The 116676-nt window shown below is 46.5% G+C and overlaps 4 protein-coding genes across 13 annotated transcripts; 2 read left to right on the top strand and 2 right to left on the bottom strand.

Annotated features, from left to right (window-relative positions):
• The first annotated feature begins 1225 nt into the window (after window positions 1–1225).
• ADAR (adenosine deaminase RNA specific) lies at window positions 1226–37604 on the top strand. Of its 10 annotated transcripts, none has more exons than XM_036853891.1 (15): window positions 1226–1257; window positions 18813–20248; window positions 22109–22292; window positions 22796–22944; window positions 23527–23671; window positions 23798–23988; window positions 29590–29737; window positions 30080–30251; window positions 30558–30651; window positions 31275–31397; window positions 31692–31825; window positions 33361–33543; window positions 34037–34149; window positions 34493–34620; window positions 34802–37604. In XM_036853891.1, exons 2-15 carry the CDS (start codon window positions 19527–19529, stop codon window positions 35037–35039), a joined length of 2724 nt encoding a protein of 907 aa, XP_036709786.1. In that variant the 5' UTR covers window positions 1226–1257; window positions 18813–19526; the 3' UTR covers window positions 35040–37604. The 10 variants fall into 10 exon arrangements, 9 of the variants coding, with proteins under 9 accessions (XP_036709786.1, XP_036709765.1, XP_036709779.1 ...); XM_036853870.1 differs by having other exon boundaries at window positions 29590–29815; XM_036853884.1 differs by having other exon boundaries at window positions 1246–1355; window positions 22796–22872.
• Window positions 37605–41491: 3887 nt separating this feature from the next.
• On the bottom strand, window positions 41492–50808 carry CHRNB2 (cholinergic receptor nicotinic beta 2 subunit). Its single transcript, XM_036824643.1, has 6 exons — window positions 50495–50808; window positions 49123–49268; window positions 48890–48934; window positions 48396–48505; window positions 46628–47600; window positions 41492–43269 (listed from the first exon to the last, which is right to left on the bottom strand). The coding sequence occupies exons 1-6, from the start codon at window positions 50556–50558 to the stop codon at window positions 43099–43101; spliced, it is 1509 nt and encodes a 502-aa protein (XP_036680538.1). The 5' UTR covers window positions 50559–50808; the 3' UTR covers window positions 41492–43098.
• Window positions 50809–59404: 8596 nt separating this feature from the next.
• UBE2Q1 (ubiquitin conjugating enzyme E2 Q1) lies at window positions 59405–67759 on the top strand. Its single transcript, XM_036827314.1, has 13 exons — window positions 59405–59831; window positions 62063–62167; window positions 62502–62606; window positions 63238–63288; window positions 64869–65009; window positions 65234–65318; window positions 65587–65647; window positions 65839–65929; window positions 66040–66098; window positions 66180–66228; window positions 66508–66603; window positions 66964–67030; window positions 67502–67759. The coding sequence occupies exons 1-13, from the start codon at window positions 59505–59507 to the stop codon at window positions 67531–67533; spliced, it is 1269 nt and encodes a 422-aa protein (XP_036683209.1). The 5' UTR covers window positions 59405–59504; the 3' UTR covers window positions 67534–67759.
• A 2487-nt stretch (window positions 67760–70246) lies between these two features.
• Window positions 70247–114902, bottom strand: TDRD10 (tudor domain containing 10). Its single transcript, XM_036867468.1, is given in 12 exon segments — window positions 70247–70464; window positions 70667–70737; window positions 73975–74010; window positions 74013–74128; window positions 74358–74503; window positions 74770–74917; window positions 75735–75825; window positions 76492–76534; window positions 101827–101983; window positions 102638–102708; window positions 113725–113783; window positions 114728–114902. Coding segments are annotated over 12 exon segments (1146 nt in total). The 3' UTR covers window positions 70247–70431.
• Window positions 114903–116676: the final 1774 nt, after the last annotated feature.

Genomic DNA, 116676 nt, shown 5'->3' with positions numbered 1-116676 from the left:
GCCTTTGGGAGGGGCTTAAGTCATGAGGGTGGAGCCCTCATGAATGGGATTGGAGTTCTTATAAAAGAGACCACACAGAGAACCCTAACTCCTTCTGCCATACAAGGAGAACTCTGCCAAGAGGAAAAGGGCCCTCCCTATAACATGCTGGCACCCTGACTTCCAGCCTCTAGAACTGTGAGAAATAAATTTCTGTTTAAAAATCTGGTATTTGTTATAGCAGCCTGAATGGACTAAGTAACTTAGGAACGTGTTTGTTAAAATAAAAGTCCAGAACATTAGATGAAAGTTCAAACACACACACACAAAACTAATTTTTAAAAAAAATAGCATTTAATAATGCATATAACTGTGAAAAGAAATTAAAGCAATATAAAAGTTGTGTGGGGCTTCCCTGGTGGCGCAGTGGTTGAGAATCTGCCTGCCAATGCAGGGGACACGGGTTCGAGCCCTGGTCTGGGAAGATCCCACATGCCACGGAGCAACTGGGCCCGTGAGCCACAATTACTGAGCCTGCGCGTCTGGAGCCTGTGCTCCGCAACAAGAGAGGCCGCGATGGTGAGAGGCCCGCGCACCGCGATGAAGAGTGGTCCCCACTTGCCGCAACTAGAGAAAGCCCTCGCACAGAAACGAAGACTCAACACAGTCATAAATAAAAATAAATAAATAAATAAAAGAACGTGAATTTCTTTAAAAAAAAAAAAAGTTGTGTAAACACAAGTCAGGATGGAGGTTACTTCTGAGGGGAAGGCAGAGGTAAAGGATGGCGACCACTTATAAGTACATTAAAATTATTGATAATATTTTAGTTCTTGGTTGGGGTGGCAAAACGGGGAGTTAAAGGTGATGTTCATTATAACATTTAAAAAATATTTAATTTGAACGTGCCATACAAGGAATACTGATTATAGGGTATTATTAACTAATTCTGTGTACTTGATATCCATTTAAAAAAAAAAAAAAAGATGGTACCCACATACGTCTCAGGCCTTCCGGCCCAACTACGTTATAAATGACTGAGGAGTTTAATCAAGGCCATGAGCAAAAATGTAGCATACCAAACCCAGGTACCTACTCTCCACCGTGCCTACGACAACGCCATTAACAGATTAGTAAAAACCCAAGGAAGAAGCAACAAAATCCTAGCTTAACTAGGACGCAAACAAAAGAGGGAGCAATCACGTGGTGCTCCCTCCCACGCCCGGCGCGCCAATGATGTCACCAATCCGCGACCGGGCCATTGATTCCCGACTGAAGGTAGAGAGGGCTACGTGGTGGGGGAGGGCGGGGGGAGGGTCCCGGCGCCACTGGCAGTCTCTGGTGTCGCGCTGTGTCCCGGAGAATTACAAGACCCGGTAAGAGGCTTTTCCCTTCCCCGCTATCACCTTCTGTGGCCTGAACGCCCGGCTCGCGCCGCCGCTCCAGTGTCCGGCGCTACTGGAAGGGGGAGCGCAGGGGCGCCCGGGTGGGCTGTGAGTGTGGCCGCAGGGCCAGGTGGGGAGGCGGGGGTCGGGGGCAGCGGCGGGGCTCAGCAGCCTTGCGGGGAGGCGGGCGCCGGGGGCCAAGGGCTTGTGTGCGGGCGTTTGTGCTCCCGGGTGTGCGCGGGTGTGGGCGGCAGAGGCTGCGCACGGATGCTCCGGCGCTCGTGCCAGCCGGAGCCGAACAGCTGGGTACCAAAGGCCCTTGTGTCCCTCTCGCCAACTCCCTCCCCTGGGGGAGAGTGACTGGAGAGCTAGGCGCCTGGGACTCGTTCAGGTCCGCGCCTTCCTGCGCCTTCTCCTCTGACTGCATAGGCCCGCGCCTCATCCCTGGGATAATATCCGCAGCCCTTGGCGTGCCTTATACGGGGAAGGCGTAGGCGTCCGCGGTGGAGAGCCCACTGCGGGGTCACGGCCACTGCGTTCTGCCTCGGTCTGGCCTTGGTGCAGGAGGCCTAGTTGCGTCACCTCCCCTTCCTTCATCTGCTTGGCTTGATTCTTGGGTCCCGCTAGAGGGTAAGCCTGCCTCAGGTGTGCCCTGTTGGTGTCAGAGTTTGGGAAACTTGCCTTTCAAAGAGGCATACGCACCTGTCATTGGATTTTAAACGCAGTGTCGGGGAGTCCCAGCCTCCGGTTGGGGAGGGAACAGAGCCTAAGCTGCTAAGGGAGAAGATTTGCACACAGAGGCCTACACAGTGGCTGCTGTTGGAGAGGGAGGCCGGATTGCTAGAACAGGTCACTGGGAGCCGAGAACGTCGGAGCAACAAATTGTCGATCAAATGCGAGTGATGATGGCAGTTTCTTTCTTTACTAAAGAAGGCCCGTTCCCATCGTTTCAGAGATTTTGAGATATCTTTTCCGTTATTTCATTATTTCACAGACAGCTGGGTGTGCTTGCTGTATGGGAGGCAGGGAAAAGAGTGGAAAGGGGGCATGACTTTTGGGAGTCTGGTCTGCGTTTGCCAGCTGTGTGACAGTGAGTGAGTTATTTAACCTTTCTACTCCTACTTGGTCTTATCTACAAAATGAGGATAATTATATCTACCTTGCAGGGTTGTTGTCAGAATCTGAAGTGTCTAGCTATTATTAGTAAGGGCCCAGCACTTGAACTTGCTCCCTTGCTGAAGGTTTCCCATTGGTACAGCTGCTTGAAAAGCAGGGCAATGTTTTGCTATTCTGTGTGCTTGCTGTTCTGCCAGATATGATAAAGCAGACTTGGGGTGGCGGGGGAGACTCAAAACCCATAATCTCTCTACAATAGACCATAACATTTTCAAACTGGAAAAAGTCTCACTTTATTCTCTTAATTATAGCTTCTCTTTATTGAGCACATGCTATGTGTGTGACCCTGTACTGAGCTCTCAACATACACTAATTTCTTTAATCCCTCCGGCAGCCCAGTGCTATAATAAGTACTATCCCCATTTTGCAGATGCAGAAGGTGAGCTTAGCCAAGTTCCTGACACTATTTAATGGCAGAGCTGAAACTTGAACCCAGGCCCTCAGGCTATGTAGGGGTTGGGTCTTGTTATTTCTCAGTGACTAGAATCCTGGCAGTGTGAGGTGTAGTGGGGGAAGGGAGGCATAAGCAGAGTTTAGAGGGCCGGTATTTGCTGTAAGAATAACATCTCAGGGCTTCCCTGGTGGCGCAGTGGTTGGGAGTCCACCTGCCAATGCAGGGGACACGGGTTCGTGTCCCGGTCCGGGAAGATCCCACATGCCGCGGAGCGGCTAGGCCCGTGAGCCACAACTACTGAGCCTGCGCGTCTGGAGCCTGTGCTCTGCAATGGGAGAGGCCGCGACAGTGAGAGGCCCGCGCACCGCGATGAAGAGTGGCCCCCGCTCGCCGCAACTGGAGAAAGCCCTCGCACAGAAACGAAGACCCAACACAACCAAAATAAATAAATAAATAAATATATTTAAAGTCCAAAAAAAAAAAAAAGAATAACATCTCAAATTGTCCAGTGATAAATTACCTTTTATTTTACATTTTACCCAGCATTGTCCAGATGCAAAGCAAGATTTAGCCTTTTCACCCAGAGAAAAAGGAAAGGCTCATGGGCACACAGTGCTGGGATAGTGGGCAAACAGTAGGTATTTGGTAAATGTCTGTGGAAAGAAGAAAAAATCTTGAGGTATTGTTACGTCTGCCAGAAGGAGACCCATTGCTAACACACACAGTTTCCTTTAAGCTAGCTATTTTTATACTGTAACACAGTGTAATATGAGCATCTTTCTGATTCATGGATTTAAAGATTTGAAGCTGTGTTTCAGACCAAGACTGGTATTATTATCTGTGACCAACTGATTTGAGTTTATGTGAACAACAGGGTCCGAGCCCCTTTTGGGCTTCTGTAGTGATCTCTTGAGATACAGCAGTTTATTTTGCTATAACATCTGTTAGACTTGGACCATAGTGGGTACAGCTGCTTGAGTTAAGTTTCCTGGAGAACACTGGATGATGGTTTGGTATCAGGGATACAGAGTTCAAAATATTAAGTTTGTCACAAAATTAAGTATTTGAGAAAGATCTGTGACGGATGTGCATTAATGTGGTAATGGTAAACGGGTTTTAAACAGATGATATTCTTGGTGTTTTTGATGAGCCATTCTGTGTTGGTTCTCAGTCTGAAAATGACTTAGGGCTGTATAGTGAATTATTACGAATGCAGAAAGGTTTATATAACCCATCCATATAGATTGTGACAAGTAAACTCTCAGTTCCTCCACCCAAGGAGCTTTCATTGCTGCTTCTATACCCTCCCAGATGCCTTGAAGCCACCTATTTCATCATGTTTATCAAACTTAATGGGAGAGACCATTTAACATAATTTATCCTCCCTTTCCCTCTGTACCCCACCACCACCACACACAGAGTGAAGTTCTTTCCCCAGAAGGGGGTATATTAATCTAGTTGCAAATGGCAGAAACCTAATGTAAACTAACATAAGCAAAAAAGGGTTGATCATTTAACTAGGAGGTCCAAATGTGAGCTTCAGGCATGGCTGGATCATGAGGCTGAAATGATGTCATGAGAACTCTCTTCGCCCTGCCTTTCTCTGCTTCTTTTTGTTTATTGCCCTCATTCTTTCCTGCTGTTTTCTCCATACATACTGAAAAAGGTGACTCTTGGCAGCCCCAAACCTATGAGCTTACAGCTCTCTTCTAGCATTGTAAACTAATCATGTGGACAAGGAGCTAGGGATGCCATGTTTAGACAGATCTGTGTCACAGGCCCACTTTTGAGATGAAGGAGTAAAATTTCCTTCCATAACCACATGGGATGGGGAAGTGCAGAGGTACTAGACAGGTGAAAACAACAGATGATTACTGTAAGTGTGTGTGTATACATAGGCATATGTGCTGACATGTGTGCTTATATCCCACTTCTTTGAGGCCTTTCCAGAGCCTTCCTACTGGAATGGATCCACGTGGTTTTGTTTGTCCATCACACGTTTTTTTTTTTTTAATTTATTTATTTATTTATGGCTGTGTTGGGTCTTCGTTTCTGTGCGAGGGCTTTCTCTAGTTGTGGCAAGCGGGGGCCACTCTTCATCGCAGTGCACGGGCCTCTCACTATCGCGGCCTCTCTTGTTGCGGAGCACAGGCTCCAGACGCGCAGGCTCAGTAATTGTGGCTCACGGGCCCAGTTGCTCCGCGGCATGTGGGATCCTCCCAGACCAGGGCTCGAACCCGTTTCCCCTGCATTGGCAGGCAGATTCTCAACCACTGCGCCACCAGGGAAGCCCATTTTGGTGTCTTTTGTGCAGTGCTGTGTTGGTTAGCCCACAGATAGGCCAGTTCCAGGGTAGATTGATACAGCAACTCAGAGTTGTCCCAGCCCTCTACTCTGCCATCCTCAGGGCATCATTTATTCATAGCAAGGAACCTTTGAGACAGAAAGCCCTTGACAGACTTCCTTTGTGTTTTGTTGGCCAGAGTTGTATCACATGTATCACTGGCAAGAGGAGTGGAATTGCCAAAACCAAGTTAGATTAGACTAATCACAGTCCTCCCTCTGGGTCTGGGGAGGGAGCCTGGCCTTCTCAGATGAATGTGGACACAATCAGGGTTCTCTCAGAAGGGAAGGCAGAGTTCTAGGGTAGGCACTCAGCACTATCTGCCACTTGGGCATTTTGTTTTTCAAAGCCAAAATTGTTCTCTATTTAAATTTTATGTCTTTCCACTTATTATGAACTAAACATCTTCCATGGCATTAACTCTTTGTAAATGTCACTTTTATGTATTGTATAATTTACTACTGTACCAGAATCTACTTGACTGTGTCTCTAGTTTTGGACATCAAATCTATTTTCAGTTTTTTGCTATTGTAAACAATTCTATAAGGAGCTTAAATTTCTGTACTAGATTTCAAATTATCTTCCTCAAGGTAGATTTTTATGATTGGATCATTAATTACACTTATTAATAATTATGTAGCAATATGATTACATATTAATAATGATTGTTGATTATTAAATGAGGTTATTAACATATTTAAGACTTCTGACACACATTGTCCAATTGCTTTGTAAAAAAAAAGCATCTTAGTCTTACCACCATAGTGTAGAATGCCTATTTCTCCTCCTTTCCTTATTTTTTTACTTTTCTCCCTCCTCTTTCTTTCATTCAATCATTAATGTATATTCCTTTGACAAATATTTGTTGAATACCTTTTATAGCCAAAGCACTGTGCTCGGTCATGGGGGATACAAGGCTAGTACTGCTCAGGACAGACAGACAAAGATCATGCAATTGTGTAACTACAGCTACTGATAAGGATTATGAAGGAAGCTTCCTAGGGTTATGGATACTATAAACTCTATATGCCGTCTGGCATAGGGACAGGACTGGAGGAGAAAACAGTCTACGACTTGGCTTTTTCGAGGCTGCAAGAGTGCTCTGTGGCTATTGGGCAAACAGGATGGAAGGTGCCTTTTGTGAAGTATGGGAGGATAGGCTTGGCTGGAGAGTGGGAGTGCACAGCCGACCTTGTTATGGACTTGGGCCTTTATCCCAAGAGTAACATGTAGCCAATAAAGGGTTAAAGAAGGGAGGTGATGGTGACCTAACCATCTTTGAGAACATTTTGGAGGGGGCCAGAGGGGATTCCTAGAGTCCAAGATTAGATTGTGAAGGTAGCCATGGAATCTCCCCACCTGGCACTGGGTCATTTTTTTTTAATTGCTAATTTTATGAATGAAAACGTAAAACATATTACAAGTGTAACTGAATATTTCCCCAAGCATTTGACAGGCATTTGCACTTCCTTTTTTGGGAATTGGCTTTTTTATCTACTGCAGAGTTAGTGGGGGCAGTGTGATGGCCAAGAGCACCCGCTCTGGAGCCAAAATGCCTTGAGTCTGAATCCTGGCTCAGCCTGTTACTGGCTGTGTTATCTCGAACAACTTTGGCCTACCTCAGCTTTTCATGCTGTAACATGGGGACAGTAACAGTGTACCTCTCTCATAAGGTGGTTGTGAAAATTAAAAGATAAAGTACAGGGACTTCCCTGGTGGTCCAGTGGCTAAGACTCCATGCTCCCAATGCAGGGGACCTGGGTTTGATCCCCGGTCAGGGAGCTAGATCCCACATGCATGCCGCAACTAAGAGTTCGCATGCCTCAACTAAGGAGCCCGTGAGCCGCAACTAAGACCCGGTGCAACCAGAAAAATTAATAATAAAAAATAAAAGATAAACTACAGTGCTGGCCCATATGAGCACTCCATATGTACATGCTGTCTTATCTAGGTATGTGGGCTTTATATATACACATATACATATTAACTCTGTCCTGTGTATGATGTGTTGTAACTGTGATTCCCTGTCCATTTTCATTTTTTTATTAATGTCTCTTTTTAAAAACTTTTTTCTGTGAACATTTTCAAACATCATGTCACTATTTTGAAGTACAAAAATTTATCTGCAGTGAACAGATGTCAGTCTTCTCCTTTGTGATGTCTTCCATTGCTGTGAAACAGGTCAAGTCATACACAAAGACTTTTGTTTTTTAGTGTTTTTATTTAAAATACTTCACAAATAATCCTTTAATCCATTTGTAATTTATTTTGGTTTATTAATATAAGGCAAGACTCTGAATAGATCTTTCTTTCCAAAAAGCCTATCAATTAGCCAAGTTCCATCTATAGACTAATCCTTCTTCCCCTCACTGCTGCTTTTGGCTCCTATCATGCATTGGATCTGTACACACACTTGGGTCTATTGGGGGAAAAGTGGTTCTGCTCTATTAGGCTGTAGCACCATTCCTGTATTATACCAGTACTGCTTTGATTTAATCAGTATGGCTGTCCTCTTAAAAATATTTTGGCTATTCTTGCCTGTTTGTTCTTGCACTTGAACTTTAATCATTTTGTCAGGTATCCACTCCTTACTGCCCCTAACCTCATTAGAATTTGCAATAAACTGTTATTTAATTTGGCACTAATTGGCATTCATAAACTATTCCGCCATCACATTTGGAGCTGGTGTATCCGTCTATTTAAGACAGGTATTCCTCAACAGAGTTTTGTACTTTTCCACATGTAGGCTCCTCACATTTCTTAGGATTATTCCTAGATGTTTCCCTTTTCTTTTTTAATGTTTTATTTGCTGTTAAGAATATAGTATTTTTCATATAAGGAAGGGTTGTGTTTTGTATATTTCTCTTATATCCAGCCATATTCCTTAACTGATGGTGGTCCAAGAGTTCTCATTTAATCTTCTTGGAGCAACAAGGGTTACGATATTATCATCTGCAAATAATGTTTTTCTTTCCTTTTTTAATAATTTATCTCTTATTTCTGTTTTGTGTTACAGAATATGCTAGGATTTTCAAAATAATGTTAAATACCATATTTCTTTGATTCTAAGACCACTGAGCATAAGAACATGCTGTCAACTTAATAATAGCTTTTAGGGGCTGCTAGTCAAAATATACCGATATATAATGTAAATGCATGTCATTCACATCCCAATATCAGAAATGTTTGGAGTACATCTCAGAATTGAGGAGATAAGATAACAGTGGTAATGGTGGCCCTCCTTATTTTATTTCTTATTTTAGTGGGAATGCCTAACTATTCCATTTTAAATATGATATTGGCTGTCAGTTTATGATAGGTAGTCTTTGTTATATTACAGAAATATCCTTTTCTTCAAATAAAACAAAAAGCTCTAGTTCTGCTGGACAGTAATGAGAAGGCTGTACTGTTTGGTTTAACAAAAAAGTGGAAATTGTGGCTGTGCACATCGTCTATGCCAGCTGGTCTGCTGGTCTGTTGCCGCCTTTTTCCTCGATAGCCCCAAATGCAGAAATCCCTGGCTGCACAGCAAGGTCTGTGCTAGTCCTGTGCCGGGAGCTCCCTGATGTGCACAGCCTGTCGAGGATGGTGTATTAGTTTCCTACAGCTGCAATAACAAATTACCACAGATTTGGTGGCTTAAAACCATAGAAGTTTATTCTCTCACAGTTCTGGAGGCTAGAAATCTGAAGTCAGTTCACTGGGAGGAAGTCGAGGTGTTACAGGGCTGTGCTCCCTCCAGGGCCTCTACGGGAGAATCGGTCCTTGCCCCTGCCAGCTTCTGGTGGCTGCCTGCATTGCTTGACTTGTGGCCGTATCACTCCAGCCTTCAAGGCCAGTGTCTTCAAATCTCTCTCTGCTACGTCTTCACCGTCTTCACGCACCTTCTCCTCTGTGTGCGTAGATGGAAATTTTTCTGAACTTGTCGATGCTGAAGGAAATGCTTTTAAAGTCATATGTTAGGAATAGCAAAGCCTTATTCATTCCCTTTGGGAAGAGGATTGTGGTCATCTGGAAATAGCTCTAGGTCAATTCTCAGAAAATCAATACGCTGAAATTCAGTTCCACAAAAGCCCCTAAACCTTGCCCCCTCCCACTGTCCCCCGGTCTCCTCCTCAATCTCCAGCTCTTCAGCTTCAGGGAGACGGGCAGAGTACATTCCCCCTAATACTGTTGTGAAGAAAGAATAAAAACTGGTCAATTAAGACTAGAGAGCTTAAAGAAAAAGGTAAAGTCTTTTTCATATTGGTAGTTTAGTAAATCGGTTATTCAGGGAATTGGCCACTTGGCAAGTCAGCTTTCTGCGATTGGCTGTTGCTGAAATCGGCCCACTTCCCCAGGAAACACTGCAGAACTTGTGGGCAGAGGCTGCCCTCAGGCCTGCCTAGAACAGGACTGCACTTGTCTCCTCTGCTTCCTACAAGCCATGGAGATGGGGACACTGCCCTTGCAGGAAGCTGGGACTGAGCCCAGCCACTCATAGGCTAGGTCCTAGGGGTGAGAAGGAAGAGAAGGCAAGAGTGAGAGGGAGGTCCCCCCCTTTGGACTCCGGCTCAGCGGAACCCACGTGTGGCCCAGTAGCTGAACCTCTTTGCTGGCCAGAGCCAAACTAGACGTCAGTCAGGTGCTGCATGCCAGACCACCTAGCATGGAAGAGGTGGTTTCAGGGTGTCAGGACTTATTGCATAAGACCACAAGCTATGTAGAGTCATCTTGTGGGGTGGTTATGAGACTAAATGTACATTCACTGTTTAAACTTGCATGTAAAATATTCAGCACAGGCATGTTAGCCATTATTATTAGTATTGTTTTGACATTATTACCAATATATCTTTAAAATATGGTAATACTTATCACAATGCCTATAGATGGTTTGATAAATACCATTTTCTTCTTTCATTTACTGGATAACTTTGGGTAGAGGCACTTACCCACTTCTGGAGACCTCTGTTTCTTCTGGGGGTACCTGAGGCATCTCTTGCTTTCTTGTAACTTCAAAAGCCAGTCTAGTCATTAACCTCAATAGAATATAAATCAGCATAAAGACAGCTGTGGAGCACTGCTCAGCCAGTTGGGCAACTTCGCTATTCTGCCTTATAGGTTATCAAAGCAAGTCGGGTTATTATAGGAAGACCCTGTAAATTGTGAAAATTATGTTCATGTGGCAGTAGCTGTTTAGTGGAATAAAAAACCCAATGATATATTGAAAGAGAAACAACAAAAACAAAAAAAGGAAGGCAATAAATTTATGCCTAGCAACTCTACGAATTGCTTCTTATGTATTTCCTAGGAGTTAAGTTAAGAACATGAGTTTATTTTTGTACAGATCCTACTCTAAAATAGTGCCCTAGTACTTAAAAATACCTCAGTAATTCATTACTTTTTTGATAATGTGTTGCAAGTTCAGTAGCACACATTCACAGTCAGTACATTTCTGTTGCAGTATCTGCTGTATGAGCAAATACTGAAGGAGTTTGCAGACATCTGCTTTACAGTAGGGAGATAGATGATCCAATTGGATGTAGCCCATATGTGCAGTAAAGTTTGGTTATAGGAAATTACAGACTAAAAAGACTGTTGTTGTAAATATGCACCCCTGCACACAGTAAGGTTAAACAGAAAATCCGCAAGCCAAATTAATCATTACAAAGAAGACTAACAGTTATATTTATAGCATAAAAGCAAGAATAGCAGGGACTGGAAACTAAAACCAGCCCAGTAACCCAGATGATAATGCGTCCTTCCCCATAATTGGTGAAGTCCAGGCCCCTGCAGGCACACATGGAGCCAGAGCTTGGCAGTGTTCTGTGGCAGCCAGATTTCTGAGAACACCGAATGGGGGGCTTTTTCTGTAATACCTAATTTTAGATGGTAACTCTTAATCACTTAGGTGATGGTTAGCAAGTAGCCCTAGGTAGTATGTTCACAGGAGGTCTTGCATTTGGGGTTACTTCACAGCTGAGCAGCAGACACAGGCTCCTGGGGAGCCCCAGGAGCTGGAACAGCCCCAGTGTTAGGAGAGCTGTGCCTGTGTGTCCATGGAGGCTTTATGCACAGGGAAAACAGCAAGGGTGGACACCAGTGAATTAACAATGGAGATTTAGGGGTAACTTTGACAGTGTTTGCTCATCTGTATTTTCTGAAACTTTTTGCAATGAACCTGTTACTTTTGGTTAATTTTTAAAAGAGCCTCATCCAACTCCTCAAGCCCCTACAACAGAACAGCACAAAGACTGATGTCACCACCTCACAACCCTGTGGGAGCTGAAACAATCCCTGATGGGGAGAAGATGAAATGTTTATGAATAACTCTGTCTGCAGTTACTCGAGCTGCTGAGATTAAATGACAAGAGCAGTTGTTATTCTTTCAAGGCATGAACTGAACCTCTGTTGAGGAAACATATTTCCCCTCCCTGCTTCACCACTGCATCCTAGGTTCGATTCAAAGCCATGGAGGCAGCAGCGGTGCAGCTTCCCGTGCACAGTAGCTCTGATTACTGCTTCTCTGGATCTTCTTTTTTTTTTTTTTAATTTATTTATTTATTTGGCTGTGTCAGGTCTTAGTTGCGGCGCGCGGGATCTTTCATTGTGGCACACGGGCTTCTCTCTAGTTGAGGTGCACGGGCTCTAGAGCGCGTAGGCTCAGTAGTTGTGGCGCGCGGGCTTAGTTGCCCCACGGCATGTGGGATCTTAGTTCCCAGACCAGGGATCGACCCTGCGTCCCCTGCATTGGAAGGCAGATTCTCAACCACTGGACCCCCAGGGAAGTCCCTGGATCATTCTTGTAGAAGGGTTAAAGGCTTTGGGATTGTTTAGCTTGAAGGCAAGAAAGCAGAGGTAAGACGTAACTCACTTCATTATACTTAAATGAAAAGTAGAACATGGGGAGGTAAGCTGGAATTGCTACAGGGAGAGTTTGCTGTTGTTTTTAACCTTTTAAAATTGTGAAGTACAGCACATACATACAGAAAGGTACAGAAAGCGTCAGTGTATAACTTAAGGAATTATTAGAGAGCCATCTATGTAGCTACCACCCAAGTCAAGAACTAGAACATCACCGGCACCCAGAACTTTCCTTCCCAGGCAAAACCCCTCCTCCCTCCCTAGAGATAACCACCATCCTGTCTTTTATGCAGTGTATACTATAGTTGTTTTGCCTGGTTTGGGACTTTATGTAAGTAAAACAATGTAGGATGTGTATGGCTTCTTTCACTCAGTGTCATGTTTAGATAATTAGCCACCTTGTTGCATGTGGTTATAGTTCTTTCATTTTTGCTTCTGTATAATATTCTATCATAGGCAAATGCCACCATTTATCCATTTTCCTTTTGATGAACATTTGGGTTGTTTCAGGTTGGGAGCTGTTATGAATAATGCAACTACCAACTTCTTGTATGTGTATCCTGGTCTAGGAGTGGAATTGCTAAATTGCAGGGTGTGTACATTCACCCTTTTCCCAGGTTTCCTGTGGTGACTAGGAGCTGCTCTGCTTTCCCCCCTGCTCCCACCTGCTCTGATCAGATGGTTAATGTGCCTGTTTGACGGACGGACGGTAACTCACTGAGGCTTTGCTGTGCATTTCCCTAACATGATGAAATTGAGTACCGTTTCTTATGTGTGCTGGCTGATATTTTTAATTTCTTCTTGTGACATTCCCACGTCACTGTTTGGCCCATTGTTTTTTCTACCGAGCAGTCAGTTATTCATTCAACTAACTATAACTCTGAAGGTCACTATGCAGGGGATGTGGGGATGTTCCCTGCCACAAGGAGAAGACTTTACAGCTCTAAAGGCAGATACATAAACAAGTAGTTCATAACATTGTGATAATCGTTGACGCATCAGTCTCCTCCACTACGCTGACTGTTAGCTGAAGGGACAGGACTTTTATTTGTGTCATGTCCTCAGTGCTTTACACAGTATCTGGCACACATTAGGTGCTTAGTAAAGTCTCTGTTAAATGAATGAATGAGGCATTTTCAGAGGATGGTGAAAGTGCTCTAGTAGGGGTAAGTGTTGAGTAAGAGAGAAGCACAAAATAAGGAACCACGAATTGCACCCACTCCCCCACCCAGAGTGGGGCAAAGCTTCCCTAGGAGGTAATATTTGAAGCAGATCTTGAAAGACTTTCACCAGAAGCAGTGGAGGAAGTACATTCAAGGCAAAGGAATAGAATGCGCAAAGGCATGGAGAGGGAAAGTACATGCCACCCTAGAAATGAGAAGTTGGGGAGGGGGGCTAACACTTAGGGTGAATGGAGTGAGAGGACAGTGAGAAAGGGCATCAGCTGGAGACAGTGCTGTGAAGGGACTGCCTTGTAAATCTCATAAGCAGTTGTCGACTGAAAAAAATGCACAGCCTAAAAGTTGAGAGTTATGTTTTATTTGGTGGACAAAACTGAGGACTTAAGCCCAGGACACAGCATCTCAGATAACTCTGAGAGACTGCTCCAGAGACGCAAGGGAGGGAGCCAGGATATATAGGAGTTTTTGCAGCAAAGACCAGGTAGTCGGAACATCAACAGATTACTGCTAATTACAGAAAACCAGATATACGCTGTGTTTTCTCACCCTGAGCTCCCTCAGGGCTCACCGTTGGGGCGGCTGTAACGTGATGGCTTGATGGCCGCAACATCCTTTGTTTACGGATATGACAGGCGATATTTTTCATTCACACAGTGGGGATAAAATTGAAATTAAATACAGAAAAAAATTTCTCACAGGTGAGGGGGGAGGGGAGCTGTCGAGCAATAGAATTGATCTACAGAATCTTTTCCTAGACATCTTGGACAAAACAGCAGATATATAAGCCTGATCATGAAGTCCATTGATAACAAAAGTTATCTTTTGGAAAGCCATGGTGTAACCTGAGCAAGTGTAGAGTGACTTTCCGCAGTCAGACCTGGATTTAGCAGCAGCATGGTCCCAGTGGAGCCTCCATTTCCACATCTGTAATTTGGGAATAATGCCTACCTGGCAGAGGTGTTGTGAAGATTAAGGAGATAAGGTGGGTCTTCCCTGGCGGTCCAGCGGTTAAGACTCCGCACTTGCATTGCAGGGTGCACTGGCGCGTCCAAAAAAAAAGAGAGAGAGCGATCAGGCCTGTAAAGGATTTAACCCTTGCCTGGATGGTGGATGCTGAAAGGTGGGATGGTTTTATGATGTAGATCCTTTACTGTTCAGTTGCTGGTATCATTATCTTGCTACTATATATTGGCTGTTACGTGGTCGCGTCAGTTAATATGCTACAGTATGAGTAAAGTCCACAGTGAGGACGTTAGTCATCTGAAGAGTTCGCCACCCCTCCCCCCCTCCCCCCCCCCCCCCCCCCGCACTGCCACATTAGAGACACGAGGTCACGTTAGTATGGACCTGGGAGTAAGAGGACAGAACCTCAGGCTGTTTCTCCAGCGCTAGGCTTCGCAGGGTGGCTTTGTTCTCCGTTTGCTTTATCCCATGTATTCCTGAGAAGGCCATGAGGGGAATAATGAGCTCAGTATTTATAGCTGTTTTCCTAAAAAAGAGTATCTTGCCCAGTTCTCATGCAAGGAAGGGATTAAACTTGTTACCGGCCTGAAACCAGACGGCTCACGCTAGCTTTGCCCAAGCCCCGCCCCTCGGCCAAACTTTCCAAAGAGGGAGGTCCTTCTGAAGAAACGAAAGTGAAATTGACCCGGAGCCGTTTCACAGCCCTGCTCCCCGCCTGCCTGGGCCTGTCCCGATTCCAGAGGAGCCTCTTGTGTCTTGGAGGCCGACGACCCGCGTTGGGAAGGGTCCCTCTCGGGGAGGGTCACGGCGGGCGGACACCGGGACATGCCTCGGGCGCGCCATGGACCCGAGGCAGGTAAGCCGCTGGGGTCAGAGCCCAGAGCGGGCCACCTGCAACTTGCTCGCCCTGGCTCATCTACCTCCCTACGCTCCTGTTTTCATGCATGACATATGCGCGTTGTGTGTGTGTGTGTGTGAGAGAGAGAGAGAGTGTGTGTGTGTGTTTTCTTGCCAAGCAAAATTTATGTTCTAGGAATTTAGGAATTTGTATCTTGCTAATTGTGTCGAGCAAGGCGTGGAAGAGGATTTGTGGGGAAAATGCACTCCCCTCCCCCCTTCTGAGGAACAAGGCCTGAGCCCAGGTCAAGACAGTCCCCCTCTTCTTTTCTGCTAGGACCCCATGTATGCTCACGCCTCCTTTAGCCCCACTTGGACAACATGCTTTACTTTTAGCGTCTCCTCTCCTTCTTAACCTGTAGGAGAACGTTTATAGTGGCTTTATTCATTATCTCTAAAAACTGGTATATCAATATAATGGAAAACTGCTAGGCAAAAAAGGGCAGGAACTATTGCTATATGCAACAACATGGACAAATTTCAGATTCATGATGCTAAGCAAAAGAAGCTGGACTCAAAAGACTGCATACTGTATGAATCCATTTAGATGACATTCTGGAAAAAGCAAAGCTAGAGAGACAAGACAGATCAGTGGTTGACAGGGGCTGTGTGTGGGGAAAGGAATTGATTGCAAAGTGCATGAGAAAACGTTTTTGGGAAATGGAAATGTTCTACATCTTGATCTGAGTGGTAGTTATAAGGCTGTGTGTGCCTTGACTCTATATGGTCAAAACTCATAGAATTATACACTAACAGTACATTTTACTATATGTAAATATACCTCGATTTTAAATATATATAAAGTATATGTACACACGTATATATATGTGTGTGTGGTATGTATACATACATATGTGTGTGCATGTGTATATATATTTTTCCCTTCTTTAAAAAGATTAGGGACACCTGACTTACAGGAAAAGCATTTCTTTATGCAAACCAATATACTACCCTTTGGAGCCCATGTGGTAAAGATGGGGGGCTTGTCTCTTAATCCTAAATATATGAGAATAGATTAAAGTGAAATTTTGCAGAGCAGTGAATGTTAAGTGGCTTGTTACATAGTTTGTATAGTACATAGGCATGAAGTTGGGTGAGTGGAGATGTTGAGGGATTTAGGAATGATCTCCATGGAGGTTGGTTTCTCACTTTCTTTGCTCTCACTGCCATTCAGTGGCTCTCCTCCAAATGGCTGTTCTCAAGTGGTGGTTTGGCTTGGTTTCCCTTGTAGGAGATTTTAGGGGGTATAAGGAAAAAATTAATAATCTCCCTCTAATTTTTCCCTAAAATAGCTATTGTTAACAAATTCATTTATCCTTTTGAGTCCTGTGAGCCAGACACTCACCGTCTGTACTCACATATACCTTGGCCCCAGGTGGGGATAGGGGGGTTGTGTGAAGCAAGAGGAGCAAGAAAAGAGATGGAATTCATGTCTAGCGATGTCTTGTTCGTGCAGACATTGGTTCAGGATCAGCTTTGTTCCAGGTGCTGCCTTAGGTGCTAGGGATGCAAAGATAACTGAAGTGTAGTCCTTGTCCCCCAGGGGCTTACTGTCGAATTGACTGCAGCCCCCCATCAATACTACATGGGGAATATTGAGAGTGGAGAGCTGAGTATAATTTCTAGGGCACCTAATATTGTTAATCACCTTTCAGACACACTACAATCTATATGTGCCATTAAAAAAAATCAGTAGCTATGATAAAAGGTAAAGTAAGTGGTGTAACAGGTGCTGGATGGGAGGAGTTCAAGGAGAGGAAACTCTCATGGGGGCGGCGGGGGGGAGTCGGAAGTCTGAAGAAGGTGGCATTTAGAGAGATCTGTAGCAAGTTGTAATAGGTGGCAGTAGGGGGAAAAGCAGGCACGTTGCACTGGAATGTAGAGGGATGGAAAGATGAGAGGCACTTGTGGTAGCCCATGTGAGAGGTAATGAGGGTCTAGAACTGGAAAAAGACACGTTTAAGAGAAAAGATAGAGGTGGTAGACAAGGTAGGACTTGGCAACTACCTGGTGAGGTGTGGGAGATGAGGGAGGGAGGGAGGAAGGAAGGCAGGCAGAAAAGATGACTCAGGTTTCCAGCCTTAATAACTCAGAGGAGAATGCTGCCATTAACAGTAATAAGAACCACAGGAGAAGGGTCTGGATTGAGGGAAAAGAGTAATTTGGTTCAGAATGTGTGGCATTTGAGGTAATGGCAGGATATCTAAGGGGACAGACAGATCGTCTAGGCATTTGAAAATTCAGGTCTTAAGCTTCAGCACAGGTGGTAGCCAAGCCATTGGAGGAGAATTTTTAAAGAAGAGAGCTCAATCCACATTGAGTCAGCGCATGTTTGTTGTACTGAATTGACCACCAAACAGCTGTGAAAACCTAACAGAAGTTCAAGAGGAGGAATTTATATGGCCCCATTAGCGTGGTGCGGCGGTATCCTCCTCCAGCACCATTTGGAAGCTTTGGAACAGAAAAAGGGGACAGTGGGCCTTGGGTGGTGAAGGGAACTGACCGTGAGATCCAGGCTGAATGAGGAGGTGTGTGAAGCCAGAATGGAGACAAACCAGGAGTGGCTGACCTGCAGCTACAGGGATGGAGGTAGAAACACAGGGAAGTTGCCGGCTGAGAAGAGCAGGAGTCCGCAAACTGCGGCCCGCGGGCCAAGTGCAGCCTTCCCCTTGGTTTTGTAAAGGAAGTTTTACATTTTGCCTGTGGCTGCTTTTGTGCTACAGTTGAATGCCCCTCCGGCCCTTTACAGAAAAAGTTCACTGACCCTGGAAAAGTTTCAGGGTTTGAGGTTTGATAGTGGCCCGGCTCAAGTAACAGTGAGATTGAATGAGGAGCCGCACAAGCCACTTATGTGGCTGAAAGGTGGAGGTGGCCATCACTGGAGCCGCACTAAGGAGATGTGCAGCGAGCATGCCATGAGCTTGACCAGCAAGAGTGCTAAATCCCCTCATGGTGACGGGGGGCAGGGGTCGGGGAGTAGAAGGCTGAAGTTATTGAAGAAAGGGACGCAGCTGCCTGCAGGTCCCTGTAGCCTTCAGGAGAATCACACAAGGGGGATGTGAGCGTGAGGAATCATTGTTCCTAGATATGCAAGCCCCGGGGACGGGCAGCAAGGTATTTACTGACACCCCCAGGGTCCCTTTTGTCCTTAGAAAAAAGGCACATGGTTCTCGTCCTTCAGTGTGGTGCCCAGGCTTGGAAGGGACACTGGGCACTTCTACCCAAACCACCAGGCTCCCCTGGTGTGCGGAGTTGGCAGCGTCTCTTCCTGGATACCTCGGCCCTAGCCTCCCACACCCCCTTAGCTACTTCCCAATAGCTGCTTCCACAGCGTGTCTTCAGAACCCGGTTCTGTAGGCCACAAGCTACGCCATCTTCTTTCAGACCGCCACCCGTTTACCAGAATGGCGAGCACTGTGACTCTATACGTCTTGCTTCCTGCTCTTCCATCTCCTCCCTCTGTTGGGTCCACAGGTAGTACTTATGAGGTGGGCGGGCCACCCTAGCTAGGTCACAAGCCCACGTCTCACTTGCCTTCTCAGCTTATTAGGAATCAGGCGCGACCCTCACACCCACCCCAGGCAGGGGGGAGGGACAGGCTCACTGCTGCAGTCCCAATTCACTTTCTTTTCCATCTTCTTGTTCTGCAGGGGTGTTCCCTCAACAGATACCAAACCCATCCCGTTCAAGGCTATGAGCACAGCAAGCTCAGACACCAGCAGCCGGGGCTGGGATCTTATCCTAATAGTTTCCAGCTCCAGCAAATAGAGTTTCTCAAGGGGCAACTCCCAGAAGCACCCCTAATTGGAAAACAGGCACCATCACTGCCACTGTTCCTCCCTGGACTCAGGCTAAGGTTTCCAGGACCACCTGTCAGAGGTGGGTACTTTGAGATCCCGGGTGTCCCCAGGGGCGTGCCTCTCAGAAGTCAGGTGCTCCCAAGAGGGTTCCAGCATCCTTTCCCACGTGGCCGGGTTCGGCCATGGAGCGGTGTTGATAGGCTCTCCGCACGTTTCCAGGAACTGACTATCAGCCAGGATCAGGAACAAAGGATCTTAAAGCTCTTGGCGGAGCTTGGGGAAGGGAAGGCCACCACAGCGCATGATCTGGCTGGGAAGCTCCAAGCCCAAAAGAAGGAAATCAATCAAGTTTTATACTCTCTGGCAAAGAAGGGGAAGCTGCATCGGGAGGCAGGAACGCCCCCTTTGTGGAGACTTTCAGTTCCGGTTCAGGCTTGGAACCAGCCCAGCCAAGTAGCGAGAGCAGACAGTCATAGCCAGGGAGCTCCAAGCTCAGACTTCAGTTTGGAAACTGAAGACAGAAGCTTCACATCTGGCTTGGAAGATCCTCCTGAGCCTCTCGACATGGCTGAGATCAAGGAAAAGATCTGCGATTACCTGTTTAATGTGTCCAGCTCCTCTGCCCTGAATTTGGCTAAAAACATTGGCTTCACCAAGGCCCGAGATGTGACTGCCATGCTGATTGACTTGGAAAGGCAGGGGGACGTCTACAGGCAAGGGACGACCCCTCCCATATGGCATTTGACCGATAAGAAGCGGGAGAGGATACAGATCAAGAGAAACGCAAACAACGTTCCGGAAACCACTCAAGCTGCTATCCAGGAGACCAGAAAAATCGCAGAGCTCCCCACTTGCAATTTACCTGCGTCAGATGCCTCAAACAGCATGGTCACCACAGAAAAAGTGGAGAACGGGCAGGAACCCGTCGTAAAGTTAGAAACTAGGCAAGAGGTCACACCAGAACCAATAAGACTGAAACCGAAACCACCTGTTCATGACAATGGCCCCTCCAAAACAGGGTATGTTGACTTTGAAAATGGCCAGTGGGCCACAGATGACATCCCAGATGACTTGAATAGTATCCACGCAGCACCAGGTGAGTTTCGAGCCATCATGGAGATGCCCTCCTTCTACAGTCATGGCTTACCACGGTGTTCACCCTACAAGAAACTGGCAGAGTGTCAGCTGAAGAACCCCATCAGCGGCCTGTTAGAATATGCTCAGTTCGCTAGTCAGACCTGTGAGTTCAACCTGATAGAGCAGAGTGGACCACCCCATGAACCTCGGTAAGAGACCACCCAGGATTTGTGCCTACGGTTGGGGTCAGGCGCTCTTGCTCCTGATGGAGTCTTGGCTGACTCATGAGCAGTGCCAGTTGGTGGCCCCTGTCTTTTCCCTCTTTTTTTCTGCCTGTGGGCTGAATCACCCTTGTCTGGCCCTTCCTCCACATCTTGAGCAGGGAATGTAGACCTCAGCCCAGCCAAAATCTTGGCTGAGCAAGGGGGAGGTTGGCAGCCTTGGCTAAAATGAAGCTTCTTTGGAGATGATTAGCTGCCATGCATCAGTGTTATGCCTGCCTCCTAAGGCCAGAGGTAATGAAGACTTGACACCCTTCCCGCCCCCTTCCATGTGCCGTCCTCCCTCCCCCCGAGCTGAGTCCCCCAGGGGGTGCAGGAACAGGTGGGTAGCGGCAGGCTGCACACAGAGAGCAAGGGTGGGTTGTGCTGCTAAGTAGCAGCGGGTCCAAACCGCACCTCCCCACCCCCCTCCTGCTCCGCTCCCGTAGGGAAAGGATGCTGTAGGGTGCACGGCTGCCTGTCTGTTGAAGGTGGTGGTTCTAATTTTACGCACCGCCTCTGCACAGATGGGTGGGCTAGCACTTGCTGCTGCTCCTAAGCTGTGAAATCAGAAATTACCTCACTCAGACAGCTGGCCCAGCCCTGCACCATAGGCTCTTCCAAGCCAGCGGACAGATTGAGGAAGACAGGTGGGCCCAGGAGCTGCTGCAGGGCCTAGCGGAGAACTGAAACCACTGAAGCTGAGTGACCGCACGCCAGTGAGGCCAGCAGAGGATCCCACTAACTTTTACATTAACCGTAGGCTGGTGTCTGAGGGTAAGGATTCCCAGCGGTGACCCTTCCTCCTTATCCTGACCGTCTTCATGACACTGAGATGGCATTGCAGGAGAGCTGTTAAGAAGAGGGGTGCGTCTGTCCAGAAGCTGACAGGGCCAGGACTGGTGTGCTTCTGTCTGGGGTAGAGACTGGATGGCCGTCATTCTCTTTCTTCTCCCACCATCCCCCTCCCCAGAGTTGGGGAACAGCAGTGGGTTTTGCGGTTAACCTTTCTTTGGACTCCAGCTATAAGAAACATTGATGCCATGCTCAAATATTTCAGAAGACCCAGGAAATAAGAAATTTGACCTACTTTTCTAAATGAAATCCCAGATTGAGCAAAGAGCTGAACAAATATGAAAGCTTGAACAGAGACGGTCTAAGCTAAGTCCAGAGGCCTAGAACAAATGCTTTTTGGTTCTCTGCATAACAAGGGGAAATTCCTTTCATCTCAGGCATCAGACAAATAGAGCTGTAGGATGACTCAAAAGAAACCGTGAGAGTGGTGTATCTCTGAGGGTAGGTTGGGGACAAAAATAGGCCCCCAAAAGGGGCAGGTATCTGATCCCTGTAGGTGTCTGGGGAGTGTGAGACTGCGCTGTAAGAAGCCTTCGCTTTCCTTAGGAGCTGCCCTTGAGGTGGCCAAGTCTACCACCATTGCTTTAGGGTAAAGGCTCTTTGGTTGCTAACAAGACTGTAATGGTGATTTTAGCTCATCATTTTTTGTACAGACTTGATCTTAATTCATTGCTAAAAGATAGTGGGTTTCCCTTGAGCTAGTTTCCTATCACCTGTGGCTATGTTTGCTCTAATGAGCTTGGAGAGAGAGTCACTGGCTGCTTTGTTTCCAAAAAAAATAGGAACAGGCTGAGCCTCCAAAGGGACAGGAGTTCCTTGGCCTACCCTCCATCTCCTTCACAAGTCAACAAGCCCCTTTAGTGTAGCAGGAAATTTCAGGGTGAAGATCTCTTTGGAGAGGGCAGAAGGGATGGCCTAGACTAGTGTTCACACATCTAATCACTTTCCATCAAGATTTAAATTCCAAGTTGTCATCAGTGGCCGAGAGTTTCCCCCAGCTGAAGCTGGCAGCAAGAAAGTGGCCAAGCAGGATGCAGCTATGAAAGCCATGACAGTTCTGCTTGAGGAAGCTAAAGCCAAAGACAGTGGAAGGTCAGAAGACTCATACTACTGTTCCTCGAAGAAAGAATCAGAGAAGGTAGGTGTCCTGCCCTCTGGGAGGACATCAGTTCACTCTCCAAGTCTGTGAAGTATCAGAACTTCATCTGACCCTCTTGAAACAATCTCAGCCTACCCAACCCACTGTGTCAGAGTCAGCTTCCCACTCTCCCCTCTCCCCTGCCTCACCAGCCCACCTTTCCTCTTCTCATACCCAGCTCCCGTTCTAGTGCCCCCTCCCAACCTAACTAACTGGAATTGCAGAATTTCAGGGTTGAAAGAGACGTTAAAAATTATTGAATCCAGTCTCCTCTCTTGGCAGATAAGAAATGAGACGAAGAACATTTAAATAACTACTGTTTCCTGCAAGGCCTAGAAAATCCATCCCCACAACCCTCTTCCTTTAGAAAGCCAGCCCCAAACATGCAGTTGACCGAAAGAAATTCTCCCATCCCCATTCCCTCTGCTGTGATGGAATAGCCAGTGTTTTCTCAGTTTGTTTTTGTTTTTGTTTTTGTTTTTTTTGTCTCTCATTTTCTCCAGACTGCAGAGTCCCAGACTACCACCCCTTCAGCAACATCCTTCCTTTCTGGGAAGAACCCCGTCACTACATTGCTTGAGTGTGTGCACAAGTTGGGGAGCTCCTGTGAATTCCGCCTCCTATCCAGAGAAGGCCCTGCCCATGACCCCAAGTACATCTCTTGTATCATGTATCTCTGCTGAGGTTTTCTCAAAAAAGAGAGAGATACATTTTCTTCTTTGCCTCCTCAGAGATGGCAGATTATTTCACTGAGCAATCACTCCTGTTTTCAATATGGAAAATGGGGGGCCTTGAGAGCATGGTTGCTGCTTGTGGAGCAGAGAATCTGGGATTAGGAGTTCAAAGGGCAAAGCAGGGACCAAGCACAAGGGAGATACACGGCTTGGAGGTTACTGGTGGTGGGACTAAAAGGTGCAAGACCTGGGCGTACCTGAGAAGCTCTCTGCTCTGAGGCTCTGCAGACTTACATGTTCAAGAGAAGGGTTCCTGGAGGAGGTGAAATTAGGTTGATGCTTAAAAATGTTGAATAGGGGTCAGCCAGGCTAAGAGAGACTGGGGGCAGGAGGAGGGTGAAAGGCACCGGCTCTTCAAGGCAGAAGTGACTGCGTGAGCCAAGGCACAGAGGCGATGTGTGCAAGGAAATTACAAGTCGTAAAGGATGACAACCTGACAAAGGCTAGGTAAAGCTCTTCCATCAAAACCAGTTTAATCCTCTCCTTTCATCTCCTGTCAGGTTCCAGTACTGCGTTGCAATGGGAACCCATACTTTCCCCACTGCCAGTGCCCCCAGCAAGAAGGCGGCAAAGCAGATGGCTGCAGAGGAAGCCATGAAGGCCCTGCAAGGGGAGGCGACCAGCTCAACATCTTCTGATGACCAGGTGGGGCCATTTTCTACTCAAAAGATACAGGTCATTTTTAGCAACTGAGCGGCTTAGGATTGCCCATGAGCCCCTCAGAGTTTCCATTAAGTGTTTATGATTCCTCTTTGGCTGATTCTCCTTCAGCCTGGAAGTATGAACACGGAATCATTTGATAACTTGGAATCGGTGATGCCCAACAAGGTCAGGAGGATTAGCGAGCTCGTCAGATACCTGAACACCAACCCCGTGGGCGGCCTGTTAGAGTACGCCCGCTCCCATGGCTTTGCTGCTGAGTTCAAGTTGGTCGACCAGTCCGGACCTCCTCACGAGCCCAAGTGAGTGTTCCTGTCCTGGCTACAGCCGTGTGTCACAGAGTGGGAACAGCTTATAACCCAGGGAAAGAAAGGAGGATGTGCATTAGCTGTGAATGACAGGAGGGGCATGTTGAGGGAGCCCTGTCCCCAGGGCCTCCGAGAAGACACTAGATCAACCATCTTGAGAAGACAGCCACTCTTCCAGTGAGCGTGAGCCTTTTTAATTTTTTTAAACTAATTTTTATATGTACATAGAAAATCATTCAAGCTGATTGAAAAAATGTGCAACGAAAAGTCTCATTTCTATCTCAGACTTCTAGTTACCTTCACCAGATTCATACACTATTACCAGTTTCTTAAGTCCTTCTAGAAATTTCCATGCACATATTAGCACGTTTTCCTTTCTCTTTGTTTTTTATTTTTATTTTATTTATTTATTTATTTTATAAATTTATTTATATATTTTTGGCTGTGTTGGGTCTTCGTTGCTGCACACGGGCTTTCTCTAGTTGTGGTGAGCGGGGGCTACTCTTCGTTGCGGTGCGTGGGCTTCTCATTATCGTGGCTTCTCTTGTTGCAGAGCACAGGCTCTAGGCACACAGCCTTCAGTAGTTGTGGCACGTGGGCTCAGTAATTGTGGCTCGTAGGCTCTAGAGCACAGGCTCTGTAGTTGTGGCTCATGGGCTTAGTTGCTCCGCGGCATGTGGGGTCTTCCCGGACCAGGGCTCGAACCCATGTCCCCTGCATTGGCAGGCAGATTCTTAACCACTGCGCCACCAGGGAAGCCCTCTCTTTGTTTTTTAAAGTTAAGTATATATCATAATCTTCTGTTCTACCCCTTGACTCCTTTACTTATCAGTGTGTCTTAGAGGTCATTACAAATAAGCATGTATATATCTACCACATAATGCTTCATTGAATAGATACTTACAATTTTTAAATTGCTTTATCAAACAAGAGATGTAAAAGGTCTTCTTAAAGTGGACACCCAACTACTTACCACCTAGTTTAAGAAGGAAAATGTTGTTATTTCTGTTTGAAGCCCCACCAGGCGTAATTTATTTAACTAACTTCCAGTGACATTCAGGTTGGTTTTGGTCTTACTCTTAGAATCACTCCTGCAGTGAACATCCTTGTACTGTATGTCTTTGCTTACATGTACAAACTTGTCTGTAGTATAAATTTTCAGGAGTGGAATTTCTGGGCCATGAGTCATGTACGTTGGTTTTTAAGGGTTTTTTTAATAGGTAATAGATGATGCAAAATAAAAAATATTATTCAAAAATAAAAATATAAAAAGCTCATTCTCACTTTGACCCAGCTCTTACCTACACACACACACACAGACACACAGACACACACACACACACACACCCCAACGTGTAGTAACTTTACAGTATTATACATTCTTCCACAGTATCTTTATATAAATACAAGCAATTATATTCCCCCCTTTTGTTACACAGAAATACATATATGCATTGATTACTAGCTTGCTTTTTACACATAAAAGTATTATCTTAGAAAATTTTTCATGTAACTTTATACTCTTTCTATATAACTACAAAGTATAGTGTTCCAGTGTACGGCGTTTATCATGATTTATTTAACCAGTCCCTACTGATGAATACTTGGATTGTTTCCAAACTTTTGGTATTATAAATAAGGCTGCAATGAATAACATGTATACGTGCATTTAAAATTTTGGTAAATTTTGCCAAACTTTCCTCCAGTGAAATTATACCAGTTTCTGCTTCCACCAACGATGTATAAAGAATCTCTTCCTCTACACTGTGAGCATTCTAAAATGCAAAAAATAGTATCTCAATGTAGTGCAAAGACTAGTCTACATTAAGATATTTTTTATTATTATTATTATTATTTACCACATTAATAGGTCAAAGGAGAAACACCACATGATCATCTCCAGAGATTCCAAAAAGATGTGTAGTAAAATTCAGCATCCATTCAGATTAAGAAACCAAGCTGTTAAGAAAATAGAAATTATTGAATACATCCTTTAAATGATAAAAATACAAGTCTGAAGTCCAAAGTCAGCAGCTTACTTATTATTGAACCTAGAACTGTTCCCATTAAAGTCAGGAGGAAGATGTGGATGCCACTGTCATCGTCATTTAATATCATTCTGGAATTACCAGCTAATGCAATCAGTTTAGAGAAAGAAGTAAGTGTAAAGAGAGGAAAGGGGAGGTAAAGTTATCATTATTTGCAGATGATATGATAGTATACCTGGAATATTCATGAGAAAACTAAAGAAATGTTAGAGACAAAGGAGAATTTAGGAGAGCAGGGGACTACAAAGTGAGGTATAAGGGTCAAGAACTTGTCTGTATACAGTAATAAGCAGTTAGAAAACGTAGTAGAGAATACCCTATTTGCAACATCAACTAAAAAGATAAGTGACCCAGGTGCATTCCTAGTAGGGAATATGTAGGCTCCACGTTAAGTAAAATGTCAAAAACCTGGGGACCATCTCCCCTATCCCCTTCACCCCCTTCAGCCAAACCATCCTTAAGTTCTGCTTATTGAACCTACAATTTCTGTCCCAGATCCCTTCCTCCTCTTTCCGCCTCCAGTGTCGGCACTCTCAGGTAAGCCACTGTCTTCTCTCACCTAAACCAGGCAGTAGTCTCCTGGTCTCCCTACTTTATTTATGCATTCAACAGATATTTATAGAGGACATTGTATTTGTTAGAACAGGAGTCAGACATCAATCAATAATCATGTAAAGAAATGTAAGATCTCATACTTGATATGTATTATAAAGAGCTCCAGTTGCGTGATGCAGTGAGAATCTACATAGCATGACTTGACTCAGTAAGGAGAGGGGAGAGGGCTTCCCTGAGAAGTGAAGCCTAAGCTGAGATCTTAGGGATGATCAAGAGAGAGGGAGGGTTCTAGGCAAAGGAGATAGTACCCCCAAGTCCACAGAGCTGGTAAAGGGCTGCAGGAAGGCCAGTATGGGTGGAGCAGAGAGCACAGTGGAGGCCTGATGCTAGATGAGACTGGAGGGTCTACCTTGTGGGCCATGTTATGCTCCAGCCACACAAGCAGTGGAGAGACATTGAAGGGTTTTAAGGAAGGGAGTGTCACTTGCCCCCCACCCCCACTTTTGTCCTCTTCCTGGCAGATTTTTTTTTTTTTTTGGCCGTGCCGTGCAACATGTGGGATCTTAGTTCCCCAACCAGGGATCAAACCTGTGGCCCCTGCATTGGGAGTGCAGAGTGTTGGCCACTGGACCGCCAGGGAAGTCCCCGGCATTTTTCCTACTATATATTTTTTTTTTTAAGTTTTTTTTTTTTTTTTTGGCTGTGTTGGGTCTTCGTTTCTGTGCGACGGCTTTCTCTAGTTGCGGCAAGTGGGGGCCACTCTTCATCGCGGTGCGCGGGCCTCTCACTATCGTGGCCTCTCTTGTTGCGGAGCACAGGCTCCAGACGCACAGGCTCAGTAGTTGTGGCTCACGGGCCTAGTTGCTCCGCGGCATGTGGGATCTTCCCAGACCAGGGCTCGAACCCGTGTCCCCTGCATTAGCAGGAAGATTTTCAACCACTGCACCGCCAGGAAAGCCCTCTACTATATTTTTGTACTACATTTTCTCTCCTACTCTAAGAAAATCATTTCAGACCTTTGCCTCTTTCTTCAAATTTCCACAAAACCCCTCTTTCTCACTCTGATGACCTTACTTCACACCTAATTGAGAAATTAGCAATAACCAAATGACAGACACCTTACCTTCCCATCACCAAATCCACCTTCCTACCTCGTCTGTACGTTACATCTGTACCAGTATGCAGGAAGCATCCTTCCTCCCATCCCTGTGCCCTGGATCCCTTCCCTCTCGTCCTCTCTTTCAGTTATCTCCCTCTCTCATCATCAGTTGCTCCCTCTGTTGGATCATTCCCATCAGCCTACAAACATGCCCGTGCCCATCTTCTAAAGACCTTCCATTGACCCCACATCTCCCCCCAGGTACCACCTCATCTTTCTGCTCCCCTCACAGTCAGACCTCTCAAAAGAATTGTTTGTAGTCAATGTCTTCATTGTCTTCACTTCCTTAATTTATTCCAATCGGGCTCTTGTCCCCAGCATTCCACTAAAAAGGCTAACCACTTGCCATATGTGGTTACTGAGCACTTGAAATGCGGCTGTGTGACTGGGGAACTGAATTATTAGTTGTATTGAATTTTAATTAAAGTTAATAGCCTCGTGTGGCCAGTGGCTATCATATTGGACCACGCAGCTCTAATGGATTCTAGTTGCACAATTAACAAACTTTATTTTATATATATACATATATATATATATATTTGTATGTATGTATATGCATATATGGATGTATGTGTATATCTTTGTGCATAAGAGTTCATACTCTTTTCAAACTCATAGAACACTCATGAAATTCTCCTGGATCCCTCAGGTCAAGATCCTACATGGTTTGGCCCCCATCCCCTCTCTTCAACATCTTTTTATGCCGCTCTCCTCTTACTTCACTGAACTTTAACCCACTGGCCTGCACAAACCAGTCAGCAGCATCAAAGAAAGAGGCAAAGGCATTCAGCTACTTAGGATAAGCAAGGAATAGTGAGAAGCTCAGTAAGGCTGAACGTAAAGATTGATTCCTTTCACTGCCTGAGCTGACTGATAAATCTTGATACTGAAACCTTTGTTGTATGCAGTTGGATTATCCAAAGCTGGGTTCCCCAAAGCAGATTAGGATCTGGTTAAAAGCTAGTATTCTTGAAACCTTGTCTGGTTGCTGCCCAGGCTGTTTTGCTCCATCATGTTCTGATGTGTTTGTGGAGATCCCCAGCCAGGAAGGGAGGGGAACTGCAGGGCCCCCCAACAGCACTGCCTGCTTCCCTGCTCCACCAGTGCCCAGGGTACACTCCACTCCCCTTAGCCATCACAAGGCCTCCAGGAATCGAAAAATAACTCCTCATAAAGGTGTGGTTCCCTGAGCTAAGGCTGACCTTGACTCTCTGACTTCTCCAGGTTAAGTCCTCTTGAGCTAATCAGGAAATGAATGAAGAAATGGAGTCAGGTACTTAAAAAATCAGACAGAGCATTAAAAAAGTGATGCAAGCAGGGAGAAAGTCATTCCCTTCTCATTTTTGCTTTAGTTAAGAAGAAAGTCCACATGTGGTGTTAGTATTTCTTTAAACCCTCCCTAATACTTGCTGCACTATGATAAAAGACAGGCCTAGAGCCTTTACAAGTAATAGTGTCTTGTCAGAATTTAAAACATGATTTTTATCATAGTCAGTTTTACAGCCACCTTCAGTTTATGGCAAGTGATACTCATCTTCCATTTACAGTAGTGATATGAAGTGTCCTTTTAAAATGTGTTTACATTTAAAAAGAGTCAACTTAGAGAAAAATATTAAGTAGTAATGCTCCAAGTGATATCTGGATCTAGCGGAAATCACACTGTGATTCATGAATATCCAAAGTCTGGGAAATGCTGCCTTAGGAACAGAGCTGTCAAGAGTGATGGGGCCACGTGTTGGCAAGACTGGCCGCATCTTGAGCGAAACCAGCCCTTTTCTGGAGCGGCTGTCGGGGTAAGGTGCTTGTCTTTATTCCCTGCTTCTCATCCCCAAGGTTCGTTTACCAAGCAAAAGTTGGGGGTCGCTGGTTCCCAGCCGTCTGCGCACACAGCAAGAAGCAAGGCAAGCAGGAAGCAGCAGATGCGGCCCTCCGCGTATTGATTGGGGAGGACGAGAAGGCAGAGCGCATGGGTTTCACAGAGGTAACCCCAGTGACAGGGGCCAGTCTCAGAAGAACTATGCTCCTCCTCTCAAGGTCCCCAGAAGCACAGCCAAAGACAGTTAAGACGTCTACTTTTGGTGCTATCTTTTTTGGGGGTCCTGCTAACTCCTGTCTGGGTGGAGTCAGCTCTTAACTTGCTATCATGTGAACTATTCCTAGGCTTTAATATTAGACTCAGTAGAACCTAGAACTGGGACACTAGACGTGAGAGGGGGAAAGATGACCCCACCAGTCCAGTAGAACTCGACCTCCCTGCCCACTCTGAAACATGGTGGACACAGATGAGGCTTGGTGGCCCTGACATGGCCCCCTGTCCCCACAGCTTCCTCTCACAGGCAGCACCTTCCACGACCAGATAGCCATGCTGAGCCACCGGTGCTTCAATGCTCTCACCAACAGTTTCCAGCCCTCCTTGCTTGGCCGCAAGATCCTGGCTGCCATCATCATGAAGAAAGACTCTGAAGACCTGGGTGTCGTGGTCAGCTTGGGGACAGGTAAGTGGGTTCTGAAATGTGTCCCAACTCTCCACCCCCCGCAGTGACTGGAAGCACCTCATTCTCTCCTGGGGTCCTGTGTGGGTGAATTTAAGGCAGAGAGAAGACTCTTCTTATATTTCATTTTAGCTACAGTTAATTCAGAGCAGGGAACGAATTCTCATTTCCTAGTGAAAAGAATACAGGAGTCAGGATCTGATAAATTGAGGTTGTTTCTGCCTTCAGGCTTTAAGAACAAACAGCCTCTACCCTATTCATCATCATTTTCCTTTGGAAATTTCACATTTGCTTAAACTGCCTTCCCAGGGAATCGCTGTGTGAAAGGAGATTCTCTAAGCCTAAAGGGAGAAACCGTCAATGACTGCCACGCAGAGATCATCTCCCGGAGAGGCTTCATCAGGTGAGTGAGATCGCAGGGCGTGGCGGCTCTGACACCCACCTGACGGGCAGGTCCTCGACCCTGCAGTGTCAGCCTTTGCCTCACCTGTCCATTTGAACCTGTCTTACAGAATCAATCCCTTCTGTGACCCGGCTACATGCCCCTACTCAGCCTGCTGTTTAAGAGCTCTTTTTCTGCTAACTCTGCTTCAAGCCCTTTTTTAAAAGCACACAATGACCTCTTGATCTTCAGTGCTGTAGGGATGAGGAAGCCTTCCATCTCCATTTGAGGACCTACAAACAAACCCATTGCCCTGCCAGCTTTCCCCTCCAGTTCACCTTTTCTTTAATTTATGAAGGGAGAGAAGCAACAGCCCCCTATAGTCCTTGAATCAGTTTGTTCTGCCCTAGAATCCCTGCAGCTGCCAGAGCGAGAAGCTCTTGGCAGAAATGGAACTGACCTGAAAGGCTAACTTAGCTTTAAGAAATGCTGAGGTCTCCCATGGAGAATTTCCTACCAACTCTTTCAACCTGAGAAACCCTGAAAGGTCTGCACTGTTAAGGCTTGTCCTTGCTTGGGATCAGATTATAGAAGCAACTGCTGTTCCCAGAATCAGTCTTCTTAACCAGACTTTTTTCTTGTAGGTTTCTCTACAGCGAGTTAATGAAGTACAACCCCCAGACTGCGAAGGATAGTATATTTGAGCCTGCTAAGGGAGGAGAAAAGCTCCAAATAAAAAAGACCGTGTCGTTCCATCTCTATATCAGGTCTGTACAGTCTCTGTGGCCACCAGAGCCAGCCCTGCCAGGCCTCCAGAGCTGGGTATCTGAATGCTCTCCTGGTCCGTAAATCAGAGCTTGTTCGATGGGCCACACTTGACTCTGTTTGAGGTCCACGCCCCAGTGTGGAGTGGCTCACATGTGCTTCTACCCACTCCGGTAGCCCGTAGTAGGCTTCAGAAAAAACCCTTGTGTCTCCCACATCAAGCTGTCCTTGAGCCCCAGGAAACTGGAGAGATACATCTGCACAGGTGGGTTTTAACAGACGCCCCTGTATTGCAGCACAGCCCCATGTGGCGACGGCGCCCTCTTTGACAAGTCCTGCAGCGACCGTGCTGTGGAGAGCACAGACTCCCGCCACTACCCTGTTTTTGAGAATCCCAAACAAGGCAAGCTCCGCACCAAGGTAGAGAACGGTGAGTGACACGTCCTCCCTCTCCCACAAAAAGGCTCTGCAAAGCCCCAGGCCCGTCACAGAGCCAGGGCACAACTGCCAGGTTTTTGCCATTAGTTGTTGAGGTACCAGGGTCTTGTTTCCAGGGAGAGGGAAGATGTAGGTCAGAGAAGATCTGTAGGAAGATCAAGATTCCATTTTGAATTAGGTAGCTGGGGAGATCTCCAAATCAAATAGGAGGCAGAAGTACCCACTTAGAGCTCAGAGGAGAGAAATGGCTGGAAATAAAAGTTTGGGAGTCATCCTCCTATGGTTGATCTTTATAGCGATGGAAATGGATGGGATCACCTCAGGGAAGATTGGAGAAAATGGAAATAAAATGATGCAGAACCAAGCCTGAGGCGTTGACAGGAGGACGCCAAGTGCCCGGGCCCCCTCCCGACTAGTTGGCTGCTGATTCTCCACCATGTCTGCCAGCGCCCCCTCCTCCACTGTCCTCTAATGTCTCCTACTGTCTCCTCACATCCACTCCTGTTCCCTTCAGGCCATCCTTCTACAGTTATCAGAGTGACCCTCAAACACAGATCATGTCACTTCCCTGCTCAAAACCCTAAAGTGTAAACACAGAGCTACCATATGACCCAGCAACTCACTCCTAGGACCATCCCCAAGAGAAATGAAAACATACATCCACACAAAAACCAATACAGGAACGTTCATAGGAACATTGTTCATAATAGCCCAAAAGTGGAGACAACCCCAGGGTCCATCAACTAACTGATGAATGGATAAACAAAATGAGTTCTAGCCATACAATGGGATATTATTTGTCCATGAGAAGGAATGAAGTACTGACTTCTAACGGATAGGAGGTTTCTTTTGGGGGTGATGACATGTTCTAAAATTGACTGTGGTGATGGTTGCACAACTCCGTGAATATACTAAAAATTATTGAAGTATATGCTTTAAATGGGTGAATATATCTCAGTAAAGCTCACTAAAAACAAAAAGCCCACCATCCTATAGTGGTTTCCCACCACACTTCACATAAAAGCAAAACGTGCCACTCACCTGTGCTTCAGCCACACTGGCTCTTTGTCAGCTCTCTCAACAGCTAAACCCCCTGCTGCCTCAGGGCCTTTGCTTTTGCTCTTCTCTGTGTCTGAAACACTCTCAGCTGTTCCTTCTCCTCCTTCGTGTCTCAGCCCGCCTGACAGTCCTATCCCAGGAGGTTCCCCTGGCTGTCCTCCATCATAGCTCCCTCAGAACCATCTAGAATTCTTATGTGTGTTGACTTACGTGTTTAGTGCCTGCTCCGTTCCCTTTCTATCCCCTCACTCCCATAAACGTTCTAGGAAGGCAAGGATCTTATTTGGTTTTGCTCACCATTGTTTCCCAGCACCAAGCCTAGTGCCGAGCACATAGTAGGTGCTATGAAATATATGAAGAACGAATGAGTGAGTAGCATCTGGCCCAAGTCTAAGGAGCAGAAACACCACGCCAGAGAGGGGCTCGGTCCAAGGGCCCCTGCGGGTCTGACCCAAGTCTCTTATCCAGGAGAAGGCACAATCCCAGTGGAGTCCAGTGACATTGTGCCCACGTGGGACGGCATTCGGCTGGGGGAGAGACTCCGAACCATGTCCTGTAGTGACAAGATCCTGCGTTGGAACGTGCTCGGCCTGCAGGGGGCGCTGTTGACCCACTTCCTGCAGCCTGTGTATCTCAAGTCCGTCACACTGGGTAAGGACCTGTCTTCAGAGCTGAAACGACTGTCATTTTGGTGCCCAAATCCCAGCAAACCGCATGCTTCGTTGCCAGGTGCTAACATGATGTCTCCCCTTTTGAAAGCGTGCTCGATTCAGTGGTTAGTGATTGATTCTGAGTGTCTGGTCTGCTGTGATGGGAAGATTGGTTTAGGCAGTGAGCCTAGGTAACGACATGCCAGCCAAGTCTTTTCAAGATGAGTAAAGAAACACAGCAGCTTAAAACTGCAGTGTCTGAGTTTCCTTGCTCTCCTCAGCCCTTGGCCTTACCTGGAACCTTATGTATTGTGCTTAAATGTTTGATGATCCCTGTATATCCTGGGCAGCCACAGTTAGAAGGTGCTTCCTAAGTAGGGAGTTGATTCTCTGTCTTGACAATTCTGTCTGTACCCTCACACTCCCCACATGCCTCTGCCGCTTCACAGCATTTGGTGCAAACACAGGTGTGTGCATTTCTTTTTTGTACCCAGGTTACCTTTTCAGCCAAGGGCATCTGACCCGTGCCATTTGCTGTCGTGTGACAAGAGATGGGAGTGCGTTTGAGGATGGACTCCGACATCCCTTCATTGTCAACCACCCCAAGGTGCTATAACCCCATCCATTTTTCCCTTGACGTTTTCTCCTTTTCAAGTAATCCTATCAGCAGAGCAAAAACGTACAGTGTGGGCAAGGGGAGCCTTAGTTCGTTTCCCCAGAACTTACCCTTTCCTCCTCTTGAATGCCAAGGGCTTTCCTTCTTTTAGGCTGGAATCCATTTGAATTGAGGTGGAGTTAGTACGTCTGAGTCTTAGCCAAACAGAATCCTAGATAAGGGGGAAAGATCATGACCCCACAACTCCCTCTTTCCTGTGAGTCTTGAGTCCCTGCTTCAGAAGCTTTTTCCTGAAAGGTTTCCATCTTTCTCCCATCACTCCTGGAATTCCTAGGTTGGCCGAGTCAGTGTATACGATTCCAAGAGGCAATCCGGGAAGACCAAGGAGACAAGCGTCAACTGGTGTTTGGCTGACGGCTATGACCTAGAGATCCTAGATGGGACCAGAGGCACCGTGGATGGGTAAGGAGCTGGGAGAGCACAGCAAAAGCAGAGCCAGGCGTCCTGGCCTGAGCCCCAAGGGGGTGTCATGTTGCCAAACACCGGAGCTTAAAAGCTGCCACACGCACCCCTGCGCCATCCCCCCACCAGTGTCTCCACCTATTCCATCCCAGGTGAACAGTGAGTGCTTTCGTTTCTCCAGGCCACGGAATGAATTATCCCGGGTCTCCAAAAAGAACATTTTCCTTCTATTCAAGAAGCTCTGCTCCTTCCGGTACCGCAGGGATCTACTTAGACTCTCCTATGGTGAGGCCAAGAGAGCTGCCCGTGACTACGAGATAGCCAAGAACTACTTCAAAAAAAGTCTGAAGGACATGGGCTACGGGAACTGGATAAGCAAACCCCAGGAGGAGAAGAATTTTTACCTCTGCCCAGTGTAGTGTGATCCGGTGACTGATGGGTCAGGGTGTTTCACACTGGGGTGAGAGAGAGGTCGTAGCATTCCTCATCGCATTGGTCAAGGGTTTTTGGTTTTTGGTTTCCTTTTTTTTTGTTTTGTTTTGTTTTGTTTTTTAAATGGAACCACAATTGGTAACACTGAGAACTTTGGGTTCCTGTTTTTCCTGCTTTCTTTGGGATTACTAGCCCAGGTCTAGCCATCCCCCTTCTCTTTTCCCAAGCAGAGGGGTAGAGACCTAAGGGCAGAGAGAAGGGGTTGTTCCTTCTTTGCTCCCACTTCCTCTTCCTTCTTCGTTTTTTCCTGTTTCCGTTCCCTCTGTGTTTGCTACACTGACCTCTTGTGGTCTCGATTAGGTTCCAGTCAACAGTGTGAATCATGCCAGGGACTGATGATTTTTCATTTGTGGATTCTGAGGCCCCTCTGCTTCCCCTCCTCCCCTTCTGAGATTCCTTCATGATCATTAAGTTTTACCTTTTCCTCCAAGAGGGTAAAGAGATGAACTTAAACAATTTGGTGAAACATTTGTAAGGGCAGGAGTTTAAAACGGCAGTCAGCTTGTTACCAGTGCCAAGCGTGATCAGAATCTGCAGATAATGCTCAGTGATCTTCGGATTGTGCACTTTAGCTGGCTTGGGAGGGGCCAAGAGGCAGGGAAGGCTGCTGCTTGGGAAGTGCATCCCTTCCCCAGGTGGCAGGGAAGGCTGGGACCAGCCGGACGGGGCTAAAGGAATTGCCCGAGCAATAGGGAAAGTCTGCCCTGCAGGGGTGACACAGACCACTTCCTGGGGAAGCAGACATATCTTGGCATGTTGCCAAGCTCCCAGCTGTCCCTCCTAAAGCATTGCTAGGAATTTGTCCTACCAATGGGGGAAGTAGCGCCATAGACCCCAACCAACTGGTAGGAAAAAAACCCAGGATAAATCCTAGAGGGTAAATCATCTCTGCTCAGATAATCAGGACCTAGCAGGAATAAGGGCAAAAAATCATGTTGGGTCAGATCACTGTTCCACCCAGCATGTTTCTTATGACAGTGACACCAAGGGAAGGTGACTAAATCATGGGTAAATTGGGAGTTTTAAAAAGAATGCCGTAAATGTTGATTCCTAACAGCTACAGATAACCTGTAATTGCACAGATTTAGAAGTCAGATGTCATTTTCCATTGATTAACCAAGTGCTTTTGTTTTGCCTGATAGCTTCAGAAGGTTGTTTGTGGGCGGGTCACAGACCTGAGGTCTCCCTGCCTGCTAGGGAATCTTTATAGGGTTGACATTCAACAGTAGTTCTAGGTGAAAGGGCAGGTTGTCCTAAAACTCTGAGATGGGACCCTTGGTCTACCCCTCAAGGTACTGTGGACTCTTGTCAGAGCCTTCGACTCTCTGTGGAGTCTGGCTCTGGGCCTAAGCCAGCCAGACATGCTCAAGGAAAGTACAGAGGCCCTGCCACCTCCAGGCCTGAGCCTCTTTCCTCTGGATGATTCCTCTATCATTATCTGTGAACATGCCGAGCCAGTGCCCTCAGATGATTTTCCATCCTCCCCCACACCCGCCAGCTACCGAGTAGTGAACCCCCTGTCTGTCCCACCTCTTCAGCAGTGGATACATCTGCATCCACACATTTATTCTTGTGGCTACCGTTCTCTCTGTACTTTTGACCAAAGTGAGAAAACGTAAGTCTTTAAATACATTAAGGATACCTTTGCAGAACACCAAAGTGTCCCAAGGAACTAGGAGGGAAACAGTGCCTGTCTTCTGGGGTGGAAGGGGCCTGCCCCTCAGTCCTGTGAATCTCCTGATGGCACACAAAATCAGTCCTGCCCCAGGAGGCAGCTCATCTCCCTGGTTCTTCAGGCTGGAGGGTATCACCTACTGATTGCTCGGCATGTTCGGCCCCTGTGGACCGTCTTGGGCATTGGAATCTCCTGCAGAGCTCAGACTCGGCTGCCTCTTCTTTAACCGGGAGCACGGGTGCTCTCAAAAGGTCAGAGCCCCTGCTTGCCCCAAGATCTTGTCTAGCGAACTTACAGTATTCAGTTTCTGCTGTAGGGAGAGAGCAAGGCTTCCCTGTACCCATGCATCTGCTGGAAACAAGCCTGTGTCAGGCCCTGCGCGGCCGCGCCCACCCCTGCCCCTCTGAGTCACATGGGACAGAGGCAGAACTCCCACCTAGAGTGTTCTCTTCACTTTTTCGTCCAATCTTTGTTTTTAGTAAGCAAGACCTTCTCCCCAGCTTTTTTTCTTTTCTTTTTAATGATCTTTGTAGTTGATTTGTCTGAACTGTGGCTATTGTGCATTCTTTGAATAATCACTTGTAAAAACTGTCACTGCTTCAAGCTATTTCCTTTACTCACGTTGAAGGGATTTTGCTGGTTTTTGGGGTCTTGGTAGTGACTCCAAGAGCAGAGTGGGGAAGAGCCCAAGCGTAGACTTGGGTGCCACGATGGGTGCAGTCAGTTTTATGATTCCACTTTTATGTGTCCCTTGGTAAAAGTGACTAACAATATACATTCCTCATAAATAAAAAAAAGAGAAGAATCTTAATTGTTAGAAAACCTCAAGTCTTGGTTTCTTGCGGGGTGAGAAAGTGGGGACAGAGGGAGCCGTGGTCCTGGGATTTCTGGCAACAGCACCAGCTGCATCTGACACAGAACCTGAGGAGAGGGTCTCCCTCAGCCAGCAGAGAGGAGCCATTTCCAAGGGCCTGCCTGGGAGGTGGGTTTGTGTCTGGTGTGTTGGAGTACATCAGACAACCTTTAATTACTTCCCCAGGTCCACAGCCCCCCTTCCCCATCAGTTCCGACCATCAAACATTTTGTCCCCAGAGACTTGCTGCACAAGATTTCAAGGCCCAGAGTAGGAAAGCGTCCCTTGAGACCACATCACAAATCACACATGCAACTCCAGCTCTCCTTGAGGGGTTTCTACAGCCTTCCACTCGCAGCTGTTTTGCCTGCAGGGAGGTGCAAGTTGCAGCCTGGACCAGAACTGGCTTGGCTGCAGTCTTAGGAGACAGGCCATTTGCTTTTTACTTCATAGATGGCATCCAGAATATTTCTCCATCTTGATTTCAAAGAGAATGCACCACTTTCCAGATTGCAGTTTAGTCCAGGATTTCTACAAGACTCTTCCTTGACCTTGTAAAAATACCATACCAGAGGACACAAAATATTTGACAGTGAGGCTTCCTAAGTCGCAATGAAACCTCCCTCTTCATCCACTATACAGATGGAACAACTGAGGCCAGGAGGGCCAGCGACATGTTTGGGGGGCACATTAAATAAGGGCCAGAACTCTGCATGGGTGTCGGTCACAGTCTGTTGAAATACAGTACCTGGTGAGCTGGACAGTTTTGACAGTGAAGGACAATGTCTCCGCCTACCATGAGGTTCCTGGAGCCTCGAGCATCTCTGTCCTCTCTGTTCTCAGGCATCTGGTCCCACCTGGAGGGAAATGTAGTATCCAGGCTTTGTGGAAAATGGACCGTTTCTTCCATACCTACAGTGAGTGCATGACGTAAGACTGTCCCCCTGCCACCCAGCTCTGGGTGGGCTGGGAAGCAAGGCTACCCCACGGGAGCACAAGAGGGGTTTTCTTCAGCTCAGCATTTCAGTTGCTGTTCACCCTACATTTCGTCTCAGGGGCCCATCATTTAATACTGCTTCCAGGATGTGGGCCTGGGTCAAACCCATGTTCCAGGAGCAGGAGTGCCTTCCACAGACAGCCCTGACTTCCCAGAGTGCAGGGGCTGTGAGAGGAGTCCCCGGCCATCCCTCCAGGAGACCAGGCCTCACCTCTGCCCTGTCCTCTAGGGCCCCTTCTTTACAAAGGGCCTCCCCAGGAGCTATTTCTGGGCTCTGTCTACTCTAGGCCCAGCCATTTGGCCCTATCTTTTCCATCTGATGAATGGACTTGTCAGGCCACAAATCACAATCATTGATTTTACCACTGATCTTTTCTTTGGATTCTTGCAATGTGTTTAACCTCTCATGAGTCCAGTTTCCCCAGTATTCTCCCTTCTTCCCTTATTCACCAACCCTGGCCCGAGAGGATTTCCCCACCCCCCAGCCCCCGTCCCCACCTCCGCCCCCCAGATGTAACAGAGAGATAAGACGTCTTTGGAAACAGCTTTCTTTATGAGAATCTTGAGTTCCTAATGAGTCTGGCCTGGAGTGGGCTAGGTCAGTGCAAATATTCCAGGAGCACAGACGGGGGCAGCCGAGGCCAGTGTGGGAGAGATGGGGGCACTGCAGGTGGGTGAGTGAGGTGTTCTAATGATTCCTAGACCGACAGTCCCTTAGGAACCATGTGACTGTCACACTGACCTCTGAGACCTGTTGGGATGAATACTGAAGGGTGGCTGCTTGTTCTCTGTCTAGTCTGGGTGGGCGACTGGCCAGCACCAGTTGGCTTGTGAGGGATGCTGTGACTCCAGCCCAACTCTGCCTACAAGCAGAGGGTGACGGCTGGAACTGAGCGGGGAGAGAATTCAGAGAAGACACTGAATGCCCCTCACTTCCCTCCCAAGGAGCTGTCCTCCTCCCTGCCTCAAAGGCCACAGAGAGCGTGGACTCTGGGATCAGTGTTGGGTTTCAGGTCCAGCACTACTCACCAGCTATCTCTTGGTCTCTCTGTGCCTCATTTTTCTTCTGTCAACAGGGGCCCCTTCCCTGCAGGACAGTGAGGGGTAAACAGTGTATCTGAAGCAACTGGCCCAGAGCAGGCCACTGTGCACAGCAGCTAATACTGGGATTGGGAGGAGAAGCAGAACAGGAGTCAAAGCCCCACATCCTCCCTGTTTCCTTAGAGGGAAATGACCTTGCCCTTTCTGCACAGATAGCCTTCCTCCACAGAAATGCCAGCTGGGGGCTGCCCGTGTCTTGTTTGCTTTTAAATCTACAATAACTTAGTACCAGCTGTTCCAGTTATTAGACACCTCACTGCCAGGAGACTGCCTTCCTCCTGCCGCAGTTCCGGCCGTCAGAAGCAGTCTCTCATACCCTCTTTTTCAAACAAAAAGTGGTTCTCAGATGGCCTGTGGCCTTCTCATCTCGGATGGAGATGATCCCAACTGTTTCCTCACTGCCCTCTCCCAAGCCCACCTTGCTTGGGTGCCAATCCAGTATGTCTCCCTCCCTCTTCAGATCTGGGGCCTTCAGTCCTGGCCTGGAGCTCAGTTGGGTACCCCATTCTCTCCAGAGATGCCCTGCCCCACCCCATGGAAGGGGCCAAGAGGCTTCCCTGACAACACCAAGAGAAGAGGACGGAGGACCCAAGAGTAGAAGAGACTGGTTCTCCAAAGCTTCCCAACGCCCTTGAGGGGTCAAAATCTGTACTGACACGTGGTAACACCTTGCCTGAGCCCTCTTTCCTCCACCCGTCCTCCCCTCCTCCCCACTGGCGTGGTCCCCTAGGGGCTGCACCCAGAGATGGAGGGAATGGTACTGCCCCAGGGACCCTGCCTGGTTAACCCCTTCCATCAATCCCTCCCATCCTTGCTGTAACCCTCGGCCAGCTGTCACCCCCATGTCACAGATGAGGATGAGCAAGTTGAGAGTTAAGTGCTTGCACAAGGTCAGCCAGCAAACAACCTCTGGGCCTCCACTTCCCCGTGTGTCGGGGGGGCCGTGGCGAGGAGTTGGACAAGCTGCTCTCCAGCAGCCCCTCTGGCACTGTCTGGTGACTTCCTTGGACAACAGCCAATTGCAGGAAGTACTGAAAGCAAGTCCAGCCACAGCAACAGCTGATGGGGCCGCCCTAGCAGCCTAGACCCTGGCGAGGAACACGGGAGAGCTGGGCAGGAGGGCCTCAGGCCAGCACCTACCCTTCAGAGGGAGGGTTCCTTTTCATTAGCTGTTTCAGGTTCCGGGATGTTTCCTCAGGGCTGAGTCCGAGGTGGGTCCAGCCATAATACAGGCAACTCTCCATTTGCTGTTCTAGAAGAAGGGAGTCTCCATGGTGCCGAGACACTCACCCCCCAGAAGAGATGTCTGCCAGCCCATTCCGGCAGGTGGGGAAATGCGCTGAGGCACATCTCTCACAGCTGCTGGCTTCACGTCCCAGTGGCGTTCCTCCACAGCCAGTACGAGACCAGATCACCTGGGGGCCTGGGCACACACCTGTGTCAGGAGGAGCCGATCCAGAAGGGAGGCCGGAGCCTGAGCTTAGCCCAGGAATGGAACGAACCTTTGCTGAAGAGGCTCCAGAGGGCAGCCCCCCTGTTAGGCTCACCCCAGCATTCCCTGTGTTGCTCCTCTCCGGCTCCAGCTCCCCCAGACCCCATCCCTGTTTCCGGGGGCTATCTGCTCCAGGGTATGGACGGGTCTGGAAGGAAGAGTGACATGACAAGGCAGGTGAGCCCATACCCGTCGACTCTGACCACCTCTCAGACTTGACATTCACGAAGCATCTACTCTACGCCAGGTAGAGCCCTGGGCTTTTCCACATACATCACTCCTGCCTCACAACAACCCCACGAAGAGGGCCTTACTATCCCCGATTTATAGATGAGGAAGCTGAGGCCTAGCCAGACTTGCTCAGGATGGCTGAGAGTAAGTGGCAGAGCGGGGACCAGAATTCAGACTGTGCGCCCTGTCCAGCGCTCTGTGCCTGTGCTGTCTCCCCACCTCCGAGGTGCCTGCAGAAGCAGGCGTCCAGCCAGGCCCCAGAGAATAGCACGGTGTGTCGGGCAGGCCCCTCAGGTGCGCTTGGCAGACGGACGCCTCTGTGACCCCGCTGGCCCAGCACTGAGGCCAGCCTGGGACCACAGATCAGAGCCAGTCACGTGGCGGGGGCCAGGGCAGGTGATCCCTGAAGAGGTCTGTTTCCTGGGCTAACAGGCAAGGTGGCCTCCAGCTGGCCCCTGGGAGCAGCGTCGGGATACACCCTCCAGGGACCCACAGGACAGGAAGCCGAAGGCTGGGCTCTGTGTACAGTCCGCTGTGCAGACCGGCAGTAGCAGACCTGTCCTTCCGAAGTTCTGCTTCAACCCTGCTCAGGTTTGGTTGGGCGGGGGAAGAGGAGGAGCCAGAGCAGGAGGGATGGAGCCAGGAACAGAAGTAGGGGGGCAGGAGCCATGCTGATGTGGCAGAGTTCTGGCCACTCACACCCTGCTGGGCTGGCCTCCACAGGCAGCCCTCTCCTGCCCGGCCTGCTCTGCTGCAGGCAAGAGGGCTGGGTCTGCTTAAAGCTAACGTCCTTAGTTTACTCATTCCAATGACCAGTGGGTTCAAATTGTGGCCGAGGAACAGCCTGTGAACTTGAACTCACACAGTTCAAGAATTTGGCCCTTAAGCTCCAAGCAGGTCACCCAAAGATTCAGAACTCCGAGGCTCCCCTAATACCCAGCCTTGCCCCCCCACACCCTGGCCTGAGCAAGAAAGGAAGTCTAGGGAGAATCTTCACTGGGAGAAGGGGACCTGGGCCTGAGCTCTGGGCCCCTTAGAAGCAAGGGGCTGTGGGACTGGGCTGGAAGCCTCGCTCAGGATGCCGACCTCAGCTCCAGGCTAACCTCTGGGCAGGAACCCCTGCCTGCCGTGAGGCCCACCCAGCTAGCTGCTGTCCACTTAAGCAGGGACAGACATCAGGTCACACCCAGGCCCCTCTCCCCTTGCTCCTCCCTTCTGAGCTGCCATTGTGTCAGGCCAGCCCAGCACAGAGTCGGAGCCCCTGTCTCGCCCCCGTGCTCCTCCCTTTTCCCATGACTTGGAGGCAGCCGATGGTTCTGTCCCCTTCTTGTCCCCTTCCCCATCACACTTTCCTCAGGGTGGAAGGCTCCAACCACTCCATCCTCCACTTCTCAGCCTTCATGCTCAACCAGCAGCACTAGTGCCTGGCTTGGCACAAGAGGAGGAGGAGAGCAGACAGAACACGGCGCAGCTGGTCCAGCCTCCAGGTGGGCGCTGGCGGGGGCGCGGGCTCCAGGTGAAGTGAAAAGATGGGTCTGTGGGGGCAGCGCCCCTCTTCCTGGTAGCTCACTCATCCCTCCTCGACCCAAAACTACTGTACAACAGAGGGGTGAAGGAGCATGGAGCTGGGGAGGGCCTCACTTGGAGCTGGGAGCCGAGTTGTCTGCGTGGAGGAAGGTGGCAGTGGTGTAGTTCTGGAAGAGAGGCTGCAGGAACATGCCGATGGTGCCAAAGACACAGACGAAGACAAAGATCCAAAGGAACAGACGGTCGATCACCATGGCGACATACTTCCAGTCCTCACTCACCTGGACAGAGGAGAGGAAGGAGACCCAGGTATCAATCACATGATACAGGAGGGGAGTGGATCAGGGAGAAGCAGCTTCCACCACACATCACTCCTCTCACTCCACGACCCCAGAGTGACCTTTGCAAAGCATGGCCCCAGTCTTGCCTGCTTAAAAGCCTCCAGTGGCCCCACTGCCTTCAGCAGCCACCCAAACTCCCAAGTCTAAAATCAAGACCCACCCATGACAAATATGAGCCAACCACCTATCTTCCAGCCTCTGACCCAGCCTTACCAAACTCCAGTCTGTCCTCTCAGGTCTCTGTGCCTTTGGGTTTCCTTTTGGTCTAGAATTCCAGTCCTCCTTATCTCTACCTGTGAACTCCTACAAATCCTTCAAAGCCTAAATCAAATGTCACCTCTTCTATGAAGGCTTCCCTGATCCCCCTGATGAGAATGAACCACTGTTTCCTCTGGGTTCCCTCAGCACTGTGTACACGTCTCTATCACGGTATTTTTACTGCACTGTATTGTCATTTCAATTTGTATGCCTGTCCCCTCCTTCCTCCCCGCCCGCCTCCCGCCACTTAAGCTATGAGCTCCTAAACTACAGGGACCCGATTTGATTCATCTTTGTAATCCCAGCATCTCAAACACAGGGTTCCGGTAAACGGGTGTTGAATTAGTGAATGAATGGCTGCCTCTGCAGGCCTCACTCCTTATATGACTGCCTGGGGAGCCCCATCCAACAGCCCCAGAGGGTGAGGACTAGATCTCAGGTGTAAACAAACCCGTCCAGAAGAAAATAACCTCTGTGGGTTTGGGAGCCAGTCACAGGGCCTGCAGGAGGCCTGGCCTCCACTCAGAGCTGCTCCACTCCGGCCTGAGTCTGGACCTTTGTACACGTGTTCATCTGTAGCCCAGCCAGCCGGGGGGATGGGAAGAGGCACTGTGCACCTTCCTTTAGTCAGCAGCTGAATAATGACTCATTCGTGTCACCCTTGTGCCTCCTATGTACCTGGCACCATGCTAGGCACTGGGGATGTGACTGAGAGCAAGACAAACACATCCTGCAGTTTACACTCTACTGAGGGAGATGGACACAAAATTAGTAAAAATGAAATAATTACACATTGGTGGGTGCTTATATGGAAACAAAGGATAGAGAAATGGAGGGGGAGATATAATTCAGGGTGTGATCTGGGGAGGCCTCTTTGAGGAGGTGACACCTTAAGCTAAGATCTGATAAGTGAGAAGGAGCCAGCTGAAACAATCAGAAACAATCAGACAAACCCAAACCGAGGGATCTTCGATTGGTCTGTACCCTTCAAAAATGTTTATGCCATGAAAGACAAAGCTGAGGAACAGTTCCAGATTGAAGGAAACTAAAGAGACGGAACAACTAAGTGGAATTCAAGATCCTGGATTGAAGTGGGGGAGATGCTACAAAGGACATTACTGAGACAACTGAAAAAATGTTAGTATGGACTTTATATCAGATAAAGGTATTGTATTGATGCTAAATGTCCTGAATTTCATCACTGAGCCTGGGTTATGCAAGATAATATCTCTGTTCTTAGGAGAGAAAAGCTGAGGTATTTGGGATAAAGGATCACTATGTCCACAACTTACCCTCAAACAGTAGTGCAAAAATTAATAATAGTAATAATAATTTTTAAAAGGAAAAAAAGAAGGGCATTCCAAACAGAGGGACCAATATGTGCAAAGGTCCTGAGTCAGGAAAGAGCTTAGCTGGCTTAGAACAGTTGAGCAGATAAGCCAGTGACCTGAGCAGGGGAGAGATGGCACAAAGTGAGCAGGAGACATTGTGTGTTTGGATGGAGAAGCACAAGAACTGAATCAGGGAGACCATTAGGAGTCTCTGCCCTGGTCCAGGCAAGAGCTGATAGAGGCCTACAGCCAGGGAGGCAGCATGGAGATGGTGAATAAAGAAGGAAGCTGAAAATCACTTTGGAGGTTGGTTCCATAGGACAGGACTTCTGATGATTTGGATGGTGGGGGACGTAAGAAAGAGAGGAGTCAAGGATGACTGCAGGTTTTTGGTCTAAACCATTGGGTGGATGGTGATGTCATTTACTAAAAGATGGGGAGATTGGAGGAGGAGCAAGTTGGTGGTGGGGATGTAGATTAAGCACTCAGTTTTGGACATGTTAAGTTTGAGATGCCTGTGAAGCATCCAAGTAGGTCATTGCATCCTCATCACCTAACTCAGTAAATGCACATTACATGAGTGGACTGCAGTGGGGGAGGCGGAGGCAGTGACGCAGCCGGTCAACCCCCTGCATGCACCACCGGCATCTCCCACTTGGCCTCAGCCACCTCTGAGGCTCCCGCCCCAGTTCCTCATGACTTGGTCCCTCTCTTCTTCCTTCAGGACCATAACTTGCTCCTTAGCTCAAGCCTCAGCTCCTGCCCTCCCAGGGAATAGAAACACCAGGCTCTGAAGCATCCCCCCCACCAAAAAAAAAAACCGGTAGTGCAGGAGCCCACCCTTCCTCATCCCCCAAGCCGGAATGGCTGCAATCCAGTGGAAACATGGCCAGTCACCAGAGCAACAGCTGAGCCACAGCCTGCAACCAGCCAGGTACCCAAAGACTGATTGCCAGATGGGGCCAGCCACAGCCCAAAGTGGGGGGAAGTCAACCCACCATCTTCCCCCCCATCCCCTGGCTCAGTGTTCCCCTTCTGGGAGTCACTGCAGAAAGATCCCAGTGTGCAGAAAGCTCAGGGTGGGTCTTAAAAACCCTCGCCTCCACCTGCCCCCACCTCCATAAATATTTCACAAGGGCATCCCCTGAGGACCCAGAAGAGCAGGAAAAGGATATTGCTTTGGGACTCTTTGCTCTTCCCAGCAGCTGGTGGAACCTCTTAACCACCCCCACCCCTCCCATACACACTTTCTACTGCCCTCAATTTTGCCCCCCGACGCGGGGCACACAAAGGACTCATCTCCATTTGTGCTAAGAGCTGCAGGTTAACAACATGGGCTCGGGAGTACAAGCGGCAGAGAGGGTGTCTGGGGTCAGAGCCACGGGCCAGCTGCAAACCCAGAAGGGCCTCCTCCACTTCCTGGCCACCCTCCCAACACTAACGACACTCACGATGCCCCAGCTGAGGCATTTTGCTCTGGATACTAGTCCTCAGGAAGCCGCAAGGTCATCCTGTACCAACTGCAGCTTAGGCGGTGCCGCCTCCCGGAAGTCAGAGAAGAGGCCACGCCAGCGCCCAGGCCCACAGGCCCCGGCCGGACTCTCACTGCCCACATCCTGCACTCCCGTTAGCTCCTCGGTGTCTGTCTGCGCAGGTACCGAGGGCCCTGCAGCCCGCATCCCACGCCCGAGTCCCCGCGCCTCACTCACGCTCTGGTCGTCGTCCTCGCTCCGCATGTGGTCCGCGATGAAGCGCACGCCGTCCACCGCCTCCCGGAGGCCGCAGCCACACGGCCCCCCAGAGCGCCCGGGGCCGGCTGCCGGCGCCGGCTCCGAGCCGAAGGCCCCAGCCAAGCCCTGGACAGACGCGTGGTTGACGAAGCACGTGCAGGAGTCTGCCCCCAGGGCTTCGCGGAAGAAGAGGGCGCCGGCTCCCTCCCGCCCGCGCTGGCGCCGCCGCAGGCGCAGGCGTTGGCGGGCGCAGCGGTGGCGCGGCTGCTGCATGAAGAGCAGCGTGGGCAGCTTCTCCAGGAAGATGACCTTGACCCAGGGAGCCATGGTGTGCGTGGTGGGTGAGCGGTGGTGCACGTTGAGCACGCACACGCTGGTGACGATGGAGAAGGTGACTAGCACCATGGTGAACATGAGGTACTTGCCTACAAGCGGCACATCGAGGGAGGTGGGCGGCACGATCTTGGAGATGAGCAGCAGGAAGACGGTGAGCGCCAGCAGCACGGAGATGCACAGCGTCATCTTCTCGCCGCAGTCAGATGGCAGGTAGAAGACAAGGATGGCTAGTGAGGTGATAAGCACGCAGGGGATGATGAGATTGATGGTGTAGAAGAGTGGCTTGCGGCGGATGATGAAGTCGTACGTGATGTCCACGTAAGTGGAGTCGTCCGGGTTCTCGTTGCGCCGGCCCGGCAGCGCAACAATGTCCCACTCGCCACTGGGCGTGAAGTCGTCCAGGCTGGCCACGTCACTCTTGAGCACCAGGTCAATCTCGGTGCGGTCGTAGGTCCACGAGCGGAACTTCATGGTGCAGTTCTGCTGGTCAAATGGGAAGTGCTTTACTTCGATCTTGCATGCACTCTTGTAGATGGCAGGTGGCAGCCAGAAGATGCTGCCATCATAGGAGACCACGGCATTGGAATAGAAGGACACCTCGTACATGCCGTCAGCACTGCCAAGGGATGAGCGCAGTCAGCCCTGGCCTAAGCATTCCTCCACCCCACCCATCAACCCAGCCCTGAGTGGGAAGAGAGGAAAGCCAAAGGGATATATGGGAAGAGGGTAACCATCCAGGGGTACAGGGAGGAGGAGCAGGAATTGAGCAAGAAGGGGATCTGGGTGGGTTGGTGAGGAGAAGAGGTGTCCTGGTCAGAAGACCTCAGAGACAGAAGAGGGTGATGAAGAAGGGAGGCACATCTGCCACTTGTCATGCATTCTGTAAGCTGGTTGCTCCACATGAAGGTGGAGAAGTTAGGGGAGCCAGGGAGGCCAGAGTGAGGAGCCCCAACCAATGGACAGGGACAGGGGCAGGTGGGAGGAGGAGACGGTCCCTAGTGGCTATGGACTAGTGGCTTTGGGTCTTCGAGATAAGAGGGATTATTGCAGGAGAGGGGCTGGAACCTGGAGGAGAAACTGGGATCTCCAAGTTCGTTGACCCTCCCCAATCCTCCTGGAAAGCCTATTCTTGAATCAGTTTAGGCACTGGGGGTTGTCAATACTCGTTTTTATGCCACTGCAGCTCCAAACACTGGGAGTCCTAATTGGCTGAGAGGGAGCTGGCCATGGCCCAAGTTACCTTGGCTGTCCACATTATACCTCACTGGTTTGGGTCTGTCTGTCTGGGTAGTGACTTGTCTTTGCCAATGAAAAGTCCCTCTGTCCCCCAGCATGAGCTAATTTACTTTCGCCAAGACCTGAGTACTCCCATGGTCTCCTCCAGCCTTCCCATCCCTCCAGGGTCACCTACTTGTTGTATAGGACCACATCTGGGAGCCAGATGTGTTTGGAAGGGAGCCGAACTTTCTTCATGTTGTCAAATTCCTCAGGCTTCCAGGTGAGGCGATAATCCTCCCACTCCTGGGAAAGGGAGAGAGGGAGGCAGCACCAACCTCTGCCCTGGGAGGGGCTCAAGGTCAAGGACAGGGACAAGAGGAGGTCTATCTGGCTTGAGGAAGTTTTGAAAAGTCATTGCATCCCCACAGTGACTTCTCTGCCCAGCAAAAGTGTCTTCTCATTTAATTTGCATAGCCAAGCCAAGATATTAGAATTTACGTTTTACAAATGAGAAAATGGATCTTGCAGAGTTTAACATATTCAAAGTTACAGAGCTGTGAGTAGAAGAACCAAAATTCAAATCCAGTTATTTAGGACTCCAAAGTCTATAAATTTCTGCCTCTCTTGAGGACATTAAAGAGGGAAAAGCACATGCCCCCCAGGGGTGTGGACAGGAAGAGTGCTAACCTGGGTCAGCCAGACGTTGGTGGTCATGATCTGCTCCCGCTCATGCTGCAGGGAAGAAGAGAAGCTGCTGAGAAGTGCCCCACCCCCACCCCTCAAGCCTGTGGTCTCACTACACCACCCAGGTTCCTTCCCCCACCTCCCCAAGCCTTGGGAACTCCAGAAGAATAAGCACAAACACATTCTGGCTATGCTGACTTCAGCAGCTGGGCAGAGAGTTTGGGACCTTCACTCACCACACTGATGAGCTGGGCCAGTGATACCATGAGCTGTACCGTCACCAGCTCAGAGCCATTGGTGGCCGGGCGGATAAGCTTATTGTAGCGGGAGGGATCCAGGAGATGCTCCACCAGCCGCTCCTCTGTGTCTGTACCACAGACTCCTGGGTAGTGTGGGTGGAGGGCAAGAGGTAAGTACATAGGCAAGGAGGTCCCACCCAGGATCCCACTCTCCCTAGGCAAGTGGTACAACCTAGGCCCAAACAGGAGGCTGTAGCTTCCCACAGCCCCATCCTTAAGGATATAGCAAAATGCTTAGGTTACCCCATGGAGGCCCCTCATAGAGAAGTCCCTCTCTGAGATCACTGACCAAGGAGCCCAGACAGCCCTCCACAGTCCCCCACTAAGAACCCATTCTGCAAGGATTAGTGGAGACCCTGCTCTTCCTGCAAGGTCTCAGAGGGTGGTTTCAAAATAATTGAAATTTCTGTCTCCATGGCTTCCCCTAGAAGATACCTACAATTCAAGGAAGGATCTGGAGGGTGGTGAAAGGGGAACAGTTATTCATGTCCCACCATACAGCCTTTCTCCTCAGTCAGTGCCCATCTATGTGTGCAAGTAACATTATGTGCCTCTACATGTGACTGACTGTGACCCCCTCCCCCCAAAGGTACTGGGTTGGAGTAGAATAGTTGGGCTGCCTGAGCTCTGGGTCAGGGCATATATTTAGTCCCAAGTTGCGCACCTACGGGAGCCCACCTCTCATGAGATTGTAGGCAGGTATGGAAAGCTCATTTAGTTGTATATTCCCTTTGTACCTGCCCCACCACACACTCTATCTCCTTCTGCAACCCTGCACGAATGCACCCCACCCCCTCAGAGATTCCTGCCTGGCCCTCCGCCTGGCAGAGCTTCTTCCCTTCCGAGTCTCCTGTCCACCCTACAAGAGAGTTGAGAAGTTGCTTCTTTCCCCCTCCTGCCTTGCCACTTTGGAGTGAGCAAAATCAGGGGTCCAATATGAGGGGCAGAAAATGATGGAGAGCCAAGGGAGGGTACTGAACCAGGTAGATTTTCTTGAGATAATGTTTCACAAGAAGTCAAATGGCATCTCAGCTGCAATCAGACTCTCCCCTTCCTTCCACCCCAGATAGCCTGGGGAGATCCCCTCCCTCCTTCCTGTCTGTGCCCACACCCTCTCCACCACCCCTGCCCAGGTTGCCCTCTCTTCCCAGCATCACTTCGGGTATGTCCTCCTCCCAGTTCAGTCTCCCAGGTACTCCCTGCGGTGCCAGGGGTCTCTCCCCTAACCCCTAACAGACTCCCCGCCTTAGGGATCCCTCCCGTACACCTTCGAGACTGAGTGAGAATGAGCGCGGCGACTTGTCCTTACCTGAGCACAGCCCGAGGAGGCCAAAGCTGAGGAGCAGCGCCATGGGGCCCGAGCGCCAGGCCATGCCTCTGGCATAGCTCGCCGGCTCGCCTAGAGCTGCCGAAGCGCGCCGCAGGCCGGAGGGCCGCGGGCGGGGCGCTGTCCGTGGTGCTGAAGCCGCTCCCGCACCGCCCGCGACCAGCTGGCGCTGAGCCCAGGTTGTGCTCGCAGCCTTTGGTGCTGCAGTGCCGACCGCCACGGCGGTTCCCAGGGCTCAAAGAGCTGGTTGCGAGAAGGAACCAGCTTCTCCTTTATCCCGGTCTGAGCAGGAGGAGGCTTTTCCGGCTGCTCTTCCAGGGAATACAATTGGTACGGTGAGGGGGAGGAGTCTCCGCCCCGGAGGCGGAAGCGCAAGAGCTCAGAATAAAAGGGGTCCCTGGGTTGGGTATTCTTCTGCTGGTCCTGCTTAGTTAGGGTGTGCGTGAGGCGGAAGAAGGGCGGCTCATCGGACAGTGGAGGAGTTCTGAAGCCCCTGCGTTGGGACAGGACCCCGGAGGGGTCTGAAAAGGCTCCGGAAGAAAGCGCGAGTAAGACAGATAGGTCAGGACCCACTAAGCACTGGGGACCGAGGGCCAGAATGAGGGCGTGGGAGTCGGAAGGAGTTTCTGGAGTTCCCACCTTCTTTCTTTTCTCTTACCAAGCCCAAATGATCCTGCTTCCAGGGAAGGCTGAGGATGCAGCCAAGAAAATGCATTTTAGGCCCTTAGAGAAAGGGACAGGGGGCTGTAGGTTTGCTATTTTAAGAAAGCAAACAGTTTTGGAGTCTGGAAACAGGATCCCCTCACCTGTTTCCTTCTCTACCAACGTAGAAGGCCAAGCTTCCTGCCCTCCCCCAGGGGATCTGCGGTGGGGACATGTGGACATCTCCTGAAAAGAAGGTGACCTTCAAGAGTGGAAAGGTAAATGGCCCTTATCAATTAGTCTTTGTCACCCACATTCCCTTCCTCTCCAGTCTTTGGCTTCTGTGTGACAGGGGGGATCAGAGGATGATTTCACAGAGGCCAGCCCAAGAATGAAGCTAACACAAAGGAAAGCAAAGATGAGACAGAGACAGAGAGAGGTGTCAAAACTCAATGACATCTTTGATCTTGAAAGCCCTGAACTTTTAACTTCTGAGCCAATAAATGTTTCCCTTTTTTCTTAGGGGGATTTTTGTCATTTTCAACCAAAAGATTCCTGACTAAAGCAGCCTTATCATACATCAAGGCGCTGTCTTATTCCATCTCTGCCCACTTCTTCAACCTCCTCTGGGCCACTACCCCCAGCCCCACACTCCTCTTGGCAATGTCTTTAAGATCCTCCCAACCTCCACACTTCAGGGCCTTTTAAACATGCAGTTTCCTTGATTCTTTTATCACCCATTTCCCCTCAACCACTTTCTACTTTAGTTTGTACACGTGGCAGAAACGTCAGTTCCTCAAGGAAGCAATGCCTGACCAAAGATTAGGTCAGGTGCCCTGCTACATGTTTCCAGAGGATGATCAATGAGTAAATAAATCAATCTAAGGTGGTGGCTGTCTATCCTGCTAGATCATGAACCAGCACAGTGTCTGGCGTATTGTGAGGGCTCAGCAAATAAGGCAAAGGGCTGGTATAGTACTGAAATCTTTTAACATGTAGAGGAAAATTCCTCTCTAAAAGCTCAGCCAAAAGCAATTTATTTACATGTACTTACTTCCTGGAATTGAGGAGGGAAAGCAAGACAAGTATCAGCAAAGGGCTGGAGAGGATGTGGGATGACTACAGGCCCCATAATGCACATGGAAGTGGCCATAAAGCTGCACGACAAGCTCCAGGGCATGTGCATGTGTAAACATGTAATCATCTCTTAAGAATTCCAGAAATCTTGGAACCAACAAAAGATGTAGAGAATAAAAGCCTTAAGGAAAATGGAAGGAATGTGTATAGTCACTCCACTTGGCAAAAGGGTCCAAGATGGGAAGAAGACACCCCCTTCAGTAATTCAGATCAACGTTTGTTGGGTATCTACTGTATGGGTGTTGAAGCAGTGATCAAAAAGACCTAGTCCCAGCTATTAAGGAGATCACAATTTGGTGGCAAAGACTTGTTACACCATACGGTGGCTGCTCTAGTAGAGTATAAACAAGGTGCTTTGGAAGCACAGAGGAGAAAGAGGTTCATAATGCCTGAGAGCCTGGAGGGGATGGAGATGAAAATTGAGATTGGAAAGATGAGAAAGCCAATAAGACAAAGGTGGCTAAAAGGCATTCAAACTCCTAAAAGAGAGAGACAGGGAGCTTTACATGTAGATAGTACTTAGTACTTTCATCTTTTGGTGGAAGCTGGGTGATTGAAGAAGGCTGTGAAAGTCTTCTCTTATGAAAATCTCTCTCTGGAGTGGTTGCTTGTCTCTGTATTGATAGACTGGAAAGTCCTTTGCTTGCCTGAAGCCCTTGGTCACTCCCTGATGCTCCTCTCAGGTCAGTCAGGGCAGCCTGTTCACCTTGACCCCTACCTTTTCTTTTCAAATTCCCCAGCTTTTATTTCAAGTTTAATTCCAGCCTGGCAGGGAGTGAGTCCTCCGAGCACAACCACTCAGTGGCCGAGGAGAACTGGAACACCCTTCCTCACTCCCTCATGTCTCCCATACACACCCCTTCCATATCCACCAGGGAGGGAGGACGGGTCCAGAACCATGCAGGGTGATGGATTCATAAAGGAGTATCAGCCTTCTGGCAAAATAGTGACCAGGCAAGGTTTTGGTGGGACACTCCCAGTGCCTCTGATGGTAAGGAACATTTTCTCTTGAAAGGCATTACAATGTTATTTTCCTTTAAGATATTTTAAATTTAAAAACTTACTACCAGACTAATACATATCCATAAAGAGCAATTAGAAAACACAAGTTAGCAAAACACAAACTAGATTCATAATCTTACCTCCTAGCAAAAAAATCGCTGTTAGCATTTCATATATATACAGTATATCTCCACATTTATCTATGTGTACTTAGATATAATATACATGCAAAAAGTATGTAAATTATAAGTGTACAGTGAGATAAATTTTCACAACATGAACACAGCCATGTAACTCCCACCTAGATTTAAAAAAAAAGAGAACGTTACCAATATCCAGAAGCCCCCCACTATGTTCCCTCCAGGCATTATTCCCTCCTCTTGGAAAATAACATCATTGGGGGGGGGGAGGGATGAATGGGGAGTGACTGCCTAAGAGGTACTGCTTGAAGTTCTGGAACTAGAGAGAGGTAATGGTTACCCAACTTTGTGAATGTATTGCATGCCACGGAATTGCACACTTTAAAATGGTTGAAATGATAATTTTATGTTATGGGTATTTTCCCACACTTAAAAAAAAATGACCCAAAAAAAGTAAACTCTATTCTGACTTCTAATAGCATAGATCAACTTTGCCTGCTGAATTTTATATAAATGGAATCATAATCTTTTGTGGGTTTTCTTTTTTTTCCCAACATTATGTTAGTAAGAATCAAGGGCATTGTTGAATGTAGTTGTAGTTCATTCATCTTCACTGCTGTAGACTATTCCACTGTATAAATATACCATTGTTTATCCATTCCGCCGCTGATAGAAATTTGGGTTGTTTTCTCTTTTGGACTATTAAAAATAATACCGCTATGAACATTCTTGTTCATGTTTTTGGTGTACAAATGTATGTATTTTCATTTACTTTTTTAAAAGGAGCACACTGTAAAATAGCTCTGTAACCTTCCTTTTTCATTTACTATTTCTGAAACATCTCTCTATACCAATAATTATTCTTTGATAACTATATTAACAGCTGCATAGTATTCCATTGTAGGTAAATGTTTGCACATACCTTTAATAGTTTCCAAGTGAAATTGCTGAGTCAAAGGTTTTTTTAGTTTTTTGATTATTTAATCATTTATTGCTAAATTGACCTCCAGAAGGATTGATACTATTAGGGTTACCCCGGGGCCCCAGGCTAAAGCGCCCATGACCAACACCTCTACGATCTTGCCTGTGCTGAGCCCCTTCCTTGTCCTCTTCCCCTCTTCTCCTAAGTCATTCCTCCTTTGTCTTAGGCATTTCTGCCCAACCTCCTTCTACTTTAGGGCCAGTTCTTTAAAAACATTCCCCCATTTCCATCTAAGTAACTTCTACTTTCACATTCTTTCTTGGGAGTTAATCCTGACTACTAGCACCCTTCAAGGCTAGTAGTCCTCCTTCATCCCTGTTATTGCATTTGTCACATTGTATTACAGTTGATTACATCTGGCTCCACTCCATCCATTACCACCTGCTCCTAAGAGCAGGGGTAAGAAATACAACAAAAATGATAACATGAGTAGCAGCTGTCATGTGAGGAGCCAAGAATCAAGCCAGGCTGTCCCCACAGGGACTGAGCTTACTTGTCTCTGCATCCCCAGTGTTTATTACAGTATCTGGCAAAGAGCAAGTGCTCAGGACACGTTTGTTGCGTCAGTGACAGAATGCTGTGCTTCTGGGAGCAACTCAAAGGAGAAGCCTGCTCACTCTGCCCAAAACAAGTGCATCTGTTCACTCTGATAAGACATGACTTTTTGGAGAAGAAAAAAAAAATCTCTGTAATTCATTTTCCATAGAGCAGCCAGAGTGATTTTTTTTTTTTTTTTTTTTTTTTTTTTTTTGCCTTGTGGGATCTTAGTTCCCCCGCCAGGGATCGAACCTGGGCCCACGGCAGTGAAAGCACCAAGTCCCAATCACTGGACCACCAGGGAATTCCCCAGAGCGATCTTTTAATATTTTAAATCAGATCATGCCACTCCCTGCTTAAAATCTTTCAATGGTTTCCCGCTGTACTTTGAATAAAACCCAACAACTTACTGTGGTCTCTATTCTTCACTGGCCTCATCTCCTACCCCTCTTTCTCTTCTTTCATGAGACTCAAGCTATGCTGATCCTCTATTTTTTAAAAAATGAGCTCTTACTGTGTGCACTGGACTGAGCACTTTTCATGTGTTATCTCACGTAATCCTCCCAACAAACATATGAGGTAGGGTGGTTTCCATGTTAGAGATGCTGAAAGTGAAGCATGACAGGCTAACTAACTTGCCCAAGGTCACACCACTAGCAGCTGGCAGAGCTGGGGTTCAAAGCCCATGCTCTCAGCCGGTATATCATGAGCTTCCTGCTTCTAGACCACGCCACCTTTGTTCTCACTCAGGGTCTTGGAGGTTGGCTCTCCCTGATGGAATGCTCTTTGCCAGTTCCTCCCAGGCCTGCCTTCTCGTCATCAGATCTCAGCTCAAACCCCACCTCCCTAGGGAGAACTCCCCTGACTACTGGACTTAAACTAACCCCCAGTCATTCTCTCCCACATGACCCTACTTTAATTCCTTGCCTCTACTTACCAGTCTGATATTCCTCTGGTTATTTTATTCATAACTCCTTGAACTTAGAATGTAAGTGCCAAGGGAGCTGGGATACTGTTTGTCTACTGCTGTATATTCATACCTCCACCAGTGTCTGACACATGACAAACTCCATAAATGTTTACTGAATGGTGAGTACCTCTTGACTTTGTGGCAGTTAACAGTAATCATAGCAGTTGCAGGGTTTAGCATTTGCTGAGCAATGTACTATGTGCCCAGCACTGTAAGATGTGTTAATCATCTTACATATCCCATTTCATCTACACTGGCACAATGACCCACGCTGCAAGTCAGAGTGTCATACCCGTTTTACAGATAAGGAAACTGCATTTCACAGAAATTAAATAACTTGCCCAGGGTCACAGAGCTTCCAAATCAGAGAAGCTCAAATCTAAGCCCAGTTCTGTCTGACTCCCCAGTCTATGCTCTTTCTACTCAGCTGTGCTGCCCCCTTTATGGTCTAATTCAAAGAAGAGCTGTAGCTGACTCTCTCGTTAACACCTATGGCTCTGCCTCTCTCCCAAACTCAGAACCCACACCCTACTGCATGTCCGGGAGATTGTCCACGTCGCCCTCCCTCCACACACTCAATGTGTTTGTAACTCTCCACCTTTCCCACAAAGTTTAGCTCTCCTTTGAGAAGTCTTACCCTCTGTTAGCACTACTACCATTAGTTACCCAGGCATCTAGAGCCTCTCAAAATTCTAGTGACTTTTTGATCATCCTGCATCTTAAAATAAAGCCCAAGTTCCTAAACATGGGTTTGAATATCTGCCAAGACTTAACCCCTGCCTAGCTTACCTTCATCACTCTCTCTTCCTCACCCTAGACACAGGCCTACTTTCTGTTCCTCCAGCTTGTCATAGTCCTACCTCAGTACCTTTGCACATGCCACCCCTTCTGCCTCAGACAGTGTCCAGTCTCTCCTCCCTTAGGTAATTCTACTTACCCTTCAGAATTTAGCATATCACTTGTTCAGGGAGGCCTTCCCAGATCTCTAGTCTTGTTCTTTGAGGCACTTAACCATAACTGCAATTAAGTGGATGGATGTGTAACAAACAACTCATGAAGTATCTGACTTTCTCCCAGCCTGAATACATGGAAAAGGTGAAGACTGGGTCTGTCTCGCTCAGTGCTGCATTCCCAGTGCATCACGTGTCACAGATGCTCAGTACATATTTGTTCTTCTCTAATGAGTTTGCTTTGTCAACTCCACCTTTATCATGTCTGTTTCCCCCAATAGAATGTAAGCTCCGAGGGCAGGGATTTTTTTGTTTTATTCACTCCTGTTCCCCTAGCACACAAGTGTTCATTAAATTAATATATCCATAACTTCCTTTCCATTTCTAATGCCCCTGCCCTACACATCTCAGCAGAACACCAGGTATGACTCCCCACTAGGCTTCTAGATGCCAGAGGACTCTCCCAGCCAGAGAGCTGAAATGCTGAACACACCAGCAGAGGAAGCGACTGAGCTCATCCCAGTGACCACGACTTGAGTTTCCTCCTTGGGGGCCTTAGAGTCTGTGCAACATTGTGAGACTGTCTCATCATGTTGTTTTCTTGTAATTAAAACTCTTTATAAAATATGGAATTCAGGATCTTCCAAATGGCTGCATTTGTGGTTTTCTTGGGTAAGGGCTAGAGTCAGTGGACATGTGAAAACTTCTTGAGAAAGCATCAGAGGAAAGCAGAGATGGGTAAGGCATGGACTTTGGAGACATGCCCAGGAACTCTCCTTACTAGCTGTAAATCCTTGGGCAGTCACTCCTTTTCCCCTCTTGTAAAACAGGGATAGAAATGCTTCCCTTGCAATGTTGCTGGCTGGGGTGGGGGTGGGGGGGCGCGTGGGGACAGGGTGGGGGGGTTTAGAAATATTTGCAGGATACCCTGACTCAGGAAGTGCTCAGTAAACAGGAATTCTTTTCTTTTTAAATTGATGTTAATTTATTTACAATACTGTGTTAGTTTTGGGTATACAGCAGAGTGATTCAGATATATATCAATATATATATCTTTTTCAGATTATTTTCTATTATAGGTTATTACAAGATACTGAATATAGTTCAATTAACGGGAATTCTTACCACAGCCTTTTATGCCCCCAACTTGCACATTGAGACACAGAGGTGACATGTAGCTAACTGTTCAGCCTTCTCAAAGGAGATAAATAGCCCCAGGAGGACCAGGAACACATCTCAATCATCTTTGAATACCCAGAGCCCAGCTTAGCCAAAGAAGGCCTTTATCAGCCGCCACTGACAATATAAATGAATAGCCCAGCACAAAGAACCGAGGTGCACAGTCAGCTTCCAACAAAGGCTAACTCATTTCAGTCCAAGTGAAAGGAGAAGGTGGCAATCCGGCCAGCTTCTCAAGCGCCGAGTTGGCTCGGTAGATTCCATCAGGCCCTACCACGGGCTAACACCAGCCCTTGGCAGAGGAACCTCAGCCAGCTTTGTCCTTTGTGATAGTGCCACCTAGCGAGGCCCCGGAGGCACTGCCACCTACTCCTGGCAATGCCAGGACCACTGCGACAAGGTGTTAGCCGGTGAGACTTGGGACTGGGATTGTGGTCTCCTTTCATCTTATTGCTTGGTTAATGGTTTAGACTAGTGCTGCTCTCCTTTCAAGACCCGGCAGAGGAAGCCCGTGTCGTCCCTCCCCACCTGCCTCGCCCAGACTCAAGGAATCTGATAAGCGCGAAGAGTGAGCTATCGTCTACCCGTCGTACATTAATTGACCACCAATCCCTTCGTGATCTCCTCGCATCCAATCCTTGGGAGCAGGCAAAGCAAGCATTATTATCCTCATCAAAGTCATCGTACAGATGAGGAAACTGAGAGAAGGTGGTTAATCCAAGTGCACGGAATGTCCGATAACCCAAGCCTCCTGTAACCGGGTCCCTGGTTCCTTCCCCAATCACACGCCCCTCATTTCAGTGTGTCCCCAAGGGGGCAAAGCGTCAGGGACCCTGCGCCAAGGACAGGCGTGTGAGCGCAGGATAAATACGGTATAGCGGCGTCCGCAGCTCTCCCACTTTCTGTTCTGCCCACCAAGCGCCCGGCACGTTCACAGCGGCTCAGGGCGGGGGAAGAGGGGCCCAGAGCAGGAAACAGGGTCCCGCGCGGGTAGCCCCTGGGAGCACGCGGCGCCGGGTCACGTGAGAGGGGAGAGGCGGCGAGGGCCGTCGGTCGCACGCACGTACGCCGTACGTAAACACGCACTGAGGCGCTGAAAGCTGCGAGCCCGAAGCCCCCAGTCACATGTGGAGGGTGGCAGTGGAGAACAAGGGGGCGGGAAGGAGAGAGGTGTCACGTGAGGGAGGTCAGAGCAGCGAGGTCACGTGAGGGGGGACGGAGGCGGGGCCGCCGAGGAGGAGGAGGAGGGGCGCGCGGCTTCCGGCGGCTGGGGGGGGCCGGAGAGCGGAGGGGGGTGGGGGGGCCCTGTCCCGGAGGTGGCGGCGGCGCCATCTTGGCGAAGGGGGGATCAGGAAGTGCGGACCGCGGCGGCGGCGGCGGCGGCGGCGGCGGAGCCCGGAGCGGAGGCCGGAGGCTCCCGGCCCGCCGGCCCCGGAGCGGAGCGGAGCGGAGGATGCAGCAGCCGCAGCCGCAGGGGCAGCAGCAGCCGGGGCCGGGGCAGCAGCTGGGGGGCCAGGGGGCGGCGCCGGGGGCCGGGGGCGGCCCGGGGGGGGGCCCGGGGCCGGGGCCCTGCCTGAGGCGGGAGCTGAAGCTGCTCGAGTCCATCTTCCACCGCGGCCACGAGCGCTTCCGCATTGCCAGCGCCTGCCTGGACGAGCTGAGCTGCGAGTTCCTGCTGGCTGGGGCCGGAGGGGCCGGGGCGGGGGCCGCGCCCGGACCGCATCTCCCCCCACGGGGGTCGGTGCCTGGGGATCCCGTCCGCATCCACTGCAACATCACGGTGAGGATCCCCTCGCGTGTGCGTCTCTGGGGGGCTCTTGTCTGGGACTCAGGATCACCCCACACAGCTTTTTGCTGTCGAAAGACCTGGGAGGCCGAATCCCCTCTCGGGGCTCGGCTCCTTTTCTCCAGGTTACACTTGTTTCTCCTGTGCACCCAGAATCTCTACTCTTCATGGTCAGGGACACCCCGACATATGGCGCCTCGACTACCCCTTTTCACTAACCCACCCACATCCCAAGGTTCATGATTTTGGCCTATTTGGGCTACTTCACGACTTTACCTTGATCCCTGGGAATGCCCCTGTCCCCACCACTATCATCTTAAGGTTCCAGGTCTCTGCATTGACCTTAGCTGGAAGGACCTGGCTTGGAACTCTGCAGATTTCAGTGATGCCCCCTTCTCAGTAGTACCTTTGATTTAGGACGTTGCCACCTGTGAGATCCCTGCCCAGGCATCTCTCATTCAACTCCTCTTTGCTCTCTGAATTTTACCAAGTGATGGTTTGCAGTTTAGTGACTCCTCTTCTTCCTCTCCTTTGGATTCCCTTTTATTCTGGTGTAACCTCTAACTCTCCTCCTTTTGCCCCAGCTGGTAGCTGCCACTCCCCTCCTGTTCTCTATGGATATCTCCAGTTGCCCTGCAAGGGCTTTCCCATTTATTCTGAGCGGTAACAGTTCCTTTTCTCCCACTGAACATCATTCCATCCTAGGCGTGCAGGACTAGGAGACACCTTACCTCTCCTGCCTAGGCTACCCTCAAACATCCTGTGAAGAGGGTTGGCCTCTGATAATCTGGGAATGCCTGATACCGCATGGTATAGCACTTACAGTGATTGATACCACCTGGTGTGATAGTGTTCGCCCTGCTGGGAGCACTGGATAGCAAGCCAGGAGACAGTACTTAATCCAGGCAGGCAGACTGCAAATGGGAGTAGTCTGGGGAAAGACAGACTTGTGAATTGTGTGGCACTTTGGGGCCTGAATTCAATTTACATGGTTCTTGTTTTCTATCCCTTTCTTCCATCAAACCAGGTCAAGGTTTGATGAGGCAAGCCTCAGCTTGGGTTGGATGGTCCCCCCCACCCCCAAAACTCGTGTGTTCGATTTTCCAATCCCATCTTTTTTCGTACTAAAAAGTTGAGATTGAAGGACTCGGTGTGGTTCCGTGAGCTGAAGACTTGAGCATCTTTGATAATTTGTTTTCCTCCAGCATTGAGGATTAGAGTCATGGCAGAGTTAAGACCCCTGGTAGAAGAGGATAAGGTTTTCTCGGCATATGTGGAAACTTCAGGGGTCGATTTTGTACCTGAATTATGCTTCCAATTGCTTAAGGATAGGTTTGCCCCCTTCTAGCTGCCTTCCCAGTTGCCAGAGGCCATCTGCTGTCTTTGTCCCTGGAAGGAGGTTAGTTAGAAGATTCTCAGTCAGACTCTGTGTGGCCCCTATAAAGAAGACTTGGCCTGAACTGGCCCCCTTGGTTTGGGCAGAGGGGGAGTCTGGTCAGGCTGCATTTGGCACCGTGGCTCAGGAATGCTGGGAATGTTAGTAGCGTAGGTTTCTTTCTCCCAGCCTGCCATGTGGAGCCCTACAGCCTACGCCTGGACTGAGAGGGTGGCAGTTTCCCAAGGGAGAGGTGGGGAGAAGTGGCCTTTGAGGGGTTCTGTTGGGAGTGAGGTGGGAAGATTCTTCCTGCTACCCTTTCACGTTTAGGTTCTGGAGACATAATCTAGTTTCTAATCCCTCCTTCCCCAGCTAAAATGAAAGTAATCTGTGGTCTTTGCTTTTTTTCTGTCAGTGTGATTGTGATGAGGTGATCCCTTCCTCAACTGGTTAAGGGGGGTCAGGGGCCTCTGTGTTGGGTGTGGGAGAACTTCAGGTCTGGAACTTGTAGAGGCAGCACAGGAGATAGGAAGTCTCCCTCACTGTTAGCAGGGTTTGGCTCTGCTGCTTTCTCTGATGTTTACTCTTGAGAAAATAAAGAAAGGGACCGGGCTTCTTGGAAAGGGTCCTCCCAGGGACTTTTTCTCCTGGTCTGGGATTTGTTGGGAAGCTGCTTGGTTAGATAATGACCTGCTGCACTGGGCTTGTATGTGTGTGTTTGGGGGGAGAGGGGCAGGGGGAACGGTGGAGAGCAAAGGAACTAGAAGTCTTGGTGCGTGGCAGGCAGGCAAAATCTAGCTTTCCCCAGAGTCTCCCATCTTGACTGCTCTCCCTGCTCTTTTCCCCTTAGGAGTCATACCCTGCTGTGCCCCCCATCTGGTCAGTGGAGTCCGATGACCCTAACTTGGCTGCTGTCTTGGAGAGGCTGGTGGACATAAAGAAAGGGAATACTTTGGTGAGGGGGCCAGGGTGTTGAGGTGGGAGTGCATTTTCCTCCTGTGACACCCATGCCATGAAAACATCCTGTGAAAGGCGTCTCTGGAAAGTGGGTGGTGCAGTAGCCTGTACATTTGAGGCAGACGTCTTAGGGGAGTTGCTTCCTGAAGCCAGAGGGAGAGCCTTGCACCAGTCCCAGGGTTCGTCCCCTAAGCTCCTCCCCATGGCCGTGTGGTCTGAGTTTTAGAGAACTAGGTACCAGTTTGGGGGCTGAGACAAGAGCTCACCCACGTACCTGTCCATATTGGGGTGGGGAAGGAGTGTTTGATATCACTGTGGTCCCCTACCCCCAGCTATTGCAGCATCTGAAGAGGATCATCTCCGACCTGTGTAAACTCTATAACCTCCCTCAGCATCCAGATGTGGAGATGCTGGATCAGCCCTTGCCAGCAGAGCAGGTGAGCAACGGAGGGGCTTTGGACCCTGTTATGCAGAGTTGCCCCACAGACAGCACTCAAAAAATGCATGTTAATTCAGATGAAGCTGCAGTAGTTTCTCTCCAGCCCTACTCCAAACACGTACACATATCATGACTCTTGGCCTCTTCTCCAGAAGGGAATCCAGCTAAATGGGGCACCAGTAGCTTCACCTCTCCGATCAAAACTCACTCTCCTGGGCAGGATCATCCCTCATGGGGGGATATGGGGGGGGATTTTTACAATTAGCAGTAGGTAGCCATTGGGGACCGAGGTCCCTTGTTAAGATCCAAGAATGCAGTATCAGTCTAGAGATGATTTAATAAAGGAGGGGTTCTTGAGGAGATAAAACTGGGATTTGTGAGTTAGGTGACAGAAACAGCCATTGTGCTTCTCTTTCATTCTTTGGCATATGGTGGTAGAGGAATAATGGACTGGTAGTGAAGTCATTCCCTAGGCTGTTGCTTCCACTCAGTTCTGGCTGATGGAGAGGCTGGTAGCATTATGGCCAGGCGCACAGCTTCCAGACCCAGAGGCTCAGGGGAGTAGGTCAGAGGCTGCATTCTAGGAAACCACTGGGGTCTCATCTCCCTCTTTTCCCTCCCCACTGCAGTGTACACAGGAAGATGTATCTTCGGAAGATGAAGATGAAGAGATGCCTGAGGTAGGCTTCCACCCAAGGCGGCACTGGTAGGAAGCTCTTTCCGTCAGCAGCATTGAGTGCCCGCTGTGTACAGAGCACCAGTCTAGACCTGGGGAGAGAAAAATACCAAAGGAAATAAAGACAGATTTACTGACCTGGAGGAACAGCAGTGTAGTAGAGGAGGAGACAGGGCACCCGTATCCAACCACTGAAGACAGTTAAGTGCAAATCTCTTTACACTTAATAGTCAAGAAGTTAATCGCAGATGGCTTTGTAGTCAAACCTGAGCGGGCATCCTGTATCTCCTAACTCTCTTAATTGGGGAATTTTACCTACTCTCACTAAGCTGCAGTTTTCCTTATTTATAAAATGTGATTATAACAACTACTACATAGGGTTGTCTTTAAGATTAAATAAGGGATTGCATGTAAAATGCTCCATTCAGTACATGATAAATGCTAAATAATTTATCTGATATATTCTCTAAAAACATACTTTTGCAGAATGTAACATAATGGTTAAGAACTTGAACTTCAGAGTCAGACAGAATTTGATTCACATCTTAGCTCTATAAAGAGGTGTATGACTTCGGGCATGATAACTAACCTCACCTAGACCTCAGCTTCCTCATCTGTAAAATGGGGGTAATGACAGAATAATGGCATGGTGGTTATAAGAATTAAAGGAGCTAGTGTGTATAGCATCTAGTACGGTATCTGACATATAATTAAACATTCAGTAGATATCAACAACTAATGTAGTATTAACATATCTTGCTAGAGTGAGATCACTGATCACTTTGTTTCTCTGCACTGAATTAACATCCCAGGTTCTGCAACTTCTGTAACTCTGTCAGGGTCTTAAGCCTCACAAAGGGCTGGGGATTCCTGAAACATTCTCCTCTCAGACAGCGGACAGCCCTCCCGAGTCTGACTGAGAGGGCCTGAATCCTGGCTATAGGCTCCTCCCTCATGTACAGTGAACTACTTCCTCACTTAGAGCGGGGCAAATAGGGACTAATTCTGTTCTTGACCTCTACCATCTGCCTTTCTGGACCTCCTTCTTTATTTCCATCTTGGCACTGGGTACCTCTGCATACCTCATCAGGCCCAGCACTTGGGAAGGCAGGAGATTTCTGATCCAGCTTTCTCCTTTAGACCTGGAGTCCTGGGAACTCCTGGGTACAAAAGTCACCTGATGAAACATGAGCTTTGAGTCACAGCGTCAGGCCAAAGTCATTCTAGGAATTAAGGAAGAGTTTCTGCTGCCAAGGGAGAGCTTTAGGGATGGTTGGAGCAGGGTAGGTCTGGGCAACAAGAGAGCTGAGCCTGCTCGCTTTCCCTAGGCCCTTACGCAGTTCTGCAGCTTGAGAATTGAATAGGAGGAGAGATTTGCCACAGCCTTTAGATTGTGGGCGGAATGGGACTGGGAGTCTTCCAGCAGTGGAACGGGTATTTTACTCATTAGCATGCCAGATAAGACTACTGTTCCTTGACCTGCAGCTCTAGGTCAAGTGGGACTGGGAAGGCGATGGCCCCTCTCCACAACGTGTGTTGGTTTCTTTCCTCCTCTATCCCACTCCCACCCCACACCTCCCCCAGGACACAGAAGACCTAGATCACTATGAGATGAAAGAAGAAGAGCCAGCTGAGGGTAAGAAATCTGAAGATGACGGCATCGGAAAAGAAAACTTGGCCATACTAGAGAAAATTAAAAAGAACCAGAGGCAAGATTACTTAAATGTACGTGCTCTCTAGGGAGAAGCTGGGCCAAGGGGTCGGCTGGTGCTGGCTGGGAGGTGGTAGGCATCGAGCGTCGGTCTGGGGAGCAGAATCCACTCCTGGGTGGGTTATGGGTGTGCCTCATCCTCGCCTGAATCCTGGCTGCCAGACTGCCCCTGAGGTCTAGTGTGGTGTTTCTAAGCACATGACCGTGAGACGTTCTGTCCTCCCTCCCTCCCTTGTAGGGTGCGGTGTCTGGCTCGGTGCAGGCTACTGACCGGCTGATGAAGGAGCTCAGGGATATATACCGATCACAGAGTTTCAAAGGCGGTGAGTTTGCCTCAGAGAGGGGTCTGAACGCGAGCTTCTCACAAAGAAGGGCATGGTGGTGGCAGCAGATGCACGGATGCTTATGAAGTTTTCAGGCCAAGGATGGCACACCCCCACTCCAGTGGCTTAGACTGGATGCATGTCCATCTGGGGTGAACCTGGAGCCTTTGACCTTTTTTCCTCTCAGCATGGGAGAGGGATCCGCATCGGGGGCTACTCACCACTTGGACCATCACCTAATGACACCCATTTTCTTCCCTCCTTCCAGGAAACTATGCAGTCGAACTCGTGAATGACAGTCTGTATGATTGGAATGTCAAACTCCTCAAGTGAGTGGGGACTGTGGGATTGGAAAAGAAGTTGAGTAGTGAGTGGAGCCACTGTGGTGGGAGTCTCCAGGTCCGTCCCAGGGAGCGGGTGTGGGCAGTGGCTTGGCCCTCTGCTGCTCGCCCAGGGTTGGTGGGAGCCTCGAGGCTCCTGAGCTGGACCTGGAGCTGAGCCTGAACTCGTTGCTTCCTAGAGTTGACCAGGACAGCGCTTTGCACAACGATCTCCAGATCCTCAAAGAGAAAGAAGGAGCTGACTTCATCCTACTAAACTTCTCTTTTAAAGTAAGGTCTTCCTTTCCAGTCCGTCCCTGGCCTAGGCTTCCTTCTCCACCTAACAGTGCTGCAGAGGGCACTGGCCTCCCCTCCCTGATCGTTGCCTCTGTCTCTCTCAGGATAACTTTCCCTTTGACCCGCCATTCGTCAGGGTTGTGTCTCCAGTCCTGTCCGGAGGGTGAGTAGCTCAGTAAGGGCAGAGGGTGAGGAAGGGTGGGGAGCTTTTGCCAGTCACAGCTGACTAACCTTTCTTCTGCAGGTATGTTCTGGGCGGAGGTGCCATCTGCATGGAACTTCTCACCAAGCAGGTGAGCCTGTCTCTCATTCTTGGCCTGGCTGGCCTGGGCAGCGCCAGGCTGAGCTTTAACCACCCGCCCCCGCCCCCCGGGTTGGGTGATGGGCACAACGTGGCCCTTTCATTCTGCCTCGCAGGGCCTGTGCCCACTGACCTGGGCAAACAGGTGATGGCCATTCTGGGAGAGAAGGGCAGGGGCCCTTCTATAGGTGCAGCTGCTCTCTGGAGAACAAGCGTAAGGTTTCTCTGGAAACTCTCCTGACTTGTTTGCTTTGTCCCTGTTGTTACTTAGGGCTGGAGCAGTGCCTACTCAATAGAGTCAGTGATCATGCAGATCAGTGCCACACTGGTGAAGGGAAAAGCACGCGTGCAGTTTGGAGCCAACAAAGTAAGGAGCCTGGACCTGGGCCTGGTGGGACTGGACTTTAGGCCACTAGGAGGCCAAGGCGGCCTTCTTTTAGGGACTGAGAGGATAAAATCTGTGGGCTGGCAGCATCAGATGAGTGGGCCTAGGATGCCCGCAGTGGGAACAGGAGCAAGGCCTTGGTCTGAGGGGCAGCCTAGGACTTTGGGGAGGGTGCAGGTCTGGAAAGGGAAAGCTAGGGGATTGTGCCCTGAGGGGACCTCCCAGGTGGAAGGTATTTAGTGTGTCAGCAGAGCATGGCGCTGGGAGCTGGGACTCCTGGGTGGCAACAGGGCCACAGCTGGCCTTGCTTGGTGGCCTGATTCAGTGGCTTCCTCTCCCCAGTCTCAATACAGCCTGACAAGAGCACAGCAGTCCTACAAGTCCTTGGTGCAGATCCACGAAAAAAACGGTGAGGCTGGCGCCACAACTCCAGATTCGGACCTTTGCCAAGCCTGAGGTTTCCACTTCCAGCCAAACAGCAAGAACCCCTTTTGGTTTCCAAGCGTTTACCACCCATTAACACAGCACCTGCCCCTGTTCTCCAAAGAAGTCAGTGAGGTGGAGGCTAACGTCCGCCACCTCTTCTCCAGTAAAGCCCCAGCGGTCCATAGCGCCGGCAGACTCAGCGCTGCCCCTCTTCCCCACCACCCTGTGAGAAAGCTCATCCCACTCTGCTGTCATCTCAGGTTGGGTGCATCATTCTCCCTTTCCTTATAATCTCCAGGTAGGCAGTTTCTTACCTTCCCATACACCTTCTCCCCGCACTGGGGAGCCCTTTCTAGACTCTTTTCACCTTTGACCCTGGAGATGTCTTCAGTGATTGGGGCTGGGAGGGTGGACATCAGTCTCCACCTCACTGTGTTCTTTGGTTTCTTTGCAGGCTGGTACACACCCCCGAAGGAAGATGGCTAACCCGGGAGTGCCATCCCCTTCTTCCTTCCCCAGGCACCACTGGACCAATTACCTTTGAATGCTGTATTTGGATCTCACGCTGCCTCTGTGGTTCCCTCCCTCATTTTTCCTGGACGTGATAGCTCTGCCTATTGCAGGACAATGATGGCTATTCTAAACGCTAAGGAAAAAAAAAAACAAACACAACTGTTTCAAATACTCAAGACTGACTTACAGACCAACCAACCACCTGGCTGGAACCCTTGCTAGCAGGCATTCTTATAAAAGAAACTTTCGAGCCTCCTTATATTGCTGGAAACTCAGCTGTGCTCCAGACTAGAGCCTCCTTACCTATGCTATGGATTTTTAATTTATTTTCTCTTATTTCATGTACACTGCTTTTTTTGGTTACAGTGTATGATGGATGTGTATGAAAAAAAAAATGTATCTTTGGGAAAACAATTACAGTTTGTTAATTTGAAGATGCTGGTCTTGACTCATCTTTATTTTTATCCCCGTGTCCCACCCCAACCCCACTCCTGAACTACTTGAGCAGTGGGGGAGGGGCACCAAGTCCTCCGTGGCTTTGGTAGCTATGAGGGGCTGCGCTTCGCTGCTAAAGCCAGAGAAAGGTGGAGCTGAAGCACGCACCTGGCTCGCCCCTGAAGGCCTCTGGAGTGACCAGCACTTGTACGCCTGGGAATGCAGAGCCTGGCCTGCTGAACCACAAAGTAGTAGACTGAAATGATGAACTTAATTCTTAGGACTACTTTTCTAGTCACAGATGTTTTCAAATTTCTAAGAAAGAAATAACAAGGAGGCCTAAGAGGCTGCTTCACAGAACTACTTTCAAATGAACTGAGTAGGGATGGGGGCAGAGTCTCAAGCATGTATGTGACCTTTCTGGTCTCAGCAACATGCTGTGTAGCTAACACTCCAGTGTTCACTGGTTCCCCTCCCTCCCAGCAAGTGGCACTGAAGGGTGATGGTTGGTAGCTCCGTTGTTGCCCCCTCCCGTCTCTTGCTTCATCTGGTCGTATCAAAGAGGAGCCGTGTGGCTTGGAGACTGGGGATTCTTTGAAGGCACTAGTAAGGTGGGTCCTACTGGAAAGGGTCAGCTTTAAGGGGGTTGGTCTGTGTACCTGCGTCCTTACCTCAGGCTCTGAGAACTGCTGGGGAGGGGAGTCTGCTGAGCTGAACCGTAGGTGCCGTGTCTGTTCCTGCTATTTAAAAGTACAGGCGTACTGTTTGTTTGCATGTGGTATGCGCTGCCTGCCTCCTGGTCAGTGAGCTTGCTTTGAGGCAGAGGCAGCCTCTTTGGACCTACTCTGCCTACAGACTGGATGGTGACAAACGCCAGAGGCCAGGGATGGCTAAGTGAAGACACTCATCTTAGAAAGCCCAGACTTAGGACAGCCATCTGGGAACCTGTAAGATGCCAGAGTTCTGTAATGCTTTGTTTGACACAGCAATTTTAACATTGGTCATTTCTCCCCCTTTTAAGGGATTGTAATGTTTTGCTGCTTCAGGTGGACGGAGAGTTCACCAGTCCCACTCAACGCTGCTCCTGCTCCACCACACCACCTGATACAGGGTGCTAATTTATGCTGAGGTGGAGACAAAGAGGGGACCCAAGGGGGAAACTCATTTCATGAAGCTGAAATCTGGTTTTCAAGGCCTCTGAGGCTTTCTTCTGAACTTATCACCAGCCCTGGCTGGAAAGTAGATTGTGTTTTTAGTAATGTGTACTGTGATCTGTCCTCAGTATAATGTATTTTGTAATGTATTTTTCTCATCTACCAAAGGATGAAACAAATAAAATTATTTAAATAGTTTGGCTCTAATCAAATTATTTAAAGAAATAATGGGATCCACATTCACCTGATGTCAAGGGAAGCACCAGCTCCTGTGCGCTATAGCTATATAAACACCGACTCTAAGAAAGTCTTCCACTTTTCTTGTCAAACCTAACAGTCCCTTTCATAACCTTACATTAGGCTCCTAATGAAGTTACACAGCATTAAAAAATAAATAAATAAAATCAAGGCCACATCATCTTGAACCAATGTTCTGTCCACTAAGAAGGCAAAGAGAAAGGAAAGAAAACTTATACCCACACTACCAAATGTAAAATAGATAGCTAGTGGGAAGCAGCCGCATAGCACAGGGAGATCAGCTCGGTGCTTTGTGACCACCTAGAGGGGTGGGATAGGGAGGGTGGGAGGGAGGGAGACGCAAGAGGGAAGAGATATGGGAACATATGTATATGTATAACTGATTCACTTTGTTATAAAGCAGAAACTAACACACCATTGTAAAGCAATTATACTCCAATAAAGATGTTAAAAAAAAAAACAACTTATACCCTATGCAAGTGTGCATCTATAATCCCACGCAGTGTCCACACGGCCGGCACACGGCAGCTTCCCAGTCTCACTGCTTCGGTTTTAGAGGGCAGCACTGGGGAGGGGTGGCTAGACACAGGAATCAATCACCCCAAACGTGAAGCATGCCAACATTTATTCACCAAGGCGATGCATCAATGTTTAAATGCTCCCTACCTGATTCTACAACAGAATGCCAGGAAAATTAAGCAGTGGGCCCCTCCATTCTCCAGAATCTGTCAGGGCAACTTATATCATGCTCTGAGGGTACAAAGAAGAGACATAGGAAAGAATACACTGGCTACATCAGACTTTCAACCTCATGGAAGCGTCCCATGTTTGGTTCAAATGTTCACGCTGAGCTGGGGGACGGAAGGCACATGACAAACTGAGAAGTGCGCTGGGGGAAAGGCAAAGGGGAATCCAATCAATCCTGGGCACCGCTGTGGCCTTTTTCACCCCCAAGGCCTCAAGAGTGAAAGGGTAGAGCAGGCTGAATCTAGACAAGAGAAGAAACATGCCGATTGTAGCCATGTTATTTAAACTCTTCAAACTTCAGGATGTGCAACTGGAAGAGAAAGAGAAAATCTGATTGGGAAGGAAGGACTGCCCCCAGGTGGTCCACCCAACCCCTGGACAACTTCAGTTTGTTTCCTCTAAGGGAATGACAGGTAAACCCGCAGCATCCAGGCCGAGGCCAGGGCCTGCAGCTGAGACCCTGGGAGGTGGGGGAGGGGAGGGGAGGGGAACAGTAGATACACAGCAGTTACCTCCAAGTTCAAAGCACCAGTGATTTTCCCTTTGAGGATGAGATGGATAACCTGATATGAACTCAAAATATCTGTAAAACAAAACACAACAACAAAACCTTGGTGGCGCTTGGTCAGGCAGGAGGAGCAAGGAGGGAAGTGAGAAGCCGGGGCTGCAGGAAAGTGTTCTGGCTGCAGACCAGGTCCTGTAGGCAAGTCTCTGCTAGTTAGTGCTCACTCCCTGCTGCCAGGATATCGTGAGATAATAAGCCCTGCAGAGGGAGGAGAAGGGGAGGGCAAAGTAAGAGCAAGTAAAAGGAGGCATTACTGTTGTTAAAATAATTACAGGGATCTGGGATTTTACATTCCCTAATGGAAATTCTGGAGACAGAAAACTGTGTTCACTCAACTCTGCTCTGAGAGTTTTGGCTGGAGAGATGGAGGTTAAAAGGCAGAGAGCCTTTTCACCATGACGAGTGCGCATTCCTACCTGCTGGGACAAGGCAGGGCAGGGCGCTGGTCAGACACTCACCTTTCTCCAGGACATCTGCCCTTACTCAGCTCCCGCCATCCCCCCAAACTCTGGGACTGTTTGTATGCATGAAACTGGCTCATATCAAGGGTCAGACCTCAGTTCCACCCCCAGCTATGCCATTTTCTTGCCATGAAACGTGAAGAAGTCCCTTTTGTTTTCCTGAGGCTTACTTTCCTCATCCATAAAGGGAGAAAACTTGTACACCTGCCCACCTGGCCTCGGGGCCATCTCAAAGTCCACACGAGAGCTGAGAACCCCCACATCCGGGCTGCACACTCTGGCCCCTCTGACAGGCTGGGAGCTGCTCTTTGGGGCAGGGGCTCCTTACTCTGGGCCACCCTCCAACACCCAAGCAGTCAGGTTCAGCCCACCAGAAGCTCCCAGGTCCTGTCTGCTGGCACTGGCATTACTCCCCAGGCCGAGCAGCAGGGCCCCTCTTCATGCAATGACCCAAGGTGACCTCTGGGTGGTGCCCATCAGCCTAGCAGGGAGGCTTGGCCCTGCACTTTGGGGAGGTGCTTTTCCATCTTATTTTGTGTGTATGTGTGTTTCTTCACATCCACTTCTCCTCAGCCCCCAAAGCATTCTTTCACTCTTTCACATCTCACCTAAACCCCAGTCTCGAGAAGGGGCAGAGCAAAGAAGGGGCCTCTCCGTTTCAAGGGTGTAGAAACTGAGGCTCCACAGGTGCCTGGATCTATAGTAACAAACACCTCACACTATATACAAAAATAAACTCAAAATGGTTTAAAGACTTAAACATAAGGCATGACACCATAAAACTCCTAGAAGAGAACACAGGCAAAACATTCTGACATAAATCATAGCAATATTTTCTTAGATCAGTCTCCCAAAGCAAGAAAAATAAAAGCAAAAAGAAACAAATGGAACCTAATGAAACTTTAAAAGCTTTTGCACAGCAAAGGAAACCATAAACAAAACGAAAAGACAACCGATGGACTGGGAGAAAATATTTACAAATGATGTGACCGACAAGGGGTTAACTTCCAAAATATACAAACAGCTCATACAGCTCAATATCAAAAAAACAACAACCCAATCAAAAATGGGCAGAAGACCTAAATAGACATTTCTCCAAAGAAGACATACAGGACTTCCCTGGTGGCGCAGTGGTTAAGAATCCACCTGCCAATGCAGGGGACACGAGTTCAATCCCTGGTCTGGGAAGATCCCACATGCTGCGGAGCAACTAAGCCCGTGCGCCACAACTACTGAGCCTGTGCACTAGAGGCCGCGAGCCACAACTACTGAGCCAGTGCACCACAACTACTGAAGCCTGCGTGCCTAGAGCCCATGCTCCGCAACAAGAGAAGCCACCGCAATGAGAAGCCCACGCACCGCAACGAAGAGTAGCCCCTGCTCACAGCAACTAGAGAAAGCCCGTGTGCAGCGACGAAGACCCAACACAGCCAAAAAAATAAATTAAAAAAAAAAAAAAGACATACAGATGGCCAACAGGCACATGAAAAGATGCTCAACATCGATAATTATTAGAGAAATGCAAATCAAAACCACAGTGAGATATCACCTCACACCAGTCAGAATGGCCATCTTCACCAAGTTTACAAGTAATAAATGCTGGAGAGGGTGTGGAGAAAAGGAAACCCTCCTACACTGTTGGTGGGAATGTAAATTGGTGCAGCCACTATGGAAAACAGTATGGAGGTTCCTTAAAAAACTAAAAATAGAGTTACCATATGATCCAGCAATCCCACTCCTGGGCATATATCCGGAAAAGACAAAAACTCCGATTCAAAAAGACACATGCACCCCAATGTTCATAGCACCACTGTTTACAAAAGCCAAGACATGGAAGCAACCTAAATGTCCATCAACAGATGAATGCATAAAGAAGCCACAAAAAAGAATGAAATAATGCCATTTGCAGCAACATGGATGGACCTAGAGATTATTGTAATAAGTGAAGTCAGACAGAGAAAGACAAATATTATATGATATCACTTATATGTGGAATCTTAAAAATAATACAAATGAACTTATTTACAAAACAGAAACAGACTCACAGACAGAAAACAAAATTATGGTTACCAACGGGGAAGTGGGGAGAGGAGGGATAAATTAGGAGTATGGGATTTATAGATACACACCATTATACGTAAAATAGATAAACAATAAGGATTTACTGTATAGCACAGGGAACTATAGTCAATATCTTGTAATAACCTCTAATGGAAAAGAATCTGAAAAAAATATATATATGTATAACTGAATCATTTTGCTGTAGACCTGAAACTAACACAATATTGTAAACCAACTATACTTCAATTTAAAAAAGAAAAGAAAAAAATAAAGTAACAAACAGCACATCGGAGGAGATACTGAGTCCAAATGCTCTAACCCCTATCGTTGGTCTTCAAATTCCAGTTTGCTTCTACACAGAATGCTTCTCTAAAGAAATCTTAAGCAAAACTCGATGTACATGAAACAGATGGAAGCTGAGCCACTCTGGCAGAAGCGAGACTGGGAGGCTTGCCCTCCCCTCACTCCACCCAGAGAACTCAGCCTTCGGGCAGCACCTGAGGTTCCTTTCCAGATCTGGTTGCTCAGAGAGACCAGGTGTGAAAACCAATTCTCAAGAAGCAGCTTTGCAAGGGGCAGATGCCGAAAACTGGGGTGAGATCAAAAGAATAGAGGCTGAAGGGCAGGCACCCTGAGGGCCTCGGCTGCCCCGGATGCCGTTCCCGCCAAGGTCCCAGAGGCGCTCACAGCATCTCCTGTCTCCGAGTGCTCAGGAGGGTGGAGGGCACCTTACCTTTCTCCGGCATGAATGGCTGAGCCGGTGGGGGATGGTCCAGAAGTCGTCACTATCCAGGCTGCGCAGGGACTGCACTGGGATGGTGGCCAACTGGCCGAAATCGATGAACATGGCAACAGCCCAGGAGTCCACTCGGTCCAGCACCCAGCACCTGGCCAGAGGGAGGGCGAGGAGGCTTGTCCCACCTGGTGCCACGCACAGCAGTCCTCACAGATAGGGCTTGAAGGTCGGGGCTAAGAGGAATGGGAGTTTCCTACGCTGTTCCCCACCTTGGACGGAGAGGTGATCAGAGGAGAGATATCTTGAGAGAGGAAGCAGCAGCAAATAAACGAGAGTCCAGAGGATGGAGAAGCAGACCTGCAGCCCTGCCTGGCACACACCTGTTCCAGGCCCGTCCGTAATCACCCAGTTGGTACTCGGCCAGACAGCGGGTCCCGCGCCGCACAGCCGAGTCGTGCAGGTAGGGCTGCTGCTCCTCCGCCTCGGCCAGGGCTCTGGACAGCGCCTGCATGTTCTGGTGCAGCGTCTGTGGACGGTACAAACGCCATGGGCCTCGCTGCCTGCCCCACATCGCACGTCTGTCTCTGCAGGTGTCACCTGTTACATCAGCACCGCTGATCCACCCCAAGGGAACTGAAGGTATGACGTGGGAGAGAGAATGAGGCTCAACCAGGGATCAGAGTGCGGCCACTCTGGATGTCCACCGCTGACGGGCCCCCATCACCACGCTTACCCCAGCAGGGCCCCACGAGGTGGCACCGAAGCCCAAGAGGACCACCAACAAGCCTGTACCTCCGTGACATGCATGGCCCAGAAGAAGGGGGTCTGAGGGACAATACTAGTCACCAACAGCCCCACGTCCCCGCCGACGCTGTGGACGGTGGCCAGCCAGCCCAGGTCTCGGAAGCATTCCCTCAAGAGCAGCACCAAGAAGGACCCTCTGCAGGAAGAACAGGGAACAAAGGGAAGGGAGTGAACACAGGAGTGATTCAACCAACACCTGTCCTGGAGGATGCTGGGCAGGAGAGTCACGCTGACAAGAGGGCTGTGCACCCCCCAGGGTGGGAACAAGACAAGTGCCCAAGTAATCATAATGCGGAGCAAAGGAAGCACCACGCCAGGGGACACAGGGGTTGGAGAGTTTGGGGAAGGGGAGAGGCAGAGGGAAATAAAAACACACCAGGGAACTCCACCGAGAGAGACACGCAAAAGCCTCACTGGGCTGACCTTGGGCCTGCCTGAGTGATTCATGAACCTCAAGTGATGCAAGTTTGGACCGTCCACAATGCAGGACACGTCTGCAATGCCCAAACCACTCCTCCCTGTGTTTAAGCACATGCCACACCTCATCCCACCACTCCACGAACTCTATCGCGTAAGTCACACACGGTTAGAAAGGCAGACCTGCCACTTCAGAAAAACGAAAAAAAAAACACATCCTATAGCATTTCAAGTCAAACAGAATATTCTGGCATCCTTGACATTAAGAATGGTGTCTGCCGTTAAAGCAGAAGATGTGGTGGACATGCCGATCTCATGGCATCCAGAGTAGGGGAGAGTCACAGGCCATCACTGTACAGAAATGGAGACAGACTGTGTAAGTCACTGCGGGTCACAGCCTTAGAGCCTGGGTCTGACGCAGGAGTTCCTGAAAACTTTATCCCCCGCCCCAGTACCATCCCTGCCGCCACCCTCTAGGGACTGAGCAGACGTTTATAGTTGTCCTTTGCCAGCGGCCTCTCTCCACCTCTGCTCACCTCATTTCCATGGGAACTGCAAAGATGCTTGTCCTCAGTTTCTCTGTCTCACAGGGGTCAACAGAAGCTTTAGGAGCGAGCTGTGTACAAGCTGGAAAGCAGAAGGTTGTGTTCTGGAGGCACCAGGGCTGTCTCAGAGGACCGTACCCCACCTGCCCCCCAGAAGGCCCTGGCCCCACCCTCAGAGGCAGGATGAGATGGGAAGTGAAGCTACATCCTTCTAGGTCTCGGCCTCCACATCCTCAGCTGGGTGGGGAGGGTTTGCTGGATGACATTCTTTAATCAAGAAAGCATCCTAAGGAGGCTTCCCTGGTGGTGCAGTGGTTAAGAACCCGCCTGCCAATGCAGGGGACACGGGTTCGAGCCCTGGTCCGCGAAGATCCCACATGCCGCGGAGCAACAAAGCCCGTGCGCCACAACTACTGAGCCTGCGCTCTAGAGCCCGCGAGCCACAACTATTGAAGCCCGCTCGCCTAGAGCCTGTGCTCCGCAGCAAGAGAAGCCACCGCAATGAGAAGCCTGCGCACCGCAACTAGAGAAAGCCCTCGCGCAACTATGAAGACCCAATGCAGCCCCTCAAAAAATAAAAATTAATTAATTAATTAATTAATTAAAAGAAAGCATCCTAGAGGAATAAAAAGGGATATTTCCTACACTGAGGGGTCAGCGTGGGACAAAGCTGGAATGGAGGCTGGGAGAAGTGAATCAGGAGCTGCAAAGACATGTCCTGGGAACAGATGGCAACTCAGGATCTCACCAGTGGTTCTGGCAAATCCTTGACCAGAGGCCTTCTCCAAACCCTAGGGAGAAAAAGAAAAGGTATCACTCAGGCATAGTGGTATTCGTTTCACTGGTTTACGTGTTGAGTCTCTCCAAGCAGATCTGGAGACAGCGCAGCAACAGCCCCTGTGCAGACACAGGCTTCAGCTGACTTTTGGGACTCCCTCCACTTTCTCCTTTCTCTCGGGTGGGGGTCCTGAGTCAACCAAAGACAAGAGGTTCAAGGAACAGGAAGGGAGGAGGGAGGGAGGTGCTGCCGGGGGTGCTCGTCGGTACCTACAGGCGCAGAAGCCCAGCACTGCTTAGCCCGGGAGGCCCCTGCGGGCACTTCTTAGGGGAGAAAGAGGTGGAAATGGTTACTCTGGCAGCAGGGCTGGGTGGAGACAGAAAGACTACAATCCTGCAGCCCTCAACCCACACTGGCTTCCCTTGCTCCACCGTCCACACCTGGAAAATCCACCCCCCCTGGTTACACCCACGGATCTGCCCGCCCTGCCACTTCGCTGCTTACCCCACTCCCCGCTGACCGCTACCTGAGAACACATGCGGCCACTGTTCTCAAATGGACATGCCACAATCCCATGGTAAGCCCCCAGTGAGTTTCCTTTCCTTCCCTCCAATGGACGACACCTCACCCTCTCCTCTCTTCAAACCCTCCATACTCCCCACCCTCCGCCCACCCTATGAACCTGCCTCTTCGTCAGGAGAAAACTGGAAGCAACTGGATGGGAGGCCCCTCATCCTCTCACCACCCAAACCGCCGCCCCTGCCATCCCTCTGTTACCTTCTCAGAAGAGTCTGGCTCTGGGGCTGGCACTGTCTCGCCTTCTCGAGGACAACACCCCCGTAGCCACGGCCCTTCTCCTCTACTGCCATCTCTCTCCCGGTGGACACCCCCCACCAGGAAAAAAACATGCTCCATTATCCATGTTTGCAAAGACCCTGCCTCGCCCCCCACCCCCTCTGGCGAGCACCTTTCTCTGCTCCCTTCACTGAAAGGGGTGTCTAGAGTCCTGTCTCCTTCCACGCCTGACATTTTATCTTCAGCTCCTTCCAGTCAGGCCTCCCTGAAGTGGCTCAGCCACGGTCTCCGTGTTACCGAATCCTCCACGTCCTCCGTTCTGAAATTACTGGCAGCATCCCACCCATCCCCTCTTCTAGGAAACATTTCTTCTCTTGGCTTCCTTGATGCTGCACACATCTGGTTTTCCCTCTCTTTCCCTGGCTGGCCCTTTTCAGCTCAACCAATACATGCTGGCACAACCCAGGACTTGGTCCTCTCCTCCATCTACCTTCTCTCCAAGGTCATCTCCAGCTCCACGGTTTTAGGTATCAACAACAGACCACAGACTCCCAAACCCAGATCTCCAGCCCCAAAGACTCTGTGGAATTCAACTCCAACATGGAGACGCCTCCTTGACAGGCCAACCAAGAGGTACACAGACTCAGCATGTCTAAAACGGACCCTCCGCAAGCTGCTTCACCTTGGCTTTCTCAATTTTAGTAAGCTGCATCATTATCTACCTAGCGGCTCAGGCCAAATTCATCTCTCTTTCTAGCTCTGCATCAAATTCATCAGCAAGTCAAGCCATCTCTTCCTCCAAAACACACCCAAACCCACACACTCCTCTCTCTCCATCTCCACCACCCCAATACTAGCCATCACCATCTCTTACCAGGACCGTAACAACAGTGTCCAAAGACGCTGCCACACAGGCTCCTGCAATCCAGTCCCCACCCAGAAGACACAACCTCTTACAAACCAAAATCAGATCACATCACTCACCTGATTAAAACCTTCCAACACCTTCCCATTGTGCTTACAAATAAAATTCAAAGTCTCCAGGTGGGCTCACCAAGGCCGCCATGATCTACCCTCCTTCCCACTGACCTCTTCTCTGCCCACTTACCCCTTTTCCCCCCATGTCACACTCTGAGGCATTTGTAGGTGGCCCCTCTGTCTGGAATGTTCTTTCCCTGGTCTTACCCATGGTAGGCTGACTTGTCATCCAGAGCTCAGCTGAGAGGTCGCTTCCTCACAAAGAGGACTCCCTAAGAACCATCTAAGTGACCCCTCTCCTCTCTATCACATCACCTTATTTCAGTTCTCTGTCATGTACTTACTATTGAGACAGGCTGGGCCCTGGGACCCTTTGCTGCTGTGCTTGTACCTGGACACACGTCTCCTCGAGCAACGAAATACAAGGAAACTATAAGGGACTAAAAATAACTGCGTGCATATGCAGTAGGGGCAAAGATACAAAAAAGTCGGAAAACCCAAAACCCAACTGCCACATCTGAAGAGCCGGGAGCAAAAGCAGGGTACCGCGCAAGCCCCCTGAACACAGCACCACCAAAGGGGTGGGCAGACCACCTGAGCCCCCCTCTGGCCCGAGCGCTGGACGCACTCCTACCCTCACCCCATATACGGAACCAGCTCACCCTGCTTCGGGGAACCGGCAAGGGAACCTGTGGCTTGTTTTCACTCCCCCCGCTGCTGCAGGAGGGGCCCCAATAACGCCTTGCGTGAGTTTCTTGTCTGGCCCATTATCAATTTCTATTGATTAAGGAGGCCAAGAACCCTGGTTGGTAACACTATCTGACATTTTCTTTTTTTTTCTCTCTCTCTTTTTTTTGGGGGGGCATTTTCTTATTTATTCACTTATTTATTGGTTCACTATATGTGTCTTTCCACTGGAATTTAAACATTATGAGAATGTGAATCACATCTGTCTTTTGACAATTACCTTCATTGCTGAGGTAACCCCAGGGCCCAGAACAGTGTCTGATACATATTAAGCTCTTAGTAAATATATGTGAAAGAAAGTGAGAGAGAGACGAAAAAGAGAAGGAAGGAGGGAGAGAGGAGAAATGAACTGGGGCAAATTCTTAATCTAAGCCTTGGCTTCCTCTTCAATACCATGAATCACACCTGACGTGAGGATTTAGTTGGGCCAGTATCTGTTCAGGACATGACATGAAATAGGTGCTTAATAAATGGAAGCAGGGGCTTCCCTGGTGGCACAGTGGTTGAGAATCTGCCTGCCAATGCAGGGGACACGGGTTCGAGCCCTGGTCTGGGAAGATCCCACATGCCACGGAGCAACTAGGCCCGTGAGCCACAACTACTGAGCCTGCGCGTCTGGAGCCTGTGCTCCGCAACAAGAGAGGCCGCAATAGTGAGAGGCCCGCGCACCGCGATGAAGAGTGGGCCCCGCGCACCGCGATGAAGAGTGGGCCCCGCTCGCCGCAACTAGAGAAAGCCCTCGCACAGAACGAAGACCCAACACAGCCAAAAATAAATAAATAAATAAATAAATAAATATATAAATGGAAGCAGTATAAGAGAGGTTAAAAGTGCAGGTTCTGGAGTCAGACTGGGCTCCAATCCTGGTCCCAGAACTGACTGGCTCCTTAACTTTGGCCTGGTTACTTGGTGTCCCCATCTGCAGGATGGGAGAGTAGCAGCACCTACTGCTGTATTTAAACAGGTTCACACAGCAAAGCGATCAGAACACAGCTCGCAGTGAGCCCTCCGTGAGTGAACTACCACTGTCAACCGATGGGGCCCAAATCAAATCTCCACGCTAAACCATTCTGCCCCTGCTGCTTATCTACAACAAAGCAAAGTGACAGTGTTAAAAACTGTCCTCTAGCCAAGCACAGAAGGTGCCTTTTTATTTAGAATCTCCTAAGACAGTTCCAAATACCAATCCCAAGAACCAATTATCAGCAATGGTTTCAGGCTAAAAATTATTATTAATACAGAAACATTTAAAACCATTTGGGGCCTAATTATTATTCCCTAATGATTTAAGAGATAAATATAACAAGCCTGTTTTGCCAGTTTGTGAAATTAAGTTTCAGAGGAAAATCTATACAATTATCATTCAACCACCACAGCAGACACGTCATCCAAAAACAAACCTCAAATTTCAGGATGTCTGCAGCACAGAAGTGGCCACCTGGAAGCTACAGAGATCAAGGCAGCACCTCAGTAGCTGCCAAACTAGCAGATTTTAATTAAGTTCTATTGTTGCTATAAGCACAGTTACTCTACGCCCAATCAATCAACACCTGTTAATGGTCTCGTTACTTTGTTCTGGGACATTACTACCAGCTGGTCAAGCGTTCCAAGAGGTGGCCTGGTCCAGAATCATGCTGGTGAGTCCCAGCAGTGGGAGAGAAAACACAGGGCACACAAAGGTCAGCGGCCAGAAGGCTTTTTGGGGCGGGGTTGGGGGAGGGTCCCATCCGGTTCCCCTGCACACCAGGGAGAAGCTCTCCAACCAGTGCTGGGGGGTGGGGGGCACAGGCCTCACATGACACTCAGAAAAGTGGTGGCCTCCCTGAGACTGCTCACCGCCACACCCCTGGCCCACTGTGGTCACCCTGGCCATCACTTTTAAGACCCTGTCTCTACCTGGGGAACTGCACCTGGAGTCACCTGAAAGGCACATCCACGTGGAAATTTAATAGTTACAGCTTTAACCCTCAACTGCTTCCCTGCCACCCAGTACCACACCTTGTACTTCAGAGATGACAGACACAGACCTTGCTCTCAGGGAGCCACACTGAGTCACTCCACACATATTTATAAAATGCGTACATTCTAGACATGGCCACCATGAAGCTCACACTCTCGGTGGGGGCAGCAGACAAGAAGTATACAAAGAGGTATAAGGTTAATGACCATAAGGGCAAAGAAGAAACGCAAGTCAAGGAGAGGGGACAAGAGGGCAGGGGTGGGGGAGGGAGTGATGGCCGAACAGACGCCTAAATGAAGTGAGAAGGCAAACCCACAGATGCCTGGGAGACGAGCCTTCCGGCTGGGAACACCTGAGGCCCTAAGGTGGGGACGTGCTTGGTGTGTTTGGGGAATGGCACTGGGGCTGGAGTAAGAGACACTTGCATCTCTTACCTGGACCACCTGAGACAGGTTTTCTGCTTCCACTCTGGTCCCTGGAGTCTATTCCACAGGGTCCCTTTAAAACCTAAATCTCGGTGAATAGATGAACTAATGGTGGCACATGCATACAACAGAATACCACTTAGCAATAAAAAAAGAATTGCTGATGGTGCGACCGCATGGATGAATCTCAATAACATTCTGCTGAGTGAAAGAAGCCAGACACAAAGAAGCACATATGGCATGATTCCATTTACATCAAACTCTAGAAAGGATAAATCTCATTTAAAGTGATAGAAAGCAGGTCAGTCACTGCCTGCGGGGCACGAAGCTGGGAAAGGGCACAAGAGAACCTTTTGGGTGACTGAAATGGTCTATATTTGATTGTGATGGTGGTTACATGGCTGCATACACTTGTCAAAATTCATCAAACTGTACACCTAAAAGGGCTTCATTTTACGTAATACTTCAATAGTTGATTTTTTAGTGTACATTTGTGAAATCTGGTTATGTCGCTCCCTGCTCAAACTGTCCAGTGTTCTCATTATTATGTGACTATATAAATACCAATTGCTGCTGAATCAAGTTACATACTATGAAAATTTTTTTTAAATTTTAATATTAATGGGACTTCCCTGGTGGTCCAGTGAGTAGGACTCTGTGCTCCTAATGCAGGGGGGCCCGGATTCAATCCCTGGTCGGGGAACTAGATCCCACATGCATGCCGCAACTAAGAATTTGCATGCCACAACAAAGATCACACGTGCCACAAACTGAGACCTGGCACAGCCAAAATAATTAATTAAAATAAATAAATTTATTTTTAAAAAATTTTAATATTAAAAAAAGTATGTATTATGATTACTTTTATCCTTATACAACCTTCTCCAGGAATTAACTGCTCCTTTTTTCCCCTCCATTTACTTGGATTTCCTTAAATCTCTGGCTAAGTTTTCCCACACCCTCCAATGGCTCGCTATAACACCTCTCCAGTCAATTTTATACTTTTCTTCATACAAATGTCACCCTGGAGTCTCACATCATCCTGCTCTGGCTGGACTGAGTGCTGTATAACAAGTGTTCTACCCCTTTGTCATCATCTGGGAAGTCTCAAGTCCCCCTCCTGGGTTGGACCTCCTGCTCCCAGCTTCCCTCATTTTTTGCCTTATTGCTTCATTGTACTGGAGCATATCCCTCCATAGCTTTCTGAGAACAGCTACATGGGACATACATTTTTTGAGACCCTACATTTGTGAACAAGTCCTTATTCTACCTTCATTCTAGAGTAATTTAATTAAGAACAGATTTGGGGTTAGACATTATCTTCCTACAAAATTCAATGACACGTTCCAATCCTATACCCTTCAGTGTGGATTCTCTTTCTGAAGCTTTATCCAATACTCTAAAATATTTCTATAATGTGTCTTGGTGTAGGTTTTTATTTTCCCAGTCATTATCCTGAGTACTCACTGGTTGCTTTCAAACTAAAAACATATCCTTCACTCCTGGGAGACTTTGTTATATCATTTGATATTTTCTCTCCCATGTTGACCTGAACTCTTCCTGCATGTATATGTTGCACCACTGATCCTCTCATTTTACCTTTACTCTTCTCTAAAACAATTCTACTACAAAATATTTCGACTGATAAATCCTCTCCCCCAAAAGCTATTATAACATTTGACAAAATTGTCAAAAACAACCATTTCAGTATTCTGGAAATTGAACAGAAGCATACAACAAACAGGCTGTCTGTTAAAAAACAACAACAACAGCAAACTACAGGCCCTTGGATAAGAATATGAGACTGAGGTGTGTCAGTCTGGAGCTTCTCCCACTCCCTGGTCCTTTGGCTGATAGTTCTACCACAGTAGGCAAAGCTGTGAAAACCGGTAGCTTCAGAGGTGGCTGACTTCACTGGAACCTTGAAACATCAGAAAATAAGAAAGAACATGGTAAGAAAAAATATGGGTAAGTACAATAGGTTTTCTTCTCATGAGTTTTCTAAATTATGTTTGACAGTTGAAATAAAAATTGTAACTGTCCAATATGGTTCTAAATGAACACAGAGGACATATTTAAGAAAATTACATTATAAACAGGGGAGGGTAAAGAGAAGTAGGGCTTCTAACCACTTAAAAAGGTATACAAAGAGATACACTTAAAAAACACTACAGCAGAAGCAAGAAGAACTACAATTCTGCAGCCTGTGGAAGGAAAACTATATTCACAGAAAGACAGACAAAATGAAAAGGCAGAGGACTTTGTACCAGATGAAGGAACAAGATAAAACCCCAGAAAAACAACTAAATGAAGTGGAGATAGGCAACCTTCCAGAAAAACAATTCAGAATAATGATAGTGAAGAGATCCAGGACCTCAGGAAAGAATGGAGGCAAAGATCGAGAAGATGCAAGAAATGTTTAACAAAGACTTAGAAGAATTAAAGAACAAACAAAAGGGATGAACAATACAATAACTGAAATGAAAAATACACTAGAAGGAATCAATAGCAGAATAACTGAGGCAGAAGAACGGATAAGTGACCTGGAAGACAGAATGGTGGAATTCACTGCTGCGGAACACACTAAAGAAAAAAGAATGAAAAGAAATGAAGACAGTCTAAGAGACCTCTGGGACAACATTAAACGCAACAACATTCGCATTATAGGGGTCCCAGAAGGAGAAGAGAGAGAGAAAGGACCCGAGAAAATATTTGAAGAGATTATAGTTGAAAACTTCCCTAACATGGGAAAGGAAATAGCCACCCAAGTCCAGGAAGCACAGAGAGTCCCAGGCAGGATAAACCCAAGGAGAAACATGCCAAGACACATAGTAATCAAACTGACAAAAATTAAAGACAAAGAAAAATTATTGAAAGCAACAAGGGAAAAACGACAAATAACATACAGGGGAACTCCCATAAGGTTAACAGCTGATTTCTCAGCAGAAACTCTACAAGCCAGAAGGGAGTGGCACCATATATTTAAAGTCATGAAAGGGAAGAACATACAACCAAGATTACTCTACCCAGCAAGGATCTCATTCAGATTCAACGGAGAAATCAAAAGCTTTACAGACAAGCAAAAGCTAAGAGAATTCAGTACCACCAAACCAGCTCTACAACAAATGCTAAAGAAACTTCTCTAAGTGGGAAACACAAGAGAAGAAAAGGACCTACAAAAACAAACCCAAAACAATTAAGAAAATGGGAATAGGAACATACGTATCGATAATTACCTTAAACATGAATGGATTAAATGTTCCAACCAAAAGACACAGGCTCTCTGAATGGATACAAAGACAAGACACATATATATGCTGTCTACAAGAGACCCACTTCAGACCTAGGGACACATACAGACTGAAAGTGAGGGGATGGAAAAAGATATTCCATGCAAATGGAAATCAAAAGAAAGCTGGAGTAGCAATACTCATAGCAGATAAAATAGACTTTAAAATAAAGAATGTTACAAGAGACAACGAAGGACACTATGTAATGATCAAGGGATCAATCCGAGAAGAAGATATAACAATTATAAATATATATGCACCCAACATAGGAGCACCTCAATACATAAGGCAAATGCTAACAGCTATAAAAGAGGAAATCGACAGTAACACAATAATAGTGGGGGACTTTAACACCTCACTTACACCAGTGGACAGATCATCCAGACAGAAAATTAATAAGGAAACACAAGCTTTAAATGACACAATAGACCAGATAGATTTAATTGATATTTATAGGACATTCCATCCAAAATTAGCAGATTACACTTTCTTCTCAAGTGCACATGGAACATTCTCCAGGATTGACCACAACTCAGGTCACAAATCAAGCCTCAGTAAATTTAAGAAAATTGAAATCATATCAAGCATCTTTTCCGACCACAACGCTAGGAGATTAGAAATCAGTTACAGGGGAAAAAAACGTAAAAAACACAAACACATGGAGGCTAAATAATATGTTACTAAATAACCAAGAGATCACTGAAGAAATCAAAGAGGAAATCAAAAAATACCTAGAGACAAATTACAATGAAAACATGATGATCCAAAACCTATGGGATGCAGCAAAAGCAGTTCTAAGAGGGAAGTTTATAGCAATACAAGCCTACTTCAAGAAACAAGAAAAATCTCAAATAAACAATCTAACCTGACACCTAAAGGAACTAGAGAAAGAAGAACAAAGAAAACCCAAAGTTAATGGGTTGGGAGTTTGGGATTAGCAGATGCAAACTATTATATATAGAATGGATAAATAACAAGGTCCTACTGTATAGCACAGGGAACTATATTCAATATCCTGTGATAAACCATAATGGAAAATAATATGAAAAAGAATGTACATATATGTATAACTGAATCATTGTGCTGCAGAGTAGAAATTAACACAACATTGTAAATCAACTATACTTCAGTAAAATAAATTTTAAAAAAAGATTTCAATTGAAAAAAAATGCAAACCCAAAGTTAGAAGGAAAGAAATCATAAAGATCAGAGCAGAAATAAATGAAATAGAAACAAAGAAAACAATAGCAAAGATCAGTAAAACTAAAAGCTGGTTCTTTGAGAAGATAAACAAAACAGATAAACCTTTAGCCAGACTCATCAAGAAAAAGAGGGAGAGGATTCAAATCAATTAAAATTAGAAATGAAAAAGGAGAAGTTACAACGGACACTGCAGAAATACAAAGCATCGTAAGAGACTACTACAAGCAACTCTATGCCAATAAAATGGACAATCTGGAAGAAATGGACAAATTCTTATAAAGGTATAACCTTCCAAGACCGAACCAGGAAGAAATAGAAAATATGAACAGACCAATCCCAAGTAATGAAATTGAAACTGTGATTAAAAATCTTCTAACAAACAAAAGTCCAGGACCAGATGGCTTCACAGGTGAATTCTATCAAACATTTAGAGAAGAGTTAACACCCATCCTTCTCAAACTCTTCCAAAAAATTGTAGAGGAAGGAACACTCCCAAACTCATTCTATGAGGCCACCATCACCCTGATACCAAAACCAGACAGAGATACTACAAAAAAATAAAATTACAGACCAATATCACTGATGAATATAGATGCAAAAATCCTCAACAAAATACTAGCAAACAAAATCCAACAACACATTAAAAGGATCATACACCATGATCAAGTGGGATTTATCCCAGGGATGCAAGCATTCTTCAATATATGCAAATCAATCAATGTGATACACCATATTAACAAATTGAAGAATAAAAACCATATGATCATCTCAATAGATGCAGAGAAAGCTTCTGACAAAATTCAACACACATTTATAATAAAAACTCTCCAGACAGTGGACATAGAGGGAACCTACCTCAACATAATAAAGGCCATACACGACAAATACACAGCAAACATCATTCTCAATGGTGAAAAACTGAAAGCATTTCCTTTAAGATCAGGAACAAGACAAGGATGGTCACTCTCGCCACTATTATTCAACATAGTTTTGGAAGTCCTAGCCACGGCAATCAGAGAAGAAAAAGAAATAAAAGAATACACACTGGAAAAGAAGTAAAACTATCACTGTTTGCAGATGACATGATACTGTACATAGAGAATCCTAAAGATGCCACCAGAAAACTACTAGAGCTGGGCTTCCCTGGTGGTGCAGTGGTTAAGAATCCGCCTGCCAATGCAGAAGACACGGGTTCGAGCCCTGGTCTGGGAAGATCCCACATGCCGAGGAGCAACTAAGCCCGTGAGCCACAACTACTGAGCCTGCACTCTAGAGCCCGCGAGCCACAACTACTGAGCCCGTGTGCCACAACTACTGAAGCCTGTGTGCCCTAGAGCCCGTGCTCTGCAACAAGAGAAGCCACCACAATGAGAAGCCCGCGCACCGCAACAAAGAGTAGCCCCTGCTCGCCCCAACTAGAGAAAGCCCGCACGCAGCAACAAAGACCAGACGCAGCCAAAAATAAATAAATAAATATTTGGGAAAAAAAAGAAAACTACTAGAGCTAATCAATGAATTTGGTAAAGTTGCAGGATACAAAATTAATACACAGAAATCTCTTGCATTCCTATGCACTAACAATGAAAGATCAGAAAGAGAAATTAAGGAAACAATTGCATTCACCATTGCAACAAAAAGAATAAAATATCTAGGAATAAACCTACCTAAGGAGGTAAAAGACCTGTACTCAGAAAACTATAAGACGCTGATGAAAGAAATCAAAGATGACACAAACAGATGGAGAGATATACCATGTTCTTGCATTGGAAGAATCAATATTGTAAAAATGACTATACTACCCAAAGCAGTCTACAGATTCAATGCAATCCCTGTCAAATTACCAGTGGCACTTTTTTTTACAGAACTAGAACAAAAAATCTTAAAATTTGTATGGAGACACAAAAGACCCCGAATAGCCAAAGCAGTCTTGAGGGAAAAAAACGGAGCTGGAGGAATCAGGCTCCCTGACTTCAGACTAGAAAGCTACAGTAATCAAGACAATATGGTACTGGCACAAAAAACAGAAATACAGATCAATGGAACAAGATAGAAAGCCCAGAGATAAACCCACGCACCTATGGTCAACTAATCTATGACAAAGGAGGCAAGGATATACCATGGAGAAAAGACAGACTCTTCAGTAAGTGCTGCTGGGAAAACTGGACAGCTACATGTAAAAGAATGAAATTAGAACACTTCCTAACACCATACACAAAAATAAACTCAAAATGGATTAGAGACCTAAATGTAAGACCGGACACTATAAAACTCTTAGAGGAAAACATAGGAAGAACACTCTTTGACATAAATCACAGCAAGATCTTTTTTGATCCACCTCCTAGAGTAATGGAAATAAAAACAAAAATAAACAAATGGGAACTAATGAAACTTAAAAGCTTTTGCAAAGCAAAGGAAACTACCAACAAGACAAAAAGACAACCCTCAGAATGGCAGAAAGTATTTGCAAATGAATCAACGGACAAAGGATTAATCTCCAAAATGTATAAACAGCTCATGCAACTCAATATTAAAAAAACAAACAACCCAGTCAAACAATGGTCAGAAGACCTAAACAGACATTTCTCCAAAGAAGACATACAGATGGCAAAGAAGCACATGAAAAGCTGCTCAACATCACTAATTATTAGAGAAATGCAAATGAAAACTACGATGAAGTATCACCTCACACCAGTTAGAATGGGCATCATCACAAAATCTACAAACAACAAATGCTGGAGAGGGTGTGGAGAAAAGGGAACCCTCTTGCACTGTTGGTGGCAATGTAAATTGATACAGCCACTATGGAGAACAGTATTTAGGTTCCTTAAAAAACTAAAAATAGAATTACCATATGACCCAGCAATCCCACTCCTGGGCATATACCCAGAGAAAACCATAATTCAAAAAGACACATGCACCCCAATGTTCACTGCAGCACTACTTACCATAGCCAGGTCATGGAAGCAACCTAAATGCCCATCGACAGATGAATGGATAAAGAAGATGTGGTACATATATACAATGGAATATTACTCAGCCATAAAAAGGAATGAAATTGGGTCATTTATAGAGATGTGGATGGATCTAGAGACTGTCATACATAGTGAAGTAAGTCAGAAAGAGAAAAACAAATATCGTATATTAACACATACATGTGGAACCTAGAAAAATGGTACAGATGAACCGGTTTGCAGGGCAGAAATAGAGACACAGATGTAGAGAACAAACGTATGGACACCAAGGGGGGAAAGTGGCGGGGGTGGTGGTGGTGGTGGTGGTGGGATGAATTGGGAGATTGGGATTGACATATATACACTAATATGTATAAAATAGATAACTAATAAGAACCTGCTATATAAAAAAATAAAATAAAATTCAAAAAAACCCACTATAGATAAATCAAAATTTAATTCTAAAAAACATATTCAAGTAAACTATAGGAAAACAGAAAAAACAAAATAAAAACCAAAAAATAAAACGGCAGACTTGAGCTGTATCATATCAATAATTATATCAAATGTAAATGGTCTAAACATACCAATTTAAAGACACAGATTGGCAGTGTAGATTAAAAAATGTGACCCAACTATATGCTGTCCACAAAAAGCTCACTTCAAATATAATGATATAGTTGGGTTTAAAGTACAAAGATAAGAGGCATGCAAACATAATCAAAGGACATGGTTATATTACTATCAGATAAAATAAACCTCAGAGTAAAGAAAAATCACTAAGAAAAAAATCACCGAAAGGGATATAATTATAGAAGCATCATTCCACCAAGAATATATAGTAATCCTAAATGTATATGCACCAAACAACAGAGCTGCAAAATATAAAATGCAAAAACTAATAGAATTGAAAGGAGAACTACAAAAATCTACAATTATAATTGGAGACTTCAACACCCCTTTTAACAACTGACAGAACAACTAGTCAGAAAATCAGCAAGGATATAGAACTTAACAATACCATTGACCAACAGGATCCAGTCAACGTGTACAGGACACCCCACCCAATAACAGCAGAATACACATCTTTACAAGTGCCCATACAACATATACCAAGACAGACTATATCCTGGGCCATGAAATAAGTCTCAATAAATGTAAAAGGATTCAAATAATACGAAGTATGCTCACTAACCACAAAAGAATTGAATTAGAAATCAATAACTGAAAATATGTGGAAATATCCAAATATTTGGAAACCAAATAACATACTTCAAAAAAACTCCACACAATGAAGAAATCAAAAGGAAAAGTAGAAAATATTTTGAACTCAATAAAAATATAACAAAAATGAAACTGAAAAATATCAAAATTGTGGAATGCAAGTACACTTAAAGAGAAATTTATAGCACTAAAAGCCTATATTAGGAAATAAAAAAGTTACAAATGAATGATCTCAGCTTTGATCCTAAGGGGGGAATAAAAAGAAAAAAAGCTAAAAGCCAAAGAAAACAGAACAAAGAAAGCAACTAAGAGCAGAAATCAATGAAATTGAAAAAACATAGAGAAAATCAATAAAACAAAGAGCTGGTTCTTTGAAAGGATCAACAAAATTAATAAACATCCAGCAAGAATGAAAAGAAAAAGGGAAGACACGAATTGCCAGTATCAGGAACAAAATGAGCTATCACTACAGACCTCGCAGATATCAAAAAGATAACAAGGGAATACCAAGAACAACTCTACACATAAATACAAACATTAATTTCAAACAAGAAGTTTGACAACTCAGACAAAATGTACCACTTCCTCAAAAACTATAAACTATCAAAACTCACCCAATCTGAAATAGATGATTTGAAGAGCCCCATTACTGTTAAAGAAATTGAACTCTTAATTTTAAAAAATCGGGAATTCCCTGGTGGTCAGTGGTTAGGACTTGGTGCTTTCATGGTCGGGGGCCCAGGTTCGATCCCTGGTTGGGGACCTGAGATCCCACAAGCCATGCAGCACAGGAAAGAAAGAAAAGAAAGAAAAGAAAGAAAGCAAGGAAAGGAAAGGAAAGGAAAGGAAAGGAAAGGAAAGGAAAGGAAAGGAAGGAAGGAAAGAGAGAAAGAGAGGAAGAGAGAAAGAGAAAGAAAGAGAGAGCGAGAGAGAGAGAAAGAGAGGAAGAGAGCAAGAGAGCAAAAAAGAAAAGAAAGGAAAGAAAGAAAGCAAGAAAGCAAGCAAGAAAGAAAATCTCCAAGCCCAGATGGTTTCACTGGAGAATTCTACCAAACATTTAAGAAAAATTAACATAGTTCTATAGTCTTTTCCAAAAGGAGGGAACACTTCCCAATTCATTTTATAGGGATAGTATTACCATGATACTAAAACCAAAGATAGTACCACGAAAAACAAAAAACCTACAGATCAATATCCTTCATGAAAATGGATGCAAAAATCCTTAACAAAGTATTAGCAAATAGAATTCAGCAATATATGAAAATAATTATACACCATGACCAAGTGGGGTTTATTCCAAGAATGCAAGGTTGGTTCAATATTTGAAAAATCAATCAAGGTAATCCATATTAACAGGCTAAAGAAAAAAAATCACATGATCATATCATTCAATACAGAAAAAAGCATTTGACAAAATTCAATATCTGTTATAAGTTGAATTATTTCCCCCCTTCAAAAAATGTATGTTGGGGCTTCCCTGGTGGCGCAGTGGTTGAGAATCCGCCTGCCGGTGCAGGGGACACAGGTTCGAGCCCTGGTCTGGGAAGATCCCACATGCCGCGGTGCAACTAGGCCCGTGAGCCACAATTGCTGAGCCTGCGCGTCTGGAGCCTGTACTCCGCAACAAGAGAGGCCACGATAGTGAGAGGCCCGCGCACCGCGATGAAGAGTGGCCCCCGCTTACTGCAACTAGAGAAAGCTCTCGCACAGAAACGAAGACCCAACACAGCCATAAATAAATAAATAAATAAATAAATAAATAAATAATTTTTTTTAAAAATGTATGTTGAACTCCTAACCCCCAGTACCTCAGAATGTGACCTTATTTGGAAACAAGGTCCTTATAGAGGTAAGCAAGGTAGAACAGTCACTAGGGTGGGTCCTAATCCAATATGAGTGTGTCCTTATAACAGAGCCAGACACAGAGGGAAGACAATATGAAGACACACAAGGAGAATGTTATGTGAAGATAGAAGATTGGAGTGACAAACCTATAAGCCAAAGAACACCAAAGATTGTTGGCAAACCACTAGAAGCTAGGAAGAGGCAAGGAATAATTCCCCCACAGGTTTCAGAGGGAACTTTGCCTTGCTGATGCCTTAATTTTGGACTTCTAGCCTCCAGAACTGTGAGATGATCAATTTCTGTTGTTCTAAGCAGCCCAGTTTGTGGTACTTTGTGAGAGCAATCCTAAGAAACTAATACAATGATTCATTATCAAAAAAAAAAACCTCTCAGAAAAACAGGAATAGAGGAGAACTTCCTCAACTTAATAAAGAACATCCATCCAAAAACCTATGATAATATCATACTTTATTGTGAAAGACTGAATGCTTTCTACACTAAAAGAATAAGGCAAGGATGTCCACACTCACTACTCTAATTCAACATAGTGCTGGAAACCTAGCCAGTACTAAGAAAAAGAAACAGAAGACATATAGATCAGAAAGGAAAAAATAAAACTGGCCCTATTTACAAATGATATTATTGTCTACACAGAAAATCCCAAGAAATCTACAAAAAAGAAAAGAAAAAAAACAAATTCCTATCACTAGTAAGTTCAGCAAAGTAACAGGATACAAGATAAATATACAAAAATCAATTGTATTTCTATATACTACCAATGAACAAGGAGACACAGAAACCAAAACTACAGTGCGATTTATAATCACTCAAATAAAATGAAATACTTAAGTGTAAATCTAATAAAATATATTAGGACCTGTATGCTGAAAACTATACAATGTTGATTAAAGAAATCAAAGAAGGTCTAAATCAATGGAAATTTATACTGTGTTCATGGACTGGAAGACCCAACATATAATAAAGATATCAATTCTCCTTAAACTGACATATAGGTCTAATGCAATTGCTAGCAAAATTCTAGTCAAAATTTTGGTAGGTATAGATAAAACTATTCTAAAATCTATATACAAAGGCAAAAAGAACAGCTAAAACAATATTGAAAAACAATAAAGTTGGAGGAATCAGTCTACCCAATTTCAATACTTTTTATAGCTACAGTAACTGAGACAGTAGGAGGCATAGACATGTAATCAATGAAACAAAACTGAGGACCCAGAAATGAACCCACAGAAATATGTCCAACTGATTTCTGATAAAACTGCAAAAGCAATTTAATGGAGGAAATGGTGCTGGAGAAACTGAACATATATGGGAAAATAATAAAACTCAACCTAAGTTTCAAAGCTTATATAAAAATTAACTCAAAATGGAAAAAAAAAAAAATTAACTCAAAATGGAACATGGGCTTTAAAATGTAAAGCTATATAACTTTTTAAAAAATAGGATAAATTCTTTGAGACCTAGGGCTGGCCAAAAAGTTCTTAGACCTGACAACAAAAGCATCATTCATAAAAGGAAAAATTGATAAACTGGACTTCACTGAAATTTAAAACTTCTGCTCTGCAAAAAACCCTGTTAAGAAAATGAAAAAAACAAGCTACAAAGTAGGAGAAAACATTTGCAAACCATGTATCCAACAAAGGACTAGTATCTAGAATACATAAAGAACTCTCAAAACTCAATGGCAAAAAAAATCAAACAATCCAATTAGAAAATGGGCAAAAGAAAGAGATATTTCACCAAAGAGGATATACAAATAGTAAATAAGCACATGAAAAGGTGTTCAACATTAGGGAAATGCAAATTAAAACCATTAGGGAAATGCAAATTAAAACCATAATAAGATATCACCATATACCTATCAGAGTGGTTAAAATTAAAAAGTGACAATACCAGGGGACTTCTCTGGTGATCCAGTGGTTAAGATCCCACGCCTCCAATGCAGGGGGCACAGTTCAATCCCTGGTCAGGGAACTAAGATCCCACATGCCGAGGGGTGTTGCCAAAAAAAGTGACAACACCAAATCCTGGAGGGGATGCAGAGAACCCCTCATACATCCCTAGCAGGAATGTAAAATGGTACAGCCACTCTGAAAACAGTTTGGCTGTTTCTTAAAAAAGTAAACATGCAATGACCATACCACTCAGCAATTTTAATTTTGGGCATTTATCCCAGAGAAACACACAAACTCCATACATGAATATTTATAGCAACTTTATTTGTAACAGTCAAAAACCAGAAACAATGTAGATACCCTTCAATGGGTAAATGGTTAAGCAAACTGTAGTACATCCATACCATGGAATACTACTCAGCATTGAAAAGGAATAAACTATTAGTATATGCAACAACACCTGGATGAATCTCCAAAAATTATGTTGACTGAAAAAAACCAATCCCAAAAGGTTATATATTATATATTATATTATTCCATTCATATAACATTCTTGAAATTAAAGAAATAGAGAACAGATTAATTGCTCCAGGGGCTAAGGTGGGGATGGGGATGGGAGGGAAATGGGTGTGGCTATAAAAAGGCAACAGGAAGGATCCTTGTGGTGGTGATGGAAATGCTCTGTATCTTGACTGTATCAACGTTAATACCCTGGTTGTGAAATTGTTTTGTAAGATGTTACCATTGGGGGAACTGGATAAAGGGTACAGGGGATCTTTGTATTGTTTTTTACAAGTAACTGCATGTGAATCTACAATTATCTCAAAAAGAAAAGTTTAATTGAAAGAAAAAAAAAAAGTTCTTATCGTGCCAGCAGCATAAAAGCAGGCAGAGGGCCACTGGCCAAAGTTTGCTGACCCCTTTTCTTAGTTAGTCATATTGCAAATATCTTCTCCCAGTTTTTGTCTTGAATTTATCTTCCTTTATATTATCTTTCAAAGAAGATAAATTCATAATTTTAATTCATCCACCATTTTTTTTTCCAGTTAACTCTGTATGCCTTAACAAATCTTATTCTACTCTGAGGTCATAAAGATATTCTTGTACATTTTTGCCTAAAAGTTTTTTTTTTTTTTTTAATTATTTATTTATTTATTTATTTATTTTATGGCTGTGTTGGGTCTTCGTTTCTGTGCGAGGGCTTTCTCTAGTTGTGGCAAGCGGGGGCCACTCTTCATCGCGGTGCGCGGGCCTCTCACTATCATGGCCTCTCTTGTTGTGGAGCGCAGGATCCAGATGCGCAGGCTCAGTAATTGTGGCTCACGGGCTTAGTTGCTCCACGGCATGTGGGATCTTCCCAGACCAGGGCTCGAACCCGTGTCCCCTGCATTGGCAGGCAGATTCTCAACCACTGCGCCACCAGGGAAGCCCTGCCTAAAAGTTTTTAAGTTTTGTCTTTCACATTTAAGTCTCTAGTCCATCTAGAGGTTTTTTTTTTAATTCTTTTTTAAATTTTATTTATTTATTTTATTTATTTTATTTTTGGCTGTGTTGGGTCTTTGTTGCTGCGCGCGGGCTTTTCTCTAGTTGTGGCAGGCAGGGGCTACTCTTCGTTGCAGTGCGCGGGTTTCTCATTGCGGTGGCTTCTCTTGTTGCAGAGCACCGGCTCTAAGTGCGCGGGCTTCAGTAGCTGTGGCTTGCGGGCTCTAGAGAGCAGGCTCAGCAGTTGTGGCGCACGGGCTTATTTGCTCCGCGGCATGTGGGATCTTCCCGGACCAGGGCCCGAACCCGTGTTCCCTGCACTGGCAGGCGGATTCTTAACCACTGAGTCACCATGGAAGCCCTAGAGGTTATTTTTGTGCATGAGGTAAGGCAGGGATATAATTTCGGATTTTTCTACATGAATAAGCAATTGTCCAGACTCAATAACTAAAGTGTCCATCTTTTCACCAGAGATGTACAACTCTACCAGAATAGTCAGTAGTTTCTGCATTTGCATGAGCCTCCTTTGGGGGCTCTCTATTGTATTTTATTGGTCAAACTGTCCAACCCTAGGCCAATAGTACGTCTTCTTGTAGGGCAAGGCCTCCCATCTTTATTTTCAGGAAGAAATGTCTTAAATATTCATAGGCTTTTGTACTTCCATATAAATTTTAGAATCAGCCTGTGGGAATTCTTATTGAAATTATACAGAATCAAAAGATTAATTTTGGGAGAATGACTCTTAAATAACTCTTATTCTGTCTTCCCATCCATGAACATGAAACTTTTCCTATTTTAGAATTCCTTAAAGACTTTCAATAAAGCTAAATTATTTCCCCCAGATAGGCCATGAGCACCTTTCACTGGATTTATTCCTAGGTACCTTAATTTTTAAAACTGCTCTTATAAATGGTATATTTTAAAAGTTATTTTGTTGTTTATTCATGGAAATATAAATAAAATTGATTTTTATATACCTGATATATATCCAGCTACCTTGTTAAAATGTTATTTCTAATAATTTACGTATTATTTAAGTTTTTCTATGTAAAGAAACATCATCTGTAAATAATGAGTTTTATTTACCCTGTTCCAATATTTATGCCTTTAACTTATTTTCCTTTCCTCACTAGATAAAACTAGACTTCCAGTATATCCTTGTCTTGTTCTTATTTTTAAAGAGAATACTTATAATGTTTTTCTATTAAAATATTATCTTCTGTAGAGTTTTGGGAGATAGCTTTTATCAGATTAAGAATAACCTTCCTAGCTGCTAAGAAACTTTATTTTTTAAATCATAAATTAGTAGTGAACTTTATCAAATGCTTTTGCTGTGTCTATTTAAGATGATCATATGGTTTTCACTCTTTAATCTGTTAATGTAGTGAAAGATTTATCGTTTTTCTTTCTTTCTTTTTTTTTGGCCGCGCCATATGGCTTGCGGGATCTCTGTTCCCTGACCAGGGACTGAACCCAGGCTTTGGCAGTGAAAGCCAAGAATCCTAACCACTAGGCCACCAGGGAACTCCTGATTTATCATTTTTCTAATATTAAGCTACTTCTGCATTTCTAGAAAAAAATCCAACTGCCGTGATGTATAATACTATCTTCATTAGCCAATATTGACTTCATTTTGCCAATATTTTGTTTAGAAACATTGCATGTGTATTCATGTGAGTGAAACCAGCCTGCAATTTTTCTCTCTTATTCTCTCCTGTCTGATTTGACATCAGGGTTATATTGGCCTCATAGAATGAACTAGCAAGTATCTCACTTATTCTTTAGAAGAATTTATATAATATTGGAATTTTCTGTTCCTTGAAAATTCAGTAAAATTTGCCTATAAAACCATCTGGGCTTGGTGTTTTCTTTATAAGAAGATTCTAAACTTTGATTCAACTGGTTTACAGATATAGGACTAGCAGTTTCTTTTATTAGTTGTGAAAATGATATACTTTAAGAAATGTGTCCAGGGCTTCCCTGGTGGCGCAGTGGTTGAGAATCTGCCTGCTAATGCAGGGGACACGGGTTCGAGCCCTGGTCTGGGAAGATCCCACGTGCCGTGGAGCGGCTGGGCCCGTGAGCCACAGCTGCTGAGCCTGCGCGTCTGGAGCCTGTGCCCCGCAACGGGAGGGGCCGCGATGGTGAAAGGCCCGCGCACCGCGATGAAGAGTGGCCCCCGCTTGCCGCAACTGGAGAAAGCCCTCGCACGAACCGAAGACCCAGCACAGCCAAAAATTAAAAATAAATAAATAAAAAAAAAAAATAAAAAAAAAAAAAAGAAATGTGTCCATTTCTTCTAAGTTTTCAAGTTTATTACCATATTAGCTTATATTTTAATATCTGCTACATCTATAGTTATGATCTTTTTATTACTAATGTTTACCTATGCCCTTTTCTCCTTTTTTCTTGATTAATCATTCCAAAGGTTTTTCTGTTTCATTAATCTCTTTAAAGAATGAAATTTTGACTTTATTGATCCCTTCTATTGTAGCTTTGTTTTTTATGCTTCTTGTTTTCCCCCTAGCTTTACTAAGATATAATTGTAGCTTTGTTTACAAAATTTTAAGTTTTTAAAAACTTTGTTTTAAAAATTGTCTGTTCCTTATTTGGGTTTATTTTTACTTTTTATCTACCTCTTCAATCAACTCTAAGCTCATTTATTTTCATCTTGTCTTCTTTGCTCATTTAAGCATTCAATATTATACACTTCCCTATAAGTATTGCTTTCGCTGTATCCCACAACTTGTTTTTTTTTTATAAATTTATTTATTTTATTTTTGGCTGCGTTGGGTCTTTGTTGCTGAGAGCCGGCTTTCTCTAGTTGAGGCAAGTGGGGCTACCCTCGTTGCGGTGCACGGGCTTCTCATTGCAGGGGCTTCTCTTGTTGCGGAGCACGGGCTCTGGCATGCAGGCTTCAGTAGTTGTGGCACGTGGGCTCAGTAGTTCCGGCTCGCGGGCTCTAGACCGCAGGCTCAGTAGTTGTGGCGCACGGGCTTAGTTGCTCCGAGGCATGTGGGATCTTCCTGGACCAGGGCTCGAACCCGTGTCCCCTGCACTGACAGGTGGATTCTTAACTATTGTGCCACCAGGGAAGCCCTATCCCACAACTTTTGATGAGAAAAATTTTCCTTATCGTTCAGTTCTAAGTACTTTTTTTTTTTTTGGCTGTGCAATGCAGCATGCAGGATCTTAGTTCCCCGACCAGGGACTGAACCCGTGTCCCCTGCAATGCAAATGTGGAGTCTTAACCACTGGACGGCCAGGGAAGTCCCCTAAGTACTTTTAAATTTCTCTTATGATTTCTTCTTTGACCCATGTGTTGTTTACTTAGGAATATGTTTTTAGGTTTCCAAATGTATGGAGATTAGTGTTCATCTACTGGTTACTTATTTCTAATGTAAAAGCATTGGGAATGTTCCTGAGAAATGATAGCCATCCCAAAAGGAAGAAGGCGAGCCTCTTAACACTCTTTTCTAGTACCTGGTTCTGGCATGACAGTACTCACCCGTCCCAAATAACCCTAAAACTGGACGAACTATATGAATTAACCGTTTCTGGCACAGGCCAATGATAGTGGATAGCAGACAGCAGTTTGCCTGAGAAAAGGAAAGCACAGGCGGTGAGCCCACATTTACTCTGGGCATTTTCCCAAACCACAGCAAAGGCAAGCAGAGCTTGGGCAGTCAGTGGCAGTCTTCCTGGGCAGAAGAAACCCAGATAAGAGTTTTGGTGCCAGGAATTTGTGAGACAGGGTACCAGAGAGAACGGAGTCAGAGAAAAGCCCCAGAAATCTAGAGGCTGACCCCAGGTCCTTGGCTGAATCCTAGGCTGCTCGTGTGCAGGGTAAGTTCTGGGAGGCCTTCGAGAGAAGAGCTGCCGTAGAAGGTAGAGGACAGGGAGCTAAGAGAGGAATACAGGAATCAAAGATCTCACAGTGCTGGGGAGACAACAGAGTTCCGACCCGGCCAGAGTGCAGAGACCTTGGTAAGCACCCTGAGACCCTCAACCTAGAAGGTCAAGCCTTAGGAAAAGGATTTTGCCCAAGAACTACAGCTCAAACTGAAGTATACTAATTCGAACAAAGAAAACCAACTTTAATAAGATCAGAAGGCCAGCTAGTGATTTCATTTTTGCTAGGAAAAAAAAAAATCAACACTATTTAGAGAACATAATATAAAGTCTCTACAATACAACATCCATAATATCCAACATACAATCAAAAATCACCATATTTGTAAGAAGTCTTGATCCTTAAGCAAGGAGGTAAATGTCAACAGAAGCAGAGCCACTAATGACCCAGCTATTGGAACTAGCAGAAAATGATTTTATAACTACAGTAAGCATGTTAAAGAACATGGAAGAAAAGATAAACAAAATGAATGAAAAGATGGAAGAGTTCAGCTGAGAAATGGGGAAAAAAGAACCAAATGGCAGTTGAAAACTGCACTATCTAAAATGAAAAATGCATTAGCTGGGCTTAATAGCAGAGTGGACATAACAGCAGAAACGATTAGAGATTTCCAAGACAGGTCAGTTGGAAAGAGTGGGAAAGCTGTGGCCGTACCTATACTGAGAGCAGTTAGCAAGGTGGTGTGAATATCTTCAGCGGCTCACGGGGCAGCTTCAGAAGAGGCTGAGGGCTGGGTTCAACTGAGAGAGGGGTTTTGCAAGATATGACCTAGTGAGCTAAGGGAATTCAGGTCGTTTGAACTAAGGTAGTTATAACTATGGAATCTCAGCTAAGAAGGGAAGTGAGGGAGCAAAGAGTGTTGAACAGTGAAGAAATGGTGAGGCAGTGGATTTTGGGTCCCAGTGTGTCTAATCATTAGACTGGGGCCTTTAGAGCCTTGCTACTCAAAATGTGGTCCCAGGACCAGTAGCACCAGCACCACCTGGCACTTGTGAAAATTCTCAGGCCCTGCCCCAGATGCCCTCAATCAGTATCTCTGCAGGTGAGGCTCAGCAAGCTGTTTACCAAGCTCATCAGTGATTCTGACGCTGTTAAAGTTTGAGAACTGCTCCTCCAAAGTAAGAGAGCTGCAAAGAAGGGGAGAGGGGCAGAGTGGGATACTCGAAATGGATATTTTGGAGATGTTCAGTTATGAGCAATGACGAGGTCTGAGATATAACTCAGGGAATGGGAAACTGTGACTGAGTGGAAGAAAAGATCACTAAAGATAAATGGTCTAGAAATAAGGGGCCAGACTCTTAGATCATCCACAGGGACACAATGTGAGTGTTATTAAGAGAGAAAGACAGTGAGTCAGAAGCTGAAGTTATCGGGGGGGGGGGGGGGCATGACAGCGAGAATGGCAGATGACTGCAACCAAGAAGGTCAGTACGTAGTATAATCTGACAGCCTGCCCTTCCAAGAGCTAGAGTTTAAGGAGAATGGAAAAAAAATAGTTTGGACTAGCAAGGGGAGCCACCTCTGACAATCTTACTGGGGTGATTCCAATCCACCTCTCAACTCCCATCTCCAACTTCTGCAGCAATGGCTGACCTTGTTAACTGCCTGCCAACAGGCATTCTCCCTTCCCTTGCTGACAGATCCCCAAGTTTAGCAACAATGTACTTATTTTAAAAGCTATACTTTCTAGCCTCCTCTGCATTGAAGGTCACCAGTTGTAGTTCTCTCCAACACAACAGAAGCAGAATTGTGGTCAGGCTTCTGAGAATGCGGCTTTTATGAGGATACAGTCTCTCGACCCTCTGCCTCTCCCCTTCTTCCTGCCTGGAACTCTGATAACATCACGGAGTGCCCATACCAACCTTGGACTCCTTACCTCCTGAATTCTTCTACAGGAAAGAAAAACAAATAGCTAACTTGTTTAAGTCACTGTCGGCTGCATATATGAGGAAATCAGAACAAGTCAATCGCTAACAATTCAGGCTCTGAAGCGGGATGCTTTGCTCCTGGTTCACCTTTACCTACTGAGAACGGGCCCACCTCACCGGAGGGATGCTCCCAGGGCTTAGTTATGGGCCTTCTCGTCTCTGTCCACAAAGGCAGCCCCCACCAGGCGCTAACCCACCATTAACTCTCCCCTTCCAATACCTCACATTTGTCTTCCTGCCGGGAAGGACCAGATTTTATTCACTTTTGTCTTACTTACCCTCACACCAGCAGCCAGAACAAGGCTGTGCAAACAATAGATACTCAATTAATGTCTGCTACGTTAAACAAGTAAAAGCCTCAATTTCAATAACCCATGTTGAAAAGGCCCTGACTGAATTGCCTAATAACCCTGTTTTTGTCCTTGCTAAGAATACAGCCTTCCTTTCATTTCAAAATTCCAAGTTTTCTATACTAACCTTGCTCCCAACTGTTAAAGGTCATAAAAGTTCCCAAATTTCATCCCAGCCCCTGCTTTGTCCAGAGTAAGACTTGGATGGAAGGAGGAGGAAAGGACAGAAAGCAAAGTCGGCCAAGCTCTGAAGAGTGAGCACAGAGCAACCCAGAGCACAGAGAGGCCAGACACCGACCAGCAGCTCCTGCGTCCACTCAGTCACATCAGGGGTCCTCTTGGGAGACCTTCTGTTGGAATTCACGTACAGTTTTCGTTCGTGGAAGAGCTTCCCATTCAGCTCCTGGATCGCAAATGCCACTTTCTGCATGGAGCCCACATCTACAAATGCGAAGCTGCAAAGGAAGGAGAGGGCAGCTCTGAGCCCGGCTCAGAACAGAGCCGCAGGAGGGCACCAAGCCCAAGCCTAGGAAGAGTCTCCTCTCCCCTCCGTGGGGACAGGAGAGGGGCTGGGCCGACCCTAACACACAAGGAGGCCACAATGACATCCAGACTTGGGCTGGGCTGGGCAGCGGGAGAGCCTGTCCTGGGTGTCCTGGGGATCGGGAGACACGTGCTGACCCTATCACCATATACCATATGGCACGGCTCTGGGCTTCCTTCACACCGCTCCCCACAAAACTTCAAAGCCCTTTTACTGCCTGGAAAATAAGAAAGGGAAAATATGAGTAGGTCCAGATTTCAGGGACAACCAAGGCTGAGGGAGGTACAGTAACTTGCCTCGAGTCAGAAAACAGAGCAAGGACATGACCAAAAGCAAGCCCAGGTCTCTGGACTTCTAAACCAAGGTTGTATGGATAAGGCAGCATTAGCTGCCAAGTCAGAGGGCTGAATGTGGAAAGGGGGTTTCCCAAATGTCACTCTGCCAAGTCGCAGTGGGTGTGGCTTTGGGAGTTGTTGAGCTAGTCTGTAACATCAGTGCATCAGCAAAATGGACAAAGAGGAAAGGAGTTGCTTCCCAAAGAAAACAAAGGAAGAACAGTCATTACCATTTGCAGCCATTCTGGATTTTGTGGACATGGAGAGGGTTGAAGTCCTTTAGAAGGCACCGAATTTCCTCCTACAATGGCAGGGTTTAAAAGAGAAAGAGACCCAGAGACAAAACTTACAATCAGTTCTCAATGTTTCAGATCCCCAACCAGCTAATCTGTAATCAATTGAACACATACTTAATGAGAACCTATGATGTGCTGAGCGTGCCCGGCTTTGTGCTCGGTGATGCAAATACAGAGACAAGAAAGATATGAGCCCTGCCTTCAATTGAAGCTCAACAGACGTGTGGGGGTACAGACAAGTCAATCAAGTAAGCAGACCATTTCATCAGAGGGTACAAAATGCCATAATGAGGAAGTACACACGCCTCCAGGAGTACACAGTATGGGTATCTAACCGAAATTTGGAGACGGTGGGCTTCCAGGAGGAAGTGACTTTTAATTTATTAGGAATCTAGGCTATCTCCCTTTCATCGCTACCTAGGTGGGGAGGCTTGCTTTAACCAAACCAACCATGCAAGGCCAACTGCCCCTGCTGACTCAGTCCTGTATTCGTGGTAATTTCCCTTCATTTCTTTCCTCACACGTCCGACAGACATTCAGCAAACATGGGTTACACACAGCGTTATGCTGAGTGTTACAGGAGATACTGATTTGAATTTGACGTAAGCCTTGCACTCAAGGAGCTTATAGTTTGTAAATGCGTGATCTCTAACAGATGGGGCGGAGTGAAGTCTGAGGGTAAAAGTAAGGCCTGGAGTGGGCAGTGCACTGAGGGAGGACACACCGTCGCTGGTCAGCCTCTGAGGGAGCGCTCATATCCACCACGCCCTTCTCTGCAAGGCTCCCCTCCCCACTTTCCTCACTGCAGCCTGGCCTCCACTGGCCGGGTATATGGTCACCTCCCCTCCCTGGACATTTCTCTATCCCACTCTCAACTCTCCCTCCTGCCTGCCCTCAGGCTGCCTCCCGTCCCCATGGACCCTGGTCCCACTCCTTCCCCTGGGCTGCCCTCCCTTTTCTGAGATAGCATCTACCCAACCCTGATGCCCTTTTGAGCGACACCCTATTTTTTCGCTTTTCTGCCAAAGGTGTAGAAAGAGCCGTGTCCGCTTAATGCCTCCGTTTCCTCCCCGCCCACTCCCTCCCGGCTGCCTGCAGTTTGGCCACGTTCCTGCTCTACTGAAAACACTTTCTTGCAGGTCACGGATGCACTCCCGCTGCCCACCGCAAAGGCTTCCCCTGAGGCCTCCCTGTCAACACCTACCTGCGCTTCTCCACTTCCTCCTTCCTCAGCTCCCCCACCAGCACATTACCACTATAAATTCCACACCTGTGATGAAAACCAATGTTTCCCTAGAAAATTCTACTTTGGAAAAATATATTTATACCATCTTCTGTTAAAAGCAGCTTTTACCAATCTAAAGTCACTTTGTTGGCTTCGGAAAAGAGAAATGCATAATGTATAGCTCATTTTTCTCAGTCTTCATATTTATATTACACTTAAATTCAAATTTTCTAATTTGCTTTTACTTTTAAATATTTAATGTTTATTACACATGAATCTATAAGATGCTGAGCAACAAGCAATTTGTGAGAACAAGCAATGTGTGCTTAGCATTTTCAGTTTATAAAGCATTTTCACATACCTTATTCCATTTGATCTTTAAAACCACCCTGTGAAGTGTACATTATTATTGTCCTCATTCTCAGAAGCATAAAATAAGGATCAGAAAGATTAAGTGACTGCCCTAAAATTACACAGCCAATTTAGAGTCAGGATTTGAACCCAAGGCTTCTAACTTCAAATCCTACATTCATTTCGTGATATCATGCAAAACCATACCTTTCTTCTTGTCAAATTTTACCATAATTAAAATAAAAGAGGGAATTCCCTGGCAGTCCAGCGGTTAGGACTCCGCGCTTTCACTGCCGAGGGCGCAGGTTCAATCCCTGGTCGGGAAACTAAGATCCCACAAGCCGTGGGGCACAGCCAAAAATACATAGATATATAAATAATAAAATAAAAGAGAAAACTCCCATATTTTTGTACCTTCAATAGCAGATGTCAGGAAACCACAGCCTTGGGCCAAATCCAACCTACCACCCTTTTTGTAAGTAAAGTTTTACTGGAATGCAGCCATGCACATTCATTTACTTATTGTCTATGGTTGCTTACATGCTATTATTTACATTTTTGGCTAGAATACTTTATAGATGGTGTGATACTACTCTTCAATAATATTATATCGCTTTAGGAGGCTTGTATCTGGTTGTCTTACTTTTAGTGATGCTAAATTAATCAACAAATTCAGATAGTAACAGCCTGATTAAAACTGCCCATCAATATTTTACCTAATTGGGCTTCCCTGGTGGTACAGTGGTTGAGAATCCGCCTGCCAATGCAGGGGACACGGGTTCGATCCCTGGTCTGGGAAGATCCCACATGCCGTGGAGCAGCTAAGCCCGTGCGCCACAACTGCTGAGCCTGCACTCTGGAGCCCTCAAGCCACAACTACTGAAGCCCGTGCGCCTGGAGCCCGTGCTCCGCAACAGGAGAAGCCACCACAATGAGAAGCCCACTCACCGTAATGAAGAGTGGCCCCCGCTCGCCACAACTAGAGAAAGCCCGCGCACAGCAACGAAGACCCAACGCAGCCAAAAATAAATAAATAAATTTATTAAAAAAAATATTTTACCTAATGCATTTACCGTGCTCTGATAACTACTGTCTGAAACAGGTATTTTATTATGGTTTGCAGAATGATGATTTTCTATCATTTCTTCAGCATTTATGAGCTGAAGTTGCTCTGTAAAGAAATTTTTCTCATCCACTAGGGTCATTTGTTTGCCCTGAAATGGCACTGGTGTTGGAAAAGCAAGATAAACACTTATTCTTTCCCTTTAATTATCAAGTTTTATATTAATGAACTATTGTCTTGCTACCTTCAATGTGTCCAGCGAGCTTTGCTTTCTTTAGGTATTACTTCTTTAGGTATTACTACAAATTATTGCTTTTTATCACAGTAAGTTTTAATCAGAGGTAGTCATTAGTATTTTTGAAACACAAATTGTCCCACCTTTGGCCTGTAGGACCCCCTTTTCCCTTGTTCTTATGCTTTTTTATTTTTATTTGGAAACTTTCAAACACATAGAAAATAGTATAACAACTCCCTATATACCTATCACTTAGACTTACTAATTCTCAACTCAAAAAAAGAAAAAAAAAAGGAGCAAGCAAGGGCATCTGTTGCTTGTTTTCACTCCTTTGTGCTACAGCACGAACCCCCAATAAAGCTTTGCCTGCAAAAAGAAATTCTTAAGTCATGGACATTTACATGATTTCATCTACACCTCTCCCTACCACTAGGCTGTTCTGAAACAAATCTCAAACACCTCACCACTACATCTGCAAACATTCCAGCACATAGCTCCAAGCAACAAGTATCTCACCTCTAATCACAACCTCTCCCATCCCTTCAACCAAACCCTAATAGCCTTTGAGAGCTTTCCAGCTTTCTGGCATAACAGCTCCAGACCTGGAATCAGGCATTTCCCTAAGAAGGCCTAGTTCCTTTCAGTGGGGAATGGTATTTAAAGTGAGAAATCTAGCAGGTAGGAGCTTAATGCCACTGGGTTGTTAGAGTACCAAGGTCTTTCAGTGAACAGAGTTAGAAGATATGTATCTTTGAAAGGGAAAATAATCATTGTAATCATGGATTCTAACTCATATATAAGAGCTACAGATAGTTTTTATTTGATTTCTTTTATTTTTATATCTTTTCTCTTATGCTGAAAATCTTTATTCCTAACAACACTAAATACTTATTGTATCCTATTTTAAATATGTAACAGGTTCAAATAACAATACCAGATTACTACAGACAACAAAATTATTGAGTAAAGTTTAAGATTTCTTTGCAGTTCTTTTTATGCTTGTAGTATATCCTACTGAGGATATACAGTCAAAATACCATATTCTGAGGTCACTTGGAATAATTCTTTTCTCTGGCACATTTACATATTTTAAAGTCAAAACAATAATACAAGGTTTTGCGTTGTGGGTAGGGACAGAGAAGAAGGTGTCCCAGGAGAAGATGTCTTCATGGGGAGAAAAGTCTGAGCCCTTCCTGATTGATTGTTTCCCTTTGGGGCCCCCAGGGAGAATCCTGAGATTGAAATCAGCCTCAGTTTAGAAATCCCTTTAGTAGAGGACAGAGCAGGGCTTTGCAGCCCTGGGAATTTTTTTGCACTGACTTTTTATTTGCAGAAAATTTAAAGTCTTATTTTTATTAATGCCTTTAAAAAGAGGTGAGATTTTACTATTGATTTAATATTCAATGAATAAAACTATCCTGAGTGCAAAAAATAAAAATAAAAAAAAAAAATACAAGGCAAGTTCAGAAATTGTGCCACCATCTCCCTTCTACCCTTTTTTCCTTCCCTCCCCAGAGGTCACCGTCTTTATTCCCTTTTTATCCTTCCATTGTTAATTTTGGCAAATTTAAAGAGATATTCCATTCTCTTCCTCCCTTCTGATGCAAAAGATTGTTTGATTCTAGGTGTATTTTTATACCTGCTGACAGATTGAATGTGAAGTGTGAAAAACATATGAGGTATGAAACGAGAATATTTCCCAGGTTTTGGGCCATGTACTGAGATGGGGAAGACTGTGGGAGGAGCAGGCTGGACACATTAAGTCTGAAATGCCTATTAGTTGCCCAAGTAGAGATAAGGACTAGGCAATTGAATATACAAGTTAAGAGTTCATGGGCAAGATACAAGCTGGGAATACAGATAACTGGTCATGATTTTCTACTACCACAATCATATCACCTGCACTAATGACACTTATTTCTGCCTTTCCAATTCTTATTCTTTTTCCTTGCCTATTGCACTGACCAAGACCACCTGTACAGTGTTGACAGTAATAGCAATAGCTGGTGTCCATATCTTTTACCCGATCTCAAAGGGAAAGCTATCAAAGTTGTGTCCCTAAGTATTATATTTGCCGTACATTGTTAAGTCCTTAATCCATCTAGAATGCATTCCATGTATGTTATAAGGTAAAGGCCCAATTTCATTTTTCATGTATGGATAATGAAATGTCTCAGAACCAGTTTACTGAATAGTCCCTTCTTTCCCAACTGATCTACAATACCACCTGGTTACACACACCAACTGTTCATATATGCGTAGGTCTATTTCTGGACTTTCTACTCTGTTCCGTATGTTGACTATTAGCAATGCACCCACATCAAGGTCATCATTATTACAGTGGAAAATTTGCTCTCCTCTCTGTCCCCCTTATTCTTCAGAAAGGTGCAGTTATTCATGGGACTGTTCTGATTCATGTAAATTTTAGAATCACCTTGTCAAGTTCTTTGGAAAACCTTTGGGTATTTTGATCACAATGGCATTGAATCTGTATATCAATTTAAGGATCATAAAACTGATTCTTCTTATCCATCTCTTTATTTAGGTCTTCCTTAATGACCTTCAGTAAAGTCTCATAATTTTCTGTGTATATGTCTTGCACAACTTTTATTAAATTCTAGCTCTTTGTATTTTTTGCTCCTCTTGTATAGAAATACAATTGACTTTTGTATATTTAGCTTATATTCAACCAACTTGACTCTCAAAAATTCTAACATGTCCAAGAGTCTTTCAAGCTTCAACTTAGGCAATCATCTGCAAATAATGACAGCTTTATTTTTTCCTTTCCAATTCTTACACCTCTTATTTTTTTTATTTTCTCACTTGCTCTAGCTAAGAAATCGCATAAAATGTTAAACAGAAGTGATAGAGGCACTCATGTCTTGTTCTTGATTTTAAAATACTTCTGTTTCCCAAGTGATCATGTTTTCTCTGTATTTTTTGTAGATACTCTTCATCAGATTTTGGAGGTTTCCTTCCATTCACAGTCTAAATGTTTTTCTGTGAATTGGGTTTTTAACTTTATCAAAGGTTAAATTTTAGCTTGAAGGTTCCCAGACCTTGTAAGTAATATGAATTTAAACCCCAAGTCACAAGAAATCAGGCCTACTCTTACATGTTCCTGGGGAGATTGCTTAGCCCTACCAGCCCCAGATCCAGGCCAAGACAGATTAACTTCCTCAACACCACCCTGGGCCAATGAGCAGTTTCTGTGGTTCACACTTTCACTAAGGCTCCAGTCCTTCAACAATCCTGCTTTTGCGGGGATGTCAGTTACCATTCCCCTCCTCACATAGGCCCAGAGTGTCATCTCCTGTCCTGACATGGCTGTTATAATCCAATCTACTCTTTGGGTTTTGAGGTAGGCACAGATCCTAGGGCAATGGCCAGACTCTCCTGGTTTTCAGTTATTGCTTATTTGGGGCCCTCTTAATTTTCCTTACTTTCTTAGGAGTCAGATATGTATTTAAAAGTGGTATTTCCTATATTTTAGCTTCTATTTCCAAGTATTTTCTTATGAGAGGGTTTTCAGGTTATCTAACCTATCGTAATTATGGAAACAGGCATTTGAAGATTTTAAATCCATTTGGCATCATGAAGGTTACTCATATACTCAGCAAGACCAGTTTGAGAAAACTGGTGAGGGCAGAAAGCAAACCAATAGGTTCAAGAATAAGTGTGTGATCAATTTCAAAACTTACTACAAAGCTACAGTAAGCAAGTGCAGTACTGGCATAAGGAAAGACATACAGATCAATGGAATAGAAAGAGACTCCAGAAATAAACTGCTACATTTATGGTCAACTGATTTTCAACAAGGGTGCCAAAATAATTCAATGGGGAAAAATAATCTTTTTAGCAAATGATGCTAGGACAACTGGATATCTACATGCAAAAAAATGAAACTGACCCCTACCTCAAACCACACAGAAGAATGAATTCAAAAAGGATCACAGGACTTCCCTGGTGGCACAGTGGTTAAGAATCCTCCTGCCAATGCAGGGGACACGGGTTCAAGCCCTGGTCCGGGAAGCTCCCACATGCCATGCAGCAACTAAGCCCATGCGCTACAACTACTGAGCCTGCGCTCTAGAGCCCACGAGCCACAACTACTGAGCCCACGTGCCACAAATACTGAAGCCTGCGCACCTAGAGCCTGTGCTCCGCAATGAATAGCAGCCCCCGCTCCCCACAACTAGAGAAAGCCTGCACGCAGCAACAAAGACCCAATGCAGCCAAAATTATATAAATTAATTTTTAAAAAACGGATCATAGGCCTAAATATGAGAGCTAAAACTATAAAACGCTTAGAAGAATGCATAAGTGTACATCCTTGTGATCTTGGATTAGGCAATGGATTCTTAGATATGGCACCTAAAGCACAAGCAACCAAAGAAAAAAACAGAAAATTGGAATGCATCAAAATTAAACTTCTGTGTTTCAAAGGACACTATAGAGAAACTAAAAATACAACTGATGGGAGAAAATATTTGCAATCATATATCTGATAAGAGACCTGTGTCCAGAATGTATAAAGAACTCTTTCAACTCAATAATAAAAAGACAAACTGATTTTAAAATGGGCAAAGGATCTGAATAGATATTTCTCCAAAGAAGATATACAAATGGTCAAAAAGCACATGAAAAGATGCTCATTAATTATTAAGAAAACGCAAATCAAAACCACAATGAGATACCACTTTACATCCACTAGATGGCTATAATCAAGAAGACAGGGACTTCCCTGGTGGCGCAGTGGTTAAGAATCCGCCTGCCAATGCAGGGGGACACGGGTCCAATCCCCGGTCCGGGAAGATCCCACATGCCGCGGAGCAACTAAGCCCACGCACCACAACTACTGAGCCCACGTGCCACAACTACTGAAGCCTGTGTGCCACAACTACTGAAGCCCGTGCACCTAGAACCCGTGCTCCGCAACAAGAGAAGCCACCGCAATGAGAAGCCCACGCACCGCAACTAAGAGTAGCCCCCGCTCCCGCAACGAAGACCCAATGCAGCCAAAATTAAATAAATAAAATAAATTTATTAAAAAAAAAAAAGACAATAACAGATTTGGGCAAGGAAGTAGAGAAACTGTAATCCCCATACATTGCTGGTATGAATGTGAAATGGTACAGCTCTTTTGGAAAACAGTTTGGCACAGAGTTATCATGTGACCCAATAATTTCACTCCTAGGTATATACCAAAGACAACTGGAACATATGTTTACACATAACGTGTACACCAATGTGCAGAGCAGCATTATTCATAAAAACCAAAAAGTGGCAACAACCCAAATGTCCAGTGATGAATGGATAAACAAATTGTGGTATATCCATATAAATATTTTAGCCATAAAAAGGAATGAAGTACTGAGACATGCTATAAAACATGTGAACCCTGAAAACATTATACTAAGTGAAAGAACACACAAAATGCCACACATTGTATGACTTCATTTACATGAAATAGCCAGGATAGGCAAATCCATAGAGACAGAAAGTAAATTAGTGGTTGCCAGGGGCTGGAGGAAGAGAGGAGGAGGGACTGCTAATGGGTATGAGATTTACTTGGGGGTGATGAAAATATTCTAGAATTAGTGGTGATGCCTGCACAACCTTGTGACTATACTAAAAACCACTGAATTTTATGCTTTAAAATAATGAATTTTATGGTATGTGATTTATATCTCAATAAAAAAAGAAATGTTAATAAAGTAAAAACTCCTGGCTACTGTTATTGCTATGAATAATAGATCATCTTTCATCTCTGATCCAAGACTTTCATCTTTTACCAACCAAATCTGTTGGTTTGCAAGCAGGGTAAAGTCGCAGACACTTACTTCATGGTTCTTGATGAGGCATTAATGTTTTTCTGTTTTGTTTTTTTTTAATTAATTAATTGATTTATTTTTGGCTGCACTGGATCTTCGCTGCTGAGTGGGCTTTCTCTAGCTGCGGCGAGCGGGGGCTTCTCATTGCGGTGGCTTCTCTTGTTATGGAGCATAGGCTCTAGGCACGCAAGCTTCAGTAGTTGTGGTGCACAGGCTTAGTTGCTCCACGGCATGTGGGATCTTCCCGGACCAGGGCTCGAACCCGTGTCCCCTGCGTTGGCAGGCAGACTCTCAACCACGGCACCTCCAGGGAAGTCCGGCATTAATGTTAAAATAAGAAACTTCTTTTTAAAAACCTACTTCTTGGGCTTCCCTGGTGGCGCCATGGTTGAGAATCTGCCTGCCAATGCAGGGGACACGGGTTCGAGCCCTGGTCTGGGAAGATCCCACATGCTACGGAGCAACTGGGCCCGTGAGCCACAATTACTGAGCCTGCGCGTCTGGAGCCTGTGCTCCGCAACAAGAGAGGCCGTGATAGTGAGAGGCCCGCGCATCGCGATGAAGAGTGGCCCCCACTTGCCACAACTAGAGAAAGCCCTCGCACAGAAACAAAGACCCAACACAGCCATAAATAAATAAATAAATAAATAAATAAATAAAGACTTTCTCTCTATTTCACTGTCTTTAAAAAAAAAAAAAAAAAAAACCTACTTCTTCAGTTCAGGTCTTTCCTCTCCTATGAGACTGGTCTGCGTTTGTTAAGTTGGAAGAAAGCACCGTGGGGAAGGCTCCTGCTTTCCTGTGAAGGGGGCAAGGATCAAAGGCCCCCTATACCACGGTGTGGGTCAGCATAGCCAAGCAAGCGCCAGGTGCTGGGCTGCCAAACAGGGTCTACTGGAGAGAGGTGGCAGAGCCTCTCAGTGCCTCGCCTCCCCAAGACCACTGCAGAACTGCCTGCAGGGCTCCTGCCCTCATCTCACTGTCAAATAATGGGTTGTAGCAGCCTGCCAACAAGGGGAAGGGGAATCAGCCCCACTACTCTCTTCTCTCAGATGCCACGAATCCCCCAACCCACCCCTTTGACTCTTGGTTTAATTCACTGGGTCAAAATGAATTACTTCATTCTCTGGGCTCCAATACCATGCTCTTCTCTCTTTGTCAGATAAAAACATAATAGGTCCATCTCTTTTTATGGTGAGTTGTTTACACGTCTTATCGATTATGTGGTTTGGTACTTGGGGGCAACTGGACATGGACTCAACTCTTGGCTGACCACTCACTAGGTCTGTGTACTTGGGTAGGGGGGACCTCTTAGAGCCTTGGCTGCCTCATCTCCAAGATGGAAATACCACCCGCCACCCAGAGTTATTATAAGAATTTAATAAAACCACACTAATGAAGCATTTAGCCTATTTCCCAGAGCATCTCTGATAATTAAAATATAGTAACTGGTGTAAAAGGAATAAGGCACAATTTGAGCAGAGAAGATTGAGTTTAGCTAATTGGCAAGGGGGCACGAGACCAGGACATTTTTGAAAAATATCTGACATGCAGCAGGGGCTCCACAAAAGTTACTTTCTCTCATCCTTCATCTAAGACTGAGCTTGAGCGCAAGGACCAGGTTATCTTTTAGGGTGCTGAGTGAGCCTCAGGCACATTATTCTGCATTACGCGCAAATTTTTTAATGTTCAAAAAAAATTAAAAAGCCAGGGGATGCTTCAAATCAGTAGATTACACTTCCGTTCTCTTTTCATCTGTACTTCGAATGCACTTATTACAAATTTTAAGTACTTATGTTGTTCTATAATTATTTCAGGTTTGGTGGTCTGGCCTCCCCAAATAGACAGGAAGATTCCTGGGGTCAAATATGGTTGTTTATATTCTACTCTCTAAGTACACAGCCAACTGACTGAACTGGTTCATTTCAAAGTGAAATAAGTGTAGTTTCCTGGCTGAGACCCCACTGCTCCCTATGACCAAAGGATCGGCAATTGAACCCTCACAAGGCCCCCTTCCTAAAGGGAAGCTGCCTCACTGCGGCCCCTCCATTCAAAGCGATAAGGAGGGTGACCACCCATCCAGGTTTACACGGATGGTTGGATGCAGGATGCCCCACACTAAAAGTGGGAAGTCCAAGGCCAACTGTGAGTTGGCTGTGAGCTGGTCAGCGTAGTCACCAGCTAGTGACTACTTGCACATTCGTAGCTCTAACATACCTTTTAAAACTGGTAAAATTGTTACTGGCAGGTTTAAGTCATATGGGGCAGACCAAAGAAGATAAGAAGCAACCGTTCACAGAGAGTGAAGCATACCTCAGAGATATCCAGCGGGAGATTGCCAACGTACACCTCTGTCTCTCTTTTCTTGAATCCTAAGAAGAAAAATAGCGAAAAAAAAGGCAGGTGTAAGGCTAGAGGATTCAGAGGAGTTAGAACATGCGATAAGTGACACATTTTCCTCAATGTTAAAACATACACACACACAGTCCCCTACAAACACTCCTCCCCCGTGATCAATGAACGGTTATACAGCACTCAATCGGTCAGCAAACACTTATCAGTGTTATGGGAGTGGTCCAGTGTTAAATGTTGGCCTTGGATATCACTGCCTTCAAGGCAGGAGCATACTCTCTGGGGGCTGGGAGGACAGGGAGTCATCAGCACACCAGGAATCCAGTGCTTTCAATGGGGTATTATGTAGTTTCAGGACCAACGGGGGTAGTATTTCAAAGTTAACATTCAGCTGAAGGAGGGAAGGAAGGGGGGTGGTTAATGCAGGAGGGAGGCAGAAGGGAATCCAGGCAGAGGGCAGAGCACACGCAAAGGCATGGAGATGCGAAAAGGCCCGGGCGCCTGGAGTCAGGAATAGCTAGACGCACGCTGCAGCTGGGTGAGTGGCGAGAGCAGAGGGAAGAAAGGCAGGCCAGGCCAACTGCTGAAATCGCTGACTGCTGCCCACAGCAGTCTCAGCAGAGTCCACTGGCTGTGAGAAGGAGGTGAGGGGTTTAATCAGAGAGGTGACATCCACACGGCTAGGTTGCAGAGAGATCACTTTGGAGATGGTGGAGGGTGAAATGGGAGGAGATAAGAATTAAAAAGAAGTATGGGGTTAGGAGCAGCGAGCGCAACAGCGCCTGAGGGTCCGCACTGTGTGTGGCAGAGGGATGCATCCCTCACGTGAAAGGAAACGTGGTGACGGACTGGAGCAAGGGCAGGATCTCAGGTTTCATGCTTGAAGAGAAACTGAGTAGATTAATTAGAATCCAGGTGATAGACTGAGGGTCCCAGCACCAATCAAACCCCCAAGCTAACTCACTTGGAGATTTCTGTTCCTCCAACACTCCATGCTTCCCAAGTACTTCAGCAGAGGGTCGGAAGTCACTGCTGCTCCAGGACCTGTCAAACACAGGTCTTAGCACTGCACCTCCCAAGGCCAAACTCCAACAGAAGGAGTTTGGGCATAACAAGCAGGGCCCGGCATAAGCCTCCATACCCGCTTCCTGACAGAGGGTTTCCCTTCCTCCTTCCAGACTCGGGTTCCAAGCACGAAGCCCTCCACTGGATCTTTTTAATCACTAATTGTTAAAGCACATTTAGGGTCAGAATCAAAGGGCAAGAAATGCTGGGGTTGACTCCTAAGCTCTGGGCATTGGGAGGCAGGAGCAGGAGGAAGAGAAGGCTGTGGGGTGGAAGGAGGCTTGTTGATCAGCAAAAGCAAACAACTTCCATGCTGCAGTTTCTTTCCAACAGGCTCTCCTGCAAAGCCAACCAGCCACAGTTAGAGGAATGCCAGGATCATTCACCATCACATTACGGAATAGGTGCTGTGGCGGGCAGAATCATGCCCCCCAGCAAAGTGGTCCATATCTTCATCCCCAGAACCTATTAAGGGTTCTGGTCACCAATTCCAATGTAGGGGGGGAGCAATTTTACCACACCACCAAGCACTGCTCCAGACACCAGCTGGGTGTCCTACAGTGCAACTCAATTCTGATACTGTCTACCCAGGAGATAGCATCAGATTCCACAGGTTAAGGGCTCAGTCCCATAGGACTGCCCCGCTTCAGACACCAGTCACCTGCAAGCCCAGGTTGTCACCTGCGCTTCTGACTGACCACCTATAGACTGGAGGTTCCCACGACCCCTCCTTGGGTCCCATCAATTTGCTAGAGTGGCTCACATCTCAGAGAAACATTTTCCCTACTAGATTGCCATTTATTTAAAAAGTATATAACTCAGGAACAGCCAGATGGAAGAGATGCATGGGGCAAGGTATAGGGAAAGGGCACAGAGCTTCCATGCTCTCTAGGTGCGTCACTGTCCCCAAATCTCTACTGTGTTCACCAACCCAGAAGCTCTCAGAACCCATACTTTTGGGTTTTTATGGAGGCTTCATTGCAGAGGCATGACTGATTAGCCCTTGGTTCTTTTCCTGCAGGTAAGAAGGCTGTCAAAGTCATTTTAAAGGGATTTTTTTTTTCTTTACTTTGGGAGAAACAAAAATTAAAACGTTAAATTTTAAAAGAAAGTAGTAACGCTGTCCTCTAAATTGTTCCCAGCTGTAGGAGGAAACTGCTTTAGTTGCAACTAAGTTTAAACAGAACTAACAGTGGTTAAGATAATTAAAAGGTTGAAATATTGATGAATAAAAATAGAGAGGTTTATGGGCAGAATCAGGCTATGGCTGTTACTCCCAATTTCCTGGTAATCCCTGGAAAAGTCTATGGGCTTTTGGAACAGGGAGGGCACCAACACCTCCCAAGCAAGGGCCCAGCATAAATCTTTCAAAGATGCCTTTAAGGGCCTGCCAGGTGCTATGCTAACTAAACAGCTAATGTACGTTGTCTCATTTAATCCTCATGGAAACTCTCAGAACTTGCCATTATTACCCCACTGTACAGATGAAGTCCTGGAGGCTCAGAGACCATAATCTGGTAGTCTGTCCAAGATCACTTAATTTATGCTCATAAATAGAGAAGCCTGTTTTTTGAATTCAAACCATATGACTCAAAAGTCATGAGCTTCCACTCTATTGCTTGGTCTGGAAAAGTGTCTTATTTGTGTTTTTAAAAAGACAAAGAGTAGGACTTCCCTGGTGGCGCAGTGGTTAAGAATCCGCCTGCCAATGCAGGGGACACGGGTTCGAGCCCTGGTCCGGGAAGATCCCACATGCTGCGGAGCAACTAAGCCCGTGTGCCGCAACTACTGAAGCCCTGGCGCCTAGAGCCCGTGCTCCACAACAAGAGAAGCCACCGCAATGAGAAG

The sequence above is a fragment of the Balaenoptera musculus genome, chromosome 1, assembly GCF_009873245.2.
Source record: "Balaenoptera musculus isolate JJ_BM4_2016_0621 chromosome 1, mBalMus1.pri.v3, whole genome shotgun sequence".
Lineage (NCBI taxonomy): Eukaryota > Metazoa > Chordata > Mammalia > Artiodactyla > Balaenopteridae > Balaenoptera > Balaenoptera musculus.
The sequence above is the reverse complement of the archived record's forward strand: the minus strand, read 5'-3'. Positions and strand labels throughout refer to the sequence as shown.

What these genes read in the sequence shown, in the direction of transcription:
- UBE2Q1 (XM_036827314.1), top strand. Translation starts at nt 59,505, where the DNA reads ATGCAGCAGCCGCAGCCGCAGGGGCAGCAGCAGCCGGGGCCGGGGCAG. An exon ending in TAAAGAAAGGGAATACTTTG is followed by an intron (nt 62,168 to 62,501) that starts GTGAGGGGGCCA and finishes CCCTACCCCCAG; the next exon opens with CTATTGCAGCATCTGAAGAG. An exon ending in GCAGATCCACGAAAAAAACG is followed by an intron (nt 67,031 to 67,501) that starts GTGAGGCTGGCG and finishes GTTTCTTTGCAG; the next exon opens with GCTGGTACACACCCCCGAAG.
- CHRNB2 (XM_036824643.1), bottom strand. Translation starts at nt 50,558, where the DNA reads ATGGCCTGGCGCTCGGGCCCCATGGCGCTGCTCCTCAGCTTTGGCCTC. An exon ending in CCAACGTCTGGCTGACCCAG is followed by an intron (nt 48,506 to 48,889) that starts GTTAGCACTCTT and finishes TCCCTTTCCCAG; the next exon opens with GAGTGGGAGGATTATCGCCT. An exon ending in GATGTGGTCCTATACAACAA is followed by an intron (nt 47,601 to 48,395) that starts GTAGGTGACCCT and finishes ATCCCTTGGCAG; the next exon opens with TGCTGACGGCATGTACGAGG.
- ADAR (XM_036853825.1), top strand. An exon ending in GGCCCTGCCCATGACCCCAA is followed by an intron (nt 22,945 to 23,526) that starts GTACATCTCTTG and finishes ATCTCCTGTCAG; the next exon opens with GTTCCAGTACTGCGTTGCAA. An exon ending in CAACATCTTCTGATGACCAG is followed by an intron (nt 23,672 to 23,797) that starts GTGGGGCCATTT and finishes ATTCTCCTTCAG; the next exon opens with CCTGGAAGTATGAACACGGA.